Source organism: Microcaecilia unicolor, chromosome 2, assembly GCF_901765095.1.
Source record: "Microcaecilia unicolor chromosome 2, aMicUni1.1, whole genome shotgun sequence".
NCBI classification, from domain to species: Eukaryota; Metazoa; Chordata; class Amphibia; order Gymnophiona; family Siphonopidae; genus Microcaecilia; species Microcaecilia unicolor.
The window spans coordinates 431049114-431193292 of NC_044032.1; the positions used below are offsets into that span (position 1 = coordinate 431049114).

The following is a 144179-nucleotide window of genomic DNA, read 5'->3' on the forward strand; positions in this document are numbered from 1 at the left end:
AGATTTCAGATAATTGTCCACATGAGACCAAATTTTAGCAGTAGAACATGTCTCACCCGTTTTGTCTGCAACAGAGGTTTCAAATTTATGAATCTGTAAAATTGAATGCCACCAAAAAGTAGAATTAAGATTAGAATTATCTTTCCAATGCATACGAACCAGTTTCAGTGCAGCAACAACTAAAATGTTCAGTAATTTTTGTTAGGAAACATCCAATTGATCTTGGAATAGCACAGAACCTAACATAATAAATGAAGGAGTAATTGGACCTTGTACAGGAAGAATATTTGAAATAAAAGACCACATCTGACACCAAAAGTCATGTTATTCTACAATCAAAAATAATATGAAGCAAGGTACCAGCGTGCGAGCCACAGGACAAACATTTGTTGTTATTCGAAAGACCAGCCACCGCCAATTTATGAGGAGTCCAAATCGCCCTATGATGAAAGAAATATAATGACTGCATGTAGCTGGCCGAAACTATAGGCCTATTCACTTTAGACCAGAGATAAAACCACTGATTGGGTGATATCTGAATTTGAAGATCATTTTCCCATACTGAACATAGGCTTAGTTTGCTGCTTAAATACTTTTGTAAAAAAACATTGTTATTGATACAGACATGGGAAAGTCACTGCTTGCCCTGGGATTGGTAGCATGGAATGTTGCTACTAATTGGGTTCCTGCCAGATACTTGTGACCTGGATTGGACACCGTTGGAAACAGGATACTGGGTTAGATGAACCATTGGTCTGACCCAGTATGGCTATTCTTACATTCCTATGTTCTTATTCACTTATATTTTTAAATGTCAACTTGTGCAGCAATACGGATGTATGCAGAGGAAGTATTGGTTTCAAATTCTAGTTCTAAATTTTAAATCATTGTTTTATTTGGAGGGGCTGGTAATAGGGACTCCCTGTTATTCATACAGAGATGTTTTCACCTAGTAATGGGCCACAAAAACAAACATCGCTATGAGAATCAGGTGCTTAACAGTCAGACATACTATAAGTACAATTTAAAAATTTAATTAGGTTGAAACATTGGAGTATTTAACATCTTTTGGCATGTGGGAACTGCTCCTTTTGTTTTGTGGAATGCAGTAGTATATTATAAAAACGCACTTGCCATTTTTATTGCTACTATTTCACAGAGAGGTATTGAATAATGAGGGAAGGGCTTCCTTCATGCAGAAGTTCTGTTGAGTCAGTCTAAATGTGCTAACACTGTCCAGTTCAGCACACTATTAGTAGCCAAGTTCATACAAAGTTATTTATGTTTAATTAAAAATAAATCTGTTGGCTCAGGTTGCCTGCTATGTGAATATTCCATTAGTGTTTCATTATTGCTACCAAGTATTACATATTAAGGACATTTGCTTTAAACTTTGTTTTAATTCGTTTATCCAATCCTTACATGCACATGGTTTTGCTTTTTAAATCCAAAGGTGAATCATAAGTGTGGTTGAACAATTATGTATAAACTGTGTTGTTTCTGACTTTACTTGTTGTGGACTGCTTTGGGTCCTGTTGATCTGTACGTCTGCTGTCTGGAATTTTGGAAGATGGAAATAAGAAAATAAAAATTAAGTTTTGGATGCACTCTGTAGAAGTTGTTTACTTTTGCAATGTGTGTATGGATGCCTGTTCTGGTGTATGCATGTGATAATATTTGACTAACTGTCTATATTTATGGCTATGATTTCTGAACAGGTGACATCATTAAAGGAAAAACTTTGAAATGCCCAGTTGGGTATATATACTAATCTCAACTTTGTTAAATGTTTCAGATTGTAAACGGGCCCGCTGCTCCAGTATGGGGGAGGAAGCTGCCTCCCATGAATAGCCAGAACTTCACAAAACTGCCACCAGGAAATACTTCAAAAACATTCCTTTATTTTCCAGATTCATAAACAAAACTTCACTCCAGAGTAGAGACTTGCTTCTCAGGCAGGGCTGTTCTGCCTTGCTTAGTACATCAGCCAATTACACAAAGACTTTGCCCCCTTCCCCGAGGGGAATGCAAGGGCCCTTTGGAAATCCCTGCTTTTTTGTCCCAGCCAGTAACAAACAAATAGTACTTGTCCCACAAGCAGGATTTCCCCTCAAGACAGTTAATCACCAAGCAGCCTTTACTTCCAGGAGGTGCAATACTTTTGGGACTTCCTCAACCCAAGGTATTTCAGCCTGCACTGCTCATCCCCTCCTGAACGGAACCCCTCTTCCCACCAGACAGCCCTCCTTCATAAACAAGCCTTCCAACTTCAGAGGTTCTCAAAATAATCAGGTTTCACAAAAGAAAAACAGGCTTCTCCCCTTAAGCAGGGTTTAAACCAAAATAAATTCCAAAACCATGTAGGTTTCCAAACCTTCAGGGGCTACCTTCCTCAGCTCTCAAGCTCCCATTTCATTCTGCTTTCTTCCCCTGCTCAGGCTGATTAATTCCCTCTTCTATCCAATCCTCCTCCTGCTTCTCAGCCCACCCCTCCCTATTACAGGTGGGCAGCATGATATACAGATTGCTGGTCCCAGGAACTGGCTCCTTCATTCACCCTCCCTCTTGTGGTCAGAGACGGTATATGGCCAGCTTGCCTATCCCCTGGGATCTCACTGCTAGGACTGGAAATGCATTCTGGGATATGTAGTTCATGGTTCTGCTGCTTCACTCTAAACATCGGGGATGTAGCCTTGTGTCACAAGATATATTTATTATTTGTTGATGATATTTTTATCCCGCATTAGTCCGAGAAGAGCTAGGATTCAATGAGGCTTACATAACAAACATTAAAAGAGTTGGTACATATGTGGTTGTATAATTCATTTTGTAATGACATAATATATTAATTTATATATCTATATCTATTTATATCTATATATATACATATCTCCATTTACTTGCTCCCATGATATAAAGGCATTTTATTATTCTGTATCACTGTATTTTCAAATGTAAGGCACATTCAACCTGAGTTTGCTTGGGATAATGTGTAATAAAAGGTGGAAGATAAAGGATAATAGTATATGTCCATAACTTTTGTCAAATTTGACAGGTGCCACACTCACTTACGTTTTTCAAGTCATTTTAATAATGGTCTGTGGACTTTTCCTTTAGAAAGCTGTCCAAAACTTTTTTAAACCCCGCTAATCTAACCGCCTTTACCACATTCTCTGGCAATTACACGTTGAGTGAAGAAAGTTTTTCTCCAATTTGTTTTAAATTTACTACTTCGTAGCTTAATTGCATGCCCCCTAGTCCTAGTATTTTTGGAAAGAGTTAACAAATGATTCACATCTACCTGTTCCACTCCACTCATTATTTTGTACACCTCTATCATATCTCCCCTCAGTCGTCTTTTTTCCAAGTTGAACAGCCCTATGCTTCAGCCTTTCCTCATAGGGAAGTAGTCCCATTTCTACGGTATCTTAGATATCAAACAGTTCTACGGTAAGATAAATTTCTGTAAACACTGTGAAATGGTTTATAGCCTTTACCACATGTGCAAATCACGCTGTCATCTGTGTCTATCCGACACACGCGTGGTTCAGGAGGGGTGTAGAGAGAGGTGCCCTGACAGTTGTACTGTCATTCTAAGGAATGTTTAAAACGGCTTACAAACCTGGCATCCAAAAACGAGATAGAATGCTTGTCTAAAATATTGTGCGATAACTGTGACTCTTACACAGAAAAAAAGCACAAATGCAAAGTCAGAAAATGTTTGCAGTATGGTGATCCTTTACTGAAAGGAGAAAATCATTTATGCTATATGACCAGGCTGGCTAGGCCTAAAACATCCGAAAGGTATATCATTTATGACTGTGAATGTATGCAGGAGATGGGGGTGCACATCCCCAAGTTCATCTTTGCAATTGATCTTTACCATGAGCACAAATGGAAATTCAAGGGGGTAAATTGTCTCTCCAAGTTCATAGGTTCTTTTTTTGACAAGCAATTCAAGGACTACACTTTCATAGTGCACAATTCAAAAGGTTACGATAGTTATTTTGTCATCAGTCAGCTGTTGCGGGAAATGATGGATATGAGTTTGTTAGCACAGGGCTGTAAGCTTTCACACGCTAGTATGGCGAGAACAAGCATAAGACGTTTGATTTACAAAAAAGCAGGATGTCTATATTTTACAAAATAGGCTTATGTAAGAACCAGAGGTACCGGGTCAAAATTGCCCTGACAAAAAGTCCCAAACATAAAATAGCCCTCACAAAAGAAAAAGCCTGCAACAAAATAGCCCCCGGCAAATCAGCCTCTGACAAAAGGGACTGTCCACAATTTGGCCCCTGACAAATAAGCCCCCTGATAATAAAGCTCACCCCCAAGTATTTTACCTGCTCCTGCAACGGTGTGTTTTTCTGAGTCCTGCTGCTGCTTTGAGCTGAGGTATGTCTCCCCTTTGCCCCAGAAGTGTTCCCTCTGTTGTGTCCTGCCTCATCTGATGCAACTTCCTATGTCCACATAGGCAGGACACAACAGAGAGAATGCTTCCAGGGCCAGCCAAAGCAGCTTGTTGATTCTACTGATGGACTACAGGAATGTTGGAGGATTTCCAGAGGGGGAAGGGCAAGAGAGAAACCGGACCACAGATAATAGGCAGGAGGAAGAGGGAGACATTTTGAAGTATGTTGAGAGGTGGGGAGAGAGGAGGAGAAATGCTGGATCCTCAGAGGGAGGGAGACAGAGTTTCTACTATACTACTTATTTTTGTAAAGGGCTATGGGCTATTTTGTTACAGGGCTATTTTATCAGGGGTTATTTTGTCAAGGCTATTTTGTTGAGGCTATTTTGTCCGGGTTATTTTGTCCAGGCTGTTATGTCGGGGTGCCGAACCAGAATCTAATTTTGTTTTTTGTTTTGTTTTTTTAAGACCTCAGTCAGGAGGAATAATGGATAGTAGTGTTTATACCGTCAAACCCCTCTCAAACAATGTGGGAAATGCCAATGGTGTTTCTTAATGATTTCTGGATGTGCATGGACGGATCCAGGCACAGGTTATACAATAAAGTCTAAATATATCACATCTTGCAATACTGCTAATGCAGTTTATATGCTTGAATGTCCGTGTAATCTAGTCTACATTGGTCAGAGCAGCTTATCTGTTAAAATAAGGTTAAATGAACATAAGTCACATATTTTAACTGCAAATCTTCAAGCTCCATTATCCAACCATTGGAAGGAACATCATCATGATTAGAAGGATATGAGATGGAGGCAGAACAAACGCCATGTGTCTGTACTATCAGGTTAAACAGGGTGAGAAAATACACTATTATGATTTTACCAGCCTGTTCCCTTTTGTCAATAAAATTAAAGAATATCTGATCGGACGCCCCAAAATCATCTATGACAATTTCGGCCCCCTCACCAATTATTTTGGTTTTGTGAAAATGAAGGTGTTCCCCCTGTGTAGACTCTTTTTCCCCATACTGCCCTTTAGGGTGCACGGTAAAGTCATGTTCCCATTGTGTCGCACCTGCGCCTTAATGAGTCAACGGAAGAAATGTGCCCATGATGATGGTGAGAGAGCCCTGGTGGGGACATGGTGTACCATAGAATTGGAAATAGCTGTCTCTAAAGGGTACAGGGTGGGAGAAATCTATGAGGTCTGGCATTTTGAACAGACATCTACACAGCTCTTTGCAGAGTACATAAACATGCATCTACAACAAAAGCAGGAAGCATCGGGGTTTTCTCAGTGGTGTACCGATGCTTAACAACAAAATGGGTACATAGATGCCCTGCAAAACGACAAATTGCAAAACTTAAACCAGTGGGGTTCTGTGGTTCACTGCCACCCGGGGCGGATCGCTGCTGCGCGCACCCCCCCCCCCCCCCCCCGGCTGCAGGGCAACACAGCACACCCCCACCCCCCCCACCCCCGGCATAACACAGCACCCCGACCCAGCCCCCACCTGTCTACCAGCTACGTCCACCCAGCGCCTTGCGCGACTCTGCACTGCTGTAAAAGAAGAAAATCGTCTCGTCAGCCCATCCCTTACTCTGTCCCGCCCTCAAGGAAATAGGATGTTACATCAGAGCGCAAGGGCCGACGAGGCGATTTTCTTCTTTTACAGCAGTGCAGAGTCGCCGCAACACACAGCTGCCGGGTGGATGGAGCTGGTAGGGACTCGCCAGCAGAGCACCCCCACACACACCCGTTGACACCCGGGCAGACCGCCCCCACCGCCCTGCCCTTGGTACGCCACTGACTTAAACTCTTTGTGGGGGAAGTTTGGTCAAAGAAGAAATCTACCTGCCACTAGCATCGTAAGAGACCCCAATGAGCTGCATATGTACTTTTTTCCCCCAAATCACATCTGGTGATCTTATACATGATGATGCAGCGTGTGTCACCTGGAAGCGCACGAAGGAACTTTGTGCACTACCAGGTAACACTAACATCTTCATAGCCTCTTTTACAATGGCACATGCCCAGCTAGAGCTGTGCAGAGTTCTTAACGCTTTACAAAAGCGCTGCCTTTATAACGATATAGACTCTGTGATTTCTGTAAGTAAGGAGGGTAAGTGGGATCCTCCTTTGGGTAACTATTTAGGCAAATTAACAAGCGAGATCCCTAAGGATGAGCATATCACAGAGTTTGTATCGGCCGGTCCTAAAACATACGGATACAAGCTATCCAGCGTCGAGACCTGTCTGAAGGTAAAAGGTTTCACACTCAACAGCGAAAACAGCAAGAAAATACATTTTTGCAGTCTAAAGGAGCTAGTTCTGTATTATGATCCGAGGGTGCCACAGAATGAACAAACTAAGATATCCATTCAGCAAAAAGCTAAGGTCAGAAACAAGGCCCTGTAGCAGGTTGAATCTCGTGTACTAAAAAAAATTCAAAGGGTCATGTATGATAAACAGGTTTTGGTTCAAAATGTTAACACTTTGCCTTCTGGTTATATATTTTTATTTGACCATTCCTAGCTTTGCCATATGTTATTACGTTTTTATACATGTGACTGTGATAAATGAGAAAAAAAGTGGGGGTCTGGGAGGGGGATGCAGAGAGTGAGAGGTTTGTTTATCTATAACTTGAATGTTTCTCAGGTGAATACAATGCTAAAAGCAAAATAAAGCATTCAGATTGTATCCTTTTAAAAGAAACAAATGACTATTTCTGTGGAGGATGGCTAGAGAAAGGAGGAGGAGGGGCAGTGAGCGATGGCTAGACAGGAGGGGGGATGTGAGATGGTTAAAGAAGGAGGTGGGGCCAAGGGTTTGGAAATCTAAAAGGTTCGTTTACCTGTAACCAGGGGCGTATCTGGACTCTGGCGGTAGGGGGGGCCAGAGCCAGAGAGAGGGGGCACATTTTAGCCCCCCCCCCAACGACCCCCCCGCCACTGCCGCCATTGCCAGAACCTCCCCACCAATGACTCTCCACCCTCCCCCCCGCCGTTGTTTACCTTTGCTGGCGGGGTATCCCCAACCCCCCACCAGCCAAGGTCCGCTTGCCGCCTTTTAAAGATATTTCTTCAGCTGGCGAGGGACCCCAACCCCCGCCAGCCAACGTCGTCTTTAAAGTTCTTCTTCGGCCTCCATGGCCTTGCTGTAGTTGACTGTTCAATCCAGTTCGGAGTCTGACGTCCCAGCACGTTGTACGTGCAGGACAACGTGCTGGGACGTCAGACTCCGAACTGGATTGAACAATCAACTACAGCACGGCCACGGAGGCCAAAGAAGAACTTTAAAGACATCGGGTTGGCTGGCGGGGGTTGAGGTCCCCCACCAGCTGAAGAAATATCTTTAAAAGGCGGCAAGCGGACCTTGGCTGGCAGAGGGTTGGGGGTCCCCCACCAGCAAAGGTAAACAACGGCAACGGGGAGGGTTGACGGCGGTAGGGGGGTCCAGGGCAAAATCTGCGGGGGCCCAAGCCCCTGTGGCCCCACGCAGATACGCCCCTGCCTGTAACTTGAATGTTTCTGAGGTGAACACTGCTACGAGCAAAATAAAGCATTCAGATTGTATCATGGGCGTCGTTTGACTGTTTCATTTGGGGGGGGGGCAAAGGATGGGGCGGAGCATATTAGCATATTCATTTGCATATATATATATATATATGAATACGCTAATATGGAGGAACGAAGGAAGGGAAAACAGCTGGCTTTTTTGGGGAATAACCATAATGAATATGTATGAGATATCAAGCCAGCTCTTTCTCCCTTCCTTCCTTCCCTCTTTCCTCCTTACCCAGCACTCCCTCTTCCTTTCCAGTAGTATTTCCCCACCCCCTTTCCCATAATGCTAAAAAAGAAATGGGCTGAAATCAAGCATAGGAAAGTAAGTGAACGGCGACGGCTGCGCGGGGGAGTGGAAACTGATTTCAAATGTCTTCCTTACTTACAGTGGACGAGATAGGCTGGCTCACTTCCATTCCACTCCCGAAGTCGCAGCGACGAACGGGCGGGCAGCGCTGCGGTAGTAAAAGCAACAAGGAGGCAGGTTTGACTCCGTCCTTCACTTCCCTGCCCTCTCAGCGTCCCGCCCGCCCGAAAGGAAATGACATCAGAGGAAGGCGGGACGCAGAGGGCAGGGAAGTGAAGGACGGAGTCGAACCTGCTTCCTTGTTGCTTTTACTACTGCAGCGCTGCCTTCCTGTTCATTGCTGCGACTTCGGGTAAAAGTCGCCGTTCCAGTCGTCGTCGTTTGGGGGGGCCAATGCCCCCCTCCCAGTCTACACCAATGGATTGTATCCTTTTGAAAGAAAACACATGCCTATTTTCTTTCTGTGGTGGATGGCTAGAGAGAAGGAAGAGGTCAATCCAGCTTAAAAAAAGGTGCCCTTCTTGAAACAGAGCTGGGATTTCCCGTGTTTAGCTGAGATGGTGTAAGTTTTGTTGCAAGCTAGGGGGAAGGGGAGGAGGTTGCAGGTGGCGGCAACAGACCCTAATTGATCTCACACACACAGACTATGTGAAAAAAGCAAACACCTGGCTACAGACCCTGATCTCACACAGGAAGAGAACAGTTTGCTTTGCTGGATAAGAAAGCAAACTGTTCTGCCATTCTTAAAAAGCAGACAATCCAGCTTAAAAAAGGTGTCCTTTTCTGTGTCCTTATTTTTTTTTTTTAATAAATGCCTGTTTTCTTTCGTGTGAGAAAAAAAAAGTGAAGAAACAGATTTAAAAGTAAGCACAAGGTATCCTTTTCAAAGAAAAATGTCTATTTTCTTTTCCTGTGAGAAAAAAAGGTTAAGGTGCGTATGCACAACTAAATTCTGCCGAGGCAGTAGGGGGCAGTGTCGGTTTTTTACATCACTTCCTGTCACTTGACCCCCATCCAATATGGTGGCTACTAATGGAAACAGGAAGTGATATGTGCATACAGTGGTGGCCACCATCTTGAAAAGGGGTGTGGCTATATCACTTCCCATGACATCACCAAAAGGGGTAGGGTTTGGGGGCAGGGCTATGCAAAAATGGGGCAAGGTTTGGGACAGGGCTATGCAAACAACATGGGGCAAGGGGCATGGCTATGCAAAAAGGGCATGGCTTCAGTGGGTCAAGACATCATCATCCAAGGGGGGGGGGGGTAGTGGGCATGGCTTTGGCAGTGACATCATCAAAAGGGGCATGGAGTGGTCATCACTTGGGCATGTCCTGATTGGCTGAAAATCCAGAAGTGGACATGTCACCTGTCAAAATCAACTAATTTTGACCAAGACTATGGAGATACACCACTCACATTTATTTTTAAATTTCCTGTTAAATGTTGTATTTTCTTTCAATCTAGGAATTTCCTTTTTTCTTTAACCCAAACAATTCAATGATTTGATTGTGGCCAGAGAAGGAATTGGTCTAGTAGTGGGTTTGAGTGACCAGGCTTAGAGTTAATGCGAACTGGCTGCAGGAGTTTGTTTGTTTGTTTATTCATTTAAGCTGCTTCCTTTAGGGGTTTCTTTTCTCTCCCCTTTTTCCTTTCTTTTCCTTTTGTTACTTTTCTTCTTTGTCCCTTAAATATTGTGGACTAAATAATAGTTTACTTTTATATATTTTTTAATGTCTTCCTCTTTTTTTGAGGGTTCTATTTTTCTGATTCTTCTCAGGTTTATGGATTATTGTATACATGATTAATAAATGTAATATATATAATTTAAAAAGAAAAGGAAATTGAAGAAGGCAGCACCGCATGGAGACAAAAGGAGTTGGAGAGAGCTGACTAAGGTGGCTAGATTGAGAACAGGAGATGGCATGATTTATTTTTATTTATTTATTGCATTTGTATCCCACATTTTACCACCTAATGGTAGGTTCAGTGTGGCTTACATGGAACAATGGGGGCGGTTACAAGGTAACGAGTGGGGTTAACAATTGTCAAACAGGGTTAACAATTCGATAGGTACAGCAAGAGTTTATATTTTTTTTATTTATTTTTGTTACATTTGTACCCCGATCATGGCAGGCTCCATGCGGCGGGCAATGGAGGGTTAAGTGACTTGCCCAGAGTCACAAGGAGCTGCCTGTGCCAGGAATTGAACTCAGTTCCCCAGGACCAAAGTCCACCACCCTAACCACTAGGCCACTCCTCCACTATAGAGGTCACTCACAGAAGTACTGGCTTAGGCAATGGCCTTAGGAGATTCAGTTCAGTTTACCTGATTCAGTGTTAGACAATTACAAAGAGTCGAATAGGATCAGATCACAGTAGGTCGAATAGGGTTGAATTATTGGCTGAAGCAGAAAGCGGAGGGCAGCCAGAAGTGCCCAAAACCCAGGCACTTGACAGTCTACCAGGGTTGGAGGGTCTAGATCCCCAAGGTCCCCCATAGTTACGCCACTGATTGCTACCAAGTATTACATATGTGGGGCATTTGCTTAAAACATTGACTGGATGGACTATACAGGTCTTTTTCTGCCATCATCTACTATGGTCTTAATTAGTTTATCCAGACCTTACGGGCACATGTTATTGCTTTTTAAACCCAAAGGTGAAACCTAAGGGTGGTTGCACAGTTAGGTATAAACTGTGTTGTTTCTGACTTTATTGGTTTTGGACTGCTTTGAGTCCTACTGATCTGTATGTGCATCTGCTGTCTAGAAGTTTGGAAGACGGAAATGAAATTAAAATGTTTTCGATGTAGAAGGTGTTACTTACTTTTACAATGTGTGTATGGATGCCTGTTCTGGTGTGCGCATGTGATAATGTTTGAATAACTGTCTATACTTACGGCTATGATTTCTGAACATGTGGCATCATTAAAGAACAGACTTTTAAATGCCCAGTTGGGTATATATGCTAATCTCAACTTTGTTAAATGTTTCAGACACATCTATCTACTTGCTCCCATGATATTATTGAATTCTATTACTCTGCTTCACGGTATTTTCAAATGTAAGCGACATTGAACCAAGTTTATTTGGGATAATGTGAGATATTAAAAAGAAAAAATCTTTATCCTCCACCTTTTAAGACACTGCTTATCCAAATGGATGGAATTGGCACAAGGAAAGCAAGTTTGGACTAGTGAAGACTAACTCAAACTAACCTGTTCTTTAGCTGCGCTCTAGTATTACCAGATTGAAAATGCGACCATACTACGCCATTGTGGTTATGATCCATTAATAAGTTAAATGATTAACTGGTTTTCTTGAAAGGATTACATAACCTTTGGATGCATGACTAGAACACAAACACACGCTTATTTATGCAATATCACAATTGCTCATATACAGGCACAAAACAACCTTTTAGGGTGGATAGTGTTCACATTGAACTCTTTTTATTATCCATCAGAAAGAAGAGGTAAAAGTTTTCAGTTTTGGCACAGTATAAGTCATCTCAAGAAAAAAAATATAAGAAAATCAATGGACTGCATTAGGGGCTTATAGCCCATTTACCCTCCCGTTTACTAAGCCGTACGGCAATGCTGACACAACCCATTCAAATCATCAGGAATCGAATGTTGCACTCACAAAGTTTAGCACAAAGCGGAGTGAAAAGTCTGTGTTTTTCAATGTGGTGGAAAAGTCTTGAAAGATTTTTATTGGCAGGTATTCATATTTAATATCCTCACGTTTGTATTTGTATTGATGCAAGATGTCTGCTTTTTGAGGGTATGAATGAAATTGCGCAATAATGGGGCGAGATCACCTTCATATTTGCGGCCTACACGATGCGCTCTCTCCAACTGGATTTGGCATTCCACCACTACTTGTGGCAAAGTGTATGTAAACCACTTCAAGAGAGTATCCATTACCGCTGAATCCACTATCGTTGCCAGGAATCCAATAAAACGTAAATTCTCTCTCTGTGCTCAATTTTCAAGATCTTCCAGCTTCTCAGAATGTCATCCAACTAAGCACTTCAAAGATTCCAAGTCCTGTTCTGCATGCTGCATTCTGTCTTCTAGGTCTGACACCCGTACCGTCATTTCTCCTGCACACGTTACAACCTCTTGGATTGGCTTTGCATGCTCGATACTTGTTCCAAAAGTATGGTAAATCGTGAATCGAGAGCATATAGCACCGACTGTTATTTCAGCCGTAAGGGCTTTGCCCAGTGGTCAAGGGAAACAGGAAAGAGTATCTGCCATCTTGTCCTCACCTGACTTCCCTTCGTTGACACCTTTTCTTGGCAATTTCGCAGCCATCCATTTGCCCAATTTGACCAGATATTTGTCCATACAATATCCTCACGCTGAGATAGCCACTGGTAAGTTTGTTGGCACTTTTATTCCATTAATATGGGGTGAGACAAGAGGGGCCTCCGAGCAGCTCAGGCTAACACAACCCGACCTGCTCATCGCATCATGTGACCCTCTATCCTTTCTTTTTTATGCTGGACAATGTCCCGCTACTTCCTCATCCTGATCCTATGAATCCCAACATAACACCTTTACAACTCTGTTTCAACTTTATAGCGAGCTGGCTCTCTGATCATCATTTCATTTTGAACCGTGAGAAGACAATAGCTTGTTGGCTTATGGGCCTTATTCATATCCAACTCTTTCTCTCTTTTTATTTGGTACTCGTATTGTTCCAGTAAGTAGTTTTTCGATACCTTGGCATTATCTTGGATTCACAGCTAACATTTCTCCCGCAGATCTCCTCACTTTGTCAGACTGGTTTTTGCATTCTTCAGCAGTTACACTCTGTCCGTTTTTTCTTTAATCATGATTCATTCCAGTCATTTTTGTTAGCTCTTTTAATGACTAGAATTGACTACTGTAATATTATATGCTCTGGTGCCTCTAAAACGGTAATCAAAAAGATTCAATCTTTGCAAAATACTGCTATCCTTATACTATGAGGCTCATTTTCAAAGCACTTAGCCTCCCAAAGTTCCATAGAAACCTATGGAACTTAGCCTCCCAAAGTGCTTTGAAAATATGCCTCTATGTCATCTACGAAGAAGAGATCGAGATCATGTGACCCCTCTACTAAAAGGCCATCACTGGCTCCCTAATGAACATCGGGTGAAACTCAAGATCTTATTACTAGACTTTAAGGCATTCCAAATGGAGCTCCAGCATATCTCTCCACTCTGACCATACCTTACTCCCCAGCTTGGGACCTTAGATCCCTTAACGGTCACAGGATGGTGCTGCCAAATCCTCAGTCAGCCTAACATAAAGCAAGAAGACATTCTGCTTTTTAGTTTACTGCTTCTGCCCTCTGGAACTTGCTCCCACTAGCAATATGAGGAGAGCTCTCTTTGGTCTGCTTTAAATCTGCCATTATGACCTGGCTTTTCCATAAGCTTGCTGAATGGAAATGGGACTTGATATACTGCTTTTCTGAGGTTTTTGCAACTACATTCAAAGCGGTTTACATATATCCAGGTACTTATTTTGTACCAGGGGCAATGGAGGGTTAAGTGACTTGCCCAGAGTCACAAGGAGCTGCAGGGGGAATCAAACTCAGTTCCCCAGGATCAAAGTCCACTGCATTAACCACATGTGAGGAGAATTGGGTCAGGCTACATAGCACCCCTTGTTGATAAGTTTTGTTTTTTGAGATGACTGTCTTTTCTGTTAAAATGATGTATTTCCTTTCTTATGTATTATTTTTTACTCTGTAAACCGCTTAGTCCTGCTTGTAAGTTATAGTGGTACAGCAAGTTCTTATATATATATATCTATATATCAGATGAAAGCGGGGGGGGGGGGGGGGGGGGTAATAGATAGACTCAATGGGTTTATTTAGCCATGCAGTTTGATATCATAACTTCCATATGAATTGTTGTAATTCTATAAAATGGGGGCTAAACATATTGACTTGGGAAAGCGTAAAATAAAAATTGTAATGTAAAAATAATGAAATTTATATATCATACATAAATACAGGAAGGTTATTTTCTTTAGTGGTATAAGTAGTTGAAAGTGAAATTGTAAGGAGGGGGGGTGATACCAAGAGGTGGGGGGGCGGGGTTAGAGAAGAGATGAAGGTAAGGTGATGACGGGTAGGCAGTGGGGGAGGGGGAGGGGAAGGGAAGGGACAGAATATAATGGTGTGCCACCACCATTCTCAGGTTTCTGTTCTGCAGTTAATACTGCATAGTATACATGTCTCAAAACTAGCGTTCACTATATGGTTTTTCAATAAGTTAAGTTTTTGAACGCCCAAGTCCCGCCTCGAACATGCCACCGATACGCCCCCTTGAGATTTGGATGTCCTTGTGACGGACGTCTGAGAAAGACATCCAAAATTGGGTTTCGATTATACCAATTTGGACGTCTCTGTGAGATGGACGTCCAAGTGCCGATTTATGTCACTTTTTGGACGTCCATCTCTTTCGAAAATTAGCCTGTCATTTATTTTTGCTGATTACACCTATTTTATGTGTAATCCGTTGGGTTGGTCGTGAGCCCTTGGGCCCTGGCCGAGGCCAGCAGGGCGCCGACCCAGGCCAAGGGGAGACCGACCCACCACCGCACACCCCAGCTACACAATACCCCCTAAGCTACCCCTCCCCACAGTCCCTCAGGAAGAAGGGAAATAGGCATACAGGCGGACTTTGCGGCCGAACCGGAACCCACGCACACAGAGCCACTCGTGCGAGCCTCACGGCTGAACTGGACCCCAATCACACAAAGGGAGGGGTGAAAGAACCCAGAGGGCCCCAAGATGCCAGACACGCGCTGAACACCAGCAATAGGGCAGAGGGGGAAACAAAGGACCAGAGCGGGCCACGCCCACGCAGGGGACTAGCGCAGGACAGGGGAACTAACACAGCACCCCCCCCCCCCACCAGGGTAGGAGCCCCAGGCAGAAGCCAGAGGAACCAGACACAAAAGGACGGCAGACAGCCTTTGCCTCAAACCCACTGTAGACAGAGGCACACGGAACACAAAGGGTTAAGCTTGTACAGCCAGCAGAGAGAAAGTGCCATAAATCAACAAACAATCAGAGAGAACGCTTCCCCTCCCAAGAGGGAGTGGGGCCCATCCAACAAACACACTGGCAGAGGCAGGAATACAATACACACAGTACACAAAGGGTTAAACTCACTGAGCCAGCAGGCCGGGACACTGGGAAGAGAAATCCTTAAAACAAACAAACAAAGGAGAAAGCTCTCACTCAGCCCAGAGCCCCGAGGCTGAGGAATGCCCAGCCCCCACTAAACAAACGAGCAGCTGACCCTGATTACAGAGCTACGCGCACACACACACACACACAGCAGCAGCTAACCCAGAGGGAAGGAAAAGAATACTCTAATACAACACAGATCCCTGTCAGAACCTAGAGCACGTTCTGAGAGAAACCTATCAGGCTTTCCTGTTACCACCAAGTAAGTAACTCAAAAGCAGAGAAACTCTTCAGCTGCAGGCTAAAGTACTATCCCCTGACGTCAGCACAACCCCTGGCAGCCAATCAGAAGAGACGTCCCCCCCTCCCCCTCAGCCAAACCGGCAGAATCATAACATCATGAATCTTAGACTGATTCTTTTTAACATACATTTCCATTCATTTGGCATTTTTAAACATAGTTTATAGTTTTTTGGTTTTTTTTTTTAATTTATAAATTTTTATAATCATTTACCAGCTTAAATCTTGTATACGGAAATTCAGAGACCAACAATGAAAAAGAGGAATAAAGCAAAAAACTTTTCAGCTAAACAAATATTTCAGCTCTTTCTTAGACCACCAATATTGTATTACTTGGGGGGGCGAACATTTTAAAGGAGAGTATTGTAGATAAATTAAACAAGTAAAAGGCCTGGTGATTCCACGATTAATCCTACATATTGATTAATCACAGATCTTCTTCATAGTCTAAGGTCTATTTGGTCAGTATTTTTAAAAAGTTCTAAGTTGTTCAGGTTCAAAAAAGAAGTATTTGTTATCCATGTAACATATTACACATTTACATGGGTATGCAAGTAAAAATCTCGCTCCCAAAGCTTTTGTTTCTTATAGTTTATTAAGTTAAGAGGCAATTTAAAAGTTGACTGAACGGTTCGGCCTCCTTGAAGTAATGTGGCAGCTATACCAGAAGAAGCAACTCCTAGTTTAGCCTGCCTTTTTCACTGATCTGCAAGCCGTATTTCGTTTTCCATTGTAGTTTCAACCACCCTGGATAGAAAACAAACTATTCTGGATCCATGACTGGCCCAAAAACTATGATCTACTTTAAATATATTCTACTTTAAGCAAGCCTTAAATACTGACAGTGCCAAGGGGTGTATGTAAATGGCTTAGTGGGGGTGTACTGCTGAGAGTGAGTGTGAATGGGTATGTTAGAATGGGTGAGGGTGTGCTACTGAAGAGTTCAGTTCAGTGATCTCTGTCTCCACCTGCTGGTAGACGGACGCAACCCATCAGTTTCTGGATTCATTTGTAGCTTTGCTAAGGAAGGAGTGACTTGCCCAAGGTCTTGTGGAGGGGCATAATCGAACGTCGCTGGCCAAATAGATCGCCGGCGATCTATGTTGGCGGCAGCACTACAGCTGGTCGGAACCATATTATCGAAAAAATCTTTTTTCCGATAATACGGTTTAGTCCGGCCAAATGCCATGGAGTTCGCCGGGTTTGAGATGGCTGGGTTTGTTTTTCAGCGATAATGGAAAGTTATGTCGGCCATCTCAAACCCCGGCCAAATTCAAGGCATTTGGCCGTGGGAGGAGCCAGCATTTTTAGTGCACTGGCCCCCCTGACATGCCAGGACACCAACCAGCCACCCTAGGGGTCACTGCGCTGGACTTCAGAAAAGCTCCCACGTGCATAGCTCCCTTACTTTGGGAGCTGAGCCCCCCAACCCCCTCCCCAAACCCACTACCCACAAATGTACTGCACCCACTAAAATTGTTCCAGGGACCTGCATACAGCCTCTAGGACTTATTGCTGCTGTATAACTTTGGCATACCAGTTCACACCTGAAGACTAATCTCTCTGAATAAGTCCTTTCTTGAAATAGGCACGTTTACTCACAGTTAACTGCAGATCAGAGGTTGTGCCCCACTGGCAAAGAGTCCCCTGGTACTAAGATTAGCAGTAGGTCAGAGCTGGCACAATGGTGTACAATGCCCTCTTTCAGCACCATGCAAGGTAAGAACTACGTCCTCTAACGTGGATAACACAGGAAAGGGAACTAAAACTGGCTTACAAAAATGGCCACTACCGCATGGACTACAACAGGAAACAAAACAGGGCACACTCTGACCCAGTTAGCAGGGGGGGAAAAGCACCAGGGGAGTAGAGCCCAGTACCCTACACCCACCACAATGCATTGCTAATGTGACTCTGCAGGGCACCTAACAGAAAAGGTGTCACACTCACCCGAGAGCCACATCGCAACCAGGGAAAGGCTGTCGGAGGATACAACACATTCTGCTGTCATGGAGGTGGGTACGGCATTTGAGGCTGGCATATAGGCTGGCAAAAAAGGTTTTTAGTTTTATTTTTTTAGTTTGGAAGGGGATTGGTGACCACTGGGGGAGTATGGGGAGGTCATCCCCCATTCCCTCCAGTGGTCATCTGGTCAGTTGGGGCACCTTTTTGAGGCTTGGTTGTGAAAATAAAAGGACCAAGTAAAGCTGGCGAAATACTGCTTAACGCTGCTTTTTTTCCCATTATCGGCGAAAGCCGACCATCTGGTAGCCACGCCCATGCCCGCCCAGCCTTCGCTTATCTACCGATACGCCCCCTTGAACCTTCGCCGGCAAAGCGATGGGAAAGCTATGATGCAGTCAAAAATGCCACTTTCGATTATACCGATTTCGCCACTTTTAAAAAATCGCTGACCATCTCCTGATTTGTGTCAGAAGATGGCCAGCGATCACTTTCGATTATAAGCTGGATAGTGACTCAGTAACAGAGGAAAGTGTTGAACTCATCAAAATTTAGTTGGAGAAGTGAAATACCAGCCTAGCTGTTAGAGTAGTGGACCGAGAAACAGAGCAGCCAAGGTTCAGATTCTGCTGCTTCCAGTGATGACCCCTGTGACGTTGGACAAGTCACTTAACCACTGGCTCAGGTACAGGTTTACTAGCATGTTTTATTATGAGTTATTAAGCATAAATGCAATTCAATGTATGTTACGTAATATAGCTTCAATTACTATCAATGGGGCATATTTACAAATAATACGCATAAACTGTATGAATGCGCTTCTAGCTTTTTGGGGCAGGGAAATATCTCTTGACAGGTAAAATTTGGCAAGGCGAGTAATTAAGTCTAATCATCCATTAGAGAATCCCTTCCCCTGCTTTCTAGTCTGGTGTCCTCATAACTGACTAGCCTTACTGTGCATGAGGCATGTTATAAAATAAATAAATATAATTTATACCCCACATTTTCCCACCACTGGCAGGCTCAATGTGGCTTACAACATTTAGGAAACAAACAGTAAAGTACAATAAATTGAAAGTGATATGAATGGCGTAAAGTTACAGGAGTAAGATAAAGTAATTGAGTTCATAAGATCTTTATAGGATTTGTAGTCCAGGAATCACAGATGCAGGACTGGATCTTTAGGGTAAGCTTGCCCAAATAAGTAGGTCTTGAGAGACTTCCTGAAAGTCAGATGATCTTGAACCGTTTTTACAGACTTAGGCAATGCATTCCACAAATGAGTGCTGATGTAGGAAAAGGTGGAAGCGTATGTGGTTTTATACTTGAGACCAGAACACACAGGGTAATGGAGGTTTAAGTATGAACGAGAAGATCTAAGTGAATTCCTTGGTGGCAAGTTGACAAGGGCATCCATATAAGCTGGAGCTTCTCCGTAGAGGACCTTATGGACTAGGGTGCACATTTTAAAAGTTATTCGCTCCTGTACAGGAAGCCAGTGTAATTTCTCACGAAGTGGTCTGGAACTTTTGAACTTTGATGCACCGAAGATTAGTTGAGCCGTTGTGTTCTGGGCAGTTTGTAGTTTTTTGAGAAGTAGGTCTCTGCACCCTGCGTATATGCCATTACAGTAATCGATTCGGCTTAAGACTAGTGATTGGACCAAATTACTAAATACGTCTCTTGGGAAAAAAGGCTTTAATCGTTTTAGTTTCCAGAGAGAGAAGAATATTTTATTGGTAGTTGAGTTGGTATGATCCATCAGTGTTAAGTTTCGGTCAACAATTACTCCTAGTATTCGTAGACTCTCAGAGATTGTCAGGGTAAGGCCAGGTGCATTTAAGGTAGAAGGTTTGAATCTGTTAAAGGGAGAGGAAAGGATAAGGCAATGAGTTTTCTCTGTATTAAGTTTTAATTTAAACGAGTTAGCCCAAGTGAGCATGGTGTTTATTCCAAGGCTGATTTCATTAGTTATTTCAGTGAAATTTGTCCTAAAAGGGATGTAGATAGTGAAGTCATCTGCATAGATAAATGGGTGAAGACCAAGCTTTGAAAGGGCTGTGGCCAGGGGAATCAGCATTACGTTGAAGAGAGTAGGGGAAAGAGGTGAGCCTTGAGGCACACCGCAGCCAGCTTGCCACGGAGGGCATAAACTTGAGTTGGATTTTACTTGGTAGGTTCTGGAGGTTAAAAAACCTTTCAGCCATGCTAATACATTTCCGTTGGATCCGAAGTAATTGAGGAGTCTTAATAGGATGGTGTGGTTTGACATGTCAAAAGCACTTGACATGTCGAATTGTAGAAGAATGCTTTTCCTTAAAGCTATTTCTTGCTTGAAGTTTGATAGAATTGTGACGAGCACAGTTTCAGTGCTATGAAGGGTATGGAATCCCGACTGTGATTCATGTAAAATGGAGAACTTATTCAGATAGTCATTGAGTTGTTTGTTCACCATGCTCTCCATTAATTTTACAAATAGAGGAATTGATGCAATTGGGCGATAGTTTGTTAGATCAGTACTACTTTTTTTGGCATCTTTTGGAATAGGGGTGAGTAATATGTTTCCATGGGTTCCAGGGAAGAATCTGTTTCCAAGCATGAAGTTTAAATGCTGTGTTAGTTCAGTAACGAAGCAAGTAGGGACGCTTTTATGTAAGTAGTTTGGGCATATGTCCAAGTTGCAAAACTTACTGGTAAATCTGCGGATCTCTTGCGTTACAGATTCGACAGTAAGTGTGGAAAAGTTCAAAAACATCTAGATCCGGAGCTAGGACATTTAAGAGGTAATCAAATCTGGAACTGCACTGAGGTATTTGACAGCACAATAATGTTTCTGTTTTCACTACTCTAAAAGGAACCTCCAAAACTAAAACACACTTCAGAAAAATGAGGCTCAGACTGCTCATACAAGGTTGCTCTGTGATTCTCAGCTCAGTAATACCAGAATTTTACATAATCAGTTATAGAATAGTGAAAGTGAATTAGCGCATAAAATGATTCTTACTCCAGCTGATAGTATCAAAACCATTGGCTAGTATTATCTGTTGCTGTCAGCATCTGACATCAACTTAAGAGCCCCTGGAGAATTAAGAGCTCTTATCCTATATAATAAAACCCACCTCCAACGTTCTGAAGCTGCCTCCCTGGTGGACTGTGGCTGAAGCTTCCTGTGCTGTCACGTTACGTACTTCCACTTATGTCAGCCGCAGCAATGACCAACAGCACACCAGCATGAGGCCCCGCCCCTGCCGCCCCCCACGTCGCTGCCCCCAGGTGTGCATGCTTGGCCCTTCTCTCTCTGTTAACTCTGGTCCCACCTTCATTTCCTGTTGCCGAAATGAGGGCGGGACCACAGCTAACACAGAGAGAAGTGCCGACGCTGCACCTGCACGCCATTTAACAATGCTTTTGCTTTCCTGTGAAGAGGATTTCTACAATTTGGAGCGAGTGCACCTGGAACCATGGTACTGGGAGGGAGGGAGGGGTGACGCAGCAACTCGGAGGGCAGGGAGGGAGAGAGGGAGGGAGGGAGACCCTGGAAACTGGAGGGAGGGAGGGGGGTGACCCTGGAACTCTAAGGGAAGGAGAGGGGGGTGACCTTGGAACTCGGAGGGAGGGAGAGGGGGGCCACCCTGGAACTCGGAGGGAAGGAGGGAGGGGCCACCCTGGAACTCGGAGGGAAGGAGGGAGGGGCGACCCTGGAACTCGGAGGGAAGGAGGGAGGGGCGACCCTGGAACTCGGAGGGAAGGAGGGAGACCATGGAACTCGGAGAGAGGGAGGGAGGGAGGAGGCGACCCTGGAACTCGGAGGGAGGGGGGAGGCAACCATGGAACTCGGAGGGAGACGGCCGACTCTGCAACTTGGAGGGAGGGGGATGACCCTGGAACTCGGAGGGAGGGGGATGACCCTGGAACTCGGAAGGAGGGAGCGGGGCCCATAGCACACACTCTCTCTCACATACACACTCGCACCCAGTCTCAGTCTCTCTCTGTCACACACTCACACATTCACTTTCTCTCTCTCACACAGTCTCATACACACTCTATCAAACATACACACTCCGAGGACAACCTTGCTAGCGCCCGTTTCATTTGTGTCAGAAACAGGCCTGATATACTTGGAGGCATATTTTCAAAGCTCTTTGGGAGGCTAAGTTCCAAAGGTTTCTATGGAACTTTGGGAGGCTAAGTGCTTTGAAAATATGCCTCTTGGTCATCCACCAACGCGAGTTTATAGGTACTCCTTGTACAGATGGCTACAGGGGTAGGGGAGGGGAGGAGAGAGAGGGTTGACGGGGTTTGTCAAATGGTTAGTATTTAATGTCAATAGTTATAACAGTTAAAGCTTTGTGAAATGTTACCAAGTTATATCAATCAGAAGATGGAACTGTATTAGCTGGTATTGATTTTGAATGGTTATGAAAAACGCATAAATAAAAACTTTAAAAAAAAGAAACGGGCCTGATTTACTAGTTGTGAATAAGGTGACCATTCTCAGTAATACTCAAAAACAGAAGCTCTTTGTTCATACTGAGAAATAAACAGTATCAATCTCCCTGTTCAGATGTGCATCACAATTACTCTGTAGCTTGATTAAGTACCTGGTCAAACACGAGTATGTATGAAATACATCCCCATACAATGGATATCCAGAAAACCAGACTGGTTGATAACCCATGCTGTAGTCTATATCTTTCTGTTCTCTACCTCAAGCTGTCACTCACTTCAAAGAATAGAAGTCATGCACTCCTCATCACAGATGTCACAGCTCAAATTATAGCACTGGCATAGCCAGACAGCCAATTTTGGGTGGGTCTGAGCCCAAAGTGGGCGTGCACAAAATTTTCTCTGCTCCGCCCTACTCCCACCTCAAAATATAAATTACACTTTCTCTGAAGATGGCCAGAATTCCCTTTTGCCAAGGTTGACAAGCAGCAGCATCGTCACGAAGCCACTGATGCCAGCACCCCACACATATATATTGTTGGTGTCTCAAGGATGCTGTCGTTCACTGCAGCTTGGGAGAAGGGTGTTCTGGCTGTCTTTGGATGAATTCCACAACTGGGGATGGTTGGGGATTCCTACCAGCTATACAGCAAGGGTCAGGATCGATATTAACCTTGTTAGAGCCAAGGTCAGAAAACAGAGGAGACCCCCCCCCCCCCTCCTTTCCAATTTTCCCACCTGCCATTACTATCACACCACAAAGGGTACAGGAGTGCACATTATGTGGCAACAATATCAAAATGCTTACTAACCAAACACATTATGAATCAATTTATTGTATCAACATATGTAATTTTTGTTTAATTTTTAAAGACAACTAGGCATCATGTAAGGCTCTAAAATAAACTATTGGATCTCCTATAGCGCATAGCTATTCTAGATCCAAAGCTCTCCAATTTGTCTTAATCATTTGCATCCATGGTCTTATTTTATCTTTTAAATAAAAATGCACTTCTACTACTACTACTATTTAGCATTTCTATAGCGCTACAAGGCGTATGCAGCGCTGCACAAACATAGAAGAAAGACAGTCCCTGCTCAAAGAGCTTACAATCTAATAGACAAAAAATAAAGTAAGCAAATCAAATCAATTAATGTGTACAGGAAGGAGGAGAGGAGGGTAGGTGGAGGCGAGTGGTTACGAGTCAAAAGCAATGTTAAAGAGGTGGGCTTTCAGTCTAGATTTAAAGGTGGCCAAGGATGGGGCAAGACGTAGGGGCTCAGGAAGTTTATTCCAGGCGTAGGGTGCGAAGTCTGGAGTTGGCAGTAGTGGAGAAGGGAACAGATAAGAAGGATTTATCCATGGAGCGGAGTGCACGGGAAGGGGTGTAGGGAAGGACGAGTGTGGAGAGATACTGGGGAGCAGCAGAGTGAGTACATTTATAGGTTAGTAGAAGAAGTTTGAACAGGATGCGAAAATGGATAGGGAGCCAGTGAAGCGAGTTGAGGAGAGGGGTAGTATAAGTAAAGCAACCCTGGCAGAAGACGAGACAGACAGCAGAGTTTTGAACCGATTGGAGAGGGGAGAGGTGACTAAGTGGGAGGCCAGCAAGAAGCAGATTGCAGTAGTCTAAACGAGAGGTGAAAAGGGTGTGGATGAGGGTTTTGGTAGAGTGCTCGGAAAGAAAGGGGTGGATTTTACAACAAAAGTTTTTTTTTTTAAACAGACAACAAAACAGTGACCAGTTCACTTATCCGAGAATGCAGATAGAGCATTGTAGAGACTTGAACAACACACCGACAGACCCTCACCAAATAAAGATCACAAATTAAAAATAAAAATATTTAGAGAAAAATTGAGCTGGGAAACTTAGCATGTATTACATCAATGGAGAAAGAAAAACAGAAATGCATTTACTTTTCTAATGAACACAATACAAAGACATGTATTATGCACATTTCCCAAAGCTAACATATTCAATTTAAAGCATTTAAAATAAAATTATTTTTTCTACCTTTATGTTCTGGACATTTTATTTTTCCATCATGGTAGTTCTGGTTTCTCTTTTCTGCTTTCATGTCTGTTGTCTGCTAATTCTCCTTCAAGTGGCTGTTGTCCATTTGTCTTTTCTCCTCTCTCCTGTCTATTCCCTCACTACACCTGCCTCTGATATATTGATTGTTCCTTTTAGCTCTTTCCTCTTTTTTTTTCTTTTCTGCTCTCTGTCAGCTCAAATTTAACCCTCTATCACCCTTCTCTTTTTTACTTTTCAGCCATCTATCAAATTTCCATCTTCTCTCACAAAATAGCCCCGACAAAACAGCCTTGTAACAAAATAGCCCTTGACAAAATGGCCCAGAACAAAATAGCCTCTCCAACAAAATAACCCTTGACAATCTAGCCCCTAGACAAAATAACCCCCTAGAAAAAAAATAACATCACAAAAAAAAGATGATAAACTACAAGTGAAATCTTCACTGATAAAGGCTCCTACCAGGATTGGGGGGGGGGGGGAAATAATTTGTCAGGGGCTATATTGTGGGCAGGCTGTTTTGACAGTGGCTGTTATGTCGGGAGATTTTTTGTTTGGAACTTTATTCAGGACATTTTGTCGGGGCTTTTTTGATGGGGCTATTTTTACTCTCCGTAATCACTATCCTCTCATTCATTTCCTTGCCATCCCCTCCTGGCCTCTCCCGCATGATTTCCACCATCCCCTCCACCATTCTAGCCCAGCTGCTGCTTCCTCTTTCTCCCCATCTCCACTCTTGTAGCCTGACATCTCCCTGTCCCTTTTCTTCCCTCTGGCTCGCTCCCTCATTTCTCTAGTATTTCTCCCTCTCTCTTCCCTCACTCCCACTGTCCGGAATCTCTCTATCACTCCCTTCTGCTCTTGGATCCAACATCTCTCTCTTTCTCTCCTCTCATCTACCCCATGTTCAAAATCTCTCCCTTTCTCCTATTGTCCACCATCTCTCTCTTTCCCTCCCTTGTGCCCACAATCTCTTCCCCCTCCCCATGCATTTTCTCCCTTCCTCCTGTCCACTACCTTGACCAACATTTCTGCCTCTATCCCGTGTGCCATCTCTCCCTCCCCTCCACCCCATGTCTTACATTTCTCCCTCTAGCACCCTCCATGGACATAAAAGTCAGGGGAGATGCTGCAACAATTCTCCCTCTCTCACCCTCCAAGCAGCATCTCCCCCTCCCCTCTCACCCTTATGTCCAATATTCCCTTCCTCTCACCCCTCTCACTCTCCATGCAGCCTCTCTTCCACCCCTCCATCCCTATGTCCAACATTTCTCCCTCTCTTATCCCTCTCATCCTCCATGCAGCATCTCTCCCTCGTCACCCTCATTTCCAACATTTCTCCCTCCCTCCCTACTACTACTACTATTTAGCATTTCTATAGCGCTACAAAGCATACGCAGCGCTGCACAAACATAGAAGAAAGACAGTCCCTACTCAAAGAGCTTACAATCTAATAGACAAAAAATAAAGTAAGCAAATCAAATCCTCTCCACCCCATGTCCAACAGTTCTCCCTCTCTCATTCCTCTCCCCCTCCCCCCTTATGTTCAACAATTCTCCCACTATCACCCCCCACCCCTCCTGCAGCATCTCTCCTTCCCTACTCCATCTTACAACTCTCCTTGTATGAATGAATGAGTCCCTGGCAGCAGCAGCGAGAGGAGCAAATTGGATGTGCGTGCTCCTGCATCTCTCTCTCTTATGCATCACTCGACTTGCCTGAACAGGTCCCTGGCAGGCAGCAGCGATTCCCACACACTGCCTCCTGCTAAGCTGGAAGCCTTCTTTCTGCCACGTTCCACCTAGTCAGAAACAGGAAGTTGCAACAGAGGGGGGCAGGATGCGGCAGAAAAGTGGTTGCTGGCTTAGTGGCAGGCAGCGTGTGGGAATCGCTGCCACTGCTGGGGAACCCATTCATAAAAGAGCGATGCTTAAGGGAGGGAGATGCAGGACTGCGGAAGCCCAGCCTGCTCCCCTCCACGCCAGCTTTTCTTTCTTTTTTAGTAAAATATATCTTTTCGCTGAAATGAACAGTTCCATGGCTATGTCTAAGTGCGATTAATTTCATCTGCTGGATATGGCAACGTTGAATGGAGACGGAGCTAAGGTCAGACCAAACTTTCCCTTTAATGACGGTTTATTGGTTTCATCAGACAAACGAAAGGTAAAAGTCTGCAGGAGATTCACAAACATCAAAAATACTTCCATTTTGGCCAACTGTTCACCCATGCAAACACGACGACCTTAAAAAAAAGAAATACAAACATTAAGTATTTTATTGTGTTTTAAACATGTAAACGAGAACAGCATGCAACAGCAGCAGGAGGAATATAGAAATATGAAATCACAAATCATGCAACCACCTCCCATATGCCTCGGCATACAGATGCTTAAATCCCCTCTAATACACAATAATATCTATCAAAGTAAAACTCCCCCCCCCCCTACTCACACCATAACCCCAAACTCTGTTGGATTGCCCAGTGGATTCTTCAGAACAATCTCCCCCAGCTTCCCCCCTCCCTTTGTACCCTCCCCTCCCCCAACCTAACCAACTACCATCATACAATCTCTCATAAGAAATAAAAACAATGAAAAGCAGTTATTACATTACATAGTAACATAGTAGATGACGGCATAAAAAGACCTGCACGGTCCATCCAGTCTGCCCAAGAAGATAAATTCATATGTGCTACTTTTTTATATGTACTGTCCTCTTCAGTGCACAGACCGTATAAGTCTGGCCAGCCCTATCCCCGCCTCCCAACCACCATCCCCGCCTCCCAACCACCAGCTCTGGCACAGACCCTGTAAGTCTGCACAGCACTATCCCCCCTTCCCACCACCAGCTCTGGCACAGACCGTATAAGTCTGCCCAGCACTATCCCCCCTGCCCAACCACCAGCCCCGGCACAGACCGTATAAGTCTGCCCAGCACTAGCCCCGCCTCCCAACCACCAGCTCTGCCACCCATTCTAGGCTAAGCTCCTGAGGATCCCTTCCTTCTGCACAGGATTCCTTTATGTTTATCCCAGGCATTTTTGAGTTCCGTTACCGTTTTCATCTCCACCACCTCCGCCTACATCAATTTCTAGTTTGAAGCGAATTATATAGAGTACCAGCAATAAAGTCTGGGAAGTACAACTAATATTTTTATGAAACCAACCATTAAAAATAGACTAAGATTGAATCATCAATGTTCATTAATACAGGAGACTTAGGAGGTCTTTTACCAAGGTGTGTTAGGTCGTGCTAAAAATCAGCTGGTGTTAAATGCTGAGACGCCCATAGGAATATAATGAGCATCTCAGAATTTAGTGCCAGCTGATTTTTTAATGCAAGCTGAAAACGCTAGCGTACCATAATAAAAGACCCCCTAAGTCGGAAGGTATATATTTCTTATACAAAATAGTCTTAACAGACTTACGAAAAGAAGCAATGAGTTAAATACATTACAGATGTTGATAATACATTCCAGATCTTTGCTGCCTGATAAGAAAAAAAGAGTAAGAACTATTCTCTTAGATATTAAACACTTAAGACACTGGAAATGAGAGTCTTAAAAAATTCTGGGTCCCATATCTTGAATGCAGAACTTTAATCAGTGTGAACATACAGGCCAAGGCGATTCCATGAATAATTTTGAATAACAAACAACATAATTTGAAAATAATCCTAGCCTCCACAGGCAACCAATGAAGTTGAATATAGTAAGATGTGATTTTGTTCAACTTCTTCAATGAGCAAATCAACCATTTAGCCATATTCTGTATCGTCTGTAACTTCCTTAATAAGTTCTTAGAACAACCCGGATAGATTTATTTATTTACTAGTAAACCAGGCCTGTTTCTGACAGAAATGAAACGGGCGCTAGCAAGGTTTTCCTCAGAGTGTGTATGTTTGAGAGAGTGTGTGTGAGAGTGAGTGTGAGAGAGAGAAAGTGAATGTGCGAGTGTGTGTGTGTGACAGAGAGAGTGAGACTGGGTGTGAGTGTGAGAGAGTGTGTGTGTGTGTGAGAATGAGAGTGTGTGCCAGGGCCCCCCCTCCTTCCCTCCTCCCATGTCCACCGACCCTCCTCTCTCACCTACTCCCCCTCCAGCCACCCATGTCCAGCAACTCTCCTCTCTCCCCTGCCTTCCCTCCAGCCACCCATGTCCAGCGACTCTCCTTTTTTTCCCTTGCCCCCCCTCCAGCTACCTATGTCCAGCGACTCTCCTCTCTCCCACTACCGGCGCTGACCCTTTCCCGCTGCTGGATCACTCTTCAAAATAGCCACCGAGACTTCCCTCACTGTCTGTGTCCCGCCCGCGGGGAAATAGGAAGTTACGTCAGAGGAGGGCAGGACATAGACAGTGAGGGAAGGCCCGATGAGGCGATCCGCTTCTTTTACAGGCAGTCGCGAAGCGCTGCACCGCAGAGTCAGAGATTTTTTTTTAAATGCAGCGTGCCGGGTGACAGAGAGAAGAGGGCTGCCTAGGGAGCTGACGGTAAGTATGTGGGCACTGGGTCGAAGGGGGGGGCTGAGATGGGAGAAGGGGTCTGAGAAGGGGGCAGCCGCAGGAGGGAGAATGGGGCCATGCCTGGGACAGGTGGGAGAATGGGTCTGGGGCTGAAAAGGAGGGCAGGTGAGAGAATGAGGCTGGAGCTAAAAAGGGGAAGCCCTAATGCAAGGCAGGTGGATGGGGACTGGAACTGGGGGATGAAAAGGAGGGTAGGTGGGATAAGGGGGCTAGCACTGGAACTGGGGGCTGAAAAAGGGCTGAAAATGGGGACAGGTGGGAGACATGGGCTGGAACTGGGGGCCGAAAAGAGGGGGCAGAGAGAGAGGGCAGACGGTGGATGGAAGGGGCAGGGAGAGAGAGGGCAGACGGTGGATGGAAGGGGCAGGGAGAGAGAGGGCAGACGGTGGATGGAAGGGGCAGGGAGAGAGAGGGCAGACAGTGAATGGAAGGGGACAGGAGAGAGAGAAGGCAGACACTGGATGGCAGGGAGAGTGTGAAGACAGATGCTGAATGGAAGGGAGACAGTGAAAAGAAGATGAGGAAAGCTGAAACCAGAGACAGCAAACTGTAAATAAAATATATTTTTTTCTTTTTTTGCTTTAGGATAAAGTAGTATTGTAGCTGAGTTAATAAATGTATAAATAGAACATGGAAATAAGATAAATCTTTTTATTGGACTAATTTTAATACATTTTGACTAACTTTCAGAGAACAAAACCCCCTTCCCTCAGGTCAGGATAGGATACTGTAACAGCACTATACTGTATTGACCTGAGGAAGGAGGTTATGGCCTCTGATAGCTAAATGTATTAGTCCAATAAAATGGTATTATTTTATTTTCTATATTTCTTTTATTTCAATTTGTTAATTTGTAAAGTGGTGATTGGTATTTGTTAGTTTTTTCAAATTTACATCTGCTATCTTTATATTTTGCACAGTACTAGGGGACATTTTCTGTTTCTGTGGTGTGTTGCATTGTATGCAGAATCTGGCATCTTGGGGGTTCAGTTTAATTTTTGTCTAAATAGAAAGTTTATGATTTCTTATTCCATAGTGGATTAGGGTATATCTGTGTTTGTGAAAAAGACATGGCTTTCAGTTGGCACTGACTGTGCAAAATCGATGATCTGTACTATTCTGGCTGGTTTTGTTTTACAATAGGTGAATTGATGTTCTAATGCTCACTGTAGTGTTTAAGATGCTTTCCTTTTCCTTGTCTGACTCGTAGAAGTTACTGCTTATGGTATGGGAGAATTGCTCTGTAGGTCCTGAGTGTTTTGTATTCTCGGTATGCCTAGTACTGGATTTTGGAGGGGGTGTTAAAAAAATGACCAGCCCCAGGTGTCAATTACCCTAGGTACGCCACTGCTCCCTGTACTGCCCTGGTGTTCTAGTGAGAGCCCCCTCTTTCCTGCCCAGAGTGCCTGCGGACTGTTTGCTGACTCCGGTCCCGACAGGAGCCTGTTTCGCATTAGCCGCTTTGTCAAGGGAATATTGCCGGTGTACAGTCTCGGTTCATTAATGTACACTAGGAACTACACGCAGATAAGTGACACAGTTTGGTTCTGGTTTAAATTGAACAAACAAGTTTTGCTACAGGCAGTTTGGCTTCAGGCTGAGCACCGAGAGAGTTGCACCTGGCACTGCAAAGACTGTGGCAGTTTAAAGTTGAATGTTTGCAGTTAATTGATCGTTTCCTGCAACTCTCAGAAGCTCCATTAACAATGCTGCAGCCTATACACAGTGTGTGTTGCTAAAAGACAGGCTACCGATCTGTTAGTGCATCTCATCACAACAATTAGTAAACACAAAAAATAAAAAAAGTGGTGAACTAAGATATTTAAATGTACGGGTAAAGCACCGGTTAGACTATTCAGTTATGTTTTTTGTTGCACTACGGGAGGCTGGGGGCAGTCAATGATTATAAATTGTCACACAGGACAGGCTGACCTTTTAAAGGACAGTAATAGCCTAAAGTGACTGTATGAGACATCCCCTTATAAGATAGCAGCTCGGAGTATTGTGTGTTCCACCAATTGCTGGTTGTGTATGATTCATTGTATATAGGTGGTACACTGCCATAACAAAAATTTTTTTGAATATCCTAGAAATAAGCAGTGGATTTTCCCCAAGTCAATTTAATAACGGTCTATGGACTTTTCCTTTAGGAAGCCATCCAGACCCTTTTTAAACCCCGCTAAGCTAACTGCCTGTACCACATTCTCTGGCAATGAATTCCAGAGTTTAATTACACGTTGAATGGAAAAAAAAGTTTCTCAGATTTATTAAATTTAGTACTTAGTAGCTTCATCACATGCCCCCTAGTCCTAGTATTTTTGGAAAGAGTAAACAAACGATTCATGTCTACCCGTTCCACTCCACTCATGATTTTATAGACCTCTATCATATCTTCCCTCAGCCGTCTCTTCTCCAAGCTGAAGAGCCCTAGATGCTTCAGCCTTTCCTCATAGGGAAGTCAGGAGTGGAGGAGTGGCCTAGTGGTTAGGGTGGTGGCCTCTGGTTCTGGGGAACTGAGTTCAATTCCCACTTCAGGCACAGCCAGCTCCTTGTGACTCTAGGCAAGTCACTTAACCCTCCATTGCCCCAGGTACAAATAAGTACCTAAGCCACATTGAGCCTGCCATGAGTGGGAAAGCGTGGGGTATAAAAAAAAAACCATCCCATCTCTTTTATCATTTTTGTCGCCCTTCTCTGTACCTTTTCTAATTCCATTATATCTTTTTTGAGATGTGGTGACCAGAATTGAACACAATATTCGAGGTGTGGTCACACCATGGACCAGTACAAAGGCATTATAACGTCCTCGCTTTTATTTTCCATTTCTTTCCCAATAATACCTAGCATTCTATTTGCTTTCTTAGCCGCTGCAGCACACTGTGCAGAGGATTTCAACGTATCATCAACAACGATGCTGAGATCCCTTTCTTGGTCGGTGACTCCTAATGTGGAGCCATGTATTATGTAGCTATAGTTCAGGTTAGCGAATGATACATACCTGTAGCAGGTGTTCTCCGAGGACAGCAGGCTGATTGTTCTCACGACTGGGTTGACGTCCACGGCAGCCCCCACCAACCGGAACAAAACTTTGCGGGCGGTCCCGCACGCAGGGTACACCCACCGCGCATGCGCGGCCGTCTTCCCGCCCATGCGCGACCGTTCCCGCTCAGTTGAATAACAAGCAAAAATGAGTAAAAACGCAACTCCAAAGGGGAGGAGGGAGGGTAGGTGACAACAATCAGCCTGCTGTCCTCGGAGAACACTTGCTACAGGTATGTATCATTCGCTTTCTCCGAGGACAAGCAGGCTGCTTGTTCTCACGACTGGGGTATCCCTAGCTCTCAGGCTCACTCAAAACAAGAACCCAGGTCAATGGAACCTCGCAACGGCGAGGGTATAACAGAAATTGACCTACGAAGAACAACTAACTGAGAGTGCAGCCTGACCAGAATAAATTCGGGTCCTGGAGGGTGGAGTTGGATTTAAACCCCAAACAGATTCTGCAGCACCGACTGCCCGAACCGACTGTCGCGTTGGGTATCCTGCTGGAAGCAGTAATGTGATGTGAATGTGTGGACAGATGACCACGTCGCAGCCTTGCAAATCTCTTCAATAGTGGCTGACTTCAAGTGGGCCACCGACGCTGCCATGGCTCTGACACTATGAGCCGTGACATGACCCTCAAGAGTCAGCCCAGCCTGGGCATAAGTGAAGGAAATGCAATCTGCTAGCCAATTGGAGATGGTGCGTTTCCCGACAGCGACTCCTTTCCTATTGGGGTCGAAAGAAACAAACAATTGGGCGGACTGTCTGAGGGGCTGTGTCCGCTCCAAGTAGAAGGCCAATGCTCTTTTGCAGTCCAATGTGTGCAACTGACGTTCAGCAGGGCGGGTATGCAGTCTGGGAAAGAATGTTGGCAAGACAATTGACTGGTTAAGATGGAACTCCGACACCACCTTTGGCAGGAACTTAGGGTGAGTACGGAGCACTACTCTGTTATGATGAAATTTAGTATACGGAGCATGAGCTACCAGGGCTTGAAGCTCACTGACCCTACGAGCTGAAGTAACTGCCACCAAGAAAATGACCTTCCAGGTCAAGTACTTCAGATGGCAGGAGTTCAGTGGCTCAAAAGGAGGTTTCATCAGCTGGGTGAGGACGACGTTGAGATCCCATGACACTGCAGGAGGCTTGACAGGGGGCCTTGACAAAAGCAAGCCTCTCATGAATCGAACGACTAAAGGCTCTTCAGAGATGGCTTTACCCTCCACACGATAATGGTAAGCAGTAATCGCACTAAGGTGATTCCTTACTGAGTTGGTCTTGAGGCCAGACTCTGATAAATGCAGAAGGTATTCAAGCAGGTTCTGTGCAGGACAAGAACGAGGTTCTAGGGCCTTGCTCTCACACCAAACGACAAACCTCCTCCACTTGAAAAAGTAACTCTTTTTAGTGGAATCCTTCCTAGAGGCAAGCAAGACACGGGAGACACCCTCCGACAGACTCAACGAAGCGAAGTCTACGCCCTCAACATCCAGGCCGTGAGAGCCAGAGACTGAAGGTTGGGGTGCAGAAGCGCTCCGTCGTTCTGCGAAATGAGAGTCGGAAAACACTCCAATCTCCACAGTTCTTCGGAGGACAACTCCAGAAGAAGAGGGAACCAGATCTGGCGGGGCCAAAAAGGCGCTATCAGAATCATGGTGCCGTGGTCTTGCTTGAGCTTCAGTAAGGTCTTCCCCACCAAAGGTATGGGAGGATAAGCATACAGGAGGCCGGTCCCCCAATGGAGGAGAAAGGCATCCGACGCTAGCCTGCCGTGTGCCTGTAGTCTGGAACAGAACAGAGGCAGCTTGTGGTTGGTCTGAGAGGCGAAAAGGTCCACCGAGGGGGTGCCCCACTCTCGGAAGATCTTGCGTACCACTCTGGAGACCGAGACACAAGGTGCACGTCTTGGTATCGTGCTCCGGCCCGAGGCACTGGAGGCACCAAACATGAGTGTCAGTCTGCGAGATATGCCGGCCGCACCGACCACACTTTTTAAATCCACTCGGGACCTTCAAGGACATCGACGGAAAAATCGCGTCAACGAAGTCAAAGTCGTCGATGGTGGCGGTAAAATTCACACCTCGAAAATAAATGGACCGCGAGACGCCCCCGCTAAAAGACGAGGGAAAAACAAAGTTCTGCGTTTTTTTTTTTTTTAAACAAAATAAAACAGAAAACGGAGAACAACGAAGGAGAAAAAAAACTCGCGGCAAAAGCGCAATCCGGTTTTCGGGGCTGACAGAGAGAGAGACGAACGCGGCTCTCTCCAGCGCGGAAAAGAAAAGACTGAGCGGGAACGGTCGCGCACGGGCGGGAAGACGGCCGCGCATGCGCGGTGGGCGTACCCTACGTGCGGGACCGCCCGCAAAGTTTTGTTCCGGTTGGTGGGGGCTGCCGTGGACATCAACCCAGTCGTGAGAACAAGCAGCCTGCTTGTCCTCGGAGAACCTCTTTCCCACATGCATCACTTTGCACTTGCTCACATTAAACATCTGCCATTTAGACGGCCAGTCTCGTAAGGTCCTCTTGTAATTTTTCACAATCCTCTCGCGATTTAACAACTTTGAATAACTTTGTGTCATCCTGCAAATTTAATTACCTCACTAGTTACTCCCATCTCTAGATCATTTATAAATGTTAAAAAGCAGCGGTCCCAACATAGACCCCACTATCTACCCTTCTCCATTGAGCATACTGACCATTTAACCCTACTCTCTGTTTTCTATCCTTTAACCAGTTTTTAAACCACAATAGGACACTACCTCCTATCCCATGACTCTCCAATTTCTTCTGGAGTCTTTCATGAGGTACTTTGTCAAATGCCTTTCGGAAATCTAGATACACAATATCAACTGGCTCACCTTTATCCACATGTTTATTCACCCCTTCAAAGAAATGTAGTAGATTGGTGAGGCAAGATTTCCCTTCACTAAATTCATGTTGTCTTTGTCTCATTAATCAATGTCTCATTAATCCATGTTTCTGAATATGCTCTGTAATTTTGTTGTTTATAATAGTCTCTACCATTCTGCCTGGCACCGACGTCAGGCTCACCGGTCTATAATTTCCCAGATTCCCTTTGGAACCTTTTAAATATTTGCGTTACATGGGTTACCCTCCAATCTTCCGGTACCAAGCTCGATTTTAAACATAAATTACATATTACTAACAATAGTTCCGCCAGTTCATATTGCAATTCTGTCAATACTCTGGGATGAATACCATCCGGTCCAGGAGATTTGCTACTCTTCTATTTGTCAAATTGCCCCATTACATCCTCTAGGTTTATAGAGATTTCATTCAGTTTCTCCGACTCGTCAGCTTCGAATACCATTTCTGGCACCAGTATTTCTCCCAAATCTTCCTCGGTGAAGACCGAAGCAAAGAATTCATTTAATCTCTCTGCTATGGCTTTGTCTTCCCTGATCGCCCCTTTTACCCCTGGTCATCTAGCGGTCCAACCAATTCTTTTGCCAGCTTCCTGCTTTTAATATACCCCCAAAAAAATTTACTACATGTTTTTGCCTCCAACGCAATCTTTTTTTTCTTTGCCTTCCTTATCCGCACTTTGCATTTGATTTGACTTTCCTTATGCTGTTTCTTATTATTTTCAGTTGGTTCCTTCTTCCATTTTCTGAAGGATTTTCTTTTAGCTCTAATAGCTTCCTTCACCTCACTTTTTAACCATGCGGGCTATCGTTTGGTCTTCCGTCCTCCTTTTTTAATACGCAGAATATATTTGGCTTGGGCTTCCAGGATGGTATTTTTGAACAGCATCCATGCCTGCTGTAAATTTTTTACCTTTGCAGCTGCTCCTCTAAGTTTTTTTTTTTCACCGTTCTTCTCATTTTATCATAGTCTCCTTTTTGAATGTTAAACGCTAACATATTGGATTTCCTGATTATACTTACTCCAAAGCTAATATCAAATCTGTTCATATTATGATCATTGTTATCAAGAGGCCCCATCACCATTACTTCCTGTACCAGATCGTGCGCTCCACTAAGGACTAGGTCTAGAATTTTTCCTTCTCTTGTCGGCTCCTGTACCAGCTGCTCCTTAAAGCAATCCTTGATTTCATCAAGGAATTTTACCTCCATAGCATGCCCTGATGTTACATTTACCCAGTCAATATCTGGGTAATTGAAATCACCCATTATTATCGTGTTGCCCAGTTTGTTAGCCTCCCTAATTTCCGATAACAAGTCTACAACTGTCTATTCATCCTGGCCAGGCGGATGGTAGTACACTCCTATCACTATCCTTTTCCAGATGTGTCTTGTTTCCTGCAGAATTTTCAAGCTATTTGATGCAAGGCCCTCCTTAACATACAATGCTACCCCTCTGTCACTACAGAGTTCATTCTGTAACCGGCTCCTCTCACAGGGAGGAGAAGCCGATACTATCATGGATAAAAACACCATGAATTACTGAAGCGTGAGAGCATAAGCTGCAGAAGTACTGGTTCAGCGTGGAGAACTTTCTAAGCCTATTACACATGTTGGCACTACAGATATGCAGCTCCCTCGGCTATGCTGCTTTCTTTCTCCTCATAAGTCATAACCCAGACAGATTTGATGGGAGGGGCACAAACAGCTCTCCTCACCCAGCATGCTTAGGGCCAGGCAGGCCAACAAGAAAGCTCCACAAGGCACTGAGAGCAGGGCACATGTGCTCAGACACGGCCAATCACAGAAAACTATAGAACTACACATAGGCGGTCGGTGGCCCAACTGTTTGGGGAGGCTGAAGGGGGTGGGGTTAGGGGTGGGGCCAGGGATGGCGCTTAAATCCATAATTGTCTGATAACATACAGAAAAAAAATAAAAATAAAAGTCATCACAATTAATACCTTTTATTAAATTTAGATATTAGATATGTATCATATGTCAAAGAATAAAGTGGTTGCTCAAAGCATATACTAACCACAATCGCTCAACTGCAAAACACTATGCACAACTTTGTGCAAAAACACACTCAGAACCTTACTGTACCATAAATATTACACTGGGCAGAACCTAATACACCAATATACCACCCATACGGAAAATGCAGACCGTCAACAATCTCAAACAAGGGATCATAATATCACAATTTTCATGTAGAGCCACAAAACACCCTAATTCATGTTTAATGTGGGATAAAATGCCATAAATAAGTAAATAAATATAAACTTTTAATGTTGAGCACCTGATTCTCAAAGTGGACATATTCCAAACACTATAATGAAAATAAAATGATTTTTTCTACCTTTGTTGTCTGGTGACTTTGTTTTTCTGATCATGCTGGCCCAGTATCCGATTCTGCTGCTATCTGTCCTCTTAACTCCATTTCCAGGGCTTCCTTTCCATTTATTTCTTTACTTTCCGCCTTTCTTCTTCATTTCTTGTCCTACATCCGTAAGTAAAAGCTGGGTCCTCCGCAGACTTGAATGTCCAGTGGATCCAGCTTCTGCCTGTTTTCTCCATCCATGTGCAGTTATTCTCCTCTCTTCCTTTTCTCTCATCTCCTTCCTCTCTCTTCCCTCCCCTCCCCTCTATGTCCAGCAATTTCTCCTCTCTCCCTAGGCCCTGCCCTCCCATCCATGTCCATCCATGCTTTTCTCTCCCCTGCCCCCTCCATTCATTCATATCCAGCAATTCCCCTCTCTCCCTGAGCCCTGCCCTCCCATCCATGTTCCTCTCTCCCCTGCCCCCTCCATTCATCCATGTCCAGCAATTCCCCTCTCTCCCCTGCCCCCTCCATTCATCCATATCCGCAAGTCCCCTCTCTCCCTGAGCCCTGCCCTCCCATCCATGTTCCTGTCTCCCCTGCCCCCCTCTAGTCACCCATATCCAGCAATTCCCCTCTCTCCCTGAGCCCTGCCATCCCATCCATCTCCCGTCTCTCCCCTGCCCCAACTGCCCACCCTCTTCTCCCCCACAAGATCCCTTTCCTTTTTTTTTCTTTTAAATTTACCTCCAAAGTCTGGCAGCGCAGCGTCAGTGAAAGCGCTCCCAGTGAAAACGCTTCTCTTCGCTCAGTGATCCACCTTCTTCTGACGTCATGACGTCAGAAGAAGGCGGGACACTGAGCGAAGGGCAGCGCTTTTACTGACGCTGTTGCTGTGCTGCCGGACTGGAGGTAAATTTAAAAGAAAAAAAAAGGAAAGGGATCTTGGGGGAGAGAAGAGGGCGGCCAGTTTGGACGAGCGGTGAGCCCCGGGCAGGCGGAACTGGGTCGTGTGGGCGTCATCATCAGGATCCGATCCTGCGGCTGGGGAGGCCCCAAGCCTCTGATACCGGGTGCCTATGGAACTACAGGGATTTGTAGTCCAAGACTCCATAGCACAGCAAAGCTTAATATACACAGACTCCCAATATTCAGCGCTATTTAACCAGCAAGAATGGCTGCTGACCGGTTAAATAGCACTTAACCAGCTATCCCCCGCTGAAAATACCTAGTTAGCGGCTAGCCGGTTATATTGTGTGACATAACCTGCTATCCGTCAATTTTTAATGTGAGTTTAGTGGCCAAAGGCTGCATGAAACTGTAGAATATCTTTGGCCAGTTTCAAGATAACTGGCTAGGTCTGAATATTGACTTAGGGGTCCATTTACTAAGGTGTGCTGAAAAATGGCCTGCGGTAGTGTAAGCGCGTGTTTTGGACGTGTGCAGATCCATTTTTCAGCGCACCTGTAAAAATGCCCTTTTAAAATTTTGACAGAAAATGGAAGTGTGGCAAAATGAAAATTGACACGCGTCCATTTTGGGTCTGAGACCTTACCGCTAGCCATTGACTTAGCAGTAAGGTCACACGTTCACCGGGTGGTAAAGGTCTATGCGCATCAAATGCCTTTTACTGCCTGGTAGTGCTACGCGCAAGAAAATAAAAATTAATTTTCTGGTGGACGTACGCCAAAAATGAAATTACCGCCTAACATGTGGTAGCTGGGCAGTAACTCGGAATCAGTGCGCGTTGGGCACATGTAGGCCCTTACACTACTTAGTAAAAGGGCACCTTAGCCAGTTATATTGAAACCGGCCAAAAATAAACCAGATATTCAATACCAATCACCGGATATGGCTTAGCATTGAATATCCGGGCTCAGTGCTGACTGTGGGAGTTAGTTGGTCTAACTCCTCAAGTCTGAAAATTGGCCTCTTGACAGTCTATCTGCTCATTTTTCAATGGAGACAGCACAACAGTTGTGCCTGTAAATGCTAGCTGTGCATTTAGCGGTACTCTATAAAATCAGGCCCAGACTGGGAGATACCATCTCTTCTGCTTAAAGTCATTTAGGACTTAATACTCTTGCAAGGGCAAAAATGTTTTCCATTTAGATTCAGGACCCAAAAAATGTTCAATCTTTTTCTGAATCTGGCCCTGTGACAGATCTGTTCACTAGGAGAAGATAGGGTAGGGACTGGTGGTTCTTGAATGTTTGTTGGGAGATGAACTGCACAGGTACCTGAAGTCCTTCAGGACAGGAGATCACACGAGGCCACTAGACCACCAGGGAATGATAATAAGGTACAAGAGGGGAGGGGTAATGAATGGAGTGATGTGGGTGGAGGGAGACTGGAAAATTGGGGAGGGGATATACATGGGGGGAGAAAGAGGGGATCTGGCTTTCTTGGGGGGAGGGTCAAAGTAACGGGGGCAGGGCGGGAGTGATATATTGTGTCCTCTTTTTTCTTAGGGCAAATAGGGTAACCCTAACCTAGATCCTCTTCCTGGGTAGTGACTCCTAATGTGGAATCTTGCACCACGTAACTATGGTTAGGGTTCCTCTTTCCCACATGCATTGCACTTGCTTACATTAAAAGTAATCTGCCATTTGGATGCCCAGTATCCTAGTCTCATAAGGTCCTTTTGCAATTTTTCACAATCCTCTTGCGATTTAACAAATTTGAATAACTTTGTGGTATCAGCAAATTTAATTACCTCACTAGTTATTCCCATCTCTAGATCATTTATAAATATGTTAAAAAGCAGTGGTCTTAGTACAAACCCCTGTGGAACCCCATTATCTACCCTTCAACATTGAGAATTTAAACCTACTCTCTGTTCTCTATCTACTAATTCCACCAGCACACACTTCTCAGCATTCAATGGTGACAAAGAGGGACATAATGGCTGCCATTTTCTTGGGCTGCCTACCAAAATTTATATCACTTCAAATCAATGCCCAAAATGTTTAGTGTCCCTATCTCAATGTAAGTCTCACCTGTGCACCATTTAATTACTATAGGGAAAAAGAAATCCCATGTAACCACACTAACAGATAGCATACAACATTTACCAGTCTTTATATGTCACCATTTATTCCTAGTTTCCCCATTCAAACATTCAAACTGTATCCTCTTTTTATCAGGCTGTCAAGTAGATGGCAAATATTTACCTATCCCAAAAGGTATAAATACTTCTTTTTTGAGGATCTGCCCAGTTGCATCCAAAAATCGATTAGGGTTGAAGTCATCTGGTTTTTCCCATATGTTAGGATCCTTGTGCACCGACCAGAGATTAGCTATGATTATGCTACCTTTAGGAATAGTATAGCCATGAAAAACTAAAAACAAAAATATCCAACAATAAAAAATGTAATTAGTGCAGTACAGCTGAAAAGGACAGCATTCTTACATTTTTGTTCCTTTCATACATGCTCTCCATCATGCAAAACCCACTAACGTGACTATGAGACTCAGCAGCAAACATACTTTTGACACCAAAATAGAGCCAAAAGGGATTTTCTAATTTTGGGAATAATGTTCTGGGAACTAACTTTATAAAGGTCCACAAGCACCAATGTTGCCTCTTTAATACAGTCACCTTTTTGGACTTCCTGTTATTTTATTTTCTTTTTGTTACATTTGTACCCCGCGCTTTCCCACTCATGGCTGGCTCAATGCGGCTTACATGGGGCAATGGAGGGTTAAGTGACTTACCCAGAGTCACAAGAAGCTGCCTGTGCCTGAAGTGGGAATCAAACTCAGTTCCTCAGTTCCCCAGGACCAAAGTCCACCACCCTAACCACTAGGCCTAAGGCCCCAATATGTCATGCAATCATATTTATTTTAAATTTGTTACTTAATAAAGGAACTGTGTCTAGTGACAAAACACAAAGCTGCTGATAAATTAGCAGCAACTCAACAAAGAATGGTTTGTGCTTTCTTTGTGTTTCCCCATCAAGTAAAGCTGAGGCTGAGCTCTAGTGCCTCCTCTCTCCCATGACGTCTTAAGACTCAGCAGTACCCAGAAATACATATGCAAATATCATAGCAATTGCATGGCTAGCCAATCAGTAATAGTCAAAAATATTTCTTTATGCCTACCAGTGGTCTCTGATGACATATGAGGTACAGCTAAGGGCACAACTGGAGTTATCCTCTGTATTTCCATTATAGTTGCTTCTGTGAAGGGCATGAGGGCCTTGTCCGTCAGAGAAGGTGGCTTTTGCCGGCCAATAACTGCATCGATCTCTGCCTGTACCTTCTCTGTGGAAAGCAGGAATAAAGAGTGTGTAAATTGAAAAGGAAATCAAAAAGAACAATTTGCTGTATTACACCACCACAAATTAGTAGACTGCAATAGCCGTTAACAGACCAATATAAAGAATTATCCAAAGATGCTGTAGTTTACAAAATTTGAAACCACATGAGGTTCTACATCTGAAGAAGATAATTATGTAGTCTTGAAACCTCAGGTTCTATTACTTACCTGTAACAGATGTTCTCCGAGGACAGCAGGACTGTATTCTCACATAGGGGTGGACATCATCCGATGCAGCCTGGAGTGGATGCTACCCAGCATTCTGTATCTTTAAGCAGCTTTTGGCAGCATCGTACCACATGTGCATGAGTGCCTTCTTGCCCAATGCGAGCGCATGGGCCCAGCTGAAAGGATACAACTCTTAGGGGAGATGGGAGGGTATATGAGAATATATGTCTTGCTGTCCTCAGAGAACATCTGCTACAGGTGAGTAACTTTGTCTTCTCCAAGGACAAGCAGGACATTATTTCTCAGATATGGAAATCCCTAGCTTCGAGGTTCACTGAAAACAACAAAAGGAATGACAACAGGAACTTGCAACGGCAAGGCCATGCAGAAATCAATCAACCTTAACTTATATACAGTCTTTTTGTGTGGGAGTGCAGCTGCAGCCTGGAACAGAATAAAAATGGAGCCTAGGAGGGTGGAGTTGAATTCTAGACTTCAAATTCTACAGAACTGTCTGACCGTACCAACTGCTGCATTGGGTATCCTGAATGTGTAGCTTAGCAAAGTGGCAGCCTAACTAATCTCAATGGAGGCTGACCTTGCGGGCTACTGACATAGCCATGGTTCTGACATTGTGAGCCATGACATGACCCTCTAGAGTCAACCCAGCCTGGGCATAAGTGAAAGAGATGCAATCTGCTAGCCAATTGGATAAAGTACTCTTACTGATGGTTGCCCCATCCTGCTTATGTCTAAAGAAACAAAAAGCTGGGTGGATTGTCTATGGGCTATAGTCTGCTCCAGGTAGAAGGCTAAGGTTCGCTTGCAGTCCAAGATATGCAGTGCGCTTTTGCCAGTATGGGCATGAGGTTTTGGGAAAAATGTTGGCAGAACACTGACCGATTAAGGTGGAACTCTGACATCACCTTAGAAAGGAACTTAAGATGGGTGCAGACAACTTACATAAGTATTGCCATACTGGGACAGACCTAAGGTCCATCAAGCCCAGCATCCTGTTTCCAACAGTGGCCAATCCAGGTCACAAGTACCTGGCAAGATCCCCAAAAAAGTACAATACATTTTACGCTGCTTTCCCCAAGTCCATTTTAATAATGGTCTATGGATTTTTCCTTTAGGAAGCCATCCAAACCTTTTTCAAACCCTGCTAAGTTAACTGCTTTTACTACATTCTCTGACAACGAATTGAGTGAAGTTTCTCCGATTTGTTTTAAATGTACTACTTTGTAGCTTCATTGCATGGCCCTAGTCCTAGTATTTTTGGAAAGAGTAAACAAACGATTCTCATCTACTCATTCCACTCCACTCATTATTTTATAGACCTATATCATATCTCCCCTCAAATGTCTTTTCTCCAAGCTGAAGAGTCTTAGCCGCTTCAGCCTTTCCTCATAGGGAAGTCATCCTATCCCCTTTATTATTTTCGTTGCTCTTCTCTGTACCTTTTCTAATTCCACTATATCCTTTTTGAGATGTGGCGGCCAGAATTGAACACAATATTCAAGGTGTGGTCGCACCAAGGAGTGATACAAAGACATTATAACATCCTCATTTTTGTTTTCCATTCCTTTCCTAATACCACCTAACATTCTATTTGCTTTCTTAGCCGCCACACACTGAGCTGAGGGTTTCAACGTATCATCAACGACGAAGCCTAGATCCCTTTCCAGGTTGGTGACTCTTAAAGTGAAGCCGTGTAGTAAGAAACTATAATTCAGGTTTTCCTTTTTCACACATGCATCACTTTGCACTTACTTACATTAAACATCATCTGCCATTTAGATGCCCAATCTCCCAGTCTCGTAAGGTCCCCTTGTAATTTTTCACAATCCTCTTGCAATTTAACAAGTTTGAATAACTTTGTGTCATCAGCAACTTTAATTACCTCACTAGTTACTCCCATGTCTGTTATGATGAAATTTTGTGTAAGGCAGATCAGCTGCTAGGGCCTGCAGCTCAATTACTGTGAGCTGAAATGACTACCACCAAAAATAAGACCTTACAGGTCAGGTACTTCAGATGACAGAAGTCAAACAGCTCAAAAAACAAAAAAGCTTTCATCAGCTGAGTGAGGATGAGGTCGAAGTCCCAAGACGCAGTCAGAGGTTTTATAGGGACTTTGTCAACAGCAAACCTCTCATGAAGCGAACAACTAGAGAGACTGTATAGAGATGGGCTGACCTCCAACACAATGATGGTGAACCCTCCTACACACTGAGGGTTGTATTTTAAACCAGAGTCAGAGGTGTAAAAGGTACCCAAACAGTTTTTGCGTAGGACAAGAGAGAGGATCTACGGCCTTGCCCTCATGCTGTACGGCAAACCTCTTCCATTTATGCTTCAAACGATTTTTATTGAGCAATACCAAATAGAAAAAAAAATCTGCAAGCAATTCAACAGTTTTGTAAATCAACCCCCTCCCCTTTCCCTCCCCTGCCCCCCCCCAAAAAAAATCCGTTCCTTCACCAGTTCTTAATGGCTTGGCCCTCCTGTTGCCTAACTCTCATATGTTCAGTAGATATCCTCTCGCAGCTGGTGTTAATGTCTTCCAAAGGGGCTCCCATCTGAGTTGAAATTGTAAGCCTTCTACTGAAGAAATGTTGTCGACCCCCAATCTCTCTAATCTCATCATACTCAGCAATTGAGTTCGCCAAGCAGACAGAGATGGACTTTCCACAGATAACCAGGCTAGCAATATTGTCTTTTTTGCAATGATGGTAGCTTGCTCAACAAATTCCTTATACCCTCTAGGCAATAGGGAACCCAGGGTTGGCTGACCAAAAAGTAACTTTGAGTCTAGGATCCAGCTTGTCGACCACATATATGCGGTTTGTTGAGTCAGGCCTTTCCAAATGTTCTGGCTTTTGGGGCACCTCCAAAACATGTGCCCCAAGGTGGCCCCCTCCTGTCCACATTTCAGGCAAGCCCCATCCGGGGAGATGCCCATATGAAAAGCTCTTCTGGGGGGAACGTGCAATCTCCGAGCAAATTTGTACTGGAGCTCCCAATGGGCCCTGACCCACGAGGCCCCCAGTAGTGACACCACATGCTTTTTAAACATGTCCGTGGACATACTAGTTCCCAAGTCCTCATTCCATGCCCTTGTGAGATTCGTAAATTGTAGCTCAGGAGCTGTGTCCCGGATATGCCTGTGGTAGAAGGATAATGGTATCTTTTGCTGTGTTGCCAAAGAAAACGCAGATGCGAGCTCCTCTTGCACGTCCTTGGTCAAATCTGCCCAGTTGAGGCTCCTCATGTAATGTTGTAATTGATAATAATGGAAGCAGTCCTTCACTGATAGCGCAAATTCTTGCTACAAGGCTGGGAAGGGCTTCAATTGCCCCTCCTCCGTTAATGCCTGCAGTAGCTGCACTAACCCTTTCCTCCTCCACTCCTTAAATGTTGGGTAAAGTGAACCCGGGGGAAACGCTGGATTATCACAGATAGCCAGATAGGGAGTAGTATGTGCTAAGAAACGGTGATGGCGACATATCCATTGCCAGACTGCCTTTGCTGACCTGAGAATCCCTGTCGATTGCAGCTCTGGCGGAGCCAGTCCTCCTACTATATGTATTAAGCAGCTAAAATGCGTGAGTCCCATCAGTTGTAACTCCATGGATGTTGGTGTAAAATCCTGAGTAGCACGAAACCAGTCTGCTATGTTCTCATCCCACAGGCAACCGTAATGTGTCTCACGTTTAACAAGCCCAAACCTCCATATTCTACTGGGATTTGTAGCACAGAAAGGGGCACTCTTGGTTTTTTCCCTCTCCGTAAACATTGTTGCAAACTTTTGTTAAGTGTCTTCTCATCTTTCTTTTTTAAATACAAAGGTAGTACCTGAAAGGTATACAGCCAGCGTGGAATAATAAGCATATTAACCAGCACTATACGCCCCAATAACGACACCGGATAAGACTGCCTTGTCTGCAACATACTACAAGTATTCCCCAACACTTTGGACACATTCATATCATACAGTCGTGATAAGTCCCTGGGAATACGCACTCCCAAATATTTAAAGGAGTCCCCCGCCCATGCCACCGGGAAGCCACCCCGCCAATTATTCCTCCCAACCCCAAAGACCGGAAGAGCTTGTGACTTTTGTACATTCAAAGTGAAACCAGAGTGTACCCCATAGTTATGAATGACCTCCAGTAATTTGGGCAGTGAAGAGGTGGTCCCTGGAAGCAAATAAGTTGCAAGATCGGAGACAACATGGTTTTACCAAAGGGAAATCATGCCACACAAATCTCATGGAAGTCTTTGACTGGGTGACCGGAAAATTAAATCAAGGACGTGCTATAAACGTAATCTATTTAGATTTCAGCAAAGCTTTTGACACGGTTCCCCACAGGAGGCTGTTGAATAAACTAGAAGGGCTGAAGATAGGACCCGAAGTGGTGAACTGGATTAGGAACTGGTTGACGGGCAGACGCCAGATGGTGGTGGTGAATGGAGTTCGCTCGGAGGAGAGAAAGGTGAGTAGTGGAGTGCCTCAGGGATCGGTGCTGGGGCTGAGTCTATTCAATATATTTGTGAGTGATATTGCCGAAGGCTTACAAGGTAAAGTTTGCCTTTTTGCGGATGTCACTAAGAGTTGCAACAGAGTGGACACCCCGGAGGGAGTGGAAAGCATGAAAAAAGATCTGCGGAAGCTAGAAGAATGGTCTAACGTTTGGCAATTAAAATTCAATGCGAAGAAATGCAAAGTGATGCACTTAGGGAGTAGAAATCCACGGGAGACGTACGTGTTAGGTGGTGAGAGTCTGATAGGGAGAGGGATCTTGGGGTGATAGTATCCGAGGACCTGAAGGCGACGAAACAGTGTGACAAGGCGGTGGCCGTAGCTAGAAGATTGCTAGGCTGTATAGAGAGAGGTGTGACCAGCAGAAGAAAAGAGGTTTTAATACCCCTGTATAAGATGTTGGTGAGGCCCCACCTGGAGTATTGTGTTCAGTTTTGGAGGCCGTATCTTGTGAAGGATGTTAAAAAAATGGAAGGGATGCAAAGAAAAGCTACGAGAATGGTAAGGGATTTGCGTTACAAGACGTATGAGGAGAGACTTGTTGACCTGAACATGTATACCCTGGAGGAAAGGAGAAACAGGGGTGATATGATACAGACGTTCAAATATTTGAAAGGTATTTGAAAGGTATTAATCTGCAAACGAACCTTTTCCGGAGAGGGGAAGGCGGTAGAACGAGAGGACATGAAATGAGATTGAAGGGGGGCAGACTCAAGAAAAATGTCAGGAAGTATTTTTTCACGGAGAGAGTGGTGGATGCTTGGAATGCCCTCCCGCGGGAGGTGGTGGAGAGGAAAACGATAACGGAATTCAAACATGCGTGGGATAAACATAAAGGAATCCTCCTCAGAAGGAAGGGATCCCCGGAAGCTTAGCCAGCGGTGGGAGGCAGGGCTGGTGGTTGGGAGGTGGGGATAGTGCTGGGCAGACTTATACGGTCTGTGCCCTGAAAAAGACAGGTACAAATCAAGGTAAGGTATACACAAAAAATGGCACATGTGAGTTTATCTTGTTGGGCAGACTGGGTGGTCTTTTTCTGCCGTGATCTACTATGTTACTATATGACTCCTCCGGATTCCTCAATCACTAGCAGGTCATCTGCAAAAGCCAGGGTCTTGATCAGCTTTCCACCCACTTCCACTCCCTCCACTCCTCTGTTTCCCCGTAAGGCATGTAATAAAGGCTATAATGTTAGTATAAAAAGCATTGGAGAGAGGGGACATCCTTGTCTGGTGCCTCTGTGGATGGGGAAATTTGGTGCCCTAACCCCGTTAATTATCAAAGAAGCCACCAGATCTGTGTATAACGCTTGAACAGCCTGGAGGAACCACCCTTGAAAGCCCATATGCTGCAAGACCCCGAATAGATATTCCCAGCTCACCTTGTCAAAGAGAGGGGACATCCTTGTCTGGTGCCTCTGTGGATGGGGAAATTTGGTGCCCTAACCCCGTTAATTATCAAAGAAGCCACCAGATCTGTGTATAACGCTTGAACAGCCTGGAGGAACCACCCTTGAAAGCCCATATGCTGCAAGACCCCGAATAGATATTCCCAGCTCACCTTGTCAAAGGCCTTTTCGGCATCTAAACTTACTATCAAGGTAGGCCATTCTCTATGTTGACTGTGGGCCATTGCCAATAGCAAGCGCCTCATATTGCTGACTATTTGCCTGTTCCGCACAAATCCCACTTGTTCTGTACTTATGACTCTCGGTAAAATTCTTGCCAACCTGTCCCCCATTACGTTTGCTAGTATCTTGATGTCAACATTTAAGAGGGAAATGGGTCTATAAGATTCTGCATGATCAGGTTGTTTGCCTGGTTTCAACAGTAGGGTTTATCAATGCCTCATTTGCATGCGCAGGAAACTGACCTTGCCCTACCAACTGGTCATAAAAGTCCATCAACGGCCCCATGATTTGCTTGAGGAGTAATTTATAAAATTCTCCAGAAAACCCATCTGGGCCAGGCGCCGAGAATAGCTTCAGCGCTTTAATGACTCCCTGCAATTCTTTTCAAGAGATCGGGGCATTTACTTCCTCTAACTCCTGATCCGTCACCCTCGGCAGATTAAGGTTGCTCAAATAGTGGCTTAAACTAGATGGGTTTAATGTAGTCTGAGGGGAATACAATTGAGTAAAATATGTCTTGAAGATTTCCTCTATCTGTTTACTGTCATTTTGCACTCTTCCCTGGCTATCCTTTAAGGCTGTTATGGTCCGGGAAGGCCCCCATGACTTCACCATTCTCACCAGCATCGGACCTACTCTGTCACCAAACCTTTGTAGTCTATACTTCTGATATAAAAGTGATCTGGTAGCACGCTCGTGCAGTAGTGAATTCAATGCTACCTGAATCAGAGTGGTCTCCATGCAAAAACTACAGAAAACACATTTACCACATTTATAATGTCCAATTCTTTGTTGCAATAATAAATTATTATCCCTCTGTTTGCTGAAAAGTTTTATAAGATTAGAGCTCTGGGAGTAAGCAAAACGGGGCTCTCTTCCACCAAATGTGTGTGTAACGATAACACTACCCAATGTTTTTGAATAATGTTCCTAATAATGCATACCTTGTCAAAATAGAGCAACACACGGATCCTAGAATTCTCAATATCACTACTGTCGTTGAACAGCCAAGTTCTATTGGCATTAGCAGCCCTTGTAAATGCTTTATTGATGACTTTCCAAGGATAACCCCTCTCATAAAACCTATATCTCATCCCCCTCGCCTGAGCTAAAAAAGTGTCCTGTGTTGTACATAACTGCTTTAAATGCAAAGATTGCCCCACTGGGATACTTTAACTGCTTGAGATGCTCTTCATCAAGAGGACACTAGGATTATAATTATGAAAGCCGACAAAGGGGGCGGGGTAGTGGTTCAAGACATCAGCTATATGAAAAGAAGGTATATTCATTTTGTATGGTAATGCAGGTGGATCTTACTAAAGATTATGTAGTATTGGTACAGAAGCTGTTGACTGAAGCACACTAGAAGAGTATCATTAAATCTAAGGAGTATAAATATTTGTTTAGGTCTCATCCTAAGGTTCCAGTAATTTATTTTGTTCCTAAGATTCATAAGACCTTATTGAATCAACCAGGGAGGCTGACTGTATCCGGCAGGGGTTCTATTTTTGAGCCCCTGATGCAGTATTTAGATTTCTTTTTACAACCACTGGTTGGTAAGACATTATTCCTTTGTGTGGGACTCTATGCATATGTTTCAAATGTTAGAGCTTGTGGAGGATCTTGATAAAAATATGGATAATGTCATCTTGGTTTCCTTGGATGTTAATACCTTGTATACTAATATTCCTCAGTGAACAGCCCTTCACATAATAAGATTATTTACAGGCTTTGTCTGTCAGAACATTTTCATTTCGTGAATTTGATGGCTAAATTTTAGGGCTGCACATTTAATGAGTTAATAACACAATTAATGCATTAAATGTATAACTTGCATTAAAAAATTTTAACTCGTTAATGCCATCATCCCTCCTCCACTAGCCAGCACTTCTTACCTCTGCTGGTACGGTAGTCCAGTGGCCCTCCCCCCTCCTCTGCAGCTCCTTCTCCCTGCAGAGAAAACAGTGCTGCTTCTCACCCTACCCGAAGCGTCTCTCTGTAATAGGAAGTTCTGTTCAGAACTTCCTGTTACAGAGAGATGCTTCAGGCCTTCATGGCAGGGGTGGAGGGGGGGGGGGCATGGCAGAAAGAGGAAGCAGAAAAAAGAAGACATTGTGAAAGATGCAGATCATGGCAGGGGCAGAGGCCATGGGAGAAAGAGGAAGCAGAAAAAAAAAGAGAAAGATGCAAAACATCGGGGGAGGGGGGAGAAAGAGGAACGAGAGAGATGCGGGGGAGGGCAGGGAAAGATGCTGGAAATAGGGAATGGAAGGATCGAAGAAGGGAGATGGGAGGGAAGGAAACAGAAGGGAAACAATGGTGATCATGAATGGAGGGAAGGGAGGAGATGGAGCCCAGGGAAGGGAGGGGATGAGATGGTGCCCATGGAGGGAGGGGAGGGAAGGGTCAAGGAGGAGATAAGATGGTACCCATGGAAGAGAGGGGAAAGAAAGGGAGGGGATGTTGGTGCCCATGGAGGAAAGGGAAGGGGTAGAGATGGTGCCTATGGAGTTGAAGGGAAGGTAAAGGAGGAGATGGTGCCCCTGGTGGGGAGGGGAGGGAGGGGAGGGAAGGAGATGATGCCCATTAGGAATAATGCAATTTTAAAAATTAATCGATGCACAGTCCTACTAAATTTATTACCAAGAACTATTTTGTATTTCATAAAAAAAATACTTTTTGCAGATTCAGGGAGTTGCGATGGGGGATACTATAGTCCCCAAAGTTGCTTGTTTATTTATAACAAAAAATCCCCCTGATCCAAGATGGCGGCGGTTTGAGAAACGTCGCCACACGCGTTTCATTCTGCTGCCTAAGCACTGCTGAGGACGGTTTCTCACCAAACCCCATAATGGGGAAAAGGAGAGGCAAAGTCAGGGAGATTCACTCTACCCCTGACAGGACTCACCAACTTCGAAAGGCTACTTTGGAGCAGTTTGTTGTTGCGTCTGTTCCTGGGATGACCTCTACTCCCACTGCCGAAGCCAGCGTTGCAATGCAGGCTGACAGTGTAGATGGGGTTTCCCTCAGCCCCGTCGAACGTGCGGCTCCTCCCCAACCAGGAAGAGAGACTCTGCAGACAAGTCCTGCAGCTCAATCCCAGAGTGGAGAGCAGAGCGAGCAGGGGGGGGGGGGAGCGTGCCTGCGGGGAGAGATCAATCGAATGCTAATGGCTTGAGGAATTCATTGATAACAACGGCTCCTGGGCTGTCTTTACAGACAGTGAGTATATTGGAACAAGCTGCTAAAGCAACCCTTCCTGATGTTTCATTAGGGAAAGTGGTAAAACCAACCGTAGTGACATTAGAGTCACTTTGGGACTTGACTTTTTCCACTCACTCTTCATTACAATCATTGATAACTAAAAACACTGAATTAAGGCTTTATCAGAGGCTGCATTGAGCCAAATACAGACTAATGAATTTCAAACTTCTGAAGTTAAATGTCTGGATGAAAAAACTCAAAAGATGGAGCTATTTGGACAAACCTTACTTAAAGATAAGAATTTCACCTTCAGACGATTGGAGTATCTTGAAAACCAAGCTAAAAGACTTAACTTGAATTAACTTTCCTAGGTCACCATTAGTTACCCCAATTCAGATGTTTAAAAAATACCTAGTAGAAATACTAGGTATGTCAGAAAGTTCGTTACCTCCTGTAACTTGAGCGTTTTACCTACAAACTGATCCCAAATGTTTACCAGGAAACAATCAACCCCCTGTGGGTGAGGTAATGAATCTTACTACTTTTTTGGAGTCATCATTGGAGGTTATAACGCAAAGAGTTACATTATTAGTTTCATTTGCTCTGGAAATGGATAGAGATGCAGTATTGAGACTTTCCTTGAGACATTTGGATTCAACGTTTTGGGGCTCTAAAATTCGTGTTTATCCTGATTTATCACGTGAAACACAGAATAGGCGCAGAGCATTTTTGGCTTTGCGTCTGAGAACTGTGGCAATAGGTGCAACTTTTCTATTGAAATTTCCTTGCATATGTCGGATCTTGTTTCAATCAAAGCATTTTCAATTTTTTGAGCCCAAACAACTGGAGCAATTTCTATTAAGTAAGGAAGAGGTTAATGTGGTAGTCTAGTCTCAAAATGTAACACTGTAAGACAGATTGGAGTGAAGTACCTAGGAAAGACGTTTCTAAATATTTTGGTGATTTTTTTAGTTTAATTTCGATTTTCCCATCTTGGATCATTTACTAAAATTGTGGTCGATAGTTAAGTAACTTATGTAAAGATTAAGTATTTTTCCTATTATTTAGTTTCTTAAATTGTGTATTATCACTCATAAATTTATGTTATGATTGTGAAAAGATTAATAAAGAAAATATACATAAATATCACTGGTACTATAATACAATAAAGAAACCAAAACCAGGAAACAAGTACTAATACGAATGCAAAAATCATTTGAAAATATACAATGCACTCCATTTAAGTGCACGTCGGATAAGCGCATGCTCTGTTTAACTGCATGCCGTACTTCGGTCCCGATTTTGGCACCATCAATTTCTATGGGGACAAACTTCGGTTTAGCGCACCACTGATAAGTGCAAGATTCACTTATATGCATGGTTTAAGACCGCTCCTCTGCAGGAAAGACTCCATATAAGCGTACGCATGGAATATGGAAGCCGATTGGCGCATGACAACCAACGAGATTTCAAATTTACTGCCTCTTTAACTGCCACAGGCAGAATAAGCGAAAGAATGTTGTTAGAGCGTACACCGGGGTCGTCGTCGTAGCGGCGGAACTGTAAGACCCTAACACTGGCTGAACAAATAGAAGTTCTTAAAAAATTAGAAAACAAACAAAGTCAAGCATCTATTGCTAAAGAATATGGTGTCAATCCCAGTCAAATTTCACATGTCTTGAAGCAGAAAGATCAGCTTCTGGAAGACTGGCAAAACAATACAAATCCACAACGGAAACGAAAACGGGCAGGAAAAGCTGAGGAGGTAGAAGATGCTCTTCTTCGGTGGTTTTCTCAAGTCAGGAGCAGACAGTTTCCTGTCAGTGGTCCACTGCTTATGGAGAAAGCTAACCAGCTAGCTGAAAAGTCTTGGACTAACTGAATTCAAAGCCACTGTTGGATGGTTGGAAAGATGGAAGGAGAGGAACAGCATAAAATTCAAGAAACAGCATGGTGAGAAACAAGATGCTGATGACTTTGGTGCTGAAAATTGAGTTGTTTCAGTTCTTCCTAACATATTGAACGAGTTGGCACCTCGTGACATTTTCAATGCTGATGAAAACGGTCTCTACTGGCAAGCGATTCCTGATGGAACACTTGCATTCAAACATGCCAAAACTACTGGAGGTAAAACGTTGAAGGACCGACTGACGATCCTCCTTTGCTGCAATATGGATGGGAGTGAGAAGTTGGAACTCCTCGTCATTGGAAAGAGCAAACAGCCCAGTTGCTTCAAGAATATTAAGCGACTTCCTGTGTCATACGAGGCTAACACAAATTCATGGATGACTGGGGAAATTTGGAAGCAGTGGCTAAAGAAGTTAGACACTAGAATGTGGGCACAAAAGCGTCAGATTTTGCTGCTTTGTGATAATTGTGCTGCACACAGGGATGATGTCAGGCTGTCTAACGTCAAGGTGGTCTTCCTGCCACCAAACACCACCTTCTCTGATCCAACCTATGGATCAGGGCATAATAGGCAATTTCAAACAACATTATCGGGCTCTTGTGCTACTTCGTCTGATGAGCATTATGGATGACCAGACTGGCAAAGCTAAACGTGCTGTTGAACTGGCTCGTTACCTATCACTGTTGGATTCCCTACATATGCAGAAAGAAGCCTGGAATCATGTTACACAGGCAACCATTGTGAATTGCTTCAAGCAGGCAAGCTTTGTTAAGGATGTGGAGAGGGATGAAACAGATGCAGCTGTTGTAAATGCGTCAGATGAAGAGGTTATTGACTTCCCAGTAGAAAGCTGCACGGGAACGAGGTTTGCGCGAATCCCGCGGAACCTGCGGGATTCCCGCATGGACGGAAGCAGTTCTGTGGGGTTCCTGCGCGGACGGAAGCAGTTCTGCGGGGGTCCTGCGGGGACAGAAGCAGTTCTGCGGGGTTCCTGCGGAAGTGTAAGCTACACCTGCACCAGCCTCTCATCTACTGAGTACCAAATTCTTTGAGTGCTGTCTCCTCCTCCTCCTTCTCCTCATTGCTTTAACAGCACAAATATGGAAAGTCTTACATTAAGGAGGTGGTAGAGACACAAATGATGATGGAATTCAAAAAGGCGTGGGATGAACACAGAGGATCTCTAATTAGAAAATAGAAGTTATAAAAAACCTAACCTTAAATGGCTGCATGTGTGTGGATGTGTGAAGTAATGCTTAGATGGTGACTGGCTGTGATTAACTAGGGCCGATACCGGACAGACTTGTATGGTCTTTGACTAATATATAAAAGTCTGGTTTAGGATGGGCTGGAAAGGGCTTAGACAGCAACTTCAGTGGCTGGAACATAAGGACAGTTCTGGACAGAGTTTTACGATCTGTGTCCTACAAATGAGAAGATGCATAGACTGGAGTGGGCTTCATCAACAACTTCAGCAGTTGGAACATAAGGATAGGGCCAGGTAGACTTCTATGGTCTATGTTCCAGAAACACAAAAGAGAGACCATAATCAAGTATATAATATCACACTCGTTGATTTAATCATGAATTGATAATGAGTGTGACTATTGGGCAGACTGGATGGACCATTCAGGTCTTTATTTGCTGTCACTTAGTATGTTACAATTAATCCTCTTTGCTCCCGGGCTGATGACACAGACATGAGCATCAGATGTCACCTGACCTACTGGCGCATGCATGTGGTGACCTCTCAGCACACAGTGCCAGTAAATCAGAGACAAATCTTACATGTGCACACTAGAGTGTTCCAAGTTTCAGCTTCCATTCCTTCCTTGCCTACAGTGCTGTGGCTCAAATCCAGAGAGAGACTGCGGGAGCTGATTGGAATTTTTTTTATGTATCATTAAATTCTTACAGTGATGGGTGAGGATGGGTTAAATTTTTGATGGGTTAAATTCTTGTGGGGACGGGTTGGAATGGGTTACATTTTTGCGGGGATGGATAAGATTCTAGCAGGGACGGGTGGGGATGGGTAAGATTTCTGTCCCCATGCAACTCTCTACTTCCCAGCCGGTATTACTGAAGAGGAGTTCCATCGCTCCGTAGCTGTTGATTATGATATACAAACAGCTGAAGACAGCACTGATGTCGAGATATGCGCCTACACGCAGGCAACAACAGCTGATGATGGAACAGATGACGAAATGAGCAGCGAGGCACATGCTGACGAAATTCAACAACCTCCTCCTGTCACTTTTGCAAGAGTGCTGGAGAGTCTCAACACCGTGCGGGCCTATCTGGAGGCCACTGGATGTCAGAGCTATAACAGTTTTTACCGTCTGGCAGACGTAGTCTATGGAACTCACAGACCCAAGATTGTACAGAGGACTATAACTGATTACTTCAAGTAAGCCTAATGTGTCAACGGAGACTGTATACTGTAAGTATAATAATAAACAGTACTGTACATATGTTCATCAGATGTCAAGCTTATTTGGGTCACAACGGTTAAGTGCATGCTCTGGTTAACTGCATGCATTTCTTTGGTCCCAGACCCTTGCACTTAAGCGGATTGCACTGTATATATATAAAGAGAGGCACTTCCTAACTAAGATTTGATTGTACACTGCGTTGCTGTATTTGTGAAGAGCACTATATTAAGTCTAATAAATACAAACATGTTGGTCCTGGAAAACAAACTCTTAGCAGGTTGCAATGATTTTTATGGGACCAAAACAAGAACTATCCCAAATGCTTTTGTGCAAGATTTTCCAGAAGTTTCAGATACCCCTAATTCCTAATTTGTCTTGGAATAAACTGTAGCGCCATCACTCAGCTGCTGTTTTGCCTACCACAGTTACAGGATGTCACATCTGGAGAAAAGGACTTATCTGATCTTGAAAGTTCATGCAGCTCAACACTCTGCTTTACTCTTCTATTGGTTCAGTAAGAAATCAAAGCCTGCAAAATGTTTAGAAGGAAAAAGAAACCCACAAAACAAAACAGAAAAAAGCAGCAATATATTCAATCAAGTGCATGGAATGGACTATTTGCTGAAGGCAAGGAGCTTGGACATGTTAACTCAGCTGTTAATAAGATAGGGAACATTGTAATAGAATTCCATGAACTCGGGCACCAAAGTACAACAGCTGTATGTCAAAAGGAACCTCTTAGAAAGAAAAGATCGTGCATATATTTGTTCATATTATCAGACTTGCAAATACAGAAGTACAGTGCAACTCTTGTGACTCTGGGCAAGTCATTTAACCCGCCATGTACAGTGTGTAGATTTTGAGCCCACTAGAGACAGAGAAAGTACCTGTAAACTGCTTTGGTTGTACCACAGAAAGGCAGTATATCAAATCCATGACCCTATATTTAGAATATTAGAAGTTTTAAAACTAAGCAACCCCATCCCCCAGCCATAGCCCCAAAAGCAAACATTCATTTGCCTCCTCTCTCTCTCTCTCCATAGCCAAGTTTTATTTACCTTGAACATCTGGATACAGCGACATATACAGAAGAGACCAAAGTAGTGTGTTGGTGCTGGTATCTGTGCCTGCCAAAAACAGATCAACTAAGACGAACAAGAGGTAGTCTTCATTAAAGCTGCTCTTGTTGTTGGTCCTTTTTTCCTCTTCTATATGCAAAAGGTACATGTCAATGAAATCCCTCGGGTTTTCTGCATCAAAGGTTTCCTTGTGTTCTGCAATTATTCTATGCAGAAAGGCTTTGATGTCATTTACAAGCAGCCTCTGCTCACTGAAGGGTCCAAAAGGAAGATAGTAAAGCCAGGGCAAGAGATTTACAAGGAGGACGAGGATACTATAGCATACTTCTAATAAACGGGACACACTGTGCATCAGGGTCTTGAACACTTTGTTCTCATAGTCAAAACGTTTACCAAAACTGATGGAGCAAATAATATTAGACACTGCATTGCTGATGATTGGAAAGGGGTTGACTGAGCTCTTTCCACGTTTTAACATTTCTGCCTTCATGAACTTAAATTCTTCATTAACTTTGACTTCTAGGCTGAGCTTCCCGAGTCCAAAGTGGCGGAGGGTTGAATGGGAGAACCTCCTCTGCTGCTTCCATACTGGGCCATAGGGTGCAAATATAACACCTGAAAGAGAGAGAGAGAGAAACTGTTAAGACATCTATATGATAACATTATGACTGCAAACTTATAAGAAGTAGTATTTTAGGAACTAACCCACTGCTTTCATGACTTCTCATTTGCTCTTTTTTTGCACAATCTCATATGGAACTAAGAAAATATATTTGCTAGCAGCACTCTGCATTTTAAATCAAGAGAGCACAGGTAAAGATGTTACAGCTCATTCTTGTTATTCGTGCATTCGGCATTCGCTATTTCACTTATTCGCGGAGGTGCAAACAGAGGCAGCAATTCGCCATTTGCAGTACTGTGTTTGCGCATTCGTGCCTTCTTTTAGAACGATGAACAACTGCAGATATCCTGCAGGAGTTAGTGGTCGAACAGTTCTTACAAGCTTTGCCCAGGGATATAAGGGTATTGGTGGTAAGGAGGGGTGCAGGACCTTGGAGGAAGCCATTACCGGCCTGGAATGTTATATGGAGTCACAACATTGGGGGAAGGGGGGGGGAGAGAAGGGGGGGGGGGGAGGAGGTGGGAGAAGCCAGTGTCAGATCACTAATCATGCCCAGGCTTCCCAACCCTGGGGGGAAGGGTCCGCTACCGGGTCGGGGTTTACTCCCGACCGACCCGAGGTTCCCTGGGTCAGGAGGGGGGGGAAAAGGGAGGAAGGGGGACCAGGGGATAAGTTATGCTACTGCTGTGGAAGGGGGGGGGCATTTCAGGAGTAATTGCCCGGGAAGGGTGGGCTGGACTTCGCAACTGGCCAGTGGAGTAAAACACTGGTATACTCAGGAAATAGAAGTGGAAGGAATACCCGTGAGAGCCCTCTTGGACTTCTGGTGCGGACCAATCAATGGTTTCACGGGCTTTTTGGGAGAGGGTGATGGCCAGGAAAAGAAGCCGGGAAGAGACCTACGAAGGCGAGGTTAACCAGAAGCGTAGCTAGGTGGGGCGCAGGGGAAGTGGTCGCTCCCCCAAATGGATTTCTAAAAATGAATGGCGCTTATGCGCATGCGCTGCTGCTCTTGCCTTCCCACGCAGAGTCCAATGCAACAAACAGAAGCTGACTCTGAGCCTGCGCTGCTGCTGCTCTAACATACAGCACCACCGGGAAGGGAACACAGAGATGATAAGCTAACCACAGAGGAGAACTTAAGTCACTCACACAACCCTTACCCGCTCTCGACGGATGACATTCCTACCTCCTCGAGTCCTCATCATTTCTTTTCCCAACGGACCCAAATATTTAAATTTCTAAAGCAGAACTATGGGAGCGGGGCGCGCCACAGACTGCAGAGCCAGCCAGGCCCAGGCCAGGGGTCCTCTCCTCCTTAGGCCCAGGGGTCGTCCCCTCTCTGGCACACAGTGCAGCCAGGTTGGCGCGGTGTTTGGCAGGCACCAGCGGACTGTCTGTCTGAGCCCAGCTGTCGACGCTCGGATGCGGAGCCTCTCTCACCCTCAGCTGAGCTCTTCTTGACTCTGAGACTCGTCTGACGGTAAGGTAAGGGACTGCCATGCTGGCTGGCTGACTGTGTGTGGTGGGGAATCTGGGCCTCTGCCTGGGGATAGAATTTGGTTCTTCCTCTGCGGCACTAGCTGTTTTGTTTCAGCTAAAAATATCATTCTTAGGGAGGAGAGGAGGGGAGAGAGGGGGTGGGGGGTTACAGAAGGCAATCGATGGACATTGGACAGGAGGGGGTGGGATTACACTAGAAGGCAATCGATGACCAGCAGAGGGTGGGGGGTTAACTTACAGAAGGCAATCGATGGACAGGAGGGGAGTGGGGGGTTACAGAAGGCAATCGATGGACGGGGGGGGGGGGGGTAGACACAGCCCTTTTTTTTTTTTGCCCATAAAATAAAATAAAAAAAAAGAATGGGGAGACAGACAGACAGACACACACACTTTCTCTCACTCTTCTTCTTCTGCCTATAAAATAAATTTAAAAAGGGAGATATAATGGAAATAAAATACAGTGTGTGTGGTGTGGGGGGGAGGGCAGACCAAGATAGTCAAAAGAAGAGGGGTCATCAAGTGAAGCAAGAGGGAGATTTCAGAGGGGGGGGGGGGGAGCAAAGGAGACCCAGAGAGGAGGGGTGCCAGGGAAGCAAGGGGCGATGTCCAAGTAGGTTGAAGAAAACAGGAGATGGGGTGTTCCTATCTAGTTCCAGATGGATAGGCAGTGCCTTAAAAGATGGAGGACAAAGATTTTGTTTTCTTTTTTACTTATTTGATAGCTTTTTAATTTATTCGAAAGCTTCCCATATTTAGATATAAATATCATAGTTCAACATCAAAAACAATTTGAAAAATACGTTATGTGTATGTCTCTCTTTGTTATTAGGAATTTTAATCAACAAATTCCTTCTTCTCTATTAATCAACAAGGAACCTCAAAGCTCCTAATAGGGGAAATACTAAAAGTATTTATCACACCCCTACTAAAATCAGGAGTAGAATACTATCATAGGTCCCAGTGAAAGGAGAAAAAAAGGCGAAACGCAAAAAACTCACGTTTACGTGAGAAAAACGAGTGGTTTGTAAAACTCACTGTCTCCTTCACTAATTAAACTAATAAACAAAGTGAGACCAAAATCACATAATCAAAAACCGGGAAAACTACCTGGAAACGTATTCACGATTAAACTTTTATAAACTAAGGATCCTCCCCGTTATCGCTCTAATCAAGAAAGCCTCAACCATCCCCCGCCACCTACAGCCTGCAGTCCAAAGTCATACTATTATTCAAAAAATGGAAATTGCAGAAAACTTTCACTTATCCTTGATATTATTATTTTTTTATTTTTTGTTACATTTGTACCCCACGGTTTCCCACTCATGGCAGGCTCAATGCGGCTTACATGGGGCAATGGAGGGTTAAGTGACTTGCCCAGAGTCACAAGGAGCTGCCTGTGCCTGAAGTGGGATCGAACTCAGTTCCTCAGTTCCCCAGGACCCAGGCTCCTGACATATTCAATACATTCATGACTCCATCTCGTATCTCCCTTCTCGTGTCTCCCTTCAACAAGTGCGCCTCGTTTCGCCGAGTTATTGGCTGCCTCAGGAAGGGCACTGTTAAAAGTCCATGACCGGACTTAAAAAACAAAAATGTAGTAATCGTGATCGCTCACTTACACAAAGATGGCATAGCTAGGTTGAAACAGTGTCACTGCTTTTAAATTAAACCGCTTCCTGAGATCTCTACGTAGACCAATCCCATGATATGTCTCACCCAATAGGGGAAAAGCAATCCCATCTAGGAGAGTGGCCAAGGCCACGTCAATAGTAAGCATTCCATTCTATGTTGCGATTCAAACCTTTCGGTTCCACTGTCTGCAACAAATGTATCCAATGTTGTTCCTTTCACCACAGAATGCTTTTAATACTTTATCTATGATCATGCATACAACTGGTCAAAATGATGTTGCTTTTGTACACAATGCCGTGTCATAGGTGCCTCTGTTTTGGTGTGTTATACAGTGACGGTGTTCGATCACGTATTTTTCAAATTGTTTTTGATGTTGAACTATGCAGTATTAGTTTGAAAAACCCCTAGTTTAATTTAGAGTTTCTCTGATATAAATATCATGAAATAAAAATTGAACATCACTAAAACAGCTTAAAAATTATTATAGCTGGTAGAAACCACAGTTATACCTGTATTTTGTGCTCATTTTTCTACACTGTTCTATACTATACAGAGATGGCAAAATTTCAGTGAGAATATCCTGTTTCTTGATCTTAACTGTTGCTGTAATCTGCCTTTGAGACACCCGGTGTTATAAAGATGGAATATGCTGAAATTAAATGGAAGTAAAATTAAACTCTTCTTTCATTGTGACACATGGAATCACATCTGCATCTGATGTCTGTTTTGATGACCCTTTACTAGGTGAAAACATCTCTGCACGAATACAGGGTGTGAGGGGGAGTCCCTATAGCCTTCTTGATGTTGGACTTGAGGGGATAGGACTCCTAGGCGGAGGCAAGGGAAACAAGGAGTCTGCATAGGTGGGGCAACCTGGACAATATTTTGGAGAAGACTCAGACTGACACATTGCACAATAAAGTGGAAAAGAAGGAGAAATTAGACCTTACCTGCTAATTTTCTTTCCTTTAATCCCTCCGGAACGGCCCAGGATTGGACTGATGGGTTGTGCTCGCCTTCCAGCAGGTTGGAGACTGAGAAAAAACTCTGACTCTAGCGAGCCAATAGGAGCCCTGGTCACGTGACCCTAGCCTCAGTATTTGAATAACAAAGCAGCAAGAAGAAGAACAAGACATTCTGTGCCCCAAGGAATTCCAGCAACCAGGGAGCACTATTGAAAACGTGCTCTAATGAAGGCTCACCGACAACTCTCACCAGAGCAGCGGTATGGCCTCACTGTACTGGCTCACCACGTACCCTTACCAGAGCAGCGGTATGGCCTCACTGTAATGGCTCACCACGTACCCTTACCAGAGCAGCGGTATGGCCTTATCTTAATGGCTCACCGAAAACCCTTACAAGAGTATCGGTATGGCCTAACTGAAATGGCTCACCGACTACCCTCACCAGAGCAACGGTATGGCCTCACTGTAATGGCTCACCATGTACCCTTACCAGGGCAGCGGTATGGCCTCACTGTACTGGCTCACCACATACCCTTACCAGAGCAGCGGTATGGCCTCACTGTAATGGCTCACCACGTACTCTTACCAGAGCAGCAGTATGGCCTTATCTTAATGGCTCACCGAAAACCCTTACGAGAGTATCGGTATGGCCTAACTGAAATGGCTCACCGACTACCCTCACCAGAGCAACGGTATGGCCTCACTGTAATGGCTCACCATGTACCCTTACCAGGGCAGCGGTATGGCCTCACTGTAATGGCTCACCACGTACCCTTACCAGGGCAGCGGTATGGCCTCACTGTAATGGCTCACCACGTACCCTTACCAGAGCAGCGGTATGGCCTCACTGTAATGGCTCACCACGTACCCTTACCAGAGCAGCAGTATGGCCTTATCTTAATGGCTCACCGAAAACCCTTACGAGAGTATCGGTATGGCCTAACTGAAATGGCTCACCGACTACCCTCACCAGAGCAATGGTATGGCCTCACTGTAATGGCTCACCATGTACCCTTACCAGGGCAGCGGTATGGCCTCACTGTAATGGCTCACCACGTACCCTTACCAGAGCAGCGGTATGGCCTCACTGTAATGGCTCACCACGTACCCTTACCAGAGCAGCGGTATGACCTCACTGTAATGGCTCACCACATACCCTTACCAGAGCAGCGGTATGGCCTCACTGTAATGGCTCACCACGTACCCTTACCAGAGCAGCGGTATGGCCTCACTGTAATGGCTCACCACATACCCTTACCAGAGCAGCGGTATGGCCATAACAGAAGATCAATGTTTTGTTTTGTTTTTTTTAATATTTGTCTAACTAGCAAAAAACAGCTCTGCAAACAAATAAATAGAACATACAAACCTAGACAGAAAACTGGAACAGGGAGGGGCCTGGGCCGGTCCGAAGGGATTAAAGGAAAGCAAATTAGCAGGTAAGGTCTAATTTCTCCTTCCTTAGCATCCCTCCGAACCGGCCCAGGATTGGACTGATGGGACGTAACAAAGCAGTAGTTCTATGGGTGGGACCCCAGCAAGCCCGCAGTGAGTACCCGCCTCCTGCCAACAATGAACATCAAGTCTGTAATGTGTAGAAAAAGAATGGATAGAGAACCAAGTCACCGCCTTACAAATCTCTGCAGGAGGCACCAAGGAATACTCTGCGCACAACGCTGCCTGCGCTCTAGTAGAATGAGCATAAATAGCCTCCGGGACTGCCTTGCCTGCCAAGAGGTAGGCTGAAGCTATCATCTCTTTAATCCACCTAGATAACGTAGGCTTAGAAGCTGACAAACTCTTACGGTGACCAGCAAAAATCCAAAGACAATCCGAGCGGCGAAAAACCTCAGTGACTGCGAGATATTGTTTAAGCACTCTCTTACCATCCAAAGTACGCAATTTCTTCTGCTCGTGCTTACCTGAGACCAATCCCAGAACAGGAAGAAAACCGACTGGGACAGATGAAACCGAGAGAGAACCTTAGGCAAAAAAGAAGGAACCGGATGAAGGACCACTTGATCTTTAGAAAACTGTAGAAATGGAGAACTGCAGGAAAAAACTTGCAACTCCGAAACTCTCCTAGCGGATGCAATAGCCACCAAAAAACACTGTTTTTAGGGTTAAGTCCTTCAGAAAACAAGTTTGCAATGGTTCAAACGGAGGCCCCGTGAGAGCTGAAAACACCAGATTAAGGTCCCAACATGGAAAGATCGATCTGACCGGTGGCCGAAGGCTAACTCCTTTTAAGAAACGGGCGACCTCGGGAAGACTAGCCACCGACTTACCCCGAATCCGACCTCTGAAACCGGACAGAGCCGCCGTCTGCATTTTAAGTGAAGAGACAGTCCTTCATCAAATCCTCGCTGCAGAAAAACATCTGAGCCATGGAAACTCGAAAAGGAGCAATCCCAGCATCTGCACATCAAGTCTCAAAAATTCTCCAGGTGCGAAAAATAGCTGAGAGAGGTGGAGCAACGACGAGATCGAAGCATGGTGGAAATTAAAAAAAACCCCTGTGAGCTAAACGGGCTCGTTCAAGAATCAAGTCGTAAGACAAAATCGAGCCGGGGAAAGCCGGCCCTTGAATCAGCAAGGACTTGTATAGCGGAAGTCGAAGAGAAGACATCACCTTCAGCCGCTGCAGACTCGCGTATCAAGAGCGTCAAGGGTAATCTGGGAGCACCAGAATTACTAGCTTCCCATGTTCCTCTATCTTCTGAAGGAGACGACCTAATAGAGGCTATGGAGGAAGCACGCAAAGTAATTCGGAGGACCCCCGCCGCAAGAGGACGTCTACCCCTTCTGCTGTTGCCTCTCTTCGGCAACTGAAAAAAATGGAGGAACTTTGAGTTGAGTCTGTAAGCGAACAGAAGGAAAACTGGAGTGCCCCAATGACGTACTAGCAACTAAAACGCTCGATTGCTGACAGCCCATTCGCCTGGATCGAGCGTGCGACGACTGGGAAAGTCCGCTTGAATATTGTCAACTCCTGCAACATGCGAGGCTGATATGGCAGTGAGATGAGCTTCTGCCCATACCAGGAAACCCTCCGCCTCTTGCCAGCAGAGATGGCACCTTGTTACCCTCTGCCGATTGATATAGGCTACTGCCGAGGCATTGTCCAGAACCACCAGGTTTAATAACCAGCAGAAAGGCAAAAGAGCAGAATACTACGCCAGTAAAGAAGATGCACTTGAAGAAAGAAAGAGGACATGGATATAGTCAATCTGCAGTTGCATGGCAGCCCATGCAAAATGGGGGAAAGAATACTTGTCCCTTCACCAAACCAAATTGATATTGTCTTGTAACAAGGTCATATCCACTGTTAAATTGGCAGTCTAATCAGAATTATGCTGGGACCCAATTTAGTGAACCCCCTTCTCCTAGTGCTCTTCCCAGGCCACCAAGCCACTGGGTGCCATTCACTGTTAAATTGTCAGTCCAACCAGAGTTATGCTGGGGCCCAATTTAGTGAACCCCCTTCTCCTAGTGCTCTTCCCAGGCCACCAAGCCACTGGGTGCCATTCACTGTTAAATTGTCAGTCCAACCAGAGTTATGCTGGGGCCCAATTTAGTGAACCCCCTTCCCCTAGTGCTCTTCCCAGGCCATAAAGCCACTGGGTACCTCTTACATTTATCCCACGTAATAGAGAAATAATGAGTTGCCAACTAAAACCTTGCTAAAAATCCAGGCCTGAATTGTAGTGTTCATATGAATTGCTATTTGTTTACAAGATTTCAAATATGAAATTTTTATAGCTGAGATTTAACAAGTTCTAAAGCTTTAACCTGCACATCTGGGTGGAAAATTGGCTCCCAAAATTGGTTAAATGTGAGGGTTCCATAATGGATGGGCAGACTCCTCTTAATGTTCTCATAGCACCTACATCTCATTAACCTTCTTGCGCTGTGCGCATTGCCCTGAAAAGTTGTACTTGCAGTAGCAAGGTCAGTGAAACCAAATGTATGATGATCCACAATGCTTACACTTAATGTAGTAGAAGTAACATTTTTAGAATGCCTCAAATTTTGTGGAGGCATAGGGCATTTTAAATAAAACACTTATAAATGCTACAGGTTTACTAGTTTTGTGGATCATTCTTGCCTGGAAATAAGTAGGCTAAAATATAATGCAGCTGACTAGAATGTACATTTTTTCCCCCCGTCGGTCAGCATGCGGAGTTGAAGAGATGTGCAGAATTAGACAAGAAAACTGCTTTTAATTTTCATAGATCTAGAAGCCTGGTTGCATAGACAACATTAAGTTGCAGTTATACTGCTCAACAAAATCCCTTTGAGTATTTTGAGCTGAAAAGTGGTACAGAATTTCCCTCAACTGCCTATACCCGATCCAAGGATATTGCTTTTTGAATAAAACAGAATTATGAATAGCTTGACATTCTGATGAGGGGTGGGGAACAAAAGATGGCTTAAGCTTGAAGTAAAGTTGGAAATGTGCCAACAAATAGTGAACTGCCCAAAAGCTGTGTTCAATTGGTTTGCACCGAGCGGTTTATGAAAAGCAGTTTCTGTATTTTCTTTGTATTCAAAGAACTATGAACATGTAAAAAGAGTAGACTAGTATTACCGTTAAGACATTGTAAACAGCTGTTGGAAGTAGCAGTGCTACGCTCCCTTCTGTTCCTACAGCTTTCCTGTGGGAATGTCCAGTAAAATAATAAACTTGGGGGGGGGGGGGGGGGGATGGAGGAGGAGAATGGGAGATGTGAGCTTTTGTTAAGATGCATTGAAAAGAAAATAATAAACTCCCCCCCTCCTTCCTTGACCAAGTTGTACGTTAGCTTTAAGTTTATAGGAAAAATTAGAAGATTGACACACAGGATAGAAAAATTGTCCACATGTACAGATCTCCATTATTCTAAATTGACTCTCTTTACTACTTTGGTGGGCATGGGCCTGTGAAGTTCCAACAGAAAAAACATTCTTGTACCAGCTTCGTCCCAGTGGTGCTTTAAAACCATGTCAATTTACGCAGGGCTTTCCTGCCAAAAGAAAGCATTTCTTGTAGAAAAAATGCTGAATGTAAAGCTATGCAAAGTATATGGCTTGATAGAAAAAGTAATATTTTGTTTAACAATTCTTTAAGCAAGCACAAAGATGCTTTAACCTATGCCCTAAATATAGGTGAATAGACATGCTTGGAGCTACTATGGCACTTATGTTGGACGTCTGAAAATGGATATTTAGAGATCCACATTACATAAACGGCCAGATAACAACTCTATGAAGCCCGAATGGAAAGAGAGACGGCCTAGGAGTGTTTTGGGCAGGACTAGGGGAGAGGGAAAAAAATGGATATCTATCTGTGATAACAGGAAGGCCTGGTACATCCGGAGAACAAACACAGGGGAAAATCCCCCTGCCTGAGTGACTCCGGAGTGTACCAGAGCTCCTGAATCAGGATTGTCTGGACTTGCAGCCTTGTCTACAGCAGAGCAATCACCCGACTGAAAAAAACGGAGGGTGATTGAAAATGGCCACCGTTCGCGCCACTTTTGCTGTCCCTGAGAGCGCGCCTGACACCTCCGCAACAAGCGGAGTAGAGCGGGACAGCGAAGACCTAACAGCTGGCGAAACAGACTTGTGAACCGGAAGAAGCACAGGCCCCGAAGCCACATCGAAAAAATAAAAAACAATAGCCAAATGTAGAAGAGCTGGCGGCGTTAAGTCCGCGACACCGATAGACAGCAGAGCTCTGGAGCTTTTCAGCGATATCGGAAAACGCGTGCATGCGCGTCAGGGGTTCACGCCTTTTTTTTTTTTTTTTACTAAAGCCCCGCTCGTACAACAACCGGCAAGAAAAAGAATAAAAATCTACTATATATTGACAGAGATGAGAGGCTTAATTCTGCAGTTGAATGACATACAGAACAGCTGATCAGCTACAAGTAAGCACTCACAGAGAACTAAACAGAGCAGCCTGCTCCTTAGGTCACTGGGGAAAGCGCTGCTTCTCTTATCTCTCTTTGTATTTATTTATTTATTTAATAGTGGCTGCCTCTCCCAAAGGCAATACCCCCTTCTAGCAACAAGGGTAGCCCTTCCCTTTTTCTTTCTTTCTTTCTTTCTTTTATTTATTTATTTTCAAAGGGAGATGGGGAGGGACTCGGGACACCCGAGTTTAACACCCCAGAGGCTGAAATGTAACATTGCTAAATACCTAACAAGCCTCTAAAGAATTCCTCTGGCACAGAATAAAGAGAAAACAGAATAAAGATTAAACAGAAAAAGTTATAGACCAACCAAGAGAGACTAATGGGCTCACTTCCTACCTGCTTGGAGACTGAGAAAATACTGAGGCTAGGGTCACGTGACCAGGGCTCCTATTGGCTCGCTAGAGTCAGAGTTTTTTCTCAGTCTCCAACCTGCTGGAAGACGAGCACAACCCATCAGTCCAATCCTGGGCCGGTCCGGAGGGATGCTAAGGAATCTGAGGTTTATATTGAGTTACTATCCCAGGGTAGGCAACCTGTGATCTACCATTTAATTTTGTGCAGCATGTGAGACTATGGGAAAGGGCCCACACAAAAGTCATTAACCAGAGTTTTGGTGATTTTAACCACTCAAAAAGTTTGCTTCCATCATTTTGGGTGTGTGTGTTTCTGCATGTGCCTAGACCAATGGTTCTTAACCAAGTAAGTGTGTTGTGGACCAGCAGCATGCATTGCTCTCTGTGCCTTGGCAGAGTACAGGAGCACTCCTGCTGCTGGTGTTGCTAGAATCGAGGTTGAAGAGAACAGGTCTGCTGCTGAAACACAGCAGAGGGGTCAGCTCCAGTGGCCCCAATGCTCCATTCTTCAATCATGAAACTGACAACACTAGCAGCAGGAGTGTGAGACTGATGGCAGTGGTAGGGGAGCACTCCTGAAGTCTTCTTCATAAAGTAGAAAGCAGCACAGTGACACAGAGGCCACATGGTCCATACAAATGCTACGTGTTTAATCCATTTCTATCCCTTCTGAGTTCCGACACAAACTTCTTGTTGGTGTGGATATCAAAACTGCAGTGCACATGAGGTCCAAGAAGACCCTGCACTGCTTTTCCCTTGAAGCATATCATATGTGGATTTATTCAAAGAAATTGTTGTCTAGATCTGTATTGGTTGGTTTGGGATTCAACTTTATCATTCTTGAGTTTCCTTTTTGTAAGGACTTTGATTCGCACACTGTCTATAATATCTTTCTCCTCCACCAGGGAGTTACACATGCTCGTACGTTTTCCTGTGGTTTCCAGCTTGGCTTACAGTAGTCCGCTTTTGTGGTCACTTCAAAAACTTTGTATCTGAAATTGATTAACATTTTAAACAATGAGCTCAAGCAATGCAAAAAAGAAACTTTCCAGATGGGACAGAGTCAAACTTAAAGCTGACAAGGACCGTGAAAAAGAACTAGCTAAGTGTCAGCGCATTGATGATTTTTTTCATCGAGCTAGCTCTCAACATGTTGGTGCCGCTATTCCTAACAATTGTGAAGCAATTCAAGCACAAACTGATGCTGCTGGTGACTCAAGTGATCACTCTGTAAACACTGAGTCTGAGAGTGATATTCATAATGAAAATGAGGAAGAAGCAGCTTGGTCTATGAATTCCAACACATCAATTTCTGCTCGAAGTGGCACCAACTTATCCTGTGGAGAACTGCCTGACAGCACTTTTTTCCCATCGAATGATGATAGTAAAAATGAAGAAAGAATAGTAGAACCTAACTCTGATCCATTTGACAGTGAAAACAAGGAAGAAGAAGAAACTACAGTTAGTACAGTACTTTGTCAACTTATTGATACAAAAGTGGACTTTCCAACAGATCCATATTTATTTCGAAATAAATCCATCAAACCTCCTCTGATACGAGCATTACTCCAACAGGGTCCTTGTCAACCAGGACTGAAAAAGAACTCTGTATTTCCTAAGGGCAAAGATGGGCGGCACTTTAGTATGTTATGGTACCAAGAAAAACATGAGAAAAGTGGCCGTGAAAATGATAGACAGTGGTTAGTACATTCACCCAGATCAAATGCAATGTTTTGCTTCTATTGTTGGTTATTCTCAGATGCTTCACGTTGAGATAACCGTACATGGAGCAATCCTAAAAAGGGTTGCAAAAATTTTAACAAGGGCATTGACAAAATTGAAAAGCATGAAAAGTGCGAGAGTCATAGAAAAGCAGAGAGAGATTTCTTTCTTACTAGATTTCATCTGTTAAGAGATAAAACTGTTCTTGCAAAACTTGTAGCTGCAGAAAAGAAAAAAATAGAACAAACCAGAATGCTTCTGAAGCATATTATTGATGTAGTTTTATTCCTTGCAAAGCAAGGATTACCGTTTCGTGGTCATCGTGAGCATGGAGGTTTGGCTGGTTGTGGAACGAATTAGGGGAATTTTTTGGAACTGATTAAATTGTTAGCTAAACATGATACACTCCTTAGCCAGCATTTGTTAATGGGTGATCGAAACGCAACATACCTAAGCCCTGGCATACAAAATGATCTCATACATTCCCTTTCGTCACAAGTTACAGCACTGATTGTCAGTGAAATCGAGGCTGCAAAATATTTTGCTGTGATTGTTGACTCCACCATTGATATCAGCCGAATGGATCAGTTTTCATTATCATTACGGTATGTAACAAAAGCTGGTGATGCTGTTGAACACTTTGTCCAGTTCACTGAATTGCCAGGAGCAAGTGCAGAAAATTTTTTTAATGTTCTCAAGTCTGCTATAAGTAACCTGGGGCTGTCAATAAGTATGTGTTATGGACAAGCATATGACGGAGCAAGCACCATGGCTGGTGAGATATCTGGTCTTCAAATGAGAGTTAAGGAAGTTTCTCCCGATGCTTTTTTTACACATTGCTGTGCTCACAATCTAAATCTTGTTCTCCGAAGACAAGCAGGCTGCTTGTTCTCACTGATGGGTGACGTCCACGGCAGCCCCTCCAATCGGAAACTTCACTAGCAAAGGCATTTGCTAGTCCTCGTGCGACCGTCTTCCCACCCGAACCGGCTCGTGTTTGTCAGTCTTCTTTTGTCCGCGTTCGGTATGGTCGTGTTTTGCGCCGTTTCGTGCCCCTCAAAGTTGACCCTCGCGCGTCTTCGCGATTTCACTAAAAAAAAAAAAAAAAAGCGAAGACCTCAGTCTTGTCCCTTCCCGTGTGTCCAGTTTGTTTCCCCGACATAAGTTTCCTTTCGCTTTCGGGGTAGGCCTTTTTTGGGGCCTCGGTACAGGTTTTTTTCTCTCTCCCTATTTTTGGTGCCCTTAGTCGCCATTACGAATTTTGATTTCACCGGCGTGATTTTTCCGCCCATGTCATCGAAGTCTCCCAGCGGCTTCAAGAAGTGCACCCAGTGCGCCCGGGTAATCTCGCTCACTGATAGGCACGCGTCATGTCTTCAGTGTCTGGGGGCTGGGCACCGCCCGCAGGCCTGTAGTCCTTGCGCTCTTTTACAGAAGAAGACTCAGGTTGCGAGATTGGCCCAGTGGAACGTGTTGTTCTCGGGCTCTTTGTCGACAACAGTACCGGAGTCATCGAGTGCATCGACGTCGGCAGCATCAAGACCTTCAACCTCGGCATCGACTGCATCGAGGTATCGACTCTCTGCATCGTCGGTACCGAGACATCGAAAGGCTGCGTCGGCGTCGATGGTACCGGGACCTCCACTGTTGCTGATGTCATCGGACGGTGGTGCTTCGACTGGAGTGCAGGTGAGGGCTGTCCATTCTCCTGCTGGTGGCGGTGAGCCTTCGGGTGGGTCTCCCCCTACCCTGAGGGCTCCTGCAGTACAGCCCCCCCCCCCCCCCCCGAGACCAACCTTCTTCGGCCTCGGCCCCGAGGAAGAGACGGCTGGATTCTACGTCCTCCTTGTCGGTACCGGGAAGCTCCGGTGACACGCTTCGTTTGAAAAAAATCAAAGAAGCATCGACACCGGTCTCCTTCCCGCATTGGTACCGAGAGCTCTGGGTCGCCGAGGGAGTCGGCACCCAGTAGGCATCGGCACCGGGAGGACCGCTCACCCTCTGTTCAGGAGGTGTCGATGCGCTCCACCTTGGACAGCCCAGAACAGCCTCCACGCCCGGAACAGACTCTGACCTCGACGCCTGCATCGGCTTCCATGTCTTTCTCCACAGCCGCTCTGCACGAAAGTCTCCGGGCCGTTCTCCCGGAGATCCTGGCAGAGCTGTTGCGCCCTTCCCCTCCGGTACCGTCGAGTGAGGCGTCGGCTGGCCCCTTGCCCGGGGTGAGGTCTCCGACATCGGTGCCGCTTGCGGTACCGACTGCAGCCGCCTCCCAGGAAGGCTCCCCGACGACGTCGGCGGAGGGAGCTTCGCCGGTGCTGGCGAGGGAGTCTACTTCTCGACGCTCCCACCGTGGCCGTGTTTCCACGGAGTCAAGTCGGGCACGGCTTCAGACACAGGTTCATGAACTTGTGTCTGATACCGATGGTGAGGCCTCGTGGGAGGAGGAGGAGGACATCAGATATTTCTCTGACGAGGAGTCTGATGGCCTTCCTTCTGATCCCACTCCCTCCCCTGAAAGGCAGCTTTCTCCTCCCGAGAGTCTGTCTTTTGCGGCCTTTGTCCGGAAGATGTCTACGGCCATCCCCTTCCCGGTGGTTGTGGAAGATGAGCCCAGGGCTGAAATGTTTGAGCTCTTGGACTATCCTTCTCAACCTAAGGAAGCGTCCACAGTACCCATGCATCATGTCCTAAAAAAGACATTGCTGGCGAACTGGACCAAGCCTTTAAATAATCCCCACATTCCCAAGAAGATCGAATCCCAGTACCAGATCCATGGGGACCCAGAGCTGATGCGCACTCAGTTGCCTCACGACTCTGGTGTGGTGGATCTGGCCCTAAAGAAGGCTAAGAGTTCTAGGGAGCATGCTTCGGCGCCCCTGGGCAAGGACTCTAGAACCTTAGACTCCTTTGGGAGGAAGGCCTACCATTCTTCTATGCTCGTGGCCAAAATTCAGTCTTACCAGCTCTACACGAGCATCCATATGCTGAACAATGTGCGGCAGTTGGCGAGCTTGGTGGACAAGCTCCCTCCTGAGCAAGCCAAGCCATTTCAGAAGGTGGTCAGGCAGCTGAAGGCGTGCAGAAAATTCCTGGCCAGAGGGGTATATGATACCTTTGATGTTGCGTCCAGGGCCGCTGCTCAAGGTGTGGTGATGCGCAGACTCTCATGGCTGCATGCCTCCGACCTGGAGAATAGGATCCAGCAGCGGATTGCGGACTCCCCTTGCCAAGCGGACAACAGTTTTGGAGAGAAAGTCGAACAGGTGGTAGAGCAGCTCCACCAGCGGGATACCGCTTTCGACAAGTTCTCCCGCTGGCAGCCTTCAGCATCTACCTCCTCAGGTAGACGTTTTTATGGGGGAAGGAAGATTGTTCCCTACTCTTCTGGTAAGCATAGGTACAATCCTCCTTCTCGACAGCCTGCGGCCCAGGCTAAGCCCCAGCGCGCTCGCTCTCGTCAGCAGCGTGCGCCTCAGCAAGGCCCCACGGCTCCCCAGCAAAAGCAGGGGGCGGGCTTTTGACTGGCTCCAGCAGAGCATAGCCGACATCAACGTATCAGTGCCGGGCGATCTGCCGGTCGGGGGGAGGTTGAAAGTTTTTCACCAAAGGTGGCCTCTCATAACCTCCGACCGTTGGGTTCTTCAAATAGTCCGGCAAGAATACACCCTCAATTTGGCCTCGAAACCTCCAAATTGCCCACCGGGAGCTCAATCCTACAGCTTCCAGCACAAGCAGGTACTTGCAGAGGAACTCTCCGCCCTTCTCAGCGCCAATGCGGTCGAGCCCGTGCCATCCGGGCAAGAAGGGCTGGGATTCTATTCCAGGTACTTCCTTGTGGAAAAGAAAACAGGGGGGATGCGTCCCATCCTAGACCTAAGGGCCCTAAACAAATATCTAGTCAAGGAAAAGTTCAGGATGCTTTCCCTGGGCACCCTTCTTCCCATGATTCAGGAAAACGACTGGCTATGCTCTCTGGACTTGAAAGACGCCTACACGCACATCCCGATACTGCCAGCTCACAGACAGTATCTGCGATTTCAGCTGGGCACACGTCACTTCCAGTACTGTGTGCTACCCTTTGGGCTCGCCTCTGCGCCCAGAGTGTTCACGAAGTGCCTGGCTGTAGTAGCAGTGGCGCTTCACAGGCTGGGAGTACACGTGTTCCCCTATCTCGACGATTGGCTGGTGAAGAACACATCCGAGGCAGGAGCTCTACAGTCCATGCAGATGACTATTCGCCTCCTGGAGCTACTGGGGTTTGTGATAAATTATCCAAAGTCCCATCTTCTTCCAGTACAGAGACTCGAATTCATAGGAGCTCTGCTGGATTCTCGGACGGCTCGTGCCTATCTCCCAGAGACGAGAGCCAACAACTTGTTGTCCCTCGTCTCTCGGGTGCGAGCGTCCCAGCAGATCACAGCTCGGCAGATGTTGAGATTGTTGGGCCACATGGCCTCCACAGTTCATGTGACTCCCATGGCCTGCCTTCACATGCGATCTGCTCAATGGACCCTAGCTTCCCAGTGGTTTCAGGCTGCTGGGGATCTAGAAGACGTGATCCACCTGTCCATGAGTTTTCTCAAATCCCTGTATTGGTGGACGATTTGGTCCAATTTGACTCTGGGACGTCCTTTCCAAATTCCTCAGCCACAAAAAGTGCTGACTACGGATGCGTCTCTCCTGGGGTGGGGAGCTCATGTCGATGGGCTTCACACCCAGGGAAGCTGGTCCCTCCAGGAACGTGATCTGCAGATCAATCTCCTGGAGTTACGAGCGGTCTGGAATGCTCTGAAGGCTTTCAGAGATCGGCTGTCCCACCAAATTATCCAAATTCAGACAGACAACCAGGTTGCCATGTATTACATCAACAAGCAGGGGGGCACCGGATCTCGCCCCGTGTCAGGAAGCCGTCAGCATGTGGCTCTGGGCTCGTCGTCACGGCATCTTGCTCCAAGCCACATATCTGGCAGGCGTAAACAACAGTCTGGCCGACAGGTTGAGCAGGATCATGCAACCTCACGAGTGGTCGCTCAACTCCCGACTAGTGCGCCAGATCTTCCAGGTGTGGGGCACCCCCTTGGTAGATCTCTTTTAATCTCGAGCCAACCACAAAGTCCCTCAGTTCTGTTCCAGACTTCAGGCCCCCGGCAGACTGGCATCGGATGCCTTCCTCCTGGACTGGGGGAAGGTCTGCTGTATGCTTATCCTCCCATACCTCTGGTGGGGAAGACTTTGTTGAAACTCAAGCAAGACCGAGGCACCATGATTCTGATTGCTCACTTTTGGCAGCGTCAGATCTGGTTCCCTCTTCTTCTGGAGTTGTCCTCCGAAGAACCGTGGAGATTGGAGTGTTTTCCGACCCTCATCACACAGGACGAAGGGGCGCTTCTGCATCCCAACCTCTGGTCTCTGGCTCTCACGGCCTGGATGTTGAGAGCGTAGACTTTGCCTCTTTGGGTCTGTCAGAGGGTGTCTCCCGCATCTTGCTTGCTTCCAGGAAAGATTCCACTAAGAGAAGTTACTTCTTTTTATGGAGGAGGTTTGCCGTCTGGTGTGACAGCAAGGCCCTAGATCCTCGCTCTAGTCCTACACAGACCCTGCTTGACTACCTTCTGCACTTGTCTGAGTCTGGTCTCAAGACCAACTCTGTAAGGGTTCACCTTAGTGCAATCAGTGCATACCATTACCGTGTGGAAGGTAAGCCGATCTCAGGACAGCCTTTAGTTGTTCGCTTCATGAGAGGTTTGCTTTTGTCAAAGCCCCCCGTCAAGCCTCCTACAGTGTCATGGGATCTCAATGTCGTTCTCACCCAGCTGATGAAACCTCCTTTTGAGCCATTGAACTCCTGCCATCTGAAGTACTTGACCTGGAAGGTCATTTTCTTGGTGGCAGTTACTTCAGCTCGTAGAGTCAGTGAGCTTCAGGCCCTGGTAGCCCAGGCCCCTTACACCAAATTTCATCATAACAGAGTAGTCCTCCGCACTCACCCTAAGTTCTTGCCGAAGGTAGTGTCGGAGTTCCATCTGAACCAGTCAATTGTCTTGCCAACATTCTTTCCCCGTCCTCATTCCTGCCCTGCTGAACGTCAGCTCCACACATTGGACTGCAAAAGAGCATTGGCCTTCTATCTGGAGCGGACACAGCCCAACAGACAGTCCGCCCAATTGTTTGTTTCTTTTGATCCCAACAGGAGGGGAGTGGCTGTGGGGAAACGCACCATATCCAATTGGCTAGCAGATTGTATTTCCTTCACTTATGCACAGGCTGGGCTGGCTCGAGGGTCATGTCACGGCTCAGAATGTCAGAGCCATGGCTGCGTCAGTGGCCCACTAAAGTCAGCCACTATTGAAGAGATCTGCAAAGCTGCAACGTGGTCATCTGTCCACACATTCACATCTCATTACTGCCTGCAGCAGGATACCCGACGCGACAGTCGGTTCGGGCAGTCAGTGCTTCAGAATCTGTTCGGGGTTTAGAATCCAACTCCACCCCCCTAGGCCCATGTTTATTCTGTTCCAGGCTACACTCTCAGTTAGTTGGATAAGTTGTTAGGTCAATCTCAGTTATTTCCTCGCCGTTGCGAGGCCCAATTGACCATGTTTGTTGTTTTGAGTGAGCCTGGGGGCTAGGGATACCCCATCAGTGAGAACAAGCAGCCTGCTTGTCTTCAGAGAAAGCGAATGCTACATACCTGTAGAAGGTATTCTCCGAGGACAGCAGGCTGATTGTTCTCACAAACCCGCCTGCCTCCCCTTTGGAGTTGTGTCTTCCCTTGTCTTTGTCTTGCTGCATACGGGACTGACGAACACGAGCTGGTTCGGGCGGGAAGATGGCCGCGCATGCGCGGTGCGCATGGGCGCGCGAGTACTAGCAAAGGCCTTTGCTAGTGAAGTTTCCGATTGGAGGGTCTGCCGTGGACGTCACCCATCAGTGAGAACAATCAGCCTGCTGTCCTCGGAGAATACTTTCTACAGGTATGTAGCATTCGCTTTTTAATTGACTCTGTAAATTCAAGTGTTCAGAATCGAATATTCTTTGGAACTTTAGAAAGTTTGTATTCTTTTTTTTCTGGAAGCCTACCTCGCCTTTTAATCCTTAAAGAAGAGAAACACAACCAAATTGAACTGTTTGCATTATCATTGAAGAAATTATCTGATACGAGATGGGCGAGTAGGAAATCAGCCATAGAAGCAGCCATTCAAAATTTGCCTGCTCTAGTTGTTGCCTTACAACGAATTGTGGATGGAGAGATTTAAAAAACTGCACATCTAAACAGCTAGCTGAAGGAAAAGGTATTCTTGCAACGCTACGCACATACAAGTTTGTGGTCTTCCTTGTGTTTTAGGGAAAGCTGCTACAAAAGACTTTTACACTGTCTACATACTTACAAAAAAGTACCATTGACATATTAACAGCATCTCACTTGATCCAGCTTTATCACACAGACTTAACTAACATGCGCAATGATTATGAAAATGAATTTAAAGAAATTGAACGGGAGGCTACTGAGCTAGCATTAAAGTGTTGTATAACTACACAGTATAAAGCACAGAGAGTACAAAAAAGGAAAAGGTTTCATGAGCAACTTGCCGATGATGAAGTGATTTCTGATGCTAGGAAGCATTGCTTGGTGGAGTCATATTTGGTCTCCTTGGACAGAGTTCTTACAAGTACCCAGGAAAGGTTCCAACATTTTCAGGAGGTGGCATCCAAATTTACTGTGCTTGATCCTAAACATTTTGATTCTGAAGAGGCTGATGCCAGATTACAAATCCTTGCACACCAGTATGCCTGTTCTTGATGGCACGAGTGTAATTCTGGAAGAATTCAGCTCCTTTAAAGGCTTGATGAAAGAATTCTCAGATTGTACCCTAAATATGGCTAGCAGTAGTGAAGAGGAAATTACCATAAGCACTGTACTCAAGTTCATGATCGCTAATGACATGTGCTCAATATATCCAAACATTACTACACTTTACCAGATCTCTTTAACATTGCCCATAAGCAGTGCTTCTGCAGAAAGGTCTTTTAGCCGCCTAAAGCTGAGAAAATCTTATTTGCGTTCTGTCATGTGTGAGGACAGACTATCCAGCTTAGCTCTTCTGTCAACAGAAAGGGAGCTCGCTGAGGCAATTGACTACAACACTGGGATTGATTATTTTACCAGGATGAGGCCTAGGCGAAAAAGGCTTTGTTAAAGTTTGTTTACTTCATTCATTATAGCACCCCAAAGTTATATGCATAGCACTGAATAAAATCTAGTATTGAATCTTGAACAGTACTTACTTGGTCTGTACAAGTTTTTATCTGCTATGTTACTATTTTAGGGCCTGATATTCAGAAAATAAGAAATGTTCAACTTTGTTTATTGAAGTTCGGTTTTTCTCTCTGTTTTAAGAGGCATAATACAAAACTTAGTTGTAAGTTGATTAAAGTGTCTTTAAGTTTCAATAAAAAGATATCAGCATATACATTAACTTGTATATCTATAAATTCAGATTCAGTACAGTACCAGCACTGTCACTAAATCCACCTCAGCATTTTTCTAACTGCAGCCTATTGTAAGAAATTCCACTTCACAGTACACAAATGCCAACGTCTTGCCATGCTAATATAGGCTGCAAGTGTAAAAAATATTTCTTCGGATGGCGGTCTGACTCATGAGAAGCTCGGACGAGTTAAGCTGTTCTTTCGGTTTTCCTTGACTTACTCTAAAAATGCCCCATACGAAGAGGAAAGGCTTAGTAAGAACTCAACCGCCAACAATCCTTACCTCTTCCCCTTATACAGCTGAAGCTCGACCACTTCACATCGAGCCAAACACGTGAGACTGGCGTAATACTCCCTGCAGAGGATGTCGATGGAGGAGCACCGATGCCTCAAGGGCTGGAAACACCTCTCTCTTCGCCAGAACTCAACCCACCACCTTGTCCTGCTTGTGAGCGGAGTGAGCCGCAGGAACCGAAACTATTAGAAGGTGGTAACGGCGGTCCCTTGGTTGGCGGCGACTCACCTCGAGAAGCCGAGTTTACTAGCTTGGAACAGAAGGCTCCCCAGGTGGCCACATTACTAATATGGGAAGCTATTCAGGAGTTGACTCGGGTGACAAAGAAAACTGCTCAGGAAACGTCTTCAATAGTACGTAAACTTGACTTTCTAAACAATGCATTTGAAAAATTCAAGAACGAAACAACATTACAAATGACTCAAGTTCAGACTGATATAACAAAATTGAAAGCGTCGACTACAGCATTGACTAAAGATCTACTATAATAAAACTCACCCTCAACGTTCTGAGGACACTGACGTCAGTAAAGCCAAGCCCTGACTTCCTCCAAAAAGGTTCGAAGAATCGTGGTGGTGAAGCCACCAAAATCGCTCCGGGCCCCGCCCTCGAGGGCGGAGCAATGGCAGAACAATGAAGGGGTTGGCGTGCTTGTCTGACATTGCTGCCTGGATGTCTCAACGCCACCTGAAATTAAATATGTCCAAAACCGAGCTTCTCATTTTACCCCGCTCCCCCCGTTTTCTATTTCTGTTGATGGCTCTCTCATTCTCCCTGTCTCCTCAGCTCGAAACCTTGGGGTCATCTTTGACTCTTCTCTCTCCTTCTCTGCTCATATCCAGCAGACCGCCAAGACCTGTCGTTTCTTTCTTTACAACATTCGTAAAATCCGCCCCTTTCTTTCCGAGCACTCTACCAAAACCCTCATCCACACCCTTGTCACCTCTCGTTTAGACTACTGCAATCTGCTTCTTGCTGGCCTCCCACTTAGTCACCTCTCCCCTCTCCAGTCGGTTCAAAACTCTGCTGCCCGTCTCATCTTCCGCCAGGGTCGCTTTACTCATACTACCCCTCTCCTCAAGACCCTTCACTGGCTCCCTATCCGTTTTCGCATCCTGTTCAAACTTCTTCTACTAACCTATAAATGTATTCACTCTGCTGCTCCCCAGTATCTCTCCACACTCGTCCTTCCCTACACCCCTTCCCGTGCACTCCGCTCCATGGATAAATCCTTCTTATCTGTTCCCTTCTCCACTACTGCCAACTCCAGACTTCACGCCTTCTGTCTCAATGCACCCTACACCTGGAATAAACTTCCTGAGCCCCTACGTCTTGCCCCCATCCTTGGCCACCTTTAAATCTAGACTGAAAGCCCACCTCTTTAACATTGCTTTTGACCCGTAACCACTTGTAACCACTCGTCCCCACCTACCCTCCTCTCTTCCTTCCCATTCACATTAATTGATTTGATTACTTTATTTATTTTTTGTCTATTAGATTGTAAGCTCTTTGAGCAGGGACTGTCTTTCTTCTATGTTTGTGCAGCGCTGTGTATGCCTTGTAGCGCTATAGAAATGCTAAATAGTAGTAGTAGTTGGCAGAGAGGGAGGCAGGGAGGCGGGGGTGGGAAATCGCTCCGGGCCCCGCCCTCGCGTCAAACGTCATGACGTTGGGGGCGGAGCAATGGCAGAACAACCAAGGGGTTGGCCAGGGAAGGAGGGGGGGTGTTGGCGACGAAAACCTTGCTAGCGCCCGTTTCATTTGCTCTGAAACGGGCCTCTTTTACTAGTAATATAATAATAGCTAGGAAAATCGAACAAATGGAAAATCATAATAGAAGACTGAATTTTCAAACTTTTTAAGAAATACCTGGTAGAAGTTCTTCATTATTCATCCAATTTGATACCTCCAATTAATAACATTTATTATTTACTGATTTCTACGAAAATAACGGATGATAAGAAGGACACAGTGCCACTGACACGAGTTCATGAGAAACAAATGGAATACTAGATGTATCAGCACTCCTGGAACAATCATTATCTGACAAACTCCTGAAGTACAGTCTTAAGTTTCATTTATTTTTGAACAAGACTTGAATTCATTAATGAAAATTTACTTTAAGAATTCTTTGAATCTTTTTTGTGGGGCTAGGATCTGGATATATCCAGACATGACTAAAACAACTCAAGAAAAGCAAAAGCTGTTCCTAGCTCTAAGAGAGGAAACTAAGTCTATGGGAGCAAAGTTTCTCCTTGCATATCCATGCAAATATATTGTGTATTATATGAATAACAAGTACGTTTTCTTTGAACCTGACCAACAAATTCTTTTTGGATCAGAAAAAATTATCCAATTAGTATCTGCTGTTTAGTTGAGTTAATATAAATTAAAGTGTTAAAGACCAGGCCATTTTTCTTCTGAAAATATCTCCTCATTAATACTAGCCCCCATTTTCTTTATTTCTCTTTTTTTAGTGGTCTGAGAAAGAGCTAAATGTTACTACTTATTTATACCTGATTTTGTACTGGTTTTCTTTATTTTCTTTTTACTTTATATGTAGATATATTGAATTGTTTTAGCTCTGTTTTTCTGGACACAAGTTTAATTGCTTGTAAATATTGAAATTCAATAAATAAATAAATAAATAATATATTTCTTCGGTCTATGTTTGTATTTGTGTTTTCACTTGGCTGCCACTTGGCAGTACATTGTAAAAAGGTCATAGAAGTTCCTATTTGGTTGTTACCTTTATAAGAGAGTCACAGCCTAGGTACATTCCCCTTGGAAAATGTGCTAATCCCAATGAGACTCTAAAGCAGCCACCAGTGTCCCCTACCTAGGCTTGGGGCGCATTAGCAGTGCCTTGACTTTTCTAGGAATGTCTAGTTGCACCTTCTCTGCTGTGGGATGCTATGGCCGGCCTACCCTTCTGGCGCCTATTTTACAAAAGTCTGCTCCCCCAGACATCAAAACCTAGCTAAGCCTCTGAGGTTAACATCCAGTGTATTCATGGCGCCAGTACCCTGTATGCTCTCCATAGGGTGAGCATTAAGGGACCCACAGGGAGAGTAAGGGTGGCTGTAGTGGTACTGCCCAAGCTTCCCCATGATATTATACTAGGGAGAAATTGGCCCCCATTTGCGGGGTGCTTAGTAGGCAAGGAGACGCTGGTAACCACTCGGGCTGAAGCCCAGCAAGAAAAGGAAGAGGAGCGACAATTGGCCCAAATTTTCCCTTTTGATGAGGAGGTCATGGGGGTGCCAGGGAAGACAAGGAAGGAGAGAGGCCAAAAGAGAGCAGGGAAAAAGGAGAGGCGGGAGGCTTTTAGTCAGGTGCAAAGAGAGAGCTTTCTACCAGTAGAAGCAGAGGCTCTTAAGAAACAGTTTCCCCATTTCCTCCAGGAGCAGGCATTGGACTCCACATTAGAGTATGCCTGGGAAGGGGCATGCCAAGAAGGGGGTGCGGGTTCACCAGGGTTCAAAGTGGAAGAGGGGGTTTTGTATCGTAAGGCTCCAGCATGGGAGGCGAGGGGGGGTAAGAAGCAACTGGTGGTACCTTGAGCGTTTAGACCTTTGTTGATTCGGTTGGCTCATGACCATCCCCTGGGAGGGCATAAGGGAACTTAGGCCACGCTGAAGTAGGTCCTGGACCGTTTTTACTGGCTGGGGGTTTATAAGGAGGTGGAAAGGTATTTCCGGTCCTGTCCTACTTGTCAGAAGGTGGCGGATCGCCCGCCTCCACACGCTTCCTTGAGTCCGCTGCCCAGAATAGCCCTACTCATAACTCATATGGCAATGGACATTATTGGTCCGGTCACCAAGTCATAAAGGGGGTACAGTTACCTCCTAGTGGTCATGGATATGGCTACCCGATTCTCGTGGGCCATGCCCCTATGGAACATCTCTGTCAAGGCAATTGCCACGTAGTCCGAATCTTCTCTGAGGTGGGATTCCCTAGGGAGATTCTAGCTGATAGGGGTTCAAATTTTATGTTGGACACATTACAGCAAGTTTTGGAAGCCTTCCAGATCAAACACATTCGTACCTCCGCCTACTATCCCCAGACTAATGGGATGGTTGAGCGATTCAATAGCACCCTTAAGGGAATGCTAAAGAAAGGCTTGGGTATGAAGCAGGAGGAGTGGGACCAGCTCTTACCCTTCGTGCTTTATGCCTGCTGAGAGATCGTCCAAGTCTCCCTGGGGGTGTCCCCCTTTGAACTAATGTTTGGGAGGAGGCCCAGGGGGATCCTGGACATCATGAAGGAGCGATGGGTTCCGCCAGAAACCCAGGATAAGCCCGTGGTGGCCTACCTCGAGGACCTACAGGGGAGGTTAGAGAGGTTGAAGAAATATTCCCTCGAAATGCTAAGACAAAGCCAGGAGCGGCAGAGGGAATATTATGACTCAGGGACTCGGTGGAGGGAATTTCAGGAAGGAGATAAAGTCCTGATACTGGTGTCGGAGGAACCCCATAAGTTCGATACGAGCTGGAGGGGGCCCTGGGTGGTAAAGAGGTGGTTAGGACCCCTCACATATGAAGTGGCCGGGGAAAGGTGCAAACCTTTTATGTGAACATAATGAAACCACAGATTGAAAGGGAGGGATTCCTGGTGGGTCCTGGGGAGGAATCAGAGGAAGAACTAGGACCCCAGATTGGTGAAATCTTTAAGCAGGACGTGCCCGGGGTTAACCCCCAATTGGACAGGGGACAGCAGCAGGAGATGCGGCTACTCTTGGAGGAGTTTGCTGATGTGTTGACTCCGTGCCCGGGACAGACCCATCTTTATCACCGTAGAGAGGAAGGTAGTCAGGCAGAGCCCTATAGGCTATCCCCGCTTAAAAGACAGGAGACAAAAAGGCAAGTACAAGAAATGCTGGAATTTGGGGTCATCAAAGAGTCCAATAGCCCCTGGTCCAGTCTGGTGGTGTTGGTTCCTAAGGCTGACGGGTCATGGAGGTTCTGTATTGACTTCCATCAGCTCAACACAATCTCACAGCTCGATGCCTATCCCATGCCCTGTATTGATGAGCTGTTGGATAGGCTCGGGCACACCCAGTTCCTCACCACTTTGGCCTTGACAAAGGGGTATTAGCAGATACCCCTTACACAGGAGGTCGGACCCATGACAGCCTTCAGTACCCCTCTAGGGCTCTACCAGTTCATCCGATTACCATTTGGGTTGAATTCCGCCACGGCCAGTTGCCAGCACTTGCTGGACGGGTATTAAGGCTACACCGAGATTATTCCGCGGCCTACATGGATGATGTGGTGATTCATAGTAGGGACTGGGGAACACATGAAGCACAGGTGCGGGCTGTCCTGAAGTCTTTCAGAAATGCCGGATTAACTTTGAATCCAAAAAAGTATCATTTTGCATAGCGTAGGGTAATTTACCTGGGGTATCAGGTAGGGCAGGGAGAGGTGCAGCCCCTCTTGGATAAGATTAAAAGTATCCGTGAACTCCCGCAGCCGGATACAAAGAAACATTTGCAAGGTTTCCTAGGGCTTATCGGGTACTACCGGCGGTTCATCCCTCATTTTTCCACCTTGTCCACTCCTCTTACCAATATGCTAAAGGGTACAAGTCCTAACCAGCTGAGGTGGGGGAAGGAGGAGGAACAGGCATTTAGCACTTTGCAACTAGCCTTATGCCAGGAGTCAGTATTAAAAGCCATGGTTTTTTCAAAATCTTTTATTCTGCAAACAGGCCTCAGGGGTAGGGCTGGGGGCGGTGTTGTCCCAGAAGCATCAGGGAGAAGAGCACCCAGTGCTGTACCTCAGCAGGAAGCTCCTACCGCATGAAGGCCATTATTCCACAATAGAGAGGGAGTGCCTGGCTATCAGGTGGGCGGTATAAGCTTGTCGAATCCACCTGGAGGGACGAGAATTTGTATTGGTAATGGACCACGCGCCTCTGAAATGGCTGGCCCAGATGAAGAATAGCAATGCCCGCTTGATGCGATGGTATCTGGCCTTACAGCCATTCATTCAGTGGAGCATCGTCCTGGAAGATTGTTGAGCAATGTGGATGCTCCGTCTAGGGTGGCAGAACCAAGCTCTCAGGTAGGAGAGCCACGGAGGGATAGTAACTTAAGGGGGGGGGGGTATGTGAGGAGGAGGCAAGCGATGAGAAAGCATTTATCCCTGGGAACAGGAGGAAAGGTAGAAACTACCAGTCCCTGCAGCCCTTTGGGGAAAGACACTAAAAGCCGGGACTACGATTCCCAGCAAGCACTGCAGAAGCTCTATCACAGAGTTCAGGACTCACATACCCAACGGCCCCCGGAGGAGGTTAAGGAGAAGTTCAGGGAGGGTAGTTTGAAATACCCGGCCTGGAAGTTCGGGGAATGAGAGTGGGAGTAACTCTAATTAGGAGGATGAAGTACAGGTGGGAAAAGGGTGGGGTGAGGAGTCCATGGAATGGAAAGGGGCAGAGGAACAACAGGAAAGGGGAGGAGAAAGAGGTGGAGAGCCCATGGATATTGCTGGGCTGGCCAAAGCCAAGGGAAAGGAACTGGGCCAGCAAGTAATAGCATGATGTGAGGGCTGGGCTCGGAGGGGGAGGAGGTTGTTACTCCAAGGAAGGAGGTGAGAGAGGGAGAGTTGGGGCTGGCTACCACAGGGTCAAAGCGGGCGGTTGTCAGGAGTTATGGCTGAGAGGTAAAGGGAGGGGACCCTGCTACTTCCCTGGCTCGTGGAGAAGGGCTGGAAAGGAGAAGTAAGGTGGTGGAGGCCATGTTTTGAACTGCAATGTTTGAACTACAGTGATTTGAACTGCAAGGGTTTTGAACTACTTTTTTTTTCTAACTGAAGGAGGTTTTGAACTACACTGCTTTGAATGGCAATGATCTGCGTTGCACTGTTTGAGCGGGAGGTTTGACTCCCTACATTTCATTTGAACTATTTTTGGGGGCTGGTGAAACGGCATTGCTTTTGAACTGCTGTCCTGGGGGAGAAAGGAGGGGGGAGGGGATTTCAGCTGTGGGTTTGTTTGTTTGTTTTTTTCTTTCTTTCCGGGCTCATTGTTTGGGAGCTGAGAAGTGAGAACTATTTCTGTTATTAACTGCTCTGTTCTGGCAACCTGTCGAAATGGGAGGGGAACTGCATGGAAGTAAAAACCTTGCACAGAGGATTACCATATCTCTGTTTTCTCTTTCTTCCCTATGTGTGGATTACAATGAGGGGAAGGGCCTAGGAGCCCGGTGGTCCTTTTCTCCATGGGGAGGAGGTCAAATGGGTATATGTTCCCGAAGAGGGGTGCTGGTGGCCTTATTGGAAGCGGGCTGAAATTCTGGACCAACGCTAACGGGTCCGGAGGGGCCAGAGGCCAAGGAGCCTTTTAACAATGTACAGACAAGAAAAAAATCTGGTACACAGGCTGAGTTAAAACCAATAAAACTTAATTATACTCTTCCAACTGCATCCCAATGGAGTCCCATTTCACACGAGGCTTCGTCAGGGAATTTCAGTGTGCTCTACAATGATAACTCCAATTATATCTATGTATCCTTCTCTTAAGATTTCCTTGAATTCAGATACAGTCTTTGTCTACACCACCTCCACCGGGAGGTCGTTCCACCTATCCACCACCCTTTCCATAAATAAGTATTTCCTTAGATTATTCCTAAGTCTATCCCCTTTTAACTATCTTATGGCCTCTTATTCCACATTCCTATCAATTGAAAAAATGCACAGGAGATATTTAAATAATGTTTCTATCATATCTCCTGGAGCAGACAATCTTGCGAAATACTTCAAAGAGAAAATCGTACAACTGCGACTTAAAATACCTGTCAGTACCATCGACTACGCCGAACTCCTTGATTGCCTAGATCCAGACCCTGGTGTACAACCAGCAGACAGAACATGGACCAACTTCGAGACATTATCTGAGGATATCATCTCCCAAACGCTCAAAAGATTTGCCAAATCTCATTGCAAATTAGACATATGCCCTAACAACCTTATGGCATCTGCCCCTCAACAATTTATGACAGACCTAACGAATCACTTGAACTATATGTTACAAAATGGACTCTTCCCGAAGGAGAAAGGAAACATTCTACTCACCCCAATACCCAAAGATGCAAAGAAAAGTGCTAGTGAATTAACCAATTACAGGCCAGTAGCATCCATTCCCTTAATAACCAAACTAACGGAAGGGATGGTGACCAAACAACTCACAAACTATTTAAACAAATTCTCAATACTACACGACTCCCAGTCAGGATTTCGATCTAACCACAGTACTGAAACAGTACTAATTACTCTCATGACTAAATTCAAACAAATGATTGCAACTGGCAAGAATATACTACTTTTACAATTTGACATGTCTAGCGCCTTCGACATGGTTGATCATGGAATACTACTACACATCCTCGAGTACTTCGGAATTGGAGGCAACGTTCTCAATTGGTTCAAGGGGTTCCTAACCACACGATCATACCAAGTAACATCTAAATCGACTATATCAGCCAAATGGATACCTGAATGCGGAGTTCCACAGGGATCCCCCCTCTCACCGACTCTATTCAACTTAATGATGATACCCTTGGCCAAAATACTATCAAACCATAACCTCAACCCATACATATACGCAGATGACCTAACGATCTACATCCCATTTAAACAAGATCTAACGGAAATTTCCAATGACATCAACCAAAGTCTACAGATCATGCATTCATGGGCGGACGCATTTCAGCTGAAACTCAATGCAGAAAAAACCCAATGCCTAATACTTACCTCTCAACATAACACGAACAAATTCACCACCATTAACACACCAAAATTGAATCTTCCAATTTCGGACACCCTAAAAATTCTTGGAGTTATTATTGATCGACACTTAACACTTGAAAGCCACGCGAAAAACACAACCAAGAAGATGTTCCACTCAACGTGGAAATTAAAAAGAGTAAGACCTTTCTTCCTGAGGACAGTCTTCCGTAACCTAGTACAATCAATGGTACTCAGTCATCTAGACTACTACAATGCACTCTACGCTCAGCTAGGCTCATATTCAGTAAAACAAAATATGAAAGTGCCAAACCCTTACGAGAAAAGCTACACTGGCTCTTATAACTGGTTGGAAGAACACTTACCCTGGTGGCCGGGGGTTGGATGGGGTAGGCGGGGAGGGGAATGTTAAATGTGGGTACTGGGGGCGATTACTGCTGTATTAATACTATATTGTTTGGAATATTAAGGGGGGGGAGATAACAGATAAAGTTTGATGACTGACATTAATGTTCTGTTATAGGGGAACAAATCTTGATGTTTGACTTTATGCACATTTCACTTGTTGGAGATGTTTGTCTGTTTTGTCATCAATAAAAATTGTTGAAACATAAAATATGCTCACTAGTTCATAAAATCATTCACGGAGATGCCCCAGCCTACATGTCAAACCTGACTGACTTACCACCCAGGAATGCTAAAAAATCATCACGCACATTCCTTAATCTTCACTTCCCCAATTGCAAAGGTCTAAAATACAAACTAACGCATGCGGCAACCTTTTCCTACCTGAGCACACAATTCTGGAACACGCTGCCGCGCAATGTAAAAGCGATCTATTAACTAACTTCCGTAGACTGCTGAAAACCTCTCTCTTTAATAAGGCATACCACAAAGATCAACAAATGTGAACTCCTCCACATATATCCAGAATTGTCTTACAATACATTGTGAATGGTGGAAATATATAAGAAAATAGACATGTAGTATTAACAGAAGGATCTTGGGTAACATGATAATAATAAAACATGATATTAGTATAACAAGCAAAAATTATAAGCCACATTGAGCCTGCAAAGAGGTGGGAAAATGTAGGATACAAATGCAAGCAATAAATAAATCTCACCTCTCCTGTCTTTCTTCCAAAATATATAGATTGAGGTCTATAAGTCTATCCCCATTCACTTTATGACTGAGACAACTGACTATTTTAGTAGCCACCCTCTGGAGCAACTCCAGCCTGTTTATATCTTTATGAAGGTACAATCGCAAGAATTGTACACAGTATTCTAAATGGGGCCTAACCAGAGACTTATACAGAAGCACTATCACCTTCTTTTAAATAAAGGCCAATCCAGATCACAAATACCTGGCAAGATCCCAAAAAAGTACAAAAGTTTCTATACTGCTTATCCCAGAAATAGTGGATTTTCCCCCAAGTCCATTTAATAATGGTCTATGGACTTTTCCTTTAGGAAGCCGTCCAAACCTTTTTTAAACTCCACTAAGCTAACTGACTTTACCACATTCTCTGGCAACGAATTCCAAAGTTTAATTACAAGTTGAGTGAAGAAATTATTTCTCTGATTCGTTTTCAATTTACTACATTGTAGCTTCATTGCATGCCCCCTAGTCCTAGTATTTTTGGAAAGCGTAAACAGGCGCTACCATCAGCACCTCCATATCTGCCACATGAACAGCTAATTCTATCACTGCATTTGGCCACCAAGATGACTTTAGCTAGAGCCTGGAAAGATCAAATGGGTCCAAAATTTGCATCTTGGCAACAAATTTGTACTGAATTATGGAAGTATGAGAAAATGAAAGCAACATTGAAAGGCTGTAAGGCCAAGTTTGATGCAAAATGGGCTGGAGTGCCATACTGACCATATTAAGACCATAAGGACTTGAGTTAAAGATATTGACTTTGCTCTTGATTAATCCTGCCATGGATCTGTTCTCTTTTTCATTATAGCTGGCAATCAAAAGAAATAAAACATGGAAAAGAAAATAAGATGATACCTTTTTATTGGACATAACTTGATTAGCTTTCGAAGGTTGCCCTTCTTCGTCAGATCGAAAATAAGCAAATGTTGGTAGATGACAGTATATATAAGTGAAGCACCAAAGCATTTCAGTGAGAGTCTAACAGGATGGGGGTGGGTAGGTTAGAGACAGAGAGATATGCATGGAGCAAAGCAGTACAATTTTACAGTTTATAATGGGCTAGATGGGGGTGGGTAGGTTAGAGACAGAGAGATATGCATGGAGACAGGATGGTGTCAAAGCAGTACAATTTTACGGTTTATAATGGGCTAGAAAACCCAGATCTTTGTTAAGTCCTGTCTGGTGGGTGTCAAAATATTTAATCATTCTGACTTCAAAGGTCTTACGTTCCTATATTGTTTTAAAGTTCCCTTTTAGGATTCTTACCATGAAATCACTGGTACAGTGTTCTGGTTTTGTAAAGTGGAGGAGTGGCCTAGTGGTTAGGGTGGTGGACTTTGGTCCTGGGGAACTGAGGAACTGAGTTTGATTCCCACTTCAGGCACAGGCAGCTCCTTGTGACTCTGGGCAAGTCACTTAACCCTCCATTGCCCCAAGTAAGCCGCATTGAGCCTGCCATGAGTGGGAAAGCGCAGGGTACAAATGTAACAAAAATAAAAAAATAAAATAAAGTGCTACTCCACTGGCATGACATCTTTATTGGTACTAGCATTTTTCATATGGTATCTATGCAAATTAAATCTCTTCTTTAGCATCTGACTTGTTTCTCCAATGTAGCAACCTTTGTTGCATTTTTTACACTGAATGATATATACCACATTGGAAGATGAGCACGTGAAAGATTCCTTAATGTTGAATATTTTTCCTTTGTGAATGACCGTGGGGTCCTGTGAAATATTTTGGCATAGTTTGCAGCTGGATATATTGCAAGGATGTGTGCCATTCTTTTCTTTTTGAGTCTGTGTTGGGAGCTTACTTCTAATTAGCTTGTGTTTTAAGTTGGGTGGCTGTCGGAAGGCCAGCACTAGTGGGGATGGGAATATCTCTTTCAGTAATTCATCCTCCTGGAGTAGAAGCTGCAGATCTTTTATGATTTTTCTTAATTTTTCCAGCTCTGGAATGTATGTCACTATAAGGGGGAATCTATCTGTGGCTTTTTTTTCTTTGTACTGTAGCAGATTTTCCCTGGGTGTTTTGAGGGAGGAAGCAATATTCTTGGAGATTATTTTGGGGGTTGTAGCCTTTCAATGCAGTCAGGATTTCAAGGTGTCTGTCTCTGTCACCTGGATCAGAGCAGATACGGTGGTATCTTGTGGCTTGGCTGTAAATAATGGATCTTTTTGTATGTGAAGGTTGGAAGCTGGAGTTGTGGAGGTAGCTGCATTTGTCTGTGGGTTTCTTGTATATGGATGTTTGTATATAGCCATTGCTGATCGAGACTGTGGTGTCCAAAAAATTGACTTTAGGATGGTATGTATTGAAGGAATTGTAAAATTGTTTCAGAGTTTCTTCCCCCTCAGTCCAAATCATAAAAATGTCATCAATGTACCGGTAGTATTTTAGGGGGTTGGTCTGGTATTTATTTATTGTGAACATTTATATCCCACATAATCCCACCAAGGCAGGCTCTATGTGACTTACAACGTTGGAGGAAGAGTACAATACTATAAGTCAAATGCAAGATGGAGTAGAGAGTAGAGGAGGGGAAGAGAGGGGGTCAACAGGGGAGAGGAATGAGGGAATGCAGGGGATCAGGCAGGAGTGGAGTAAGAATGAGTACACAGGTAAGTCTTTAGAGATTTCTTGAATAGGCTGTGTTCGGCTGTCTCTTTTAACGGTGATGGTAGAGCGTTCCAGAAACAGAAGCATGTGTTGCTGAACGATGAGGCAAAGAGCAGCTTATATCTCAAGTTCCTGCAGTTAGGAAAGTGGAGAGTCAAATAGGTGCGGGGGGACCATAAAGAGGTTGGCATATTGGGGTGCTGTCCTTGTGCCCATCGCAGTGCCCACTATTTGTAGATAGATATCATTGTTAAAGCGGAAATAGTTGTGAGTTAAAATAAATTTGATTAGTTTTGTAATGGTTTCTGGTGAACACATTATGCAAAGGAACCGTGGATGACTCCTTAGGTGGCGAAGGATAGTCCAGGACATCGAGCATCTCAGTCCTGGGCTCATCCTCAGTTACCACAGGGAAGGGAATGCCCACAGACACTTCTCGAACAAAGGAGGAGAAGGACAGACTCTCCGGCGGAGAAAGCTTCCTCTCAGGTGAAGGAGTGGGATCGGAAGGAAGGCCACAAGACTCCTCGGAAGAGAAATATCTTGGGTCTTCCCCTTCATCCCAGGAGGCATCTTCCTCGGTATCGGACAAGAGTTCACGAACTACAGTCCGAAACCGGGCCCGTCTTGACGCCAAGGAACCATGTCCTCGATGGCGATGTCAACTCCCATGCAGGCGGCGATAAAGCTCCCTCCATCGACGGGGAGTCGACCTGGGTGGCCACCGAGGCCGATGCCGCAAGCGGAACCAGCGTCGGGGACCTCACCAAAGGCACGGAGCCAGCCGCCGCTTCCATTGACGGTACTGAGGGCGCAGGCACCCCCGGTACCGGAACAGACTGATGCAGCAGCCCCTCCAAGAGACCCGGGAGAATGGCTCGGATGCTCTCCTCCAGAGTCGCTGTCGAGGAAGGCTGTGGGGCCGGTACCGGAGTCGAAGTTAGAATCTGCGAAGGCCTGGGAGGTGGTACCGGCGCACCGACACCTCTTGTATGGAGGGTGAGTGCTCCTCCCGGCGTTGGCGCTTTCCGGTTGCCGAATCCCTCGATGCCTCAGAGCTCCTGGTACCGTGCCTCAAGGGAGACCGATGCTTCTTTGCCTTTGCTCAAAGCACGTCACCGGAACTCCTTGGTACTGACGAACAGGACGTGGAATCCACACGCCACCTTGGTGTCGTGTCCGACATCGGTTGGTTCCGGTGGGCCTGCACAGCAGGAGCCATCAAGACAGGTAGAGACCCACTCAACGGCTCACTACTCCCAGCTACAGGTGAAGTTCGGACAGCCATTACCTGCGCTCCTGATGTCGATGCCATCCCTGGTGCCGATATCGATGCCGCCGACTTCGGTACCAAAGTCGACGTTCAGGAATCAGTCGGAGCTCCGAAAAGACGGTCCCGAAGAGCTCTTCTCGACGCCTGTGTCTGCTTTTTCAAGCTAAGACACAACTTGCAAGCGTCTGGGCGATGGTCGGGCCCAAGGAACTAGATGCACCAGGAGTGCGGGTCAGTACTCGAGATCAACCGCTGGCAACGAGCACACTTCTTGAAGCCGCTGGGAGGCTTCGATGACATCAGCGGAAAAGTCGCGGCAGCGAAGTCAAACGGCTCGATTGTGCAAACTGAGGCACAAAAAAGGAGTACCGCAGACGTGCGGCCCAAAAAGGCCACAACGGAAACGAAAGGAAACTTACAAGGACAAAAACTAAGGAAAAAAGAGGTGTTTTTTAAAAAAAAATTTTAACACTGGAAAAAGAAAAAAAACAAACAAAGGCAACATAAAACAAGAAAAAAGCGGCAAAAAGCAAGCGAAAAGTGCCTAAGTTTTCCTGGGACCTGAGGGAAAGAGACTGACAAGCAGCCACTCTCCACCGCGGAAAAGAAAAAACTGAGGTGGGAACGGACACGCGGGCGGGAAGATGGCCGCGCATGCACAGTGCGTCCGCCCCTCGCCCTACAGGCTGTCGCAAAGCTTGTTAAGATTTTGCTGGAAAATCTTCCGTTCCTGGGGCCGCTGTGGACGCCGACCTACTTGTGAGAACAAGCAGCCTGCTTGTCCTCGGAGAAAAAAGAACTATATAGAGCCCTGTTTCTTACGGTTTCCTGCAAGTAACCAGGAACAGTACTCCATAATTCCCACTCTCCCACTAATATATACAAAGGGTTCTAAAGAGGAGCATATCAAAGGAAAGGAAGAAAAAATTAATTATGTAACCCCCTTTGGCCCATAAAGACAAGTGATCCAGAATCAAGTTCCACGCCCTCCCTCGTAGATATTGAATATAACATTCCCAAATTGACAAGAAATTCTTCTCTCTCTCTCTCTTCCCAACTGGTCCTAGCCTCTTGGAGCTCTAACATCAATAAGCTATGCAGGTCGTTGCACCAATGACACAAAGTAGGTGGTGTCGGTCGAGTTCAACACTGCAAAATTGCCTTAAGGCCTACAACACTGACTTTCTGAAAGAACCTGGATCTGGAAGTATTTTTTAACATTTCTTTTGTTAAGTAAGAGATATGTGAACTTGGATAGCCTGATAGCTTATGATAATTTAATTTACATTTAGAATGCTATCATTCAACGGTGTAAACTGGCAAGCAGAACAAGCTGGTCTGCTATAGATTACTCCAGAGAAACCACATGATAGCAGAAGGCGAAATTATGACTTGCCTGATAATTTTCTTTCCTTTAGGCACAGCAGATGAATCCAGAGACTTCTGGGCTGTGACCATCAACTAGCAGATGGAAATAGAGAGCACTGAATGCTGTCTTATAGGACAGTAAGCTCCTTGGTTAGTCAGTATTTCTCATAACAAGCAGAAGAAATAAAAATACATAATATATCCCCTTCCTCACAGAAGAGAAGCATGAATAGTAGAAAACAGCAAAAACTTGTAACACCAAAATGAGCCATTACCATAAACAGAGAAATGAACAAACCATGAGCACTGAAGAGGGATGGACTTCTGGATTTATCTGCTGTGGTTAAAGGAAAGAAAATTATCAGGTAAGTCATAATTTCTCCATCCTTAGCACCTGCAGCAAATGAATCCAGAGACTTGTGGGATGTAGCAAAGCAGTCCTCATGTAGGGTAGGAATCCGAAACTCCCCCACAGTCTGCTCAAGTCACAACATCCAGATGATAATGCTTGGAAAAAGTATATAGTAAGGACTGTAGAGAACTTGGGGGGAGGGGGGGCTCTGACCCCTGTTTGTATTTTCAGAGCACCCTCTGGATAATGAAACAAGGATTACCTTCCCCCCTAATTATTCTGTGTGCTGTTTTCAATCCTTGCTAACTAGATCAGGCTGCAGGGTGGCCTTGTGGAAGGACAGCCATGTGACCCACACTCCTCCTGACTACACTGGAGCCAAAAACATGTTTACACATTTAGCATGATTTGCTGGGAAAGCGATGGGAGACGGGGAAGTGGACCCTTCGCTGACACAGATGTGTGTGGGTGTGGAGGTGGTTATAGAACCTTGCTTAAGATCATGGGCAGGGAGGTGCGTCATGAGAATGGAAAAAAAAACCCTGTTTTTTCTGTATTTTTGCTGACCAATGTTAAGGTCTAGGGCAAGATACTGTACAAGACATCTTAAGAATTTATTGACTGTGAACTTTGTTACAAGCTTTTAGTAGATAAGTACATGAATATAGAATGATCCAATGTAATTAAGATAACGTTAATGGATATTTAGATTTTACATTAATCTTTGGGCCAGATTTCCTATGTTTTATACAGTTTGAAATAACATTATAATTAGATAGTGAAAAGGGGACATTGGAACAGTCTGCTAGCTCAACCACAAGGTCAGCTGGTACAACAAAAATAACTTAGTTACAGTTTGGATGTGTGATACAAAAAACTGCTGAAGTAGAATTAGGAGGGGGGGCATTGAATTTGTGGCAAAGGTATGGTGGGAGAGAAGTTTCTAGTAGTTGGGTGACATAAGCATATGTGATTAGATGATTGGTTAGTGGGATGTGCTAAGATGGTAATTAGTTTCTAGATCAGTGATGGGCAACCTTTTGAGCTTGGTGTGTCAAAATTCGCCAAAAAACCGAGCATAACTCGGGTGGTGTGTCACTTCGAGAAAAAAAACCATAATTTCGCGATATTTATAGTTTAAATAACAAAAATGTATAATTGTAATATATAACTGTATTTAATAAACCAAAACCTAATTATTTAACTTACCTGCTTAGTGACTTCTTTGTTCATCTGTCAGTCGGTTTCTTTTGTTGGTCTTGATATTATTTAACTTGTGTGGGGTGCCGTGAACTAAGATAAGTGAGGGGGAGGGGGAATTCTTTAACTAATCTGCCTATTAGTGACTTTTTTGTTGCTGAATTTCATTGGCTAAATGTTCAATTGAAGGTTGGTATTTTGTACACTTCAAGCCCAAGCAAGCGCTACTAACTTCATCTTTCAATCTGTTTCTTTTGTTGGTTTTGATATTATTTAACGCTGAGAATAAGGTTTCACAAAAGTACGTAGAGGGAAAAATTGTGAGTAAAGCCATTGCTATATTTTTCAGGGTGCTAAAAGTGTCTGGTAATCGGATCCAGGCACTCCAAATTTCCTGGTAACTCAGATATTCTCTTAATAATTGCATCTTTATTCTGCATATCGTGAAATAGAACTGGTGCACATCTTAGGAGAGTTTCTTTAATAAATCCTCCCTCACTGAATGCTTTTCCATGCTGAGCTATGAAGTGAGCAATGCTCAAACTTGCAGATGTTAAATTTGTAGAACCTTTTACAAATGTAAGGATGGAATTAGATTGGCTCTTATAAAAGTGTAGCTGCCTGGAAATGTATTCCTTCCTTTCATCCTCACTTTTTTTCAAGAGCTAGGAATGATTAGTTTCAAAATGTCTATTTATATTCCACGTTCTGCTTACTACCGTTTCAGTACATAGAACGCAAAATGATCTGCCATTTTTTTCTATAATGCCATACATCTCGGTCCATGTCTCTTGAAAGGGTCAGCTACTGCTACTACCACTTCCTTTACTTAACCTTGGTTTTTTATTTTTTGGGTTCTCCATCAGGGGGGCAGTGACAGAAGATAGAATTATAGATAGCCTGTTAGCCCGGCAGGCAATTAGGGGTTAACTAGCCTAACTGACCACCTTATGTAAATTAAGATGGCTGCCGCTATTTCTAATGGCGGGAAACGGCACCCATAGCACATGCCCTCGCCTCTCCCAGCCTCCCCCTCACCTATCTCAGTAATGATGGTCAATTAGAAATCCACGACACCCCAGAACAGTAGATTGGATGATGGTTGCTGTGGTTATGTGGTTGCTGGTAATGGCGATCACAGGGCCCTCAGAGATGCGTCCCCCATGGCATTCCGCTGCTCTCTGCTCCGCCGGCCGGAAGTGAGGTCAAACGGCCGTGCAGGAGCCGGGGCAGAGGGAGCAGCAGGGAGGGAACAAGCGGAGGACTCGGAGGGAGCCAATAGGAGCGCACACGGGTAAACATGCACCGGGGGGGGGGAAGGTCGCGCTGCACCTTGGGGGGGGCGCATCGACGATCCGCCCGGGTGTCAGCAAGGAACGCCGCTGCTTCTATGTATGCGGCCACATGCGGCCGCGTGTCATCGAAAATGGCTACGCGTGTCAGTACTGACACGCGTGTCATAGGTTCGCCATCAGGGATCTAGATTATTGTATAATATGTATTGTATAAATATGAGTTGCAGACTAGGGTTCGGGGGGCTTCTTTGTTCTGAAGGCAGTGAACTGGCTTGGAGACAAGGGGGGGTCTCTCTAATAATTTATTTTCTGTATTTCATACTTGCTGTAGCCTTTGTTTGAGCCACTGTTTACTTGTTTTCAGAATAAACTTTTCTTTTTATTTCACTTCTAAGTATTATTTGTCTTATTAGTGTGTTATGACTGGGGAAGTGTGAGCCCTTTTGCCCCGACTGAGCACGGCGAGATGGAGTGCCACCACACTCGGTCAGACTGCCAGACAACCCCAAGCTTCACCTGGGAGACGACCACCGTTCCCTGAGAGTTGAGCCCTCAGGTGCAGGCGGCTACCAGGACTTCTGGAACCGGGGGGTTGCACAACCCCAAGCTTCACCTGGGAGACGACCACCGTTCCCTGAGAGTTGAGCCCTCAGGTGCAGGCGGCCACCAGGACTTCTGGAACTGGAGAGTTGCACAACCGCTGACCAGGCAAGCAAGCAGAGCAGACACAGTACAAGAGCCAGAAAATCCGTAGGGCAAAGAGTAGTCAAAAACAGTCCAAGGTCAAGGCAGGCAGCAAAATAAGCGAGGTCCAGGAAACAAGCCGAGGTCTGGAACACTGGAACGCTGGATCTGAAGACAAGGAGCACCGGCGTGAATCTCAAACACAATTGAGGCCGAAGCAACGAAGGACTGGAGGCAGGGCTTTAAATAGTGTAGGAATCAGTCTCAAGCATGTGCAGCTGATCCAAGATAGAGTGGAGGAGTGGCCTAGTCCTTTGGTCCTGGGGAACTGAGTTCGATTCCCGGCACAGGCAGCTCCTTGTGACTCTGGGCAAGTCACTTAACCCTCCATTGCTCCATGTAAGCCGCATTGAGCCTGCCATGAGTGGGAAAGTGTGGGGTACAAATGTAACAAAAAAAACAAAACAAAAAAAAAAGATGGCTGCCCCCATCAGCAGAGAAGCACAAAGCCCAAGTATGGGCTTCCTTCCTGCAGCCGGCCATCCCCAAGATGGCCGCCATAAGCTGACATGCCCATCCCAAGATGGCCGACCTAGCCTGGAGAACCACCACCAAAATAGCCGGATATCTCTGCCGCACCGTGCCTCGCCGGCGACTCGGCCGCGCAGGCCTGGAACCAGGTGAGGAACGTAACATGGTGTAAGAAACAAAAAACCCAGGGACGTGAAGTCAGTTGGGGTAGGCTAACGGAGGATGATTGTCTAATATGTGATAATCATAAACAGACCCCCATAGGACCAAGTAGCTGCTTTACATATACCTTCGAGGGAAAAAAATTTGTGACTCCACCCAAGAAGTCATTAGGGTCCTAGCAGAATGTGCTCAAAGAGAAGCCGTCAGCTTCTCACCGGAAAGAAAGTACGCAGAGGCAATAGCCTCCTTAATTGTTACGTCTGTGCTTTCCTCGCCCTCTGGTGGCCAGAATGGGTGCTGCTATGGACCATCACCCGTTCCAGATTTCTGCTCAATCCGGTCCGGATCTTCCAGGCTGCCAGGTTTGCTTGTGTTGTTTGAGCCTGCACAGCACCCATAGCTGCCTGGTGATTGCAGCAGCTGAGTTCCAGGTGCTGCTGGGCTTATTAGCCATTTTGTTACTCTCAGCCCTTGCCTTTGCATCGTCTTAGGCCCTGGTACGTGGGTGCTTGTGCACTTCTGCCTGAGAGACTTTGTCTGGACCTGATTCTGAGTTTGCTGGTTTCTTGCCTTTTGAACCTTGCCTGATCCTGGACTTTGCTTTGCTTGCCGCCTGCCTTTTGACCCTTTGCCTGGACCTGGACTTTGCTTTGCTTGCCACCTGCCTTTTGAACCTTTGCCTGGACCTGGACTTTGCTTGCCGCCTACCTTTTGAACCTTTACCTGGACTTTGCTTGCCGCCTGCCTTTTGAACCTTTGCCTGGACCTGGATTTTGCTTTGCTTGCTGCCTGCCTTTTGACCCTTTGTCCTGGACTTTGCTTTGCTTGCCGCCTACCTTTTGAACCTTTGCCTGAACCTGTCTTCTGCTTGCTGGCTGACTGCCTAGAGACCTAGCCTGGATTTGCCGGTACACCTGTTCTGCCTTGCTTCTGGTGTGGGGTGGTTTTGCCTGCTACTGCCGCTCCTCGGCAGTGGTCCAAGGGCTCACAAACCCAGTTCCTGTTTGGTAAACGTGACAGAATGCAAAGGCCATGAGCTCAGCAGGATCACCCTATCTGCTAGGCTTCCGGCCTAGAATTTCTGCCCTTGTTTCCCTGGTGAAGTTCGGTCCTGGCTCTATTATTGTTCCTGATCTTTTCATGACTCTGGAGGAATATCGTGGGAAACTTTGGCTGATCCACTCACGAAGAAACTGCCTGAAGCTTCAGCAGAGAGGAAGCGTATCAGGCAGCTTGGGCTCGTGGAAAACCCTGTGTCGGCCATTGATCCTAGGACCCCGCTTTGGAAATATCACCACCTACTTCTCTTTGACCCCGCTCTGCGGGATACTCGAGAAGCTGCCATCAAAAGAAAGTGTCTTGCGAATCCCAAGGTCCAGGCGTACAATCAGTCCATCCTGGGGGACGCTCTCAGCCGAATTGCTCCGGAGTTCAAGCCAAGTTCCAGCCCCGGCCAAGCCACTGAGTTCATGCTGAGTTCCAGTTCCAGGCAAGCCCTGAGTCCTGTTCAAGTGGCACTCCCACTCAAGCCTCGGAGTCCAGTCCACGGGACGCTTCTAACCGAGCCTCCAATCCCAGGTCAAGTGGCGCTCCCACTCAAGCCTCGGAGTCCAGTCCGAATGACGCTTCTGACCGAGCCTCCAATTCCAGTTCGGGTGGCGCTTCGAACAGAGCCTCCAATCCTCGGTCAAGTGATGCTTCCACTCAAGCCTCGGAGTCCAGTCCGAGTCGCACTTCGAACCGAGCCTCCGATGCCAGTCCAAGTGATGCTTCCAGTCAAGCCTCTGAGTCCAGTTCGAATGGCGCTTCTAACTGAGCCTTTGATTCCCGTTCAAGTGGCACTCCTAGCCTAGCCTTTGCTGAGTTCGAGTTCCAGCCCAGATGATGCTGAGTTCACTCCAGGTGCGAGTTCCAGCCAAGATGAGACTGAGCCTGTCCTGAGTTCCAGCCAAGATGTTCCTGAGTCTGCACTGAGTTCCAGCCAAGTGCCTGAGAAGGCTCTGAGTTCCAGCCAAGCGTCGGAGTCTGCTCTGAGTTCCGGTCAAGCTTCTGAGCCTGCCCGGAGTTCCAGCCAAGATGTGCCTGAGCCTGCTCTGAGTTCCTGCCCGGTGCCTGAGTCTGTTTTGAGTTCCAGGCCAGAGGATGCTGAGTCCGCTCTGAGTTTGAGTTCCAGCCAAGCTGTGTCTGAGTCTGCTTCGAGGTCTAGTCCTGAGAGCGGTCCGAGGGCCGGCGCTGATGCCTGTCCGGATGCCAGTCTTGACTCTGGTTCAAGCTCCAGCCAAGCTATCCCTGGTCATGTTTTGAGGCTCCTCCGTAGATTCCATCATTGCTACCCATGGAGACCTGAATTCCCCGTGGAGGTAGGGGGGGCCTTGAGGAGGGGGTACTGTTACGTCTGTGCTTTCCTCGCCCTCTGGTGGCCAGAATGGGTGCTGCTATGGACCATCACCCGTTCCAGATTTCTGCTCAGTCCGGTCTGGATCTTCCAGGCTGCCAGGTTTGCTTGTGTTGTTTGAGCCTGCACAGCACCCGTAGCTGCTTGGTGATTGCAGCAGTGACTTCCAGGTGCTGCTGGGCTTATTAGCCATTTTGTTACTCTCAGCCCTTGCCTTTGCATCGTCTTAGGCCCTGGTACGTGGGTGCTTGTGCACTTCTGCCTGAGAGGCTTTGTCTGGACCTGATTCTGCGTTTGCTGGTTTCCTGCCTTTTGAAACCATTTCAAAGCCCTGCCCGTCTCTAGCCTTTCCTCCCTTCGTGAGTTCGTTCCCACAGAGTCCCGCCTTCTGACGTTATTTCCTCGAGGGCAGGACTCTGAGGGAACGAACTCACGAAGGGAGGGAAGGCTAGAGATGGGAGGGCTTTGAAATGACGCAGCCGCTGGGACGGAGGTAAATTAAAAAAAGACTTAAACCAAGCAGGGTGGCAAAAAGAAAAAGGGGGATGTTGGGGGAAGAAGAGGGTGGGCAGGTGGCCATAAATGGGAGGGAGATGGGGGCAAAGGAGAATCGCTGGACAGGGGCAGGGTGGGAGAAGAGAGAAAGGAGAACTGGGGGGGGGGGGGCGCCAACTGATAGCCTGCAGGGGGGCGCCAGAGACCCTAGGACCGGCCCTGTCCCTTGCTGTTCCAACTGTAACCGAAATTCAAATATACAGCAGAGGTAGTGCAAACCAGAGTTACCCCCATAGCAAGCTCACATCGAGCTGGTGTGTATTGGCCTGCATAGCTGGTGAATGTTGCAGGATGCTAGGCAAGCACCAGTTTTGCCTTGTTCTTAAGCTGAGCAGCTCACCTAGTACGTGTATTGCGAGCTCTCTCAAGCCACCCATTTGACTGAAATGACAAAAGTGGGGTCCTATTTGGGCAAGAGAGTCCACTACCAAACTCTGGCCAAAGCTATTTACGTTCCTGTACCCGCGCTGCCGAACACTTCTGGCTGAAATCCCGTACCCTTGCTGACTTCGTTCATTTCAAATTCATGCTGACCTCCTTCCGATCTGCCCTTTCACTTGCCAAACAGAACTACTACATCCAGCTGACCAACTCTCTTGGCTCTAACCCTCGCCTTCTCTTTGCCACGCTGAACTCCCTCCTTAAAGTGCCTTCGCCCCCTACTCCCCCTTCGCTTTCTCCTCAGACTCTGGCCGAGTACTTTCATGACAAGGTTCATAAGATTAACCTTGAATTCTCTATCAAACCACCGCCACCCTCCCCTCCCCTACCCTAGTCCATTCCCCCAACCCTCCAACCCCTCCCTCCTTTTCCACCTTCTCTGATGTCACTGATGAGGAAACTGCACATCTTCTTTCCTCGTCCTGTGATATCCCCCTTCTCACTCAGGGTGACCTGCTTCTCAATATGCAGATCATATGCAAATTAGTGTGCTACCGCTTCTCGCTCAGGGTGACCTGGTTCCCACTAAGCAAATTAAACAGGTCTCACCAACTGCATATTTCTCAGGCAACTCTTTATTCCAGCCCCTGGGCACACTTCTTCTAGCTTAATACTTTATACTTTCATAGATCTTCACACTGAGCCTCCCCACACAGATACATGGGCTCAGTACTACACCAATACTTTGGGGACTCTCAACCCCAGGCTTTGCAGCCTGCTTCTCAGTACTTTGGACACACAGTCCCCCCTTTGAACACACAGTTCCGGACACACAGTCTTTTCTTCTTTGGACACACAGTCCCTCCACTGAACACACAGTTCCTATAAGTACTGAGGACACACAGTCAAACACTAATACTTTAGGGACTTCTTACCCAAGGATTTTCAGCCTGCTGATCTCCTTTGGACACCCAGTCCACCCCCAAGTCCATAGGGTTAGCCAGTATCTTTCAGGGGCTCTCTCTTCTCCTGCTGCTAGCTCACCTCCCTTCCTTTCACAACTCAGGTGGGGTATAAAGTGGTTAATTAGCTACACAGGACCCAGCCCATAACCGCCTGCACCTGTGGACCTCCCAGGGCTCTCCCGGTCCTAGCGACCTCCACCTTCTTCTAGCGCCCTCTAGTGGCCTACACCGTATAGGACACCCTCTTACTTATCACAGTCCAAACATACCACCTGCCCCTCTGATCCCATTCCCACTCACCTACTTAACACTATCTCCCCCACTGTCATCCCTTTTATCCGTCATATCCTCAATCTTTCGCTTTCCACTGCGATTGTTCCTGATGCCTTCAAACATGCCGTAGTCACACCGCTCCTTAAAAAACCTTCACTGGACCCTACCTGCCCCTCTAGCTATCGGCCCATCTCCCTCCTCCCTTTCCTCTCCAAGATACTTGAACGTGCTGTTCACCGCCGCTGCCTCGACTTCCTTTCATCTCGAGCTATTCTTGACCCACTCCAATCTGGCTTTCGTTCTCTTCACTCGACTGAAACGGCGCTTGCCAAAGTCTCCAATGACCTGTTACTGGCCAAATCTAAAGGTCTCTACTCTATTCTCATCCTACTCGACCTATCTGCTGCTTTTGATACTGTTGATCACACCTTACTCCTTGATACATTATCCTCTCTTGGATTCCAGGGCCCTGTTCTTTCCTGGCTCTCTTCCTATCTCTCCCAATGCACTCTTACCGTATACTCTGGTGGTTCCTCCTCCACATCTATCCCGCTAACAGTTGGTGTACCCCAAGGATCTGTCCTAGGAGCTCTCCTCTTTTCCAACTATACCTCTTCCCTTGGTGCTCTGATCTCATCCCATGGCTTTCAATACCACCTTTACGCTGATGATACCCAGATCTACCTCTCCGCACCGGATATCTCAGCTGAAATCCAGACCAAAGGATCGGCCTGCCTGTCTGACATCGCTGCCTGGATGTCTCGCCGCCACCTGAAACTAAACATGACCAAAACCGAGCTTCTCCTCTTTCCCCCTAAACCTGCCTCTCCTCTCCCCCCCGTTCTCTATATCGGTAGATAACACTCTCATCCTCCCTGTCCCGTCTGCGCGCAACCTTGGAGTCATCTTCGACTCCGCTCTCTCCCTCTCTGCTCATATTCAGCAGATTGCCAAAACCTGTCGTTTCTTTCTCTATAATATTAACAAAATTCGCCCTTTCCTTTCCGAGGACGCTACCAAAACCCTTACCCACACCCTTATCACCTCTCGCCTAGACTACTGCAACTTGCTTCTTGCTGGTCTCCCGCTCAGCCATCTATCTCCTCTTCAATGTGTCCAAAACTCTGCTGCGCGTCTTATTTTCCACCAGAGTCGCTATACTCACGTTAGCCCTCTCCTCAAGTCGCTTCACTGGCTCCCTATTCGCTTCCGCATACAGTTCAAACTTCTCCTTTTGACCTACAAGTGCATCCACTCCGCAGCTCCTCAGTATCTCTCCGCTCTCATCTCTCCCTACACTCCTCCCCGTGAACTCAGTTCGCTGGGTAAATGTCTCCTGTCGTTCCCCCTTCTCCCCCACTGCTAACTCCCGGCTCCGTTCCTTCTTTCTCGCTGCTCCCTATGCCTGGAATAGACTCCCTGAGCCAGTACGTCAGGCTCAGTCTCTGGCTGTCTTCAAGTCTAGGCTTAAAGCCCACCTCTTTGCTACTGCTTTCGACTCCTAACCATGACTCTCTTACTGAATACCCTCACTTATCACCCCCACCACTAGCTGTCTGTTGGTCTGTCCAATTTAGATTGTAAGCTCTGTTGAGCAGGGACTGTCTTTTCATGTTCATTTGTACAGCGCTGCATAAATCTAGTAGCGCTATAGAAATGTTTAATAGTAGTAAAGCTGGATCCTGACCCAATACGTAACAAATACGGTGGCAGCAAACAGGCTTGAATCGTAACAGAAAGAAACTCAAGAAAAAAAGGCAAATACAGATCCATAGGATCTATCGTACCCAATCTGCTAGCAGGCAATGGACGGGCAGAAAGAGCAGCGCTCGCCCCCCGTCCCACCACTCCCGGCTTCGGAGATCTTACCCTTCCGCTCGGTGATAAGGTTAACTTCGGCAACATCGGGCCGGTCCGAAAACACTTCAGCATAGTTCACCAGCGCAACCTTCAGCGTTTCAAAATCGTTGATGAAGACCAACATACATTTGCCTAAAAAGAGTCTGAAGATACTGCCGTAGGTATCGGCCAGTATATTCATAAGGATGTGTGCGGGCACGACTGCCCTCCAGCTCGTCAGCTCTTGTCCCGCGCCCCGGCTCTTTTTCGTCTCAGGGCACAAAAGTGATACCAGACGCCCAGGCAGCAGCAGGAGGTACAAATTGCCCAAGATAGGGCAACACCAAGGACCCGGGAGCGAGTTTCTGGAGACGACCAGGTGAAAATTCCAAAGGAACAGGAGCAGCCAGTTCAAGGCAAGAAAGAGCAGAACTCCGAGCAAACAAGTGGACCAGGAAATATTCTCCATGAATCCGCCCGCGGGAAACAATGACCAAAACAGCAACCCGGAGCTGAGCTCCATGCACCACCCCGAACACTAACCCCGCGGAAACTCAGCACTCTCTGAGCTAGCTGAGCTGAGAGCTCCTGTGCGAGTGCGACTGCAGGCGATTGTTGACAAAACAATGCACCCTTGGCGTGCTTCTATTGGCTGTTCCTTGTCCATTTTGACGTCACAATCCGCTATGCCCCTTTGAAAACGTTAAAACCAATTAGTTAACCTCTGTTTCCCTTTCCCCGCGCATCCGTCATCCCAGTAAGTCAAAACAAAGCGAACAAACCTATGAGCTGCTGCATGCACTTTGTCGTTCTTTATTGTTGGTGACATTTTTATTTAACCGCACACTTATATTTTCGAACATGCCAACTTGTGCCTTATACGGATGTACACAGAGGGAGTATAATAAGGGAATAACTTTTCATAGGTAGAGTATTAATTTGTTATAAATCGTAAGCAGTGTCAAAAGTTGCCATGTACAGGCATGCTATGGTGGGAGCAATTTTGAAGAACAATTTGTTTATAACTGTAGGTTCAGCACTCATATCAAAATGTGGAAAAGGTTTATTGATGACCTGCTTTGATAGGGACTGGAGATAGTGCTGAACTGGAGAAGTTCTTTAGCTATATTAATAAATGTGACAGACATATTGCATTTGAATCAACACAGTGGGTGGATCCTCAATCAACTATCTAGATACAAGCGTGAGCTGATGGGTTTCCAGTCTTGTACGCTGCTTGATGAGTATTCAACAGGTTACCAAATGTGAAAAAAGTGATTAATAATTGGAACAGAATCACATGCTTACAATAGCTGTCTGGAGAAACTCTTGTTAATATATGGACACATTTACGCGAAGAACCGGGACAATGGTTTGAAAAACTATAAACATGTGATGTGTCTATTAGAGAATGTATATCAAGATAGGATCTATTGATGTAGAGACAGATTTCTGTTATATATAGATTTTATGATTATGCAGCCTACGGGAATTTAGTGGAAGTAGAAAAGTGTTTAGTATAAAGACTGAAAAAAAAAGGGTATGATTTTGCCTGGAGAGTGCATGAGTTAGGATGTGAAATGAAAGAGTATGGTTTTTCTGTGATTGATGAGTGAGTTTAAATATTATGGTTTAGGTTTATTACCTTGTAATGAAGTAATTAATAAAAAATTGGAACATCAATTGAGTTGTGTTATGATAATATATTGTGTAAAGTTTGCAACTACATTGCTATACATTTAACCCTGGATTTATAATATCGTTTGATTAAATCTAAGCTGCCAAATTTCAGACAATTCCTCTAGCTTTTCTAAGTCCTTCCACATGTTATCCATACCATGTCTACCCTATGGCAGATTTTTGTATCATCTGCAAAGGGGCAAACCTTACCAGACAGCCCTTCAGCAATATCACTTACAAAAATGTTAAAAAGAACCAAACCTTGTGGCACACCACCGGTTACATCCTTTTCCTTAGAATGGGTTCAAGGTTGCGTTTATTTGATTCTCCACTTAATGTCAGACTATGAAAGAGGTAAGAGAAAATAAGATAGGGGAAAACAAATTACAGTTTTTGTGGAAAACCCATAAGACATCACAAGATAATAATTCACAAAACCATAACACTTCTGTTCATCCAGAGGCCCCAGTCTCGAAGTAGACCCATCCAAACACCTGGGCAGGTCTAGGTCATACATTAAATGCCAATTGGAAAAAAATGTTTTTTCAATATGGCTTTAAACTTTAGGAGAGTACCCTCCATATGTAATGGGAGAGGACGGGCATTCCACAAAGTAAGACCTGCTACACTAAACATGAGAGCCTTAAATGTGCTCAAAGGCACATCCTGAGTTACAGGAACAGTCACAGATGCTGTTGACTGGAGCGCAGAGCTTGAGTTGGAGTATAAGGTAAAAGATGGTTGGACATAAATAAAGGAGAGCCCAAGTGGAAGATCTTATAAATAGACAATAAGATTTTATAGAAAATCCGAAGTTCCACTGGGAGCCAATGTTCAAGTTGCAACAATGGTGTCACATGATCAAATTTTTTTGCGTTATGAAGCAATTTTACCGCAGTATTTTAGATTAATTGTAAGTGCCTGTGTTATGGTATAAGCCAATCATCAGAATTAAATGTGTAGCATGATGTTGTGTTGGATCAGATACATATATATACACCAATATATTTGTGCAGCTTTTAAAAATATATTTGTGATACTGCAGCAGAGAAAATAGTTTCATTTCAAGCCCCTCTCTCCCTATCCCTTTTTCTGGGAACTTCTGATAGCAGGGATAGTCAATTACAAACACTTAACAAAGACAAAAGAGAGATATATAGCTTCCTCTGCCCTCCCACCTAACAAAAGCTTGACTAAAGTGGGTACCTGAATATCCCATTGAAAACAAGGAACTCAGAGGAAAAGCATAAACAGAACATTTGCCTGTCATCAGAGGTATACCTGCCCCTCCCATCATCTATCAGACAAATGGACACCAGGACATCTGCGAAAGAAGGACTTATAATGTGGTCATGTGAACTGACTACATTAACCATAATGCCTTGCAAAATATCCAGGACATGCACACACCATGCTTCTCTGCTAACATTATAAAAGGCCTGGAAACAGCCCAGCTCGCTCTCTTGGAACCTGCCTCCTCTTGGAACCTGCTGCTCTCTTTGGGGTCTGCTGATGCCTTGCTCCTGAACATGTGCTCATCAATCTGCTGGACCACAGCATGCTTGTAACAAGGACTTGTAAGTTAACCTACCTGCTACTTTGTTCTATTTTATGCACAAATTCTCTGTTCTAAGATCCTTTTAAAAACCTACGTCTCGTGTGCAATTGTATATTAAATCAACCTTTTTGAAGCTAAAAATACGGTCTCTTTGTGTTCTGAGTATATGGTATCTTTTATATATACTTAATTTATTTAATTTATTGCAATTATCACCTTTGGTGATTGGTGGAGAAATTAATATCCTAAAACTTATAAATAAAGTGCCTGCTCTTAAATTATAAACAGTAGCGAGTGCTCTAGAGCTCTTTCCCCCCAAATAAATAATTTCTTGTAACACCTGATCTCCCTTTACCCAACTCTCTGCAAAAGCACATTACAGTGATCTATGGAGTAATGACAAATGCATGAAGTAGAATACGTAAGGCGTTCTGATCAAAAACATGACAAGCAGACCGAATACAACTCAGGTGAAAGAAACAGACCTTAATTATCGATGACACATGTGACTGAAATTACAGCTTTGAGTCCAATGTGACCCCCAACACCTGAGCTCTATTTACCATTTTTCTGTGTGGATTTGAACAAACTCGCCTGCAGACTATATAAGATGTGGTTTCAGCCTTTTCCAGCACCTAGAATGAATTTTGACTTGCAGCCGAGGGGATTTGAGATCCCTCCATATGCTGCAAGTTAAAAATAAGTTTTCTTGTATGGGCAGGGTGTGTGCTGTTGGCACTAACTCAATTTTTTGATGCATAATATTTCTAAATTTCTTTGTATGTACTTTTTTCTTTTTTTTTTCTCTTCCATGTTTGCTATTTGTGCCATGATATTTAGTTTTAGTGTTTTAAGTGACCAGACAAATAGTGGTTCTGTGCAACGTTTATGGATATTTGTTCCTGATGCAGGCAAAATACCGAAACATATTGGACTGAATGGATATTGATGCAAGAGGAGAGATACTTGTCTGCTGCAATTGTAGTTTTTAAACATTTTTATATAAAGTCATGTGAAATTTGAGGTGCTGGTTTTACTAGCCAAATAGTGTCACTGAAAATCTCTATAACTGTTGTGGTACTATTAAGATAGTGCTAGGGTGCAGTTAGGATGGAGCAAGGGCAGAGCAATCAACCATATGAATAACAGTGCTATTCAACTGCTATCCATGTGGCTAAGTGGTTTAATTTAGGCCTTTGAAAAAGCATCCCTAAATTACACTGCTTAGCTATTTAGATAGCAGCAAAATATAGGTGCTATGTGTGTAGCTAGCAATAGTAACAGCCTTATAGAGGTGTATTCAGTGCAACTTCTGATCAGTATAGTGGCACTGAATATATATTATTTATTTTATTTTTTAAATGCCATGGCCAACATTTAAAAAAAACAGGCTCACTGTTGGCACTGAAAATTGACCCAAATTCTACCTAAAGCAGTCAACACAGTAAACATGGTGGGACTCTTTTGTGAGATGTCTAAGAGTTGTTCTTCAAAAAAAGAATCTCAAAGGAAGCCTCAAATAGAGTAGTACGTAGCAATTTTTCTCCGAGGACAAACAGGCTGCTTGTTCTCACATGTGGGTCGACGTCCATGTCGGCATTTTGCAAGCAAAATATTTAAAAAGTTTTGCCAGTCTTCTTGCGTGCGTGCACCCGTCGCGTGAGCACTTTTCTTTAGTATTTCTCTGCGTTGAGGTGTGGCAGCATTCGTTTCTGCTCCTCTTCAGGCCCAGGAAGAGTCTTCACTGATTGCGAGTTTGTTCGCTTCTATTTCTTTAATTTTTTTCTTACAAGATACAAAAAAAAATAAGGTTCCCATAGTTTCCTTTTAGTTTTTTCACCTATTTAAAGTTTTCTTTCTTTTTTGTCGCGGCCAGCCTTTAGGCCGCCCGGTCGGGTTCTCCCCTTTTCTCTTTTGTGCCTTTTTCTTTTAACAGGCACAATCGTGTCTTTTGATTTCGCTGAAGCCGTTTTTCCTTCCATGTCATCGAAGACTCCCAGTGGCTTCAAGCGTTGTACTCTGTGCAACTGGACTATCTCTGGTACCGATATGCACGCCTGGTGTATTCAGTGCCTTGGGCTTGACCATAGTCCAGCTGCTTGTAGTCTGTGTCTTCATATGAAGAAAGGGACCCAAGAGTCTCGAGAGGCCCAACGAGAAAAACTTTCTGGGGCTCAGTCTGGTCGTCGAAGTTGACTTCGAAGGGAGCATCGACATCGGGGAGAGAGGTAATGGCTATTATGAGACCAACTCATGCTGAGAGCAGTGAGGTGTCGAGTGGGTCTCCACCTGTCTCGAGGCCTCCTGTTATGCAGGCCCCCTGGGACCAGCCTATGTTGGACCCGGCCCCAAGAAGGTGTGAGGATTCCACGTCCTCCTCATTGGTATCGAGGAGTCTCGATGACGGGCGTCGAACGAAGGCTAAGAAGCACCGTCATCATTCTCCTTTGATGCACGGTACCGGGAGCTCCGGGGCGTTGAGAGAGTCAGCATCTGAGAAGCGTCGGCGCCAAGAGGATCACTCCCCCTCAATACAGGAGGTGCTGGTGTGTCGGTCTCCTAGCAGCCCAATGCCTACTCCTGAGTCTCCACGGATTCTAATATTGCCTGTCCCACCGACCCCACAGCCTTCTCCAATGGCGGCTCTCGACGAGCGCATCCGGGTCTTTGTTTCCAGAACTTCTGGACTTCACTTTGACATCGGTGGAAGGAGCTTCGCCGCAGTCAGACAGGGCATCGACCTCTAGACATCACCATAGAGGACATCATTCCTCGGCGTTGAGGCAGGTCCATTGTCGAAGCACCTTAACTCAGGTTTTATCCGACACTGAGCAGGAGCATTCGTGGGAGTCAGATGAGGATCCCAGGTACTTCTCTTCTGATGAGTCCTTTGGGATTCCCTCTGATCCTTCCCCTCTGCTAGAAAGGAGACTGTCAGCACCGGGAAATGGCTATGGCTATGGCTGTTCCTTCCCTGTGGAGGTTGTGGATGAGCCCAGGACTGAGATGCTTGAGGTCTTGGATTATTCTTCTCCACCTAAACAGGCTGTGACAGTTCCTTTGCATAATGTACTGAAGGAAGTCCTTATGCAAAACTGGTCGTTCCCTCTGTCTAATCCCGTGATCCCGAAAAAAACTGAATCCCAATATCACATCCACGGTGAGCCTGGATTGATGAGGTCTCAGCTACCTCACAATTCCATGGTGGTTGGCTCCGCCCTCAAGAGAGCCAGGAGTACTAGAGACTATGCTTCGGCACCCCCAGGCAGAGAAGCTAGGACTCTTGATTCTTTTGGGAGGAAGACGTATCAGGCCACTATGCTCGCAGCCAAGATCCAGTCATACCAGCTCTTCACGAGCGTACACTTGTGGGACTCGATACGTCAACTGTCCAGCTTGGTTGATGCCCTCCCTACTGAGGTGGCCGAGCCTTTTCGCCAGGTGGTCAGGCAGCAGAAGGCATGTCGCAAGTTCCTGGCCAGGGGTACTTTTGACAGTTTTGATGTGACATCCAGAATTGCTGCTCAAGGTATAGTGATGCGCAGACTCTCATGGCTGCGTGTCTCTGACCTGGATCATTCTGTCCAGCAGTGGATGGCGGATGTTTCTTGCCTGGAGGACAATCTTTTTGGAGAAAAAGTAGAGGATCTAGTTGATCAAATCAAGAAGTATAATGATGCTATGGATTCTCTCTCCCACCGGGCGCCTTCTGCTACTGCCTCCTCATCTAGGAGGTTTTTTGGAGGGAGGAGGAGTGCCCCCTATACCTACTCTAGGTGTAGGTACACTCCTGCTTCTCGACAGCCTACCCAGGCTCAACCCCAGCGCGCTCGTTCTAATCAACAGCGTACGACTAAGGTCCATTCTGCTCCCCAGCAAAAGCAAGGGACGGGCTTTTGACTGGCTTCAGTTCAGCATAGCCTCAGTAAAAGTGTCCATTCCGGACAACTTTATGGAGCAGCTGGTGCAGGAGCCGACGAGAGAAGGAAAAATTCTAGACTTGGTCCTTAGTGGAGCGCATGATCTGGTGGGGAACGTTATGGTACTGGGGCCACTTGATAACAGTGATCATAATATGATCAGTTTTGATATCAACCTTGAAGTAACTATACAGAGGAAGTCAAATACGTTAGCATTTAACTTTAAAAAAGGAGACTATGATAAAATGAGAAGAATGGTTAAGAAAAAACTTAGAGGGGCAACTGAGAGGGTAAAAACTGTACAACAGGCTTGGATGCTATTCAAAAATACCATCCTGGAGGCCCAGGCCAAACATATTCCGCGAATTAGAAAAGAAAGATGGAAGTCAAAAAGACAGCTGGCGTGGTTAAAAAGTGAGGTGAAGGAAGCTATTAGGGCTAAAAGAAATGCCTTCAGAAAATGGAAGAAGGAACCGTCTGAAAATAACAAGAAGCAGCATAAGGAGTGCCAAAGCAAATGCAAGGCACAGATAAAGAAGACCAAGAGGGATTACGAAAAAAAGATAGCAGTAGAGGCAAAAAAACATAGTAAAAAATTTTTTTGGTATATTAAAAGCAGGAAGCCGGCAAAAGAATCGGTTGGGCCGCTGGATGACCGAGGGGTAAAAGGGGTGATCAAGGAAGACAAAGACGTAGCAGAGAGACTAAATGAATTCTTTGCTTCGGTCTTCACCGAGGAAGATTTGGGTGGGATACTGGTGTCGGAAATGGTATTTCAAGCGGACGAGTCGGAGAAACTTACTAAATTCACGGTAAACCTAGCGGACATAATGGGGCAGTTCGGCAAACTGAACAGTAGCAAATCACCTGGACCGGATGGTATTCATCCTAGAGTACTGATAGAACTGAAAAATGAACTTGCGGAGCTACTGTTAGTGATATGCAATCTATCCTTAAAATCGAGCGTGGTATCGGAACATTGGAGGGTGGCCAATGTAACGCCAATTTTTAAAAAAGGTTCCAGGGGAGATCTGGGAAATTATAGACCGGTGAGTCTGACGTCGGTGCCGGGGAAAATGGTAGAGGCTATTATCAAAAACAAAATTACAGAGCACATCCAAGGACATGGATTACTAAGAAAAGAACACAGCGAAGGTGACAAGATGGATGATGCCAAATAAACTTCTCCCCACCCTCAGTGTGTGCCCCAAGCAAGGCGGGGAATCGGTGCAAGTAGGAAGTGAATTAGAACATCGGAAGGAGCCCAAAAGGGGGGATTCCTGAGGCAGGCCTGAACAGCCGAAACACGACTCGTGTCGAGTCCAGTTTTCTTTTTGTTTTTTTTAGTACATAAGTAATGCCATACTGGGAAAAGACCAAGGGTCCATCGAGCCCAGCATCCTGTCCACGACAGCGGCCAATCCAGGCCAAGGGCACCTGGCAAGCTTCCCAAACGTACAAACATTCTATACATGTTATTCCTGGAATTTTGGAGTTTTCCAAGTCCGTTTAGTAGCGGTTTATGGACTTGTCCTTTAGGAAACCGTCCAACTCCTTTTTAAACTCTGCTAAGCTAACCACCTTCACCATTTTCTCCGGCAACGAATTCCAGAGTTTAATTACACGTTGGGTGAAGAAAAATTTTCTCCGATTTGTTTTAAATTTACTACACTGTAGTTTCATCGCATGCCCCCTAGTCCTAGTATTTTTGGAAAGCGTGAACAGACGCTTCACATCCACCTGTTCCACTCCACTCATTATTTTATATACCTCTATATTTTCAGTGATACACAATACAATTATGCATATTTTCAAAGCACTTTGGGAGGCTAAGTTCCATAGGTTTCTATGGAACTTTGGGAGGCTAAGTGCTTTGAAAATGAGCTTGAATGTGACCATGCAATTCACATTTAGTTCCATAAACAGAAAAACATTTCATTCAACATATAAGGAAACAATGAGAACATTTTTTCTGTCCACACAAAAGAAAAAAATTGGTTCCAAGATAGGAAAAATTTAACAAGAATATTAAATTAATACACAGTTGCTACGTCTATGTTCAGACTCCAGCCTGTTGTGTAGGAGGGCATATAACATTTACTTCACTTCTAGCATCTAGGAAATCTTTAAGCTGTTTAGGGGTCCACAAATTGATACTGTTTCCCTTCAAACATCACATTACAAATACAAGGAAACGTAATACAAAGTTTGCTGTCGAGTCCAGTTTTTTAAGAATAAACTCTTGCTGTGAACTTTTTTCTGAGTCCAGTAGAAGTTTGTTTGGCGTCATCCATCTTGTCACCTTCGCTGTGTTCTTTTCTTGGTTTTTTCATTGCGGAGGTCTGCTTTCTTCTGTGTTTGCCGTTCATGGATTACTGAGACCAAGTCAGCATGGCTTTAGTGTGGGGAAATCTTGCCTGACCAATTTACTTCAATTCTTTGAAGGAGTAAACAAACATGTGGACAAAGGGGGAGCCAGTTGATATTGTGTATCTGGATTGTCAAAAGGCGTGTGACAAGGTGCCTCATGAAAGGCTACAGAGGAAATTGGAGGGTCATGGGATAGGAGGTAATGTCCTATTGTGGATTAAAAACTGGTTGAAGGATAGGAATCTTCTATGTTTGTGCAGTGCTGCGTACGCTTTGTAGCGCTATGTAAATGCTAAATAGTAGTAGTAGAAGAGTGGGGTTAAATGGGCAGTATTCACAATGGAGAAGGGTAGTTAGTGGGGTTCCTCAGGGGTCAGTGCTAGGACCGCTGCTCTTTAATATATTTATAAATGATTTAGAGATGGGAGTAACTAGCAAGGTAATTAAATTTGTTGATGACAGAAAGTTATTCAAAGTTGTTAATTCGCGAGAGGATTGTGAAAAATTACAGAAGGACCTTACGAGACTGGGCGGCTAAATGGCAGATGACGTTTAATGTGAGCAAGTGTAAGGTTGATGCACGTGGGAAAAAAAAACCTGAATTATAGCTACGTCATGCAAGGTTCCACGTTAGGAGTTACGGACCAAGAAAGGGGTCTGGGTGTGGTCGTTGATAATACACTGAAACCTTCTGCTCAGTGTGCTGCTGCGGCTAGGAAAGCAAATAGAATGTTGGGTATTATTAGGAAAAGTATGGAAAACAGGTGTGAGGATGTTATGCCGTTGTATCGTTCCATGGTGCGACTGCACCTTGAGTATTGTGTTCAATTCTGGTCGCCACATCTCAAGAAAGATATAGTGGAATTGGAAAAGGTGCAGCGAAGGGCAATGAAATGATAGCGGGGATGGGACGACTTCCCTATGAAGAAAGACTAAGGAGGCTAGGGCTTTTCAGCTTGGAGAAGAGACAGTTGAGGGGAGACATGATAGAGGTATATAAAATAATGAGTGGAGTGGAACAGGTGGATGTGAAGCGTCTGTTCACGCTTTCCAAAAATAGTAGGACTAGGGGGCATGCGATGAAACTACAGTGTAGTACATTTAAAACAAATAGGAGAAAATATTTCTTCACCCAACGCGTAATTAAACTCTGGAATTCGTTGCCGGAGAATGTGGTGAAGGCGGTTAGCTTGGCAGAGTTTAAAAAGGGTTTGGACGGTTTCCTAAAGGACAAGTCCATAGACCGCTACTAAATGGACTTGGAAAAATCCACAATTTCAGGAATAACATGTATAGAATGTTTGTACGTTTGGGAAGCTGCCAGGTACCCTTGACCTGGATTGGCCGCTGTCGAGGACAGGATGCTGGGCTTGATAGGCCTTTGGTCTTTTCTCAGTATGACATTACTTATGTACTTATGACTTACTGGTAGGGGGGAGGTTGATGTTTTTTCACCAAAGGTGGCCTCTCATAACCTCTGACCAGTGGGTTCTTCAAATAGTCCGGTTAGGATACAATCTCAATCTGGAATCCAAACCTCCAAATTGCCCACCGAGCTCAATCTTACCGTTCCCAGCCCAAGCAGGTACTTGCAGAGGAACTCTCCGCCCTTCTAAAGGCCAGTGCGGTCGAACCCGTTCCACCAGGGGAAGAAGGGCTGGGATTCTATTCCAGGTACTACCTTGTGCAAAAGAAAACATGGGGGATGAGTCCCATCCTAGACCCAAGGGGCCTGAACAAATTTCTAGTTTGAGCAAAGTTCAGGATGGTTTCCCTGGGCACTCTTCTTCCCATGATTCAAGAGAACGATTGGTTATGCTCTCTGGACATAAAGGATGCTTACACACACATCTCGATACTTCCAGCTCACAGGAAGTATCTTTGATTTTGGCTGGGAACTCAGCACTTTCAGTACTGTGTGCTGCCTTTTGGTCTGGCGTCTGCACCCAGAGTATTCACAAAGTGCCTAGCGGTAGTGGCAGCGTCGCTGCGCAGACTAGGAGTGCATGTGTTCCCTTATCTTGACGATTGGCTGGTGAAGTGCACCTCGAAGGCAGCAGTCCATGCATATGGCTATTCAGGTGCTAGAACTACTGGGATTTGTGATCTAGTACCACAAGTCCCATCTCACTCCAGTCCAAAAGTTGGAATTCATTGGAGCCTTGTTGAACACAAAGACAGTTCGAGCTTATCTTCCCGAGACAACGGCAGACAACCTCCTGTCTCTGGTGTCCATAGCTCGGCCTTCTCAACAAGTCATGGCTCGGCAGATGTTGAGGCTTCTGGGCCACATGGCCTCCACAGTTCATGTGACTCCCATGGCACACCTACACATGAGATCGGCTCAATGGACCCTAGCTTCCCAGTGGTACCAAGCTGCAGGGAGTCTACAGGATGTAATCCAACTGTCCACTGACTTTTGGAATTCTCTGCAGTGGTGGACGATTTGATCCAATTTGACCTTGGGAAGTCCATTCCAAATTCCTTAGCCACAAAAAGTGCTGACGACGGATGCATTCCTCCTGGGGTGGGGGAGCACATGTAGATGGGCTTCACACTCAAGGAGCCTGGTCCTTTCAGGAAAAATGTCTTCAGATCAATCTCCTGGAATTACGAGCGATCTGGAACGCTCTAAAGGCTTTCTGAGACCGGCTGTCCAACCAAATCATATTGATTCAGACAGACAATTATGTATTACACCAACAAGCAGGGGGGCACTGTTTCTTGCCCTCTGTGTCAGAAAGCCGTCCAGATGTGGCTGTGGGTGCGCCGTCATGGCATGTTCCTACAAGCCATTTATCTGGCAGGCGTAAACAACAGTCTGGCCGACAGGTTGAGCAGGATAATGCAACCTCACGAGTGGTCATTGAACATGGGTGTAGACCGCAAGATCTTCCGATCCGGGACACCCCCTTGGTGGATCTTTTTGCCACTCAGATGAATCACAAGGTCCATCAGTTCTGTTCCAGGCTAGCATCGGATGCCTTTCCCCTACATTGGAGAACAGGCCTTCTGTATGCGTATCCTCCCACACCTCTTGTAGGAAAGACTTTGCTGAAACTCAAGCAGGACTGCGGAACCATGATTCTGCTCCCTTCTGGCCTGGTCAGATTTGGTTCCCTCTTCTTCTGGAGTTGTCCGCCGAGGAACTGTGGAGATTGGAATGTTTTCCAACCCTCATCACCCAGAATGAGAAGTCGCTTCTGCATCCCAACCTCCAGTCTCTGGCTCTCTCGGCCTGGATGTTGAGAGCTTAGAATTCGCCTCCTTGGGTCTTTCAGAGGGTGTCTCCCGAGTCTTGCTTGCTTCCAGGAAAGCTTCCACGAAGAAGTGTTACTCTTTCAAATGGAGGAGGTTTGCCGTCTGGTGTGACAGCAAGGCCCTAGATCCTCTTTCTTGTCCTACACAGACCCTGCTTGAATACCTTCTACATTTATCAGAGACTGGTCTCAAGACCAATTCCGTAAGGGTTCATCTTAGTGCGATTAGTTCTTATCATCAGCGTGTAGAGGGTAAGCCTATCTCTGGACAGCCTTTAGTTGTTCGCTTCATGAGAGGTTTGCTTTTGTCAAAGCCCCCGGTCAAACTTCTACCAGTGTCATGGGATCTCAATGTCGTTCTCACCCAGCTGATGAAAGCTCCTTTTTCAGCCACTGAATTCCTGCCATCTGAAGTACTTGACCTGGGAGGTCGTTTTCTTGGTGGCTGTTACTTCAGCTCATAGAGTCAGTGAGCTTCAGACCTTGGTAGTGCATGCACCTTATATCAAGTTCCATCACAACAGAGTAGTCCTCCACATGCACCCTATGTTCTTGCCAAAAGTGGTGTCAGAATTCCATCTGAACCAGTCTATCGTCTTGCCAACATTTTTTCCCCGTCCTCATACCCACCCTGGCGAAAGCAGTTTACATACCTTGGACTGTAAGAGAGCATTGGCCTTTTACGTGGAGCGGAGAAAGCCCTTCAGACAGTCCACCAGTTGTTTGTTTCTTTTAATCCCAACAGGAGGGGAGTCACCATCTGGAAACGCACAATCTCCAATTGGCTAGCAGATTGCATTGGCTGACTCTAGAGGGTCATGTCACGGCTCATAATGTTAGAGCCATGGGTGCGTCAGCGGCTCACTTAGTCAGCCTCCATTGAAGAGATTTGCAAGGCTGCAACATGGTCATCAGTCCACACATTCACATCTCACTACTGCCCTCAGCAGGATACCCGACAGTCGGTTTGGGCAATCGGTGCTGCAGAATCTGTTCGGGGTTTAGGATCCAACTCCACCTCCCTAGACCCATTTTTGTTCTGTTCCAGGCTGCACTCTCAGTTAGTTGTTTATGGTTTCAGGTCAATCTATGTTATGTCCTCGCCATTGCGAGGCCCAATTGACCAATGTTCATTGTTTTGAGTGAGCCTGGATGCTAGGGATACCCCACATGTGAGAACAAGCAAGCCTGCTTGTCCTCGGGGAAAGCGAAGGTATTCTCCGAGGACAGCAGGCTGATTGTTCTCACAAACCCACCCACCTCCCCTTTGGAGTTGTTATTTATTTCTCTATATGCTCTTTGATTTAACTGAAGAGAAGTGCTCACGCAACAGGCAAAACGTTTTAAATATTTTGCTTGCAAAATGCCGATTCCTGGGCCAACGCGGACATTGACCCACATGTGAGAACAATCAGCCTGCTGTCCTTGGAGAATACCTGCTACAGGTAAGTATCTTCGCTATATGCAAAATGAAACTCTTGCCCTCCTGTTCCCAAAGCAACTAGACAGGACTGTGGAGGACAGTAGGAGCAGGGCTATCGCAGAGAACCTATAAAGCAGTGAAGAGCAAATGATGCCTGCTCCAGCCCTTACCTTCCCTCTTATCTTCCAGTGCTACCCAGTGATTATGGGAACTAGCTCTTCCTATCCTCCTCAGCCCATTTACTGCCTGGAGTAAAGAGCCCCTTCTCTCATTTGCTGTCTGGAGGGGAAGGAGCTCGAGTGAACATGACCAGCAGATCACTGTTCTCTCAGGGCTTTGGATTCAACTGACAGCAGGTGGGAGTAATCTGGAGCGCCTGTTATAGACAGGGAAATAGGGTCTATCCCACCATCTTGATGTCAGCAATACAAACTGGGCTATCTTAAAACCTTATTGATACCCAAGATCCATACTGCTAATTGTTCCTGCTGCAAGTAGGAGGGGACTAAGAGGGTTGCTGGAGAAGAATAGGGAGGGAGGGGAAAGTATGCATGAAATTATTCAGACAGGGAATAGGAGATGTCAGTGAGAGTTAGAAATGGGGATAGAGGAGACTTAAAGTTGGGGGGGGAGAGGAGGGCAGTAAAGAGATGAAAGATAATCAGGGGAGGGGAAAGTCAGAGGTGGTGATTCGATGGGAACATGGAACTGGAAAAGGCAGAAATAGTGTCAAGGTAGGATGAAGCAGAGGTGGTACTGAGAAAGAGAGAACCAGAGGTGGTGATCAGGATCAAATGTAAAACAGCCACAGAGATGGTTAAGGGAAGTTAGGGGGAATGAGGGGGAATGAGTAGCAGAAAGGCATGGATATTGAAGGTAGGAAGGTAGCACAGAGCCAGAAGGAAAGAGGGAGAGAGAAGGTAGCAGAAGCGGTGATGATGAGGGGGAAGAACGATAGGAGTCACTGTCCAAAAAATAAAGATCTTTGTAACATTGTGGACAATATGCTGATATTTTGAGTTCATGTTGCTACAGTTGCTAAAAAAGCAAATAAAATATTAGGGAACATTTGAAAAGGAATTGAGAACAAAACAAACGTGTGTGTGTGTGGGGGGGGGGGGAGGGAGGATATATTTTTACTAAGCAGTGGTATCATTTTTAGCTCGTGCTAAATGCTAGAGACGCCCATATATTCCTAATAACCAGAAGACTGAAAACAAATTATAGAAAGTTCTTTATTTTTCACACAGTGCACAATTTAAGCCATGGAGTGTGTTATCATGGGGAGGAAATAGGGAATGAAAAGATGATGGACATGGAGAGAGATAGAGAAGGGAGATGCTGAAATGAGGGGAGTTTGGGAAATAAAAGGGGGAGTACCAGATATGGGGCAAGGTGGGAAGAGAAAGAGGAAGTTAATGAGAGGCTGGGGAAGGAAAGAAAGAGACGAGGAATGAGAGAGCTGGAGTAAGGGAAATAGAAAGCTATAGATAGTTGTAGTAAAAAGGAAGAAGATTGAGGACTGAATGGTGAGAAGGGCTGAAATATGAACGAACACAGAAACAGAAAAATAAATGGAAGGAAGATGAAATTAAAATATGAATATGAGAAATGGATATAGGGTGTAGTGTAGAAAGGATTTTAGATAGTGCTGGGGAGGAGCCAGCTATCTTGGTACATGTGGGTACCAATGACATAGGAAAATGCGGGAGAGAGGTTCTGGAAGCCAAATTTAGGCTCTTAGGTAGAAAGTTCAAATCCAGAACCTCTAGGATAGCATTTTCTGAAATGCTACCCATTCCATGCGCAGGGCCCTAGCGACAGGTAGAGCTCCGGAGTCTCAATGCGTGGATGAGACGATGGTGTGCTTGTCTGACATTGCTGTCTGGATAGCGTGCTTGTCTGACATTGCTGTCTGGATGTCTCAACGCCACCTGAAATTAAATATGACCAAAACCGAGCTTCTCGTTTTACCCCCCAAACCCACCTCCCCGCTCCCCCCGTTTTCTATTTCTGTTGATGGCTCTCTCATTCTCCCTGTCTCCTCAGCTCGAAACCTTGGGGTCATCTTTGACTCTTCTCTCTCCTTCTCTGCTCATATCCAGCAGATTGCCAAGACCTGTCGATTCTTTCTTTACAACATCCGTAAAATCCGCCCCTTTCTTTCCGAGCACTCTACCAAAACCCTCATCCACACCCTTGTCACCTCTCGTTTAGACTACTGCAATCTGCTTCTTGCTGGCCTCCCACTTAGTCACCTCTCCCCCCTCCAGTCGGTTCAAAACTCTGCTGCCCGTCTCGTCTTCCGCCAGGGTCGCTTTACTCATACTACCCCTCTCCTCAAGACCCTTCACTGGATCCCTATCCGTTTTCGCATCCTGTTCAAACTTCTTCTACTAACGTATAAATGTACGCACTCTGCTGCTCCCCAGTATCTCTCCACACTTGTCCTTCCCTACACCCCTTCCCGTGCACTCCGCTCCATGGATAAATCCTTCTTATCTGTTCCCTTCTCCACTACTGCCAACTCCAGACTTCGCGCCTTCTGTCTCGCTGCACCCTACGCCTGGAATAAACTTCCTGAGCCCCTACGTCTTGCCCCATCCTTGGCCACCTTTAAATCTAGACTGAAAGCCCACCTCTTTAACATTGCTTTTGACTCGTAACCACTTGTAACCACTCACCTCCACCTACCCTCCTCTCTTCCTTCCCGTTCACATTAATTTATTTGATTTGCTTACTTTATTTATTTTTTGTCTATTAGATTGTAAACTCTTTGAGCAGGGACTGTCTTTCTTCTATGTTTGTGCAGTGCTATGTACGCCTTGTAGCGCTATAGAAATGCTAAATAGTAGTAGTAGTAGTAGTGGTGCAGGGAGGAGGGTTTTAGATTTGTTAGGAACTGGGCAACATTCTGGGTAAGGGAAGCCTATTCCGAAGGATGGGCTCCACCTTAACCAGGGTGGGACCAGGCTGCTAGCATTGGTATTTAAAAAGGAGATAGAGCTGCTTTTAAACTAGAGACTGGGGAAAGGCCGACAGTCGCTCAAAAGCGCATGGTTCAGAATAAGGCATCTTTTAAAGATATCACCAAAATAGGGTAGATAGGGTATCCCAATAGTGAGGTTGCAAAAGAGACCATAGTAGACTTAAATAAAAATCAGACAAAAGATTGCAAGTACTGAGTATGATGTAAATAGGAACAACAAACATAGTTTGAAATGTCTATATGTGAATGCCAGAAGCCTAAGAAATGAGATGGGAGTTAGAATATATTACACTAATTGAAAAATTAGATATAATAGGCATCTCTGAGACCTGGTGGAAGGATGATAACCAGTGGGACACTGTCATACTGGGGTACAAATTATATCGTACTGATAGGGTGGATCAAATTGGTGGAGGGGTAGCATTGTATGTTAAGGAGGGCCTTGAATCAAATAGATTGAAAATTCTGCAGGAAACAAAACACATCTTGGAATCCCTATGGATTGAAATTCCATGTGTAAAGGGGAAAAGGATAGTGATAGGCGTGTACAACCGTCTACCTGGCCAGGATGAACAGGCGGATGTAGAAATGTTATCATAAATTAGGGATGCTAACAAACTGGGCAACACGATAATAATGGGTGATTTCAATTATCCTGATATTGACTGAGTGAATGTAACATCAGAGCATACTAGGGAGGTAAAGTTCCTTGACAAAATCAAGGACTGCTTTATGGAGCAGCTGGTACAGGAGCTGACAAGAGAAGGAAAAATTCTAGACCTTGTCCTTAGCGGAGCGCATGATCTGATGCAGGATGTAATGGTGCTGGGGCTGCTTGATAACAGTGATCAGATTTGATATTAGCTTTGAAGTAATTATAAACAGGAAATCCAATACGTTAGCATTTAACTTTCAAAAAGGAGACTATGATAAAATGAGAAGAACGGTGAAAAGAAAACTAAGAGGATAGCTGCGAGGGTCAAAATTTACATCAGGTGTGGATGCTGTTTAAAAATACCATCCTGGAAGCCCAGGCAAAATATATTCCGTGTATTAAAAAAGGAGGGAGGAAGACCAAACAACAGCTGGCATGGTTAAAAAGTGATGTGAAGGAAGCTATTAGAGCTAAAAGAAAATCCGTCAGAAAATGGAAGAAGGAACCAACTGAAATTAATAAGAAGCAGCATAAGGAATGTCAAGTCAAATGCAAACCCATAGCAGAGAGATTAAATGAATTCTTTGCTTCAGTCTTCACCGAGGAAGATTTGGGAGAGATACCGGTGCCAGAAATGGTATTCAAAGCTGATGAGTCAGAGAAACCGAATGAAATTTCTATAAACCTAGAGGACGCAATGGGGCAATTTGACAAATTGAAGAGCAGCAAATCTCCTGGACCAGATGGTATTCATCCCAGAGTACTGATAGAATTGAAAATGAACTGGCAGAACTATTGTTAGTAATATGTAATTTATCTTTAAAATCGAGCATGATACCAGAAGATTGGAGGGTGGCCAATGTAATGCTAATTTTTAAAAAAGGTTCCAGAAGTTATTCAGGAAATTATAGAACCGGTGAGCCTGATGTCGGTGCCAGGTAAAATGGTAGAGACTATTATAAAAAACAAAATTACAGAGCATATTCAAAAGCATGGATTAATGAGGCAAAGCCAACATGGATTTATTGCCTCAACAATTTATTACATTTCTTTGAAGGGGTGAACAAACATGTGGATAAAAGAGAGCTGGTTGGTATTATGTATCTGGATTTTCAAAAGGCATTTGAGAAAGTATCTGATGAAAGACTCCAGAGGAAATTGGAGAGTCATGGGGTAGGAGGTAGTGTTCTATTGTGGATTAAAAACTGGTTAAAAGATAGAAAATACAAATGAATGCACGCATCAACCTTTTCCTATATGAGCACGCAATTCTGGAATGAGTTGCCACGCAACCTAAAAGCGATCTATGAACTGGCCAACTTCCGAAAACAACTGAAGACCCATCTCTTTGACAAGATATACCACAGAGATCAACACATGTGAAACTCCCCACATATATCCAGAAATGTTTAATAATGCCTTCTGTTATATTACTATCATGTATTCCATTACCATGAACCCAAATCCATCTGTAATACTATGTATCTATTCTCTTCTTACTTCCACTATCCATGATGTATTGTAAGCCACATTGAGCCTGCAAAGAGATGGGAAAATGTGGGATACAAATGCAATAAATAAAATAAAATAAATAAAACAGAGAGTAGGGATAAATGGTAAGTATTCTCAATGGAGAAGGGTAGGTAGTGGAGTTCCCCAGGGGTCTGTACTGGGACCGCTGCTTTTTAACATATTTATAAATGATGTAGAGATGGGAGTAACTAGTGAGGTAATTAAATTTGCTGATGACACAAAGTTATTCAAAGCTGTTAAATCACAAGAGAATTGTGAAAAATTACAAAAGGGCCTTACGAGATTGTGAGACTGGGCATCTAAATGGCAGATGACATTTAATGTGAGCAAGTGCAAAGTGATGCATGTGGGACAGAGGATCTCAAATTATAGCTACATAATACAAGGTTCCACATTAGGACTCACTGACCAGGAAAGGGATCTAGGCGTCATTGTTCATGATACGTTGAAAAGCCCTTTGCTCAGTGTGCAGTGGAGGCTACTACTACTACTATTTAGCATTTCTATAGCGCTAAGAAAGCAAATAGAATATTATTAGGAAAGGAATGGAAAACAAAAATGAGGACATTATAATGCGTTTATATTGCTCCATGGAGCAAACACGCCTCGAATATTGTGTGCAATTCTTGTCACCGCAACTCAAAAAAGATATAGTGGAATTAGAAAAGGTACAGAGAAGGGTGACTAAAATGATAAAAGGGATGGGACGACTTTCCTATGAAGAAAGGCTAAAGCGGCTCGGGCTCTTCAGCTTGGAGAAAAGACAGCTGAGGGGAGATATGATAGAGGTCTATAAAATAATGAGTGAAGGGGAAAAGATAGGCGTGAATTGCTTGTTTATTCTTTCCATAAATTCTAGGACTAGGGGGCACACAATGAAGCTACAAAGTAATACATTTAAAACAAATCAGAGAAAATATTTCTTCACTTAATGTGTAATTAAACTCTAGAATTCGTTGCCAGAGAATGTAGTAAGAGCAGTTAGCTTAGTGGGGTTTAAAAAATTATTTGAATAGCTTGCTAAACCATTATTAAAATGGACTTTGGGAAAATCCACTGTTTATTTCTAGGATAGGCAGCATAAAATGTATTGTATTGTTTTAGGATCTTGCCAGGTACTTGTAACCTGGATTGGCTGCTGTTGGAAACAGGATGCTGGGCTTCATAAACCTTTGGTCTTCCCAATATGACAATACTTATGTACCATTTGTATGAAAGGGTTTAACCCCTCCCCCAGCTTCTGAAAAGCTTTCTGCGCTACAAGTTGGGGTGGGAGGTATTGGCCAGGTCATTTGTTTGCAGGTGGATAACAACATCAGTGTTAGACTCCTTAGTTTCTTCTCTGATTATAGTCAGTATTTGCCTGGTTCTCCTGGCAGCTGAGAATATTGGAAGGCCCACTTTGTTGGGCCCCATGAACTGTGTTCCAAAGTTCTAATCTGCTCTCAACCGAGCTAAAAGTTCTAAGACTCACACCTTGGCACCCCTGGGAAGAGATGTTAGAACCTTAGTGTTTTGAAAGGAAGGTTTATCAAGTCTCTATGCTTGGTCCCACATAGAGGCCTACCAGCTCTACATGAGCATCTACTTGCAAGACATGGTGTGCAGTATGTTGAAGTTTGCACACTCTCTGCCCTCGAATAAAGCTGCAGAACTCTAAGAGCTAGTAGACAAGCAGAAGGGGTGCCAACAGTACTAGGCCCATCATGCAACCTACAATGCTTTCAATGTGCATTAAATATTAATATGCGCAGACTCACCTGGCTGCATGTGTCAGACTTAGAACCAGCTTCTCATGGAAAAGCTGGTGGACTGCCCCTGCTGGGGGGTAAGATGGAAGAAGTTGCTGACCTCATCAAAAAGAGAACTGAAACTCTTTCCCAGTCCACTCCTTCTGTGGCTTCCAGAGGTATTCAGGTGGGAGCCAGAGGTGGCCCTACTACTCCCAAAGTTGTAGCTAAAACCTCTAGCCCAGCCTTCCCGGCATTTCTGGGGGGAGGGGGGGCACTCCAGACCTAGGCAGCAGACACGCCAGAAATCCTAACCAGCATCCCACTTGAAGCAGGAGACAAGCTTCTGATTAGTTCCAAGGGAGAATTGCCACAGTGAAAGTGACCATCCCGGATGGCCTGCAAATCAGTGGGAGGCTAAATTTTCTCCATCAAAGATGGCCCCTTGTAACTTCAGACAGGTGGGTTCTCAAAATAGACCAGTCAGGTTACGCCCTCCTTTGGTGTCTTTTCCATCCAAATTGCCCACTGAGAGCATCAGGCTTCAGCTCTCAGCACAGGGAAGTATTTGCAGAGAAACTCTTCTCCATATTTGAGGCCTACATGGCCAAGCCTTTTCCTCTAGAGGAAGAGGAGAATGGATTTTATTCCAGGTACATCCTTGTGCCAAAGGAAATGGGAAGATGTCATTCCATGCTTTACCTAAGGGCCCTGAACAAATGTTTGGTCAAAGAAAAGTTCAGAATGATTTCCCTGGGCACCTTTCTTCCCATGATTTAGGCAAATGATTAGCTATGCTCTCTGGACTTAAAGGATGCTTACACCCACATCCAGATATTTCTAAGTTATAGGAAGTATCTCAGATTTTGAGTGGGGAAACACCACTACCAGTATCATGTCTTGCCATTTGGCCTCTTGTCCACTCCCAGGGTGTTCACAAAATGCCTAACCTTAGTCACAGCATTGCTACGCAGACTGGGAGTTCATGTGTTTCCCTACCTGGATGATTAGCTGATCAAGAGCATATTGAGGGAAGGTGCTTGAGAATCAATGCAGTGAATTGTTAGGGTGTTGGAGCTACTAGAGTTCGTAATTAATTACTCTGAGAACTATCTACTCCCCAAATAGAAATTGTACATAGGACACGTTTCAGACTTGGGCCTACCTACATCGGATACATGTGGATGCTGTCATCTGTATCACCACTGAAGTCCAGCACAGCCAGCAGGTCACAGCTTGGCAGATGTGGAGATAACTAAGCCACTACGGTGCAATTCACATCCATGGCTTGCCTCCATTTGAGGAATGCCCAATAGACCCTTGCTTCCCAGTGGTGCTAGGTCATGGAGAATCTTGCGGATATCATCTCGGTCACACCGTCGCTTCTCTCATGGGCAATTCAGTCCAATTTGACTCTTGGACTTCCATTCTAAAATGTCTTCACCCGAGCAGATTCTGACCACAGATGCATCCACTCTGGGCTGGGGACTTAATGTACAGGGGCTTCACACCCAGTGATACTGGTCTGCTCAGGAAGCTAGGCTTCACATCATTCTAGAGCTTTGAGCAATCAGGAACAAGCTATAGACTTTTAGAGATCAGCTGGTGAACCAAATTGTTCTCATCCAAACAGACCATCAAGTTGCTATGTACTATGTCAACAAGCAGGGAAGTGTAGGATCCTACCTAAATACCAGACAACGAAACTCTTCCAGAACTAGACAAAACCGAACTCTCTATACCTGACTGCTTCAGTAACTCTATCACTAACGAACATTAACACACTACCACCTTATCTCTCACACTGAAATGAACTGATTATCTAATTTAATCTATAATTTACTCTACCATCTATGTACTTAATGCAATACCACTTTGTATTTCTCATTCCGGAAATGGCAATCGCCACTACGGCATACTGTAAGCCACATTGAGCCTGCAAAAAGTTGGGAAAATGTGGGATACAAATGCAACAAATAATAAATGATAATAATACATCTTGTTTCAGGAAGCAGTTGGGATATGGCAGTGGGCTACAAGTCATGGCGTGGTGTCTCTCCTTGACAGGTATGTGACCCAGCACAACAGTCTCTCAACATGGTTGTTGCCCGCAAGATCTTAACAGATTCCTCAGTATTGCTCCAGACTCAGATCACATGGCAAGCTAGTGTCAGATGTCTTCCTCCTCACGTAGGGTGGTGGTCTTCTATATGTGTATCCTCTAATCCCTCTCATAGGGAAGACCTTGCTAAAACTCAAGCAGGACCAAGGGACCATGATTCTCATTGCATCTTACTGGCCAAGGCAGATCTGGTTCCCTCTTCTTCTGGACTTTTCCTCCAAAGAACTGTGGAGATTAGACTGTTTTATGACCCGCAATACACAGAACGAGGGGTCTGTTATGCATCCAAACCTCTAGTCCCTGGCCCTCATGGCCTGGATGTTGAGAGCATAGAATTTGCATCCCTTCAACTACTAAAGGTGTGTCCAGAATCTTGCTGATATTAGATTTTGAAATGGAAGAAGTTTGGCCTTGCCCTCACACAATATAGCATAGATCCTCTCTCTTGTCCTACACAAAAACTACTTGGGTACCTTTTACACCTCTCTGGTTTAAAAAAAAACAACTCTGTAGGGGTTCATCTCAGTGTGTAGGAGGGTTCACTACCATAATGTAGGAGGTACGCCCATCTCTGTACAGTCTCTAGTTGTTCGCTCCATGAGAGGGTTTGCTGTTGGCAAAGACCCTGTAAAACCTCTGTGTCATGGGACTTCAACCTCTTCCTTATTCAGCTGATGAAAGCTTCTTTTGAGCCACTTGACTCCTGTCATCTGAAATACCTGACCTGGACGGTCTTATTTTTGGTGACAGTTACTTCAGTTTGTAGAGTAAGTGAGGTTCAAGCCATAGTAGCTGATCTACCTTAGATGAAATTTCATTGTAACAGATAGTAAGGTGGTATTGGAGTTCCATCCTAATCAGTCAATGTTCTGCCAACATTTTTCCCACAATTTCATGCCCATCCTGGTGAAAGTGTACTGCACACCTTGGACTGCAAGACAACCTTAGCCTTCTATCAGGAGCATACTAAAACCCATAGACAGTCCACCCAGCTTTTTGTTTCTTTTGACACAAACAGGATGGGCAGCAATCTGTAAGTGCAGTTTATCCAGTTGGCTAGCAGATTGCATCTTTTTCACTTTATGCTCAGGCTGGGCTGACTGTAGAGGGTCATGTCATGGTTCACAATGTCAGAGCTATGGCTGTGTCGGTAGCCCACAAGGTCAGCCTCTATTGAGGAGATTTGCTACTTGCTAGGCTACACATTCATTTCTCATTACTACCTTGCGCAGGATACTCAACACAACAGTCGGTTCGGTCAGACAGTTCTGTAGAATTTGAGTCTAGAATCCAACTCCTCCTTCCTAGGCCCGTTTTTATTCTGTTCCAAGCTGCACTCTTTTTATTCTGTTCCAAGCTGCACTCCCACAAAAAAAAACAGTATATAAGTTGAGGTTGTTTGGTTCCTGCATAGCCTTGTCGTTGCAAGTTCCTATTGTCCTTGGTTTGTTGTTTTTAGTGAGCCTAGTAGCTAGGGATTCCCATATGTGAGAAATTATGTCCTGCTTGTCCTCGGAGAAGACAAAGTTACTCACCTGTAGCAGATGTTCTCTGAGGACAGCAGGACATATATTCTCAGATACCCTCCCCTAGGAGTTGTAGCCCTTCAGTTTTGATATTGTACTGCTGGGACTTTACAATCACGTTGGGCAAGAAGGCACTCATGCATATGTGGTACGATCCTGCTAAAAACTTCTTAAAAGTATAGAATCTTGGGTCGCATCCACTCTGGGCTCCATCCAATGATGTCACCCATATGTTAGAATACATGTCTTCTGTCCTTGGACAACATCTGTTACAGGTGAGTAACTTCTCTTTATAGTACCTGGGGTTTTAAGACTACATGATTCTCTTCTTCAGATGTAGAACCTCATGTGATTGCAAATTTTGTGTAGTACAACATCTTTGGATAACTCTTTATATTGGTCTGATAACAGCTAGTGCAGTCTGCTAATTGGTGGTAGTGTACTACATATTGTTCTTTTGAATTGCCTGTTCAATTTACACACTCTTTATGCCCGCTTTCCACAGAGAAGGTACAGGCAGAGATCGATGCAGTTATTGGCTGGCAAAAGCCACCTTCCCTGATGGACAAGGCCCTCATGCCCTTCACAGAAGCTACTATAATGGAGATACAGAGGATAACTTCAGTTGTGCCCTTTGCTATTCCTCACATGTCACCAGAGACCACTGGTAGGCATCAAGAAACATTTATGATTCTTAGGGAATTACTATGATATTTGCATGGGTATTTCTGGGTACTGCTGAGTCTTAAGACGTCATGGGAGAGAGGAGGCACTAGAGCTCAGCCTCAGCTTTACTTGGTGGGGAAACACAAAGAAAGCACAAACCATTCTTTGTTGAGTTGCTGCTAATTTATCAGCAGCTTTATGTTTTGTCACTAGACATGGTTTCTTTATTAAGTAACAAATTTAGAATAAATATGATTGCATGACATATTGAGGCCTTAGGCAATAAGAATTTTTCTCATAGTCACAAAGGGCTTGACTTTATAACAGGGTGCCTATGCTGGAAGTCCAAAAAGGTGGCTGTATTAAAAAGGCAACATTGGTGTTTGTGGGCCTTTATAAAGTTAGTTCCCAGAACATTATTCCCAAAATTGGAAAATCCTTTTTGGCTGTATTTTGGTGTCAAAAGTGTGTTTGCTGCTGAATCTCACTTTCACATCGGTTGGTTTTGCATGACGGAGAGCATGTATCAAATGAAATAATGTAAGAGTGGTGTCTTTTTGCAGCTGTACTGCACTAATTACATTTTATATTTTTATTTTTTAAAGTTTTTCATGGCTATACTATTCCTAAAGGTAGCACTATCATAGCTAATCTCTGGGCAGTGCACAGGGATCCTAACGTATGGGAAAAACCGGATGACTTCAACCCTAATCGATTTTTGGATACAGTTGGGCAAATCATCAAAAAAGAAGCATTAATTCCTTTTGGGATAGGTAAATATTTGCCTTATACTTGACAACCTGAAAAAAAGAGGATAGAGTTTGAATGTTTGAATGGGGGAAACTAGGAGTAAATGGTGACATATCAAGACTGATAAATGTTGTGTGTAAACAGTGTACAGGTAAGATCTGCATTGAGATAGGTGACACTGAACAATTTGGACATCGATGTGAAGTGATATAAATTTTGATAGGCAGCCCAAGAAAATGGGAATGCCATTACGTCCCACTTTGTCACCGTTGAGTGCTGAGAATTGTGTGCTGGTGGAATGTGATCGTCTGACCTGGAGGACTTCAGATACCTGTGCAGTGCATCTCCCAACACACATTCAAGAACCACCAGTCCCTCCTCTGTCTTCTCCTAATGAACAGATCTGTCACAGGGCCAGATTCAGTAAAGATTCTTGTCCACTCATACCTGTGTGAACACTTTTTGGGTCCTAAATCTAGATGGAAAACATTTTTGCCCTTGCAAAAGTATTAAGTCTAAATCAGAAAATTACATTACGCAGAAGTGTTGATATAAGATGTCGGGTACACAGAATATGGAACAAGTTTCCTTTTGAATAAGGCTCTTAGATCCTGATTTATCAAGACTTATCTCCCAGTCTGGGTCTGATTTTATAACAAGAGGATCCAAAAAGGTGCCAATTTTAAGCCTATTTTATAAAGCCACTGTAGGAGCCTACATCTAATATAATAAAAAGCACCGTGAACGTTCTAATGAGGACAACGTTCTGAAGCCATCTGACGTCACTCCCTGGCTGTAGGGTTCGTGGCGTTCGTGGTGTGAAGCCACCCAGCCGTCTCTGCCCCGCCCTCGCGTCAAACGTCATGACGTCGAGGGCGGAAACAAAAACAAACAAATCCGGCAGCACAGCGTCAGGGAAGGAGGCGGCGCTCCCGACGTCTCACAGCCTTCCCTTCGCTGTGTTCCGCCTTTCTGACGTCATCCTTGACGTCAGAAGAAGGCGGAACACAGCGAAGGAAAGGCTGGAGACGTCGGGAGCGCCGCCTCCTTCCCTAACGCTGCGCTGCCAGAACCGCCACGGAGGTAAATTTAAAAAGAAGAAGAAAAAAAAAATAGAAATAGGGGAGAGAGAAGAGAATGGGCAGTAAAGTTGAACAATGGGAGCAGGAGGGCAGGGGAGAAACGACAGCATGGATGCGAAGGGGGGGAGCATGGATGCGAAGGGGGGGGGGAGAAGAGGGCGGGCCAGGCTGGGATATGGGAGAGAGAGGAGCATGGATGCGAGGGGGGGTCATGGAAGGGAGAGAGGGGACTTGCTGGAAAAGGATGAATGGAGGCGGCAGGGGACAGAGGAGAATGGATGGGCATGGATTGGGAGGGCAGGGCTCAGGGAGAGAGGGGAATTGCTGGAAAGGGATGAATGGAGGGGGCAGGGGGACAGAGGAGCATGGATGGGCATGGATTGGGAGGGCAGGGCTCAGGGAGAGAGGGGAATTGCTGGATAGGGATGAATGGAGGGGACAGATGGGCATGGATGGATATGGATTGCAGGGCAGGGCTCAGGGAGAGAGGGGAATTGCTGGATAGGGATGAATGGAGGGAGCAGGTGACAGAGGAGCATGGATGGGCATGGATTGGGAGGGCAGGGCTCAGGGAGAGAGGGGAATTGCTGGAAAGGGATGAATGGAGGGGCAGGGGACAGAGGAGCATGGATGGGCATGGATTGGGAGGGCAGGGCTCAGGGAGAGAGAGGAATTGCTGGATAGGGATGAATGGAGGGGACAGATGGGCATGGATGGATATAGATTGCAGGGCAGGGCTCAGGGAGAGATGGGAATTGCTGGATAGGGATGAATGGAGGGGATGGATGGATATGGATTGCAGGGCAGGGCTCAGGGAGGAGAGGGGAATTGCTGGATAGGGATGAATGGAGGGGACAGGTGACAGATGGGCATGGATTGGGAGGGCAGGGCTCACACTCTCTCATATACAATATCTTTCTGACTCTCACACACTCTGTCTCACACTGTATCACATTCACACTCTATGTGCCACACAGTCACTCACACACTCGCTTGGTCTCATACACTCACTCTCACAGAGAATCTGTGTCTCACACACACTCTCTCTCTCGCCCACACACACACTCTCTCTCTCACACTGTGTCTAACATACACACTTGCACACACTCACATTCTCACACACACACTCTCTCACAAACACACTCACACCCAGACTCACTCTCTCTCTCACACACACACACTCACACTTTCACTCTGACTCTCAAACAGTCACTCTCACATACACTCTCCCAAACATACACACTCCGAGGAAAACCTTGCTAGCGCCCGTTTCATTTGTGTCAGAAACGGGCCTTTTTTACTAGTGTTTTTATAAAATAGGCTCCTAGAACTAGCCCATTTAGGGAGTAATTTTATAACTGGGCACTACAATTTAGGCACTCAGATTATGTGAGATGTGAGTCTGTTCTATAAGGGCACTTGTACATGTAAGGGTTCATATTAGGGGTGGTAACAATTTAAAAATTTTAATCAAAATTAATTGTGGTATTAAAAATTGTAATCACACAATTAAACGCACCTCTGGGCTGGATGGCTTTGTACTAATAAATTTTCACTGCGTAGACTATATGGAAATTTTCTAAACCTGCTAAATATAATGAAAAGTTGCATGCACATGCTTCCTTCCCACAGTATATTGCTACCACTACGACTACTACTACTACTATTAAACATTTCTATAGCGCTACTAGACTTACACAGCGCTGTACAAATTAACATGAAAAGACAGTCCCTGCTCAACAGAGCTTACAATCTAAATTGGACAGACGAACAGACAGCTAGTGGTGGGGAAATTGCAGTGGTAGGAGTGATAAGTGAGGGTGTTGAGTAAGAGAGTCATGGTTAGGAGTCGAAAGCAGTAGCAAAGAGGTGGGCTTTAAGCCTAGACTTGAAGACAGCCAGAGACTGAGCCTGACATACTGGTATTGCTCCCCTCCCACTCTCCCCTTAAAGGCACCTACCTTTCTACTCTCCTGCTGCATTCTTCCCCTGGACTTACACCCGAGTGTCTCCCCTTCTGCTGCTAATCCTGTTACCCCTGACACACAGACTCCCATTTCTCCCCTCTCCTGCTACTCCTATTGCCCACTCCTCCCCCAGCACACAGGCCTAGCATCTCTCCCCCCCCCCCCCCCCCCCCCCCCCACACACACACATTTATCTTAACATTTAGGCTCTTCATAAGGTCTCTGGCAGCAATTCCCACATACTACTTACAACTGATGTTGATAGGATAGACAGCAGAGAGAAAGCAATGCTGGACAATGCAGCAGAGTTAAAAATTTTGGTCAGAAGTAAAAAATCTAGTCCTAGATAAAATTTTAAGAAATTAATCAATAGAAATCAAACAAAATAAAACATGGAAAAGAAAATAAGATGATACCTTTTTTATTGGACATAACTTAATACATTTCTTGATTAGCTTTCGAAGGTTGCCCTTCTTCCTCAGATCGGAAATATGCAAATGTGCTAGCTGACAGTGTATATAAGTGAAAACATTCAAGCATTACTATGACAGTCTGACAGGGTGGGAGGAGGGGGGTGGGTAGGAAGTATGCATGGGGACATCAAAGCATATCATTGATATTCTAACAGGGTGGGTGTGGATAGGTGAGGGGAGGGTGATCAACAGAGACATACAGATTTATGGTTTATAATGGGCTAGGAAATTAATCAAATTAATAATGCACTAAGGGGTCTTTTACAAAGGTGTGTTAGCGGTTTTTAGTGCGTGCTAAATGGTAGACATACCCTTAGAAATATATGGGTGTCTCTAACATTAATGCGTGCTTATTTTTCTCCGAGGACAAGCAGGCTGCTTGTTAACGCATGTGCGTCGACGTCCCCGTCAGCCCAGGAATCGGCATTTTGCAAGCAAAATATAAAAAAGTTTTGCCAGAGTATTCTGGCGTGCGTGCAGTGCGCATCACGCATGCGCGGACTGATTTCCCGCCCGGCGCATCAATGCGTTCCCTCAGTTTTCTTTTTTCCAAGTTGAGGTGCGGTAGGTTTTTATCTTCGTTCTTCTCAGGCCCAGGAAAAGAGTCTTTGTGAATTTTTCACTATTTATTCTTTATTTTACTTTTTGTGTAGTTAAAAAAAAAACGTAGTGTCTTTTAGATTTTTTCACTTTTTAAAGTTTCCTTTGTTTTTTGACGTGGCCAGCTTATTCCCTTATTTTTTGTGCCCTTTTTTCTTTTAACAGGCACAATCGTGTCTTTTGATTTTGCCGAAGCCGTTTTTCCTTCCATGTCATCGAAGACACCCAGCGGCTTCAAACGTTGTACTTGGTGCACCCAGACCATCTCAGGTACCGATACCCACGCCTGGTGTATCCAGTGCCTTGGGCCCTACCATAGCCCAGCCACTTGTACTCTGTATCTTCGTATGAAGAAATGGACCCAAGAGTCTCGAGAAGCCCAACGAGAAATGCATTTTGGGGCTCGGTCCGGTCCTTCGACATCGACATCGGTACCGAGGTCGGCGGTGTCAACATCGAGGGAAGCAACGATGTCAGGAATGGAGGTAATGGCTGCTGAAAGACCAATTCGAGCTGGGAGCAGAGAGGCATCGAGTGGGTCTCCACCTGCCTCGAGGTCTCCTGTTATGCAGGCCACCCGGGACCGACCTTTGTCGGACCCGGCCATGAGGAGGCGTGAGGATTCCACGTCCTCATCGGTACTGAGGAGTCTCGATGACAGGCGTCGAACGAAGGCGAAGAAGCACCGACATCGTTCTTCTTTGACTCACGGTGCTGGGAGCTCCGGGGCGTCGAGGGAATCAGCACCCAAGAAGCGTCGGTACTGAGAGGATCGCTCCCCCTCTATTCAGGAGGTGCTGATGCGTCTGTCTTCTGGCAGCCCGGTAACAGCTCCCAAGCCTCGACAGATTCTCTCACCGGCTCTTTTACCGACCCCGTAGCCTTGTCCGATGGCAGCTCTCGACGAGCGCATCAGGGCCCTGCTTACAGAGCTTCTGGAAGAATTGCTGCGCCAGTCTGCTTCGATGTCGGGGGTGCTTGCGCCTTCCACACCGTCTGCAGCAGCGGCATCTGGCCCTTCACCTGTGGTGAGGTCCCGATCTCGGTGCCCCTGCCACCCAGGTCGACTCCCCATCGACGTAGGTGGAGGAAGCTTCACTGGAGTCCAGGCGGGCGTTGACTTCTCGGCACCGCCATTGAGGACATTGTTCCTCGAATCAATGCAGGCTCAGTTTCGGACTGCTCTGAAGGATTTCTTGTCCGATACTGAAGATGAGCATTCATGAGAGGAAGAGAATGATCCCAAGTACTTTTCTTCTGACGAGTCCTATGGGATTCCCTCTGAACCTTCCCCTCCACCAGAAAGGAGATTTTCTCCACCGGAGAGTCTATTCTTTACCTCCTTTGTCCGGGAAATGGCTGTGGCTATTCCCTTCCCTATGGAGGTTGAGGATGGAACCCAGGGCTGAGATGCTCGAGGTCCTAGATTTTCCTTCTTCGCCTAGAGAGGCTGCAACGGCTCCTTTGCATAATGTCTAATCCCGTGATCCCGAAAAAAACTGAATCCCAATATCAGATCCACAGTGAGCCTGGATTGATGAGGTCTCAGCTACCTCACAATTCCATGGTGGTGGACTCCACCCTCAAAGAGCCAAGAGCACTAGGGACTATGCCTCAGCGTCCCCAGGCAGAGAATCTAGAACTTTGGGCTCTTTCGGCAGGAAGACGTATCAGGCCGCTATGCTCGCTGCCAAGATCCAGACATACCAGCTCTTCATGAGCGTCCACTTACAGAACTTGGAAGGCAACTGTCGAGCTTGGTTGATACAGTCCCTCCAGAGTAGACCGAGCCTTTTCGCCAGGTGGTCAGGCAGCAGAAGGAGGGTCCGAAAATTCCTCGCCAGGGGTTTGTTCGACACTTTTGATGTAGCATCCAGAATCGCTGCCCAAGGTATTGTGATGCGCAGACTCTCATGGCTGCGTGTCTCTGACCTGGATCATTCGGTCCAGCAGCAGATGGTGGATATTTCTTGCCGGGGGATAACCTTTTTGGTGAGAAGGTAGAGGATCTAGTTGACCAGATCAAGAAGCACAATGATGCTATGGATTCTCTCTCCCCACCGGGTATCTTCTGCTACTATGTCCTCATCTAGGAGGTTTTTTTGGAGGGAAGAGGAGTGCTCCCTATTCCTTTGCTAAGCGTAGGTACACTCCTGCTGCTCGGCAGCCTGCCCAGGCTCAGTCCCAGTGTGCTTGTTCTCGTCAACAGCGTGCGCCTAAGGCCACTGCGGCTCCCTTCAAAAGCAAGGGACGGGCTTTGAACTGGCTCCAGTTCAGCATAGCCTCAGTAAATGTGTCCATACCGGATGACTTGCCGGTTAGGGGGAGGTTAATGTTTTTTCACCAAAGGTGGCCTCTTATAACCTCTGACCGGTGGGTTCTTCAAATAGTCTGGTTAGGATACACCCTCAATCTGGAATCCAAGCCTCCAAATTGCCTACCGGGAGCTCAGTCCTACAGCTCCCAGCACAAGCAGGTACTTGCAGAGGATCTCCTCAGCCCTTCTGAGGCCTGTGCGTCGAACCCGTTCCACCAGGGGAAGAAGGGCTGGGATCTATTCCAGGTACTTCCTTGTGCAAAAGAAGACAGGGGGGATGCGTCCCATCCTAGACCCAAGGGCCCTGAACAAATTTCTTATCTAAGCAAAGTTCAGGATGGTTTCCCTAGGCCCCCTTCTTCCCATGATTCAGGAAAAAACGATTGGCTATGCTTTCTGGACTTAAAGGATGCTTACACACACATCTCGATACTTCCAGCTCACAGGAAGTATCTTCGATTTCGGCTGGGAAACACAGCACTTTCAGTACCTTGTACTGCCTTTTGGCTGGCGTCTGCGCCCAGAGTGTTTACAAAATTGCCTAGCTGTAGTCGCAGCGTCACTACGCAGACTGGGAGTTCATGTGTTTCCTTATCTCGACAATTGGCTGGTGAAGAGAACCTCGAAGGAAGGTGCTCTGGAGTCCATGCAAATGACTATTCAGGTGCTGGAGCTACTGGGGTTCGTCATAAATTATCCCATCTCACCCCAGTCCAAAAATTGAAATTCATTGGAGCTCTGCTGAACACTCAGACAGCTCGAGCTTATCTTCCCGAGGCAAGGGCGGACAACCTTCTGTCCCTGGTGTCCATGATTCGAGCATCTCAGCAGATCACATGGCCTCCACAGTTTCATGTAACGCCTATGGCACGTCTACATATGAGATCAGCTCAATGGACCCTAGCTTCCCAGTGGTTTCAAGCTGCAGGGGATCTAGAGGATGTAATCCAACTGTCCACCGACTTTTGGAACTCTCTTCAGTGGTGGATGTTTCGATCCAATTTAACCATGGGACAACCATTCCAAGTTCCTCAGTCAAGGAAAGTGCTGACGACGGATGCATCTCTCCTGGGGTGGGAGCTCATGTAGATGTGCTCCACACTCAGGGAGCCTGGTCCTTTCAGGAAAGAGGTCTGCAGATCAACCTCCTGGAATTAAGAGCGATCTGGAACGCTCTAAAGGCTTTCAGAGATCGGCTGTCCAACTGAGTTATCTTAATTCAGACAGACAATCAGGTTGCAATGTTTACACCACAAGCAGGGGGGCACCGGATCTCGCCCTCTGTGTCAGGAAGCCGTCCAGATGTGGCTTTGGGCTTGTCATCATGGCATGTTTCTCCAAGCCACTTATCTGGTGGGCGTAAACAACAGTCTGGCTGACAGGTTGAGCAGGATAATGTAACTCACGAGTGGTCACTGAACATGAGCATAGTCCGTAAGATCTTCCGAGCGTGGGGCACCCCCTAGGTGGATCTTTTTGCCACTCAGATCAATCACAATGTCCCTCAGTTCTGTTCCAGACATCAGGCCCACGACAGACTAGCATCAGATGCCTTTCTCCTACATAGGGAAGACTTGCTGAAACTCAGCAAGACTGCGGAACCATGATCTTGATTGCACCCTTCTGGCCGCGTCAGATTTGGTTCCCTCTTCTGGAGTTGTCCTCTGAAGAACCGTGGATATTGGCGTGTTTTCCAACCCTCATCACTTAGAACGAGGGCGCTTCTACATCCCAACCTCAAGGCTCTGGCTCTCTCGCCTAGATGTTGAGAGCTTAGAATTTGCCTCCTTAGGTCTTTCGGAGGGTGTCTCCTGACTCTTGCTGTGCTTCCAGAAGAGATTCCACAAAGAGGTGTTTACTCTTTCAAATGGATGAGGTTTGCCGTCTGTTGTGACAGCAAGGCCCTAGATCCTCTTTCTTGTCCTACACAGACCCTGCTTAAATACCTTCTACACTTGTCAGAGTCTGGTCTCAAGACCAACGTAAGAGTTCACCTTATTGAGATTAGTGCTTATGATTACCGTGTAGAGGGTAAGCCTATCTCTGGACAGCCTTTAGTTGTTCGCTTCATGAGAGGTTTGCTTTTGTCAAAGCCCCCTATCAAACCTCCACCAGTGTCATGGGATCTCAATGTCGTTCTAACCCAGCTGATGAAAGCTCCTTTTGAGCCACTGAATTCCTGCCATCTGAAGTACTTGAAAGGTTATTTTCTTGGTGGCTGTTACTTCAGCTGATAGGGTAAGTGAGCTTCAGGCCTTGGTAGTGCATGCACCTTACATCAAATTTCATCACAACATAGTAGTCTTCCGCACGCACCCTAAGTTCCTGCCAAAGGTGGTGTCGGAGTTCCATTTGAACCAGTCAATTGTCTTGCCAACATTCTTTCCCCCGTCCTCATACCCGCCCTGGCGAAAGCAGTTTGCATACCTTGGACTGCAAGAGAGCATTGGCCTTTTACGTGGAGTGGACAAAACTCTTCAGACAGTCCACCAGTTGTTTGTTTCCTTTCATCCCAACAGGAGGGGAGTCACCGTCGGAAAGCACACAATCTCCAATTGGCTAGCAGATTGCATTTCCTTTACTTATGCCCAAGCTGGGTTGACTCTAGAGGGCCATGGCAGCGTCATTGGCTCATTTGAAGTCAGCTTCCATTGAAGAGATTTGCAAGGCTGCAACGTGGTCATCAGTCCACACATTCACCATCTCACTACTGCGTTCAGCAGGATACCTGACGCGAGTCGGTTTGGGCAGTCAGTGCTGCAGAATCTGTTCGGGGTTTAGAATCCACTCCACCCCCCTAGACCCATTTTTGTTCTGTTCCAGGCTGCACTCTCAGTTAGTTGTTATGGCTTCAGGTCAATCTGTGTTATGTTCTTGCCATTGCGAGACCCAATTGACCAATGTTCGTTGTTTTGAGTGAGCCTGGTTGCTAGGGATACCCCACATGTGAGAACAAGCAGCCTGCTTGTCCTCGGAGAAAGCGAAGATACTTACCTGTAGCCCAGTGTCGTAGCAAGGGCGGGGCAGTGGGGGCGGTCTGCCCCAGGTGTCAGCAGGTGGGGGGTGCTCCATCGAGAGCAACAGCTCTCGTCTCCTGCCACCACCCTGCCTTTTTTTAAAAATCCATGCAGCGGCGCAGGCAGCGCCTCGCGTCTGCCCTGCGTGTGCTGTGAAAGGAGAAAATCGCCTCACTGGCATCGGGCCTTCCCTCGCTGTGTCCCGCCCTCGAGGAAATAGGAAGTTACCTCAGAAGAGGGCGGGACACAGCGAGGGAAGGCCCGACGCCAGTGAGGCGATTTTCTCCTTTCACAGCACCCACAGGGCAGATGCGTGCTGCTGCATGGATTTTTTTTAAAAGGCAGGGTGGTGGCAGGAGAAGAGGGCTCTGTCGGCTCTCGACGGAGGGGGAACGGGACCGGGTCGGGGGGGGGGGGGTCAGATGAAAGAGGGGGAGCTCAGAGGGGAGAAGGGGATTGGGGAGCTCAGATGGGTGCTCAGAGGGGAGAAGGGGATTGGGGAGGGGAGAAGGGGATTGGGGAGGTGTGGGGGAGCTCAGAGGGGAGTGCTCAGATGGGGAGAAGGGTTCTGAAGCTGGAACTGGGGTCTGACAAGGGGGCAGGAGGGAAAATGGGTCCATGCCTGAGGCAAGTGGAGGAATGGGTCTGGGGCTGAAAGGGGGGATGCAAGGCATGTGGTGGATGAAGGGGGCTGGAACTGGGGGCTGAAAAGGAGGGTAGTTGGGATAAGGGGGCTAGTACTGGAACTGGGGGCTGAAAAGGGGCAGGGGCTGAAACTGTGGGGACTGGGGGCTTTAAAGGGGACAGGGAGAACTGGCTGGGGCTGAAGCTCAGGACTGGTGAGAGAAAAGGGCTGGGGTTGAAACTAGGGGCTGAAAAGGGGACAGGAAGAAGTAGCTGGGGGCTGAAGCTCAGGACTGATGGGAGAAAAGGGCTACGGACTGGTGGGATAGTGGGGCTGAAAAGAGGGGCATGTGGGAGATGTGGGCTGGGGCTGGAACTAGGGGCAGGTGGAATAAGGGGGCTGGAACTGGGGGCAGAGAGAGAGGGGACAGACCCTGGATGGAAGGGGGGAGCGTGAGGGAGGGCAGACCTTGGATGGAAGGGAGAGGGAAGGCAGACCCTGGATGGATGGGAGCGGGAGGGCAGACGGATTGAAGGGGCAGAGAGAAAGGCAGATGGTGGGTGGAAGGGGAGAGAGAAAGAGGGCAGACTGGGGCAAATGATGATGGAAGGGGCAGATGTGGATGGAAGGGAGAGAGAGGAGACGAGAAGAGAGAGGGTGTGATGGAAGGGGGAGAGAGAGATGGCAGATTGGGGCAGATGGTGCATGGAAGGGGCAGAAATAGAGGGCAGATGTGGATGGAAGGGAGAGAGAGGGCAGAGAGTGGATGGAAGGGACATTAGAGAGGGCAGACACTGGATGGCAGAGAGAGAGAGTGAAGACAGATGCTGGATGGAAGGAAGACAGTGAAAAGAAGATGAGGAAAGCAGAAACCAGAGACAACAAACTGTAAATAAAATATATATTTTTATTTTTTTTTATTTAGGATATAGTACTGTAGCTGTGTTAATAAATATTTATAAATAGAACATGTAAATAAGGTAATCTTTTTATTGGACTAATTTTAATACATTTGACTTAACTCTCAGAGAACAAAACCCCCTTCCTCAGGTCAGAATAGGATACTGTAACAGCACTATATTGTATTGACCTGAGGAAGGAGATTTTGGCCTCTGGAAGCTAAACGTGTTAGTCCAATAAAATGGTATTATTTTATTTTCTGTATTTGTTTTATTCTATTTGTTAATTTGTAAAGTGGTGATTGGTATTTGTTAGTTTTTTCAAATTTACATCTGCTGTCTTTATATTTTGCACAGTACTAGGGGACATTTTCTGTTTCTGTGGTGTTGCATTGTATGCAGAGTCTGGCATCGGGGTTTCAGTTTAATTTTTGTCTAATAGAAAGTTAAGATTACTTATTCTATAGTCGATTAGGGTTATCTATGTTTGTGAAAAAGACATGGCTTTCGGTTGGCATTGACTGTGCAGGATCGACGATCTGTACTAATCTGTCTGTTTTCGTTTTACAATAGGTGAATTGATGTTCTAGTGCTCACTGTAGTGTTTAAGATGCTTTCCTTTTCCTTGTGTGACTCGTACAAATTACTGCTTATGGTATGGTAGAATTGCTCTATAGGTCCTTAGTGTTTTGTATTCTCGGTATGCCTAGTACTGGATTTGGGGGGGTGTGTGTTAAAAAATGACCGGCCCTGGGTATCAACTACCCCAGCTACGCCACTGCCTGTAGCAGGTATTCTCCGAGGACAAGCAGGCTGCTTGTTCTCACTGATGGGTGACGTCCACGGCAGCCCCTCCAATTGGAAACTTCACTAGCAAAGACCTTTGCTAGCTCTCGCACGCCCATGCGCACCGCGCATGGGCGGCCGTCTTCCCGCCCGAACCGGCTCATGTTCATCAGTCTTCTTTTGTCCGCGCTCGGGACGGTCGTGTTTTGCCGCCGTTTCGTGCCCCTCAAGTTGACCCTCGCCGCGTCTTCGCGATTTCGCTTAAAAAAAAAAAAAAAAAGAGACCTTTAGTCTTTGTCCCTTCCCGTGTGTCCAGCTTTTCCCCCGGCGTAAATTTCCTTTCGCTTTCGGGATAGGTCTTTTTGACCTCGGTACGGGTTTTCTCTCCCTTATTTTGGTGCCTTTCGTCATCATCGCGAATTTTGATTTCGTCGGCATGATTTTTCCGCCCATGTCATCGAAGTCGCCCAGCGGCTTCAAGAAGTGCACCCAGTGCGCCGGGTAATCTCGCTCCTGATAGGCACGCTTGTGTCTTCAATATCTGAGGGGCTGGGCACCGCCCGCAGGCCTGCAGTCTTTGTGCTCTTTTACAAAAGAGGACTCAGGTAGCGAGATTGGCCCAGTGGAACGTGTTGTTCTCGGGCTCTTCGTCGACAACAGCACAGGACGCATCGAGTGCATCGACGTCGACAGCATTGAAGTCTTCGACCTCGGCATCGACTGCATCGACGGCATCGAGGCTTCGACCCTCTGCAATCGTCGGTACCGAGACATCGGAAGGCCGCATCGACGTCGGTGGTACCGGGACCTCTGCTGTTGCTGATGTCGTCGGTACGGTGGTGCTTCGACTGGAGTGCAGGTGAGGGCTGTCCATTCCTCTGCTCGTGGCGGTGAGCCTTCGGGTGGGTCTCCTCCTGCCCTGAGGGCTCCTGCGGTACAGCCCCCCCCCCCCCCCCCCGAGACCGACCTTCTTTGGCCTCGGCCCCGAGGAAGAGATGGTTGGATTCTACGTCCTCCTCGTCGGTGCCGGGAAGCTCTGGTGACATGCTCATTTGAAGAAATCAAAGAAGCATCGACACCGGTCTCCTTCCCCGCCTCGGTACCGAGAGCTCTGGGTCACCGAGGAGTCGGCACCCAGTAGCATCGGCACCGGGAGGATCACTCACCCTCTGTTCAGGAGGTGTCGATGCGCTCCACCTTGGACAGCCCGAAACCGCCTCCATGCCCGGAACAGACTCTGACATCGAGCCTGCATCGGCTTCCCAGTCTTTCTCCACAGCCGCTTTGCACAAGAGTCTCCGGGCCGTTCTTCCAGAGATTCTGGGAGAGCTGTTGCGGCCTTCTCCTCCGGTACCGGGGGTGCTTGCGTCACCGGTACCGTCGAGCGAGGCGACCGGCTGGCCCTTTGCCCGGAGTGAGGTCTCCGACATTGGTACCGCTTGCGGAACCTGCTGCGGCCGCCTCCCAGGAAGACTCCCCCGACGACGTCGGTGGAGGGAGCTTCGCCGGTGCTGGTGAGGGAGTCTACCTCTCGGCGCTCCCACCGTGGCCGTGTTTCCATGGAGTCGAGTCGGGCCACGGCTTCAGACGCAGGTTCATGAACTGGTGTCTGATACCGACGGTGAGGCCTCGTGGGAGGAGGAGGAGGACATCAGATATTTCTCTGACGAGGAGTCTGATGGCCTTCCTTCTGATCCCACTCCCTCCCCTGAAAGGCAGCTTTCTCCTCCTGAGAGTCTGTCTTTCGCGGCCTTGTCCGGGAGATGTCTACGGCCATCCCCTTCGCGGTGGTCGTGGAGGATGAGCTCTTGGACTATCCTTCTCCACCTAAGGAAGCGTCCACAGTGCCCATGCATCATGTCCTAAAAAAGACATTGCTGGCGAACTGGATTAAGCCTCTAACTAATCCCCACATTCCCAAGAAGATCAAATCCCCAGTACCGGATCCATGGGACCCAGAGCTGATGCGCACTCAGTTTGCCTCACGACTCTGATGTGGTGGATCTGGCCCTAAAGAAGGCTAAGAGTTCTAGGGAGCATGCTTCGGCGCCCCCGGGCAAGGACTCTAGAACCTTAGACTCCTTGGGAGGAAGCCTACCATTCTTCTATGCTCGTGGCCAAGATTCAGTCCTACCAGCTCTACACGAGCATCCACATGCGGAACAATGTGCGGCAGTTGGCGGGCTTGGTGGATAAGCTCCCTTCTGAGCAAGCCAGGCCGTTTCAGGAGGTGGTCAGGCAGCTGAAGGCGTGCAGAAAATTCCTGGCCAGAGGGGGTATATGATACCTTGATGTTGCAGTCCAGGGCCGCTGCTCAAAGTGTGGTGATGCGCAGACTCTCATGGCTGAGTGCCTCCGACCTGGAGAATAGAATCCAGCAGCGGATTGCAAACTCCCCTTGCCGAGCGGACAAACATTTTTGGAGGAGAAAAGTCGAACAGGTGGTAGAACAGCTCCACCAGCGGGATACCGCTTTCGACCAAATTCTCCCACTGGCAGCCTTCAGCATCTACCTCTTCAGGTAGACGTTTTTATGGGGGGAAGGAGGACTGTTCCCTACTCTTCTGGTAAGCGTAGGTACAA

The 144179-nt window shown here is 45.7% G+C and overlaps 1 protein-coding gene across 1 annotated transcript; it reads right to left on the reverse strand.

Annotated features, from left to right (window-relative positions):
* Window positions 1-25813: 25813 nt before the first annotated feature.
* Window positions 25814-104271, reverse strand: LOC115461166 (cytochrome P450 2U1-like). The gene is made up of 5 exons (XM_030190790.1): window positions 103679-104271; window positions 56274-56909; window positions 41110-41271; window positions 40179-40346; window positions 25814-26472 (listed from the first exon to the last, which is right to left on the reverse strand). The coding sequence occupies exons 1-5, from the start codon at window positions 104169-104171 to the stop codon at window positions 26294-26296; spliced, it is 1638 nt and encodes a 545-aa protein (XP_030046650.1). The 5' UTR covers window positions 104172-104271; the 3' UTR covers window positions 25814-26293.
* Window positions 104272-144179: the final 39908 nt, after the last annotated feature.

Excerpts from the sequence above, each read along its gene's own strand:
- LOC115461166 (XM_030190790.1), bottom strand. The coding sequence starts at position 104,171 with ATGGAGCTCAGCTCCGGGTTGCTGTTTTGGTCATTGTTTCCCGCGGGC. Across the intron at positions 56,910-103,678 it reads CCTTATCACCGAGCGGAAGG|GTGTTATATTTGCACCCTAT; the intron begins GTAAGATCTCCG and ends TCTCTCTTTCAG. Across the intron at positions 26,473-40,178 it reads ATTTATACCTTTTGGGATAG|GTCGTCGTGTTTGCATGGGT; the intron begins GTAAATATTTGC and ends CTTTTTTTTAAG.